Source organism: Centruroides vittatus, unplaced genomic scaffold (assembly GCF_030686945.1).
Source record: "Centruroides vittatus isolate TY-2023 unplaced genomic scaffold, ASM3068694v2 scaffold_386, whole genome shotgun sequence".
Classification (NCBI taxonomy): Eukaryota; Metazoa; Arthropoda; class Arachnida; order Scorpiones; family Buthidae; genus Centruroides; species Centruroides vittatus.
This window is the reverse complement of record NW_027122706.1, coordinates 4,558,550-4,690,854: the sequence shown is the minus strand read 5'-3', so window position 1 is coordinate 4,690,854 and position 132,305 is coordinate 4,558,550. Positions and strand designations below refer to the sequence as shown.

Here is a 132,305-nt window from a genome sequence, read left to right as displayed (position 1 = left end):
GCAAATACACTCCCCGACCTTGGCAAGAACGGCCGAAAAATTAGAAATCTATAAAAGCAAGCTTAAAGGGAATTGCATCAACGCAAGAGATGCCGAGGGGCTTCCTTCCGCATGGAAGTTTGCAGTTATAAACTTCAAATAAGAACGGTAGCTTTATTAATATGTATAGTTAAATGAAAAACTCTGTACAGCTTATTAAGCAGTGTTAATATTTAGTGTTATTAATTTGTTTATTAAGGCGGAGGTATTAATATTTTCTATACACTATTTGTTTGTTATATATTATTATTTTATTGTTAATTTTAGCAGCATTTTTACTAATTTGTTGATATTTAGAAACGTTATTGTGCTGTTAGTTACATATTGGTTAGCCGTTATATTTTTTGTATTTTGAACTTGTTGTTCTATTTTTTGCAATGTTCTAATTTTACCTGATGATGATCCATTGATTGGATTGAAAACGTTTGTGTTAAGAATAAATATCTCTCAGCGAGTGATCAGGTGCTTGTTTAGTTTTTGTAAGTAATTGATTTATTGCAATTTCTTAATGAGAAGTTGTTGGATTTATAACTTATTCTCATCTAAAGTGGGCATACAGCTGAAATGTGTAATGAAAATAAAAGATAATTAGTAATTGTCTTGATCAGAAGTAACATAAATTAAATAACTTATATTTGTAATTTGAGTATGTGGGTGTTTTAAGTGTTCCAGTTCTTATATTCAAATAGGTGAAGATTAAGCCTGCAATTAATTCAGATGCTATTTACTGTTTAAAATATCACCTTGGATAGAAGTTACATCAATGGAAATCCTGAAATGCATAAGCATTCTGTATCTGAGATGCAGAAAAAAATTGCAACAAATGCAATGCCTCTTCACATGTTTATTTCTCAATTAAATCACAAAATTTGTTCACAGCCACAAACTAAAAACTTACAATTAGTTATTAAAATTAGCACTTAATTGTTGCTTCATTTTTGGGAATACACTCCTGAAATCAATGAATCATGCCTCTCACAACTGACTTTACTGGTTCAGCATTGAACTCATCCCAAACTTCTTGCACTTTTACAATGAAGTTTTCTTTTTCAGGATCTTGGTGCTCTAGCTGGTTCTTGAGGATAGTCTGTAGGTTTTTGATCAGGGCTTAAGCCCAACCAGTCCGGGACATTAATATTTTGGTCCATGAACCACTGTTGTGTTTACTGCACATATGGGCATGTACATTCTTGTTGAAGAGTGTATCCTTGCAGATAAAGCAAACCCATCATCTCCAAAAGACATTCATGAAAGATGTTTTGATATTGTTCAATGTTAATGGATGGACTGTCAGGTGGTTTGAATGGCATTGTCCTTCAGGCACTGATGCTGCCCCATACCATGACAGTGGGTCCATGCACTGGCAATTAGTTTTTATGGATGTGTGTATTCCCATGTCATCAATTTGTTTTGGAACAGCTTGAAATAACTCTGGTCAGTAAACACTACTTTGCACCAATCCCAATTCAAATTGGCCATGGCCCAGAGCATATGTCATTGTTTGTGTTTGGTTGTTAATATGGGTACATTGAGAGGCTGCCATTTCTTGATACCAACAAGTTTCAAATGGTGCTGGATGCATGTGGCACTCACTTTCAGGCCTCTCTGTTCCTCCAGCTCTGTGAGAATCTGGCATGGTAATCACTTTGTGTGGCACAGCACCAAATGTTTGTTGAAAAGTCTGATCCCAGCAACCGTTCTGGTCCATGTCTGTCCTTACATTGCTTCAATATTCTGTATGCTGTAGCAGATGAACAACAGTTAATCTGGCAGTTCATTCATGTTCATTATTGTGTAGTTGACAAGCACATTGATTATCTTTCTTTGATTCTCTTTTGTTGCAATAGCATTGGAATTTGGTGGTTGAAACAGATGCATCCAGACCTGTCATGACGATGGGATAATGCTCAAACAAATATATAACACATTGTCTGGTGGTGTAATGAAATTAAAAGATTTGAAATTAGTATGGGTGAAATATGTAGCCTTGGACAGAAAGATGTTTTTTGTTTCAATTGTTTTTGTCACATACCATACCTTAATAGTAAATAAAAGCATCTGAATTAATTGCAGTCTTAAATTTTCAGCTGTTGGAATTGGAACACTTAAAATACCAAAGTACTTGGGTTATAAATTTGTTTTTTTAAATTAAAAGATAATTAACTGATTTATGGCTTAAGCTGGAAATATTTGGTGTGATAAAAATTGAATACAACATATGTACAGTTTTTGGTGTACAATTGAATATTCATTTACATTATTCTCAATTTATAGTTTATATTCATCATTCTTATTACAACAAAAACTGATACTAAAATTTACACAAAATAACAATAACAATCATTTCTTACAAATAATACACATCTCAAAGCCTGATGAGTTAGTATAATAATCCAATGATTGCCTAACTATTCAGACAATAATATGGCTATAATCATACAATTAATACAAATAAATTTGGTACTAGAGGTAAACGTTAGGTGTCATCTCTTATCTAAATTAATAATTATAATATTAATAATTTAATAAATAATTTAGAACCTTCTGGAAGAAAATAACTGACCCAAGGCAGGGCTTGAACCCGCAGCCTCCTCTTGCCGTGTGGTGCGCTACCAATTGCGTCATCCGAACCCCAAGTTAGCCTTTGCTTCCAGAAGTATTTAAATTTCGATATAATCTTGATAGCACACTGCACAGCAAGCGGAGGCTGTGGGTTCAAGCCCCCGTCCTGGGTCAGTTATTTTCCAGAAGGTTCTAAATTATTTATTAAATTATTAAAATTATAATTATTAATTTAGATAAGAGATGGCACCTAATGCTTACCTCTAGTACCAAATTTATTTGTATTAATTATTTGATTATAGCCATATTATAGCTTGAATATTTACGCATTCGTTGGATTATTACATCTCTTACAAAATGTAAATTAAGAGAGAACTATACTACTTTTGCAGCATCATTCATTGTTTTTGGGCCCATTTCAAAAACTGCTTCAATCTTTGAAAAGCTCTTATGCACAACAATTAGGAGTCAGTCTGTTTATTCTTTATTTAACTCATATTTGTGGTAACGATAACTGATTCAAAATTGCAATTCAAAATTTGACATGTTTTTGAGATGTCTTTTCCACCACAGATGAGATTAAAGTTGGATGGTCAGTACACCAAATCTCACTTAGATGTTATCTATCATCAAGCTAATGATTGACTTAGAATGCTATCTACTATCAAGATTGACAGCTAGATGGATGAGATCATTAAGGTGTAAACCTGCAGTTCTGCAGGACCTGGAATCAAATCTGATTGGTAACTCCATGAATTTTTTATGGATGATCTGTCCTGGATAGTTGGACTCCATCTTTCACCATCTTGTTGCCCCATTGTGGGCTTGGCTGAATTCTTGATTGGCATGTAAAAAAGCCCTTTCAGTATTTAAAAGAGAGTAAAAAAAATGTAAAAGGTGATTAATGGCTGAACAAAAGAAAAGATCTGGTTGTGCATTGTATTTGAAGTTTGATGGACTAGTGAATAGCTTTGATCACAATAAAAACTATTGCAATAAATCTGAACAAAGATTACAACAATTGTCAATAGACTATTTGTAAATGAGTGAAGTTAAATCTGTGTGTGTTTTAATGGACATAACCTGAAGTTAATTTCTTATTTAAAAAAAAAAAAACAGTTAAAATGCATAATAAATTGAGTTTGTTACAACGTTATGAATTTAGGAATTTCAGAAATTAACATTTTTTTTAAAAGCATGTCTCTTATGTGAATTTTTAAAATTATATTTTAAACTTTCAATATAATAATAACTTTTAAAAAATAAAAACAAAATTACTTTTTAAAAAAATAATTTCAGAAGGAGGTATTAGAATCGAGTTTATTAGTATGAAGATGATGATTGATTGATTGATTGATTGATTACAATATCATAGCAAAGGGACAATTTCCTATGGGACAAAAATACAACTTAAATGAACTTCTTGTATCTTTTTCAAGACTTCTTGTCTGCATACACTGTGATATAGTTTGGTATGGATGTATACAGATACTATATGCTATCCTGCAATTTGTTCAAGAAAGTTGCAACTGATACTCCAGCAAATCATAACTGGCTGAAGCTGCATCTTTTCTATGAATACTTGATGAGCAACAGATCTGGAGACCAGACAGGCCAAGGAAGTGTGATGACATGAGAAAGACATTCCTGAGAAACCCTGGCTCCGTGCAGCTGAACATTATCTTGTTAAAAATTCCTATTTGCAACATGAGAACACAAGATTTCTTGAATGTCTTGCTGTGCCATCATTTTTCATATTACTAGGAAGTGATAACTATCATATGATATGAATTTCCACATCAGCATACTTGCATTGTGAGCAGTGTGCTCTAACATTAAAGATGAGATTGAAACATTCCGCACACTAATATGGTGGTCATCTGTTCTCTAACAGAACTAGGATTAGTTAGTAAATATGCCAGTTGTGGCTATCCATGCTTCTCTGTTACAGCACCACTGTAAATAAAGCTGACAATATTGGGATACTAATGGCAGGCTGTGTAGCATGCAAATGCAAGCAAATTTGCCTCTGCTAGTTGCTTGCCATTAGTATGGGAAGAAATGTGATTCTGTAGTGAGACTTCAATCTGTCTCAAAGTGACAAACAAAGACACAGTTGCAGCTGTTTGTGCTTGTCTAATGATCAGCTCTCTTGGATTAGGATGTTCAGAACCTGTCCCTGCCTATCATGTATATGTGCTCCACTTCATATTCATTGTCCTCTGCCATTGTCCAGTCAAGTCAGATCAGGTACTAGTGACTAGTAGTTATTTCATCAAATTACCTGGTAATTTGGTGAAAGAGCCATTCTGCTACTCTCAATTTGATGTGGCATTTTTAGTCTTACAGATTCAGAAATAGTTTCCAGTATAATAAGTCCTGTTAATGTATAAAAAAGTACTAGTATACAAAAATAAATTTTAAATTACGAGAGAAAGGACACAAAGGCATAAGGATGAATTTTATCATCACTCCTAAGATTCTCAAGGATAAGATGTATTTCTAATTTCGATTATACAAACTTTTTACGTAGATAATATAGTTAAGAGAATGTCTCAAGTGTAATGTATTATTTAGTTTACTTATCTTCAAACATATGAGTTTGAGTAATAAATTTGCATTTTATTCTATTATTGCTGAATATATAAAAACAAAAAATTTTTTTAGTAATATGTATAATACATATATATTAGCTCATTTCAAAGAAGACATAGTCACAGGTTACTGTTTTTGTATCATTTGTAATGTTACTTAAAATTAGCAAAATTTACAAATAAAGATTTTAGTAGTAAAAAGAAGTAACTGCAAGCTTACTATAACATGAAAGAGCATTTTCGCCAATAGTATTATTAATGATTAATAAATTTTCATATTTATAATAAACGCGTTTCTATTTCTGAACAAATTGTTTTTATAATTTATTTTTATACTGTTTTTTCGTCTGCATTTGGCATTTTAGATTTCAGGTATCCCTTGGTTAACGCGATTAATTATTTAAACTTCTGCAGCTTATATAAAAGGATTGCCGCAATTAATTTCGCTCGTTAAGCAATGGATATCTGTAATTAGTTATTCAAAACTTACTTTTTAAGTTTAGAATAAAGGGACTTTAAAAATAGCCATACTAAATTTACAGAAAACGAAAGGAAAAAGTTTCTGAAAGTAAAGATATCATAATAACTATTTCATTCAAATTTAAATGTATACGCTGGTCGAAAGTCTCAAAACAATGGTGGCAAAATTGTACAAACCAAACGTACTACATGACAACAATTTGGCTCAGATATATATAACTGTGTATTATATAAGAATAGCATTGACATTCAGAATCGTTTGTTATGATTTTCTATGCAACATCTCTTGCTTCCCTAATTATTTCGACCAGCGTGTGTGCGCCATGTCAGATTTTCCAAATATTGAAATGATTTCAAATTTTTTATTGGTAGCAGGAATTTTTAAAGTATGATTTCCGAACTAAAATGATATGAAATTGCCCTGTTCGATACCGACGAAGCGAATAAGTTTACATAATTAATTTAATGTACCGCATAATATACTTTTAATTTGCTTCTACCACCCCTGCCATCAGGTCTGAAGGCGTTGTGGTGATAAAATATGGAATACCAAGTAAAACAAATATTCTTAGAATGTATCTATATATATAATTGAGATGGGTTGATGATGATGATAATAATAAGCGCAGAGTCCAAACGGTTAGGAGTTGAAAGTTGAAATTTGGTGCACAGGGTACGTCATGAGAATGTACACACACGCACACGGGATTTTCCAACCCCCACGGGGAAGAGGGAGAAGGCTAAGGATTACCCTGAATTCGGATTTTACTGTACTATCTTAGATGCGTTTTTTTTGTTGCAGGAATTCGAACATATTTTTAGACTCATCTAAAATTTCTCTAATTAGACTCGGAAGAGAGAGAACCTAATTCTTGCACCCGGTAAGATCGGCTATAATCTTATAATCTTAATCTTCGCTATCGTTACTTTTGCCAGAGCAACGCTGGGCTCATCTGCTAGTAGTTATAATAATAATTTGAAGTAATATGTAACTTATAACTATTAAAAACACGATTTGTTTGCACTTCTCAATCTCATCAAGACGAAGAAGTGTTAAATGAGTGATATTTTAATTTAACAGATTTTATGTAAGTGTAATATACTATCAGTCTCATACGTTTGAATTTACTTTATTATTGCCATTTATTCATTTTATTATAAATGATAAATTCAATGAGTAATCGCTAATATTATCGCTTGTAACTAGGGTTTATTAAAGGTCATTTCATTGTAAAGGAATGGCAAATGTCAACTGTAGTTGCGTTGGAATTTATCTTCAGTAAATTCAATGAAATGCTTACTGTCTGAAATCATTCACAATGTCAATTTGCATAGCACTTATTTCCTATTGATAATATTTATATTGTCTGATCAAAGACGTTTTAAATTAAATTCAAATATCCAAGACAACTTGCAATGAGAATTAATCACAACAAAATACTTATTTCACCTGGATGTTTCTTTTTACACAAAAGTGTAGAAACAGCGTGTTAAAAAATTCCATCTTCTCAAGAAATGAAAAGCTAGAATTTATTAACACGCTATTAACAGTTTTTCATTATCTATGTAACATCACTTTTAATTTTCTATTACCATGATAGCTACTTTTATTTAGTATCCGATCGATCAAAAATAACCCCCTCTCAAGAGTTTTTCATTTTTTGGCTCAGGACACCTTCAAACGTCGAGAAATGCAAAAAAAATTCAGGGAGTAATTTCTGTATGTATGGATATTAGTGTGTGGAGAACACAATTTTTTTCACCCTCTTTTAATCTTAACTCCTGTGCTTTCTGTCGAAAATTCTGAGATTTTGCAGGCAGGTTTGTGCTATTAAATTTTGGTGGTTAAAGGTCGAGGGGCGGGGAGATAATGGGGTTGTGTGTGTATCCAGTAAGGTCGGACTTAATGATTTTATTCATTATTAGCATTTACATTTTTTAAATAAAACTCCTTCCTCCTCAAAATTGATGTTTTTGCCATTTTATAATAGTTTAAAAAGTTTTTAATAAAATATGATAACAGATGGCGCCACCAAAATTTTAAATGCCGGAAAGTTGAGCAACTCGTTACCTTTCTTTTATTTATAAATGTACAGATAAATTAGTAGTACATACAATTTTTTTTTCATTTAGAAAAGTAGTATTTGGAAATGATTAAACTACATGATATTCAGTTAGCCAAGTAAAATTGCAGTGATTGAAAATGAGAACTTGATTTGGACATCTTTACATGGCTTTTTTAAACATGATAATAGGCGTCTCCGTAATGCTGAATTTTTGCGAAATATACCACACATCATTTTAGCAATTAAAATGAAATTACCTAGGAAAATTCACACTTTAAAGTGGAATATTGAATTTTATATGACAAATTATTCTGACGCGGAATGATTGCTAGTAAAAATTTTTGAATTTTATAACTGCTTTTATATAAAAATATGAATATTTGATATGTTGATATAAGAACTTCACAAAACAACTTTTTTAAAAAATGAATCAATTTGGACATTTATGATCTTTGACAGAAATGCTCATTTTGTGAGAACTTCTCGTGTTTTTTGATGGAGGTCATGCCTGTCAGATTAATGAGTGACATAATTTTTTATTGTTTAATATGAAAACTATTTAAGAAATCCAACAACGAGTTTCTTAACTTTCTCGGTAATATTTAAAAAATCTGTTATGATATTTTATTAAAGAACTTTTTATATTTTTAATTGTTTTAAAGTGGCAAAAAGCTTAATTTTGAGGACAGGAATGGGTTTTATAAAAAATTGTAAATGCTAATAACGAGTAAAATTGTCATTAAATCCGACCTTACTCTAGATATGACACACGACTCCTTTTATCTCTCCATTCCTCGACCTTAAACCACCAAAATTTAATAGCATGAATCTTTTTAATACACAAACTTTCCTGCAAAATTTCAGAAATTTCCGACAAAAAGCACAGTAGTTATTAAGCTTCAAAGAGGGTGGACAAAATCGTGTCCCCTACACACACTAACACCATCCATACAGAAAAAACCCCGAATTTTTTTTGCTTTCTCCACGTTTTAAGGTCCTTGAGTCCAGAAATGTAAAAATCTTGATGGATTCTTTTTGACCGATTGACATACTTTTCCTCTATTATACACAATAGAACCGGAAAAGTAAAAATTAGAATGATAAATTTTATTAATAGAATAACAAATACAGTAGAGAACCGAAAATCGGAATCGATTGGGGTTTCAGATTAGTGATTTGTTCCGATTACCGATTATGTACGAAAAAATACATTAACCTGTCCGATGTTCAAATTTTTCTCCGTTGCGTGTCGCTTCGTGTTGAATTTTCGTCGATTTTAAGCCTAACGAAAATTTTTATAATAATAATCGAGGCTATCGTATCGTTAAAAATTATTTCTGCATTTTGTACAAACAAAATAAATATATTGAAGAATATAAAAACATGAAAATTATACTTTAGAAGTAAATTTAGTATCAAAAACGTTCGATTCAGCACGACACAGTCCGACTGAAAATCGTGCCGATTACCGGCGATTCCGATTACCGGGGTTCCGATTAAAGAGAGTCTACTGTAGTTTATAATGAAGAAATTCAAATTTTGCCAAAACTGAAAGAATTTTATGGGAGAAATTGTTTCAGGAAAAGGAACAAAATCTTTGAAACGTATTCCCGTTTCCGAAGAAACCTGGAAAATCGAAAAATGTCGGAGAATTTTCAAGTAATTAGGAAAACTTGTATTTTCTTTCAAGTCGGGGTTCATTCATTTTTCTGAAATTTGACAGTGGACTGATCGTTTTGGAATGAAGGGATTTTGTGTCATTTATTCATGGGAAGAAAAAAAATTAAATGAACTGAAACTACAAAATATGAAAATGTTCTAAGTTGTTATTAGATATATTAAAGAAAGATGAAAGATATAATTAATTTTCGTTCAAATGTGTTTTTTTTACTGTGCTGATCCGCCTGGGGACCCGGGATCGAATCCGGACGGGTCGAAAAATCCCCAGGAATTTTTCGGGGGTGGTCACGTCCGGATAATGTCGGTCCCCGTCCTCACCACCCGGCCGCCCCATTGTGGGCCTGGCCGAACCCATAATGGGCTTGCTATAAGAGGCCCTCTTAGTGCCCATTGGGCGGAAAAGATGTTACAAAAAAAAAAAGGATATATTAAAGAAAATGAAAATATAATTAATTTTCATTCAAATGTGTTTTTTTTACTATGTGCTGATAATTTAAAGATTATGAGAAATGTTTTTTGTTTGTTTACTGTTTTTAGATATTTAAACTTAAAATATCTATATTATGTAATATAAAGATACCACGTAACGCTGTACCACGTAAAGCTGAATTTTCAAAAATCCGAAATTGATAAAATTCCAGCTTTGGATATTTGAACTTTTATTTGCCGGATTGTGATATTAAAAGTTTAATAAAAAATATATCGGGGAAAGTCAGGACAAACAAATCGTTTACGCCATAGAGAAAAGAATCTGATTGAACTAGTCAGAATTCTAGTAGTGGGAGGAGTCAAGATGTATTTAGATACAAGTTTAGCATCGCAACATAACTAGATTTAGCAAGGATTCTGCGATACTGAACGCAATTCAGGTACTCAATCTTGGAATTTTTTGGGAGGGGGTATGTCGAGCCCCGTTTCTCACCACCCAGCCACTTATGGGTTTGGGGGAAAAGACAGAAAGATTTAAAAAGTTGAAAAGAAAATCGAATATGCGACAGAAGTATGGGTGTGCCATGCGTCAAACAACTCTGCAAAAACTGTGACAACAATTAAACGCAAAGGGATCATTTTGTTTTGGCTGCTGTTACAAAAACTCCCTCCTGTTTTTCGAAGTCAGAAACCGCTCATATGATGCCGGTATTTCGAGTTTCTGAAGAAAGTTTTCATAAACTCAAAAAAGTTCCAAAGTGCCACGATTATTATAAGACAACGTTCCATACTATAAACTTGTAAAGATACACGTTCTTTTCCAGTGCGGTGAGCATCAATTGGAATTTTTATCTCCATACAGCCCATGCATTGACTATGCAGTTTAGAAATAGTTTGCTGCAATAATTTTTTCGATTACATGAAAACCTTCGTTATTAGAGTTGAATTCTAAATACAGTTCTGTAAGTACTGTACCTTCCGGAATGTCTAAGAAATACTGTATTTTATTCAATAGATGCAATTTTCGAATAAAAATAAAAAGACTAAGCTATGTGCTCTTTCGAAAATCTTATTTATCTAAATACGTACTTTTCTGTACACGAAATTTGTCTACGTTATAATAATTTATTATTATTATTTCTATCAATCAGTCAGGTCACGTATTCAAGAGAAGAGTCTGAATGGAATAACTAGGTTTTATCGGAAATCCTTGAATTTAAGACAGCGTACGTGTAATATCTCCATTTGAAATAAGGCTGTGAATCCTTCAAGATTCAGATCGCCTAACATTCTTGAGGACATGAAGAAACATTCTAATAAAATATTTTGTGCTACGTAAGACCATTAATTCTTTATTTATTAAAAGCAAACAAATAAATGACGATGCCACGCCTTTGTTCTTTTGAAATGTTTATAAAAACTGGAAAGTGCTCTTTTTACCTTTCTGCCATGTGGCACTAATAGGGTTTCTTTAGCAAGCCATTATGGGTTCAGCTAGATTCACAATGGGGCGGCCGGGTGGTGAAGGACGGGGGTCAAACATATCTGGTCGATCACCTCAGAAAAATTCCGGGGGATTTTTTCGACCCGTCCGGATTCGATACCGGGTCCCCCAAATCGATAGGCTGGCACCTTGACTGCTCGGCCATCCTACCGTTTGGCAGTGCTTTTACAGTTGCTGAAAACATACGATTGTTATTAGAACGTATAATTTTAAGGATCATGCATAAGATCAAGCATCTTAAAAGCTTTACCATTGAGCAACGATTCAGTCCGAAGGCGAATTGATATAATGCCAGTTAACAAGTTGAAAAATGAAGAAATAGAAAGTTCTCAATTTGGATGAATGAATTCACTGTTACGGAAAAGTTTTCTGATGGTTTAGGTTGGTTATTTTGACGATGATTTTAAACGTGAAAAAAAAATGTTACTTATGAAATTCCTAGGATACTGAATTTACTGGAGTACCTACTCTTTCTCTTGCCAAAACTTGGTGTGATGAAAACGAGTGCCATTGGAAAATTTTATACCTTCGAACAGAACCATCTGTTCTACCAACAAGGTTAGAAACCATAAAAGCTTTGAAAATCTGTTCCAAAGTCTTTATGTTTTGTATAGATATCATTTATTCGGAAAAGTACTATATTTAGTTCAGTCTTCATCAATTTCTCAATACTTAATAAAAATCACTAATAAAATCACACAGCATATACGATCACGTTTTCGGCAAAGTTTGTATTGATAATAAAGAAGAGTACAGCTGGCCGAATGCTGAGGCGGGGATAGCCTACCACTCTGGGACCTGGTTCGAATCCGAGTGAGTAATTTCTAGGAATTTTGAGCGTTCCTGTGGCAGAATGGATAAAACTAAACAATCGAACATTTAATAAAATAAATTAGCCGGGACATAGGTATAAACTTTAAAAAAAATTCACAAATGAATTTCTTCTTGGACTATCTGTATAAGTGTCCTCTTTTGTAGCCTCTAAAGAAAGGTCATCTCCGCCGGCGAAATTGTTATTTCCTGATGTGTTCGAAGGAACAGCAAAGGAGGACACATACAGATAGTCCAAGAAGAAATTCATTTATGAATTTTTTTTTTTTTTTTTTTTTTTTTTTAAAGTAAGCAATAGTAGTTTCCAGGTTCGCGCCTGATCAACGGACTGGCTACGTGGAATTTTCTTTTACGTTAGGGGCCATTTTTCATAGAAAGTCCTCCCACAAGGTATTTCTCCTTGGCAGATCGCTTATGTGTTGTGTTGCCATATCTCATTAAACCAAATAAAACCTCAGGAACTTTTATGGGTGATCTGTCCCGAATATGTCGTGCCCCGTTTCTCGCTGCTCTGTCATTGTGGGTCTGGCCGAACTCATCATGGTTATGTAAAAAAATCCTCTTAGTGCCCAGAAAGGATCAAAAACAAAATAAAGAGAGATCAATGAACATAACAATATACAGTATATAACTTGGCATGAATTTTTTGAAAGCTAAATGAAATGTCATTTCAAGTTAAATGGAAATTCATCATATTTTAATACAAATTTACAGTATATTAAAGTTTTTTGCTGAAAAGCTAAGTATTTTTCAAAGTAATTTTATGAGAAATAACTTCATAGTGTGTCTGCGCTAACAGAGATTAAGGAATTTCTTACCAACATGATTTCGAAAATTTTTCTATTTGTACTCATTAAAATGAAATATGAAAAGTAAAAATCTTGTGGTCTTGAAAGAATCTATGGATGTTAGATCCATTTATGTGCCACCAGTGGCCGAGTGCATAAAACCGCTGAACACTAGTAGCTGGTCGTGAGTTTGCACTCCGCCAACAGGCTGGCCACTTGAGTTTTCCGGGTTTTTTTCTCATTTGTAACTCCTAAATAGAAATCAGTTACCCATAAAAAGTCTTCCCGGGAGGCATTCCCTCGACAGATCGCTCACGTTTCGCGTTGCCATAACCAAATAAACCAAACCTATATCTAGTTATTTACAATACGGAATATACTTACGAATAAATTCAAATTAATTGAATTAAAATATAATGAAAATGCAGATATAAATTCTAAAAATGCGGAATGATTGTTTTGTGGAAATTAAAAGTAAATTGTTTTATTCAATAATATGGTTGAAATTGCCAAAGAACGTTTCTGACATCTTATTATCATATATGGTGAAAATGGTTTTAATTCAGTGAATAAAATGTTAGAAAAGATAGAAACAGATTTTACATACTTTCAAGAGGTTTGGCATGGTTAATAGAATAAAGCAACTCCTAAGCGCGATCTGCTATGAGATGTCTTATAAGATTTTCTATGAGAAACTGGCTCTTATTTTGGTTTTAAACGCACGAAAAAACCCAGTAAACTTCACGCGGACAGCTCTTTCGTCAGGCGCGAACCCAGGACTAAATACTAGCAGGGACGGATTTATTTATGTAATTGTGGAGGCCCCAGTAGTAACTAACGCCAGTGCAAATTCTATTATTGAGTTTTGTACTTTAAATTATTTTAAGGTATTGTAAATATAAGCTGCTGTACTTCATTTCCTGAATCATTTCTAAGCTATTTCCTTTCATTTTCTCTTTTTTATGTTTTATTTTTTTTATGATGGTCACTGAGCATGTCCACCCATAAATTCGGCCAATGTTCAATGCTATGTTCAATGACCACTCAGCTACTACTGGGCATTGGCGTAGCCAGGGTTTTGTTATGGGGGAGGCCTAGTAGACGCTGTAATTTTCTGGGGAGGGGCACAAGGTTAACTGGGGGGCCGCCCTGTAATTTTGTGGTGAGGGGCACCAGGTTAACTACGTGGGGGCCGAGCTGTAATTTTCTGGGGAGGAGCACGAGGTTAACTGGGGGGGGGCGTGTCCACCCATGCCCCTTCCTGGCTATGCCCATGCTACTGGGCTATGTTCAAGAGAAGACAGTAGAATTAAACTATTTAACATCGAACCGAACATCAAACATTTAGCTAAAAAGTATCAGGCACAGGAATTTAATTAATAAAAATCGTAAGTATAAAATATGTTATTTTTTGCACTTTATTAGAACGCGATTAGAAAAAAAAAGACTGGAAAAAAAGGACTTTGGGAGGAGGTTTTTAAGGATAGATTGAAAAAATAAAGAAATGCAGTAAAACTTCTCTTACTCAAAGCTCCAAGGGGCAGGAAAAAATTCGAGTTACAGACAATTCGTGTTGGAGAACAATGGAGTGAAAAATGCCGATTCTGAATACATTTGCATTTTTACCTTTCTTGCATTATATAAAGAATCTTTGATAGTTTTCTTTGTTTTAAACAGCCCGAGCAATGCCTTACAGCAAAATGTTCGATGCAACTGCTGGAATCGAACCTTTTTGCTAGTGCATCTTGTTGAGATAAAGCAAGAGGTCTTCTCGCTTTGGATTGAAACGTTGACTGCAAATGCGTATTGGACAGTACATACAGATAAGAATAACTATGTGTTTGAAAATTTCATGGAAATCAGATAATTAGGATCATTTGGATAGAATAAACATTAAAAATTCGAGTCGGGAAAGTTGAAAGTAACATAAATCAGGACAGGGGATCAAGAAACCTTAGACTTGGAGAAAATTCGAGTAAAAGAAATTCAAATTGGAGACGTTAACTCTGTGCTATTCCATTGAGACTTACCAAATGCTTTTCTTCGAGTTAAAGAAATATTTGAGTTACAGGAGTTCGACTTAGAGAAGTTTTACTGTAGTTCGTGTCAGTCAGGCCAAGGTTAAGGCCTCAGAATACTCTCTAAAGGGTCGGGATTGTATTTGGGAAAACAACTTATCAGAAATTTTTTATGGGCGTTTTGGATATATCGTGTCTTGTCCCTTACACCTTGGCCGAATTCACAATGAATATGGAAAAAGGTTTTTGTAATGTTCACAAAGCGGAAAGAGTTAAAAATTAAAAGACTAGCGAAATTGAATAAGAATTCTTTGGATAAGATATCTTTAACAGATTTGAACTGGACAATACATACAATGACAAAGGAATGCTTACTAATTTTCCAACCAAAATTATCAACATGAAACGATACGGTATGCACTTATAAGCCATTACATTGGTATTTCCATATTCAAGGAAAGTTTTAGTATCTCGATAGATTTAAATATTGGAAAATCTGACATAAATGATGATAAAGAAAATAGACGTTTTCGTATATGATCGGATTATTTGTAATGAATATTTGGAAAATTTAAGTTAATTTTGTTTAAAATATTAAAAAAACAATATAATTTTTGATAAATGTAAACAGTTTTTATTATTTGTCAAAAATCTATCAAATAAGAACGTTTCGATTTCAGTGTCTTGTTTAATCAATTTTATGAAACAATCTTGGATTAATTGGATAATGTAACGCTACACTTGGGCGATCTGCTCAGGGGAGATACCTCCCGGGAGGACTTTCTATGAAAAGCGATCCCTATTTATGCTAGAGACGTGAAGAAAACCCGGAAAACAAGCGGCCAGTCCGTTAGTCAGGCGCAACGACGACCGATTACCAGTGTTTGTGGTTTTATCCACTCTGCCACTGGTAGAAAAATCAGATCTATGAATGAAATACATTTTAATAAACAATATTTCATTTATTTAGACGGTTCTTAATTACCAAATTTGTTATTATAATGTTTCGAAATGAAATATTAGACACAAATAATGATTAATTAATTTAAAATAAAAGTATCAACTAGACAATATTAAACTTTTAAAACAACTTTTCTCTATTTTGCAAAAAATTCTAATTGGATAAAAATATCTGAAATCGGTGTTCTATTATTTATAATCCGAATAATGTATGATTATTTGGATTATAAATAATATAATTAATCATTTTTATTATTTTATTAATTAAATTAATTAATTATTAAATAATGAAAATGTAATTATATGTACTGTACTTCTGAGTGAGTCGTATTTGTAGGAAATGATTTTAAAATAGAAGTTCTGTATTATACATCTTTGTATTCATGTAATCACGTTTTTCAAATGGTATGAAAACAAATTGTTTTAATTTTTTATTTGAAAGACAAATGTTTAATGTCTAATTTATTTAATAAAGTACATAAAGTACAAATTATTTAATCACTAATAAATATAACAAAAATATTTATTCAGATCTAAAATGATAAATTAAGTTATTAAATACTTTTTTATGATTACTTTGAAATAATGGATGATTTATAATCTTCATAATGAAATCATAATAACAATACATGGTAAATGCATTAAAATTAATTATAAAATAAAATATTTTCCGGATTTCATAAAATTAATATTGAGAATAAATAGAATAAATATTATCATCATATCCTATTTATCTCCTATTTTAGGTTTTGTTAATTTTTCAGTCATTATTATGAAGTTTAATTTGCAACTATTGATTTTGAAAAGAAATAAAGAAATAATAATATTTATGCCACTCTTCATAAATGGCTGAATGCCGTCTTATTGTTTATTTGTCATCTGTGAAGTCTTATCAATCTGTTTTGAGCATTGCCAATCCTTTTCAACACTTGGTATTCAGTTATCTTTTCCGTGACAGATTTTTCCCTCGAGCTGCTTGTTTCCGGATATCTTTTTGTTTTCAGCGACTGGAATTACAACTGAGGATTTTCGATTTGGAATAGAATACTTCTAGTTTTTTTATGCTTTAACTTTAATAATTTTTTTAAAATCAAAGTTTGCTTGATTTCCATTAATAATTTTTAATCAAATTTATTAATTTTTATGCTTATCAAATTTTTATTAATTAACGGTATTTCGTTATGATATGATATTTTCCCACTTTAAAATATGCAACAAGAATTTTATTAAATGTAAAGTAAGCTTTTCAAAATTAGCATACGCTCAAAATATAGGCGTATGAAGATTAAGCATTTCTCATAATTTTTTACATTAGCGCTTTACAAACACTCAATTATGATAATTATATGCATTTAAAAAGTATGATCTACCTTATATTATAATGTATATGATAAAATCACAAACGATTAATATTCAGAGTGCATTAAAATGTACTAAAAATTGTAGAAAAACATTAAAAATATTTTATTCTCGAGAAAAATATTTTCTTTAAGTATTTTTTCAAATAATAATTGCCAACTAGATTTATTTGCAATTCAATGTAGCTTCAATCCACGATTTCTCTAAAAGCAAATACGCGTAAACGGAAAATATTATTTCATTGAAGAGAATATTAAGTTCTGAATGTTTTTCATTATAAATACGAAATTAACCGTGAATTTTATCGCTTTATGTATAATTTTGAATAGACGGATAAGTTGAAGAAAGTATTTCTTAGATATAAAATTATTATTTTAGATGATAACGTATTATTTAGAATATAATACCGCATCTTCTATCTAGCAAATTACTACTTTGATATTCTATTAGAAGTGCCTAATTAAGCTAGAAGTTTTAAGAAAGCGCGGGAAATGCCAGAAATAATTTTTATTCGTATGAAAGAAAGTTTCGAGGCGAAATGTTCTTATTCTTGCCTCATCGATGGACGAGTATTGTTTCAATGTAGTTGCGGAAGGGACGAGTTCAATAGCAGAATTGATTTTATCATCAGAGAATAGTACGCTTTCGTTAGCTGCATTTACTTCGGAAAATGATTTAACGACGGCAATATCTGAATAACTTTTCCTAGAAAAGATTAATATATAAACGACAACGTCCAGACTTATATTAATTACTTAAATATTTCAGTATAATTTATTCAACATTAAGACAACACGAACAAAACCAACTTTCTTCCATAAAAATCAATTTTGTTTTCGAAATAATTTGCATTAATCCTACCTTTTTCTATCTCCTAAAATCATTGACAAAAGTGAGACATTAGATGGATCCATTATATTTCCTTAGCAATGCTTCCATTCGTCATCCCGGGGCCACTCGATACGTCTAATCTACTTGGGTTGTACATTATAAATTTACAATGACATCACGTCACGAGCAACCGTTGAGAAACAGCGAGGTGCTACGAGAAGTAATGCAATTATCCTACGTCACGTTACCGGATATAGATTCTCCCCGAGGATTCAGACTACACATATTCGAGTTCATCTACCTACCATTCAGATTTTAAAAGGATTAACTATTTACTAATATTTATCTTAAAAGTTTTAATATATTTAGATTTTAATCAAATCCGAAAATGTTTTTTTCACGTTTTGCAATTGCTTCAACATTACTTTTCGAAATTTCTTTATTATTTACGTTATTTTTTTTTTAAATTGATTTTGTGCATTATTAACCTGTAACGCAGTTATACAAAATTTTATTTCTTTCAATTTACAAAATACAATATATACGAAAGTATAATAATTGATTTCTACAGCGAATTCTTAGGCAGGAAATATTTACAAGAATTGATATTGTCGGTAATCTGATTAAGCATCACGCACCCGAGCCTAATTTGATAAACAGTTGATAAAGTACAATGCTAGATTACTATTGTCTTCATTGCCTCGAGCCACGGAAACTCCTTTTTTAAACAAACTTTTTTAGTCGATGAAATGCAATACTTTTCGTTTGGTCCTCGAGAAACGTTCCCATAAGAATACGAAAGAGTATAACAGTTTGAAACTGTGTTAAAACGTTTCGCGTTTTTACAACTGACTTGACTATAGAAGAAGAAGCGCCTTGCGAGCGATGACCCTTCAAAATCGATATAGAACTACCTTGGCAATACCTTCAATTGTATTCGGTTTTTAAACGCCTCTAGAAACTTTAATGCCAGACGAATCCATCTTTCATTCGAATTCCTTCTATATAAAATAACAAAGGCAATTCGATATCCAATACGGAAATTATTATCGAGAACATTTCTCTTTCTAGTTCTACACCAGCTACAGTTTCGTGGTACTACTATAGCAGAAAAATTGTTTCTGGCATCGTAATCCGATGCCTTAATAACCGAATGGATGAAACAGTATACGGATCCGTAAAAAATATTTCGTTACGAATTTTCTTCTGTTTAATCGTCAAACAAACTTTGAAAATAACAGAAGACGGTAACTAGCATTCGGCGGTACAGAATTAAAATTTATGAAAGCAGTCACCGGAACAATATGAAATTATACGCTCTAATGCTCAATTGGGAAAATCGAATGGTCTGTTCTAACAATACCGACAGGAAAACTTTCATTCCTTGAGGTAAATATTTATTTTATGCCTATTTACGCTTAAGTATAAACAGTTTATCGACTACGCTTATAATTTTAACTAGAAAATATGCTCGTTTATATGAGCAGTCCTTAAATTAATTGATGAAAATATGACGTTTAAATTTAATTCGAACGATATATTTTACGCAACTAATTAAAATCTATGTAAGAGGATATTATAAAATAACATTCTATAATTAAGTGCAATTTAACGTAATTAAACGTTCTTTAACGTTTGATGGCCGTAAATTAAATTAGAGCATTTTTGTGTTCTATTCGAGTTCTTAGAAGCTTTCTACAATATAATAAGATAGAGAATATCGATAAAAGATTATGGCGAAAAGATTTCTTAGAAAGGTTTTTAAAGATTTATGAACAAAATACAAATATTTCCAAGTTCTCATTTTATGTAATTCAACAATTTACAATTACATTGAACTAGAAACAATCATGCGAAATGACTATCGAATGCCATCCGGTAATCCATTATACCGGTATAAAACAGTCTTTCTATCAAATCACGAAATCCTCAAATTGCTCATTTCGGTGAAGGATGAGTGTCTTCAGATAACAACGAATCGCTTTGCTATATTTGTCGTAATTTTTTTCTTTTTTTTCCTGTCGACTCTTTCAAAGATGAACATATATATCCGGTCTATACGACTTGTCAAACGCTGTCAGTCACTTATTTGGGTTGTCATGGAAACTGCTCGTCGCATGACAGGACCTATAAGTTGTCAAAACAATTATGTCCACGGAAGAAGCGAAAGGAAAAATTCTGATACCAAACGAAAATTGGCATGAATTGATTTGATTTTCTTTCCTCCAAAAACGTTTTGTTTGATACCAAATGGAAATCTCAAATGGCGTATTCCTCATAAACTTTGTTATAAAACTGTATATAGAAACAATATAACAAATGACAGCAATCTCATTCACTCGGAATGTGTTTAGATAACTATTAAAAATTATGAGCTTGGTTTATAGTGGAATTATCGTATAGAAAAATCTAAGAGGAGCGCGATATCCAATAGAGAAGTTGACCTGGCGTTGAACAAAATATCATTAAAAGTTATTGTAAAATAAATCAATAAAAATTAATTAATTCCTATGAAATTATTCATTAAATTTTACGAAATAACATGCCAGTAACGTATATTCTCAGCTTTGAGTTACCGAGTAACATCTGTTAACGCACTTTGTTGAAAATAAAGTATGTAATTACTGCATTAACAAGTGAAAAACAAAAATAGGTAAAATAATACAATTTAAAAATAAAGTAAACATAATTTAACATTTATATTTTGATATACGTTTTATTCAAATAATCTTATTGTGTTTTTTTTCTTAAACTATAATTATATATAAAATAATTTTTCCTGAGAAATATTATTTTGTTTAGATTGATTTAACTGTAGAATATAATTGATTCTAACGTAAGAAACAGAAAAACATTTGAATAAAAAACTATATTAATATATACTGTAATTAATATCTAAAATGTATTCTGTGTGAAGTTAGCATAATAAGTTATTTTAATTCGACTAAGAAATCATTTTCTACTTCCTCTATTCGGTAGAAATCGTTGATACAATCGTTACATGTCTCTCATTTTATATTTTATTATTCCGCTTTCATTAGTGAAAGAGGATTAAAATATTTTGAATAAAATCAAAATCTTATCCGGAATTTAATTTATTTTATAAACAAATCTATTTCGAGAATTATAAATTTATAGTAAAATAGTATCACCTCCTACATCTAAAAAGGGCAAGAGTGCCCTCACCAGCTACAGGCTGTTAGTAAATTATATTTAGTTATGTTTAAAGAATAAAAAAATATTATTTAAAGTTTAGTGTCGATATTCATGCGATATTTTTGTAGTAAAAACAAAATAAACCATGTTTGCATGCATTTAGATAAATGAAAGATATAAAAAGCATTTCTGAGAAAATGGTTTTTTCTGTAACAGAAAAATGAAATAAATATTCAAAGAGTAGTCAATAATAGTGTTTTTAGTAAATATTGCATTTGAATATCGCTATATTTTATTATAAAATGAATGCGATAAAGCAATTTTTTAATGCTTTACGAAAAAAAATTAGTACAAATGAGATTAAATTTCTGGCAAACAAAGAATATTGATTGCTTTTCGTAATTATGAAATAGAATTTTACTAAACAATAAACAGAAAAAGCCATTTTCATAAAATTCACTTCACATTAAGCTCTTTTTTATACTTTAAAATAAAGTCAAAAGTAAGTGTTTAATTTTAAAAAAAAATGTTATTATTTACTGAGTGAATTAAATTCGGAACAAACAATTTAATTCCTGTATAATTATATGTATTGTTACGGTTACAGATTTGTTTTAAGTTTAATTAAGATTTAAAATATGAAAAATCTCTCATTAAGGTAGATTTGTTGATTTTCGCTAGTCGACAAGATCGTTAGATTAAAGCTCTTTCACCAGTTTGGGATTATTTTATCATTCGTGAAAGGACTTTCGAGTCCCCGTGGGTCAGCCGGTGTTCTCTGCTGGGAGATAGCGTGAGTCATACTGACATTAGACAAAAGACAAATTGCAACTGTGTACGGAATGTTATTCGTTCAAGCGTACATTTATGACTCCATAAAATTTTGAACAGCATACCTCTATGTATTACTCTGTATGCGCAAACAATATCGGTATTACGCGAATTAACTAGAGATACAAACAGTGATTTTTGGATAAAATTCTTTCGTTCGTTGAATAAATTTAGGAATGATGCCGACGTCTACCGCATTCTGGTTTGATTACGTACTGTACATACATACGAGTATATAGGTCAGAAAGCGCGTGTGATGAGCGTATTGCATAGAAAGATAGAAACGTAACGCGTTATATTTCGAGTGTCGTGTGCAATATTTTAGGCTGCATCCGAATTTTTTCACCTGGAATAAAACGAGTGGCGCCTCTGAGCAATGACGTCACAGGCCTCGTATTGATCCAGGTTGGATCCTGTAGCGACTGATATGCCTGATGGCTGACTGTCTATGATGGCCGTCGATTTCGCAGCTACATATAAAATACTGGTATTGGGGGATAGTAACGTCGGAAAAACATGCATCGTTCACAGATTCTGCGATGAAAGATTCTACGATACATACATATCTACTATCGGTGAGTTCTTTTTTATTTATTTTTCAACCGGTTTAATGGTAATGTTTATGGTGGTGTGAAGAAAAATAATGCGGAGAAGATGCCGAACTTTTCGCATCGTCATTACAACAATATTACCGTTTTTATTTTATAATTTATTTTAATTGCAAATTTTATCTAATGATAATATATATTTAAATAAATAATAGTATGTTTCCTGTTATTGTTTGCCCGAATAAAGAGCTGAATCACCCGTCAGCTGCTCTGAAAAGAGACGTGACACAGATTTTTACCCTACAGTTCCTTATTCTTTACTGTATGAATCAGCCAAAGAGGATGATTCATCGGACTTTACGCTTCATAATACAATTCTGTTCGCTTCCACGAGAACATATAATCAGGTTTGGGGAGAACATGCGATCAATTCTATCAACTGTTGACTTAGATTAGGAGGTTAAAGGCAACTGCGTTTAGAGGGTCTTCACAAACACAAAATTCACTTCATTTGCAGAAGTGATAAGAGCTACTTTGGCTTCAGTCTCTACTCACATAAATAATCCAATCCAAGTTTGTAAACAGAAAACATCTTTAAACATTTATAAACTCTGTTATTAATAGAATTCACACATTGTTTTGCTATAATATTCATAGTAAACAACAATAATAAATTCCACCAAATTCTCTTTCAATTTACAAAAGTTATGTTGCAGTTAAGGTGAAAATGTTACTGTCGTATAAGAGTTCTGCTTCTTATAACAGCAGATATTCTTACAGGAAAGTGTGAATTGCAGGCACTGGCTTAAATTTGAATTCATAATATTCTTACTAATACAACTTAAATTTGAATCTAATAAATCATTATAAATTCTACATAAAAATAGATTCCAAACTGGGTAAATATTAAAAATGTTTATATAAGTTTAAAATCATTACATTTTCATCTAAAATTGTATGAATATAAGCTAGTTTCGTCGCAATTAGATATTTTAAATTGATATATTTACAAAAATTTATTCTATTATGTTTATCTATGTTTAATATTTGTCTGATGTTTGAAAAGGAAGTGACTTCCGTCGAAAGGAAGTGACTTCCGTTTATTGACCGGAAGGTGCACCTGCCCACAAAGAAGAATCGTTTTATACGGAAACATACTTATCATGCATATTTGAATATTAAATTTTTAAATTTGCTTTTCTTGAAAGTTCATTTCGGTTAAATTCGACGAAAAAATGTATTAATAAGAAGTTATAGAATGAGCGCAGTATGGTGTTTAAATTGGTAACAGTTAAATGAAACATCGCATGAACTTCGAAAATTGGCAATGTTAACGGAATTAATAGTATAATAAAGCGATTAAATACATTTTAATTATAATACCAATATTTATTTGAACGTAAAATGTTAAAATTAGTTTACTATAAATCTAATAATACGCTACTCTGTTTAGCCATTTTACAGTTAGAAATTTCAATTTATATGCGATACAAGTTAACATGGAAAGAATTTAAATGAATGAATTAAAATTCTAACGTTGTTGAAAACATCATTTCACGAATAGACTCGAAAATTTGTACAATTTTAAAACTATTTTTCTAAGATATTTATTCGTGTTTTTTTCCTCTTCTTCTTAACAGGATGCTGCAAACTTAATTGTAATATTAGTCTAGATTTAATTATAAATAATTACCAGCTCTAGGAGATAACAAGGAATAATGATAGGAAAATTACTTCTTCGATTACCTTATCAAGTATCAGTATTCTGTTCGTTTATTCAATATACTGCGCTTCATTTTTGTCTCACATAAAATCACTTAACATCATCCAGTATATTGCCTTGATAAAAATATCTCTTTCCCTTTTAGATATCTTATTATTCTAGAAAGACATAATTGTTTACCCCGAACGGAAGCTTCACAAGTGTATTTAAACATAGTTTCGTCTCTTTTAATTCAGTTCGGAGTAGTTTGAGAGTCTATTGACTGGTGTTGTACGAATTTACTTTTTTATGTTGGAGTAAATGATCGAATGGAACGACCTTGTGGAAAGAAAGTCATTTCCATCAACGTGCTAGTAAAATCACGTGATTTACGGATGTCATTGTGTTGCTTCCGTTCCCGAAGACATCACGTGATTTACTACGTCGTAAAATGACCGATATTAATACTTCAGTGGCCTATTTGGTGTCAGTACAAGTTAGTTGGCTATTTGACAAAGGCTAGTTAATTGCCGTCGCCGACTTTCTTTTTTTTTAAAATCATTTTAAATCGCTTCATTAATCTTATTGGACGCTTTTTAACATCATTAGGCATCCCATTGGTGGGATAACAACCCTTGTATTCTCGTCTAGTCGTATACGGGATTTGACCAATCAGAACGATATTTACTTACATTTGAAAACATTTTAAATTTTCTTTAAATTTTTTTTTTGCTCTCTTTTGTGTGATGTAGTGACGAATTTAATAGAATACAATCACCATGGAAACAAACAGCGACCGGTTTGCCAATGTCGCAAATGTGATTACGTCAGAATGTGTAACATTATCTTCAGGAATAGAGACGAGAATACCGAATTCATTCGGAAAATTTAAGGAATAAAAATAAAAAAGATTTTTTTTTATCAAATCTATTTTTTGAAAAATTCTATTAAAATGCTTTCTGAATATGAATCGATAATTGAAGAGAATTTCGATGTTAGATTTTTCTTTTGGTTTAAAATCCAATAAAAAAAATAATAAAGTAAAAGCCGGAACATGACAAGTTTTAAATAAAGTTTTAGCTTAAATACGACTCTACTAGAATAAATTAATAAAAAAATCAATATTACAAAATATAATTTTCAAAATTTATATCGTAACTAATGAAGTAATTTTTTTTTATTTCCAATTTTTAGGAATTGATTTTAAGCAGAAGATCATTAATTTAGATGGGATGCCAGTAAAACTGCAGATATGGTGAGTGAATTCTTTCCTGTCTCGAAATAATCGCCTTTTTTTCCCTCTGCTTCTGTTTTATTATCCCAGTCATGTGATTCGCAATTCCTAATGAAATAAGTTCGGATTGGATTTTCTATATGACTCGCGAAATCAGAGATGCTCTATGCTATTCGATTGAGAAAAGAAAAGAGAGATTGGCACCAACATTCACTTCTGACTGCTTCCTTTTTCTTTTTTTTTTTCTATATATAGAATGCCGATAACACTCCCAGGTAAGAGATTTCATATAGCTAAGGTATCGACATAACTCCTTCCTTCTACACGTTCGATGGTGTGGGAAAATTTCTGACACAATATTTTATTTTGTTTCTTTTTATAGGCTTATATCTGTAGAAAATGATAGATTTACGCCCATTTCATAAACTTCAAACGATCTGGTGTGATAATCATTCACTTAGGAATGGGAATGAAGTCACAAATCTAATGTTAGATGCAAGAAAATGGACAAACTATAATTTTATTATCTATCACTTATCTAAAGATTTTTAAGGCTTATATTTGGAATACAATATTAGGCGTAAATATCTAAGCAACTTTTAATATGTTTCTATGTTTTTTACAGTTTAAATGATAAATAATAGTGAATACATCTGTATAAAAATTTGAATCCTTTTTGTTTAAATGTCTTGTTTTGTGGCATGTTTGAAGCATTTTCCATAAAGTTAAAATTGTATTTATCATTTTTAAATGAAATATGATCGATATAATTTACACATAAATATTATATATTTATGGCTTTTAGTATCCATCTTCTAAAAATGCTTTATATCTATAGATTCTAGTCTATATTCTACATACCTAAATGCGATATTATCCCTTACATTTATCATTCGTAAATGGCATTCAAATCGTTTAAATATTTCAGTTTTTTTGACTGAATTTTGTCTTTGGTAAACTTCTCCATCAGAGAGTTCTCGGCGTGAATCGCTCGAAGACCAAAAACATTAGAGTTCGAAGCGATAAAACATTGGATATCAAATGCTTTATATGGGTGGGATAAGAATCTTTTCGTTTATAAGAATTGAAATTTGAGAAAGAGTAAAAAATTTACATCGAAATTTGATGAAACAAGAATGGTTATCTGGCCGAAAAGATTCTAGAGATTGAGTTCTCAAAGTAGGACGTCGGTTGCTATGGAGACGGCCATCTCTAGTTTGTTGTTATCTGTATTCTCTACGTGTGCGCATCCGTTGTTAACATCCATTAGTTTCTTTCGAATAACGTGAACCGAATTCGACACTAAAATAGAGAAAAAAATCCAAAATTAAATATATGTCCAGTTCAATGGATCAATTCTGCAAAAAAATCCGTTATAAAAAAATAAAAAAAACTATTCGTAAAGAAAATATTACATCCCCGCTGAAATTGTGACGATATCGATCATGTGACGAGATGTAGAAATTTTTTTACCTTTCGAACTCTATTTATAGGCAACAATACTACTAAAGAAGTATAGAAACTCTATTAAAGACCGTAAAGATGTAATAGAAGGCTATACAAATGTTAAATTGCGACAGATACTTTAACTACATCCCTATTTTCTTGTAAATTTTATCGATTATCTTCGACGAACGAATATTTTCTTTTTTTATTTATTTAACAAGATTTCTGAAAACGGTGTAAATTGTGTGAATTTAAAGTTTTTTTTTCCCCCGAAACTCTCAAGCGATAATAAATAGATTTTCTTCAACATATACTACGAAAATCTGGTTTATTCATTGGCTATTTGATAAGGCAAAATAACCTTCAGTCATACTTTGTAATGGTACAAATATATTTTTATAGAGTAAAATGATGGACAGAAATCAATATAAGTGAATGGTATAAAATATAATGCGTAATTTACATATTGTATTTTATTGTGGATGAAAATATAACAGATCAATGATAAAAATTTGAAACAAATAAAAATTTAATTCATTATCACAATATAACCAAAGCGAAGATTATAAATTTCGATGACATTTTAATATAAATAAGAATAAATTTGTAAGAATTTTACGTGGATGGCTTTATAAATTTAGAAGAATTTCTGCCTGTCAGGAATATCGCTATTTTTTTTCACAGAATACATATTTATAAAATAATACGAAGGGAGAAAGATTGATGATGAAAGGGTATTAAAAAAAAACTATCTCTGCATCTTTTAGCCAAGAGATAGACTAAAAAATTCTCAGTTGACAGATAGCGAATACTCGCGGAATATATAAATGATGATGATGATTTAAGGTTGTTATTGTTTCGGGCATAATGAATACTTCTAATGTGTTTTAAAATTGTTGTCCCAATGGCTCGAAAAACCAAATGTTGTTTGCATGATAGAAGTACTTAGAAAAGCAACCATTTCGGAAAATTAAAAGAATGGTCTTCGAATATCATTAAAATAATAAATGAAACGTATTTATTAGCTTAAAATTTATAAATTTATCCACAAATGAACAATAGAAGTAGATTAAATGACTTGAAATTAAAGTTTCAAAACAGCGCCATTTTCTCCTCTTCGCCTCTTTAATGTTCGTATTAATAACCAAGAATCAAGAGTTAGATTTAGAAGTTAACCAATAAGAGCTTACGTACAGTACGTAAACTGAATGGTAATTGGTTAACTTCTAACTTTAACTCTTGATCCTTGGTCGTGAATATGGTGGTATGAGATGCGTTTATGGGATGTTAATTGTTTTCTGGATTAAAAGTGATATAATGAATTCACGTCTAATACTCTCTTAAATTGTATTGTTGACAGGATAGATATTTTAGTTAATGGGATTTTTATTTTATAACAAAATTTTAAAAAAACAACCTGTATTGATTTTAATTGCTTACTTAGCTTTTTGGACTAATATTTATTTACTTGGATGCGTCTTATATGTGGATTTTTGCAAAATTACAAACTTGGCACGCTATTAACTTTGTTGGCAAATTCGGAAAATGAAGTACATAAAAGATTTTGCCAGAAATTTTTGGATGACTAACATTTTACGCTCTGTAACTACGGCAATGTTTAAACTCTGACATCATCAACAAATCATACAATAATAAAATTTAAATTTAAAAATTTTTATGCACTTTTTCTCGCAAATAATTATAAAAAGTATGAAAATTAAACACTCCTAAACTTAAAAAGAAAAAAAAACCCTTGGAAGAACTTCTCGATTACTTTCGGAGGTTATTTTCTATTTAATGTTGACATTAATTACAATGGAAAAAGTTATCAGGCCATTAAAATGAACCAATTGCTCTCTAAAAAATTTATTTTACTTGAAAATTAGCTATTTTTAATAAGAGGAAGAATGGTGCTTTTTTTAATCTGCTGAGTGATCCGAGACGGAAATAAATAATAAGCTGTAAATTTTAAATTATTTATTAATGAATTTTTAATATTTAAATTTAAAATTCATACAAATAAGATAAATAATTAAATATTATTTTCATATTTTAATCCAAATATCTAAGTTTTAATACTTGAAACTTTAATAATTTAATGCTTCAATATTTAAAGAAAAGTGTATTTTCGTTAAGAAAATAATAATCAACGAATGGAAAAAAAATATGTGCAAAAATAATATTAAAATAAGACATTTAATTTTTATAATGTCGGTATATGTATTTTTCCCCCTCCTGCAACAATGCAATCTTAACATGGAAAATTTACTTAGAATATCTACTATAAAAAGTTATTTATGTTACCGACAATAAAATTACGATTTAAAATTTAATTAAATTTTCTATTTAGGGAATTATTTTTCATTTAATAGATTCAAATAATGCCATCGAAGATAATATTTGTCAAAGCAACTGCCATTTTCTGAAATCCGCAATGTTTATGAGGCATCTGCATTCGGGGATCAAACTTTCTTTCACATTCATTATCTGAAGATTAAAGGTTGCTTATAATAACAAATTTTATCGTGTTTACCAATCGCTATCTTCTTATTTTATCACAAAATTCGAGCCATAAATTATATTATGAGTCTACTTCGAGTTTATATATTTTCTAGACTTTAATTCGTAGAATGTAGATTTATGTATGCAGATGCAACGTTTGCTGATGATTAATAGAATTATAGAGCATAGACTTTATTACTTCATCAGAATTTTAACGTAATTTTGTAACATGGTCGTTTTTCTTTGTATTTATATATATAGAAACTTTAAAACCGAACTATTTATCTATCCAACTGTGAATTTTTGTATAGGTATTCCCGGTTGAGTGTACTGTGCCGACAAATTTAAAAATTTAGATTAAAAATGATTTTTTCCGCAGTGGAAATCGATAAATTGATGCACTTATACCATACAAAACTTAAGTAATTATGACAGTACCGGTTAACCAGAGATTGATCTAAGATAGAGAACTAGTTCTAGAAAAAATAAATCATCCGCGGGAAAGTAGATAAGAAGAGAAAGTCCAGCATCTTCAGACGGAAAGAGATGCATTTAGTTTCCATGACGACCATCCCCGTAGTGACATTGATGAGAAAAGACTCGAGTTCTTACCAAAATTCATCCCTTATCCCACTCTCTGTTGCAAAGTATTTCCTGGAAGATTCCGGGATAGGTAATCGATTATCTGAATTTTGATCTTCAAGATACAGTTTGCCAGGTCTGTTTTAACAAGAAAATATGATCTATTTCTGTGTTTTCCTTTCAAGATAATCATAAATAAAAATTGTTTCAGGAATCTCTTCCATTAATAAGTAAAACATTTCAGAAATTTTATAGGTATATAACGTTTTAAAATTCCCGAATTAAAAAATTTTCTTACATGTACTGCAATACTGTAATGGATACAGTTTCGAATTCGCAGTTTACGTTCAAAGAAAATTCGATTAACTTCCTTTTAAAATAAATTTTAACTTTTTCCAATGGTACTTCATTTTTAAAACACATTAGAAATCATCTGTTTATTTATTTATTTAAGTAAACCGACTGTAAAATAGATTGTAGTGGTGAGCATGTACAGAATGTGGAGTTAATTACTGGTGATATATTTATCGGGAAGGAACCAAAGGACCAATGATAAAGAACCATAGAAAGGAATTTCCGACGAAGATAATCGTTATCCTTTCAGAGTAAACATTCGTTTGGGCATTATTGTGTATAGAGATCTAGAAACAGATCCTTTCTATCTCTCTAACACTTCTTCTTTCATCTCTTTTCACTTTTTATATCTTTTATATAGATGTTGTGACACTTATGATGGCCTGAAAAGCACAACCCAACAAGAAATGTTCTAAGAATTTCCAGTTTGATAAAAAAAATATTAAGAAAAAAACTTATAATTACAAATAAATAATAACATGTTTTATCTCCTAAACATACCTTTTGTCGAATGATAGTACAATAATTTTCAGAAGAATTTTAACTTAATATAACTAAAACACATAGTTACGAGCTTTATCGAATTTATAATGCGCTGAAAAAATAAAAACATTAAAAAAATTTTATTATCTATACCACATTTTATACGAAAATATTCGAATTTCGATCGTCAACTCGGAGACATTTCTCTTCTTGATCCTATGCAAATAAGTTCATCTCCTTGATAGAATAAGAGGCCACGTAAAAATGAACTTGTCGATGTCAAAGGAAAAAGTGATGAATCAACGAAAAAATCTTCCTGATAGAAATCAGCTCGAGAGTTTTCACCAATACTTTCGTAGCTTCTTAATCAGAAAGATAACAAAGACAAGAAAAATTATTATTTTTTTTTCTTTTCATATTGCCAGCTTACATACATACGAATCTGCGCATTATTTCAGAATTTTCTGGACAAAATAATGTGTTATTCTCGTTCATATATCTTCCCTATTCAATTTGAAAATGTTTGCACCCATTATAAATTCTGTAAGCATATTTTTTGTAATCCTTTTATTTTATAAATAAATTTACCAGTACACATTAAACAAAAATTTAACAAAGAGAAACTTCGAAAATTTCATTTGTTTCTAGCGAAAAGTTTAGATATATTTTTGTTTTCATTATTTCGACGTCTGCAACATAAACCTATAAATATTTAATATTTCGGAAAGTATTTTTTTTTCCGAGTTAAAAATAAATAAAAGTAGCCATCTCGAAGTCGTTCACTTTTAGAAAATGTTTTCCGTTGTTTTTCTCGATTGTCTATTTAAATCTTAATTTTTCAAGTAGAGATTGATAGAAGACGATAGCCTGATAAATATCTGGAATGGAATTTTGCCGATGCGGACCATCCGAGGTGTTTCTATGGCAACAAGGGCTATTAAGGGTTTTTCATCGCAGATTAGAGGCCGAAAACATTCATCCAAGCGACCATCGTTCCAGGTTTGAGCGGTCAGACCATCAAAATACCGGGCTAAATGATTAATAGAGCCATGCTAGCTGTTTTTCCAAGATAGAAAATTGACCCATCCCACTCGCTCTTCTTCTTGAGAGGGGCTCATTTCTAAACAAGAAATTCTTCTTTGTAATATTTTCATTTTAGAGAGGAAAGTAATTAAAATTCGATTAAAATAAAGTTTAGAGCTATGTTAACAATAAACGAGTTCATCGAAAATTTTTAAAATATTAAAGATTTAACTAATTTATGTTCGAGGTAGGCCAAATCCTGTTCATGTAACTGTATAGAAAGATTACTACTTTTATGATCAAATCTGACATTCATAGCTTATTCTATCGATATTTTACGCCAGAAAAATTTTTATAACTTTAATATGGATCTAAATTTAGTAAGTTAACAGAAATTCAGTATGCATTATAAAAATACCCGGAGAAACAGATTTGGAAATTCAAAAGTTTGGCTTTTAGAAGATGCGAGTCATAAGTCGATGGCGGATTCATAAGTAGATCTCACGAAAGTTTCACTTTTTCGAGAGTTGTTTTGCTCAAGGGCCCGATATACTTGGAGATATTTTAGAAAGAGAAGCCATCACCAACCGAGCAGAAAGTTTGAAATTTCTTTTTTAATCTTTAAGCAGACATTCCGAAACTTAGAAATTTCTTTTATTTTTTTCTTTACCTGAAGTAAATCTCTCGCAGAAAATAGCTGGAAATGAAATCTGGATGACTTTAACCGCTATTCGACTTAACAGAATTCAATCATTGAAGAGAGTTGATGAGAACGAAACATTACTCACTTGAATTTTTTATGCGGTTTTTCTTATTTTATGACAGATTTCATTTAAACTTTTATATTTATACAGTATTAATTTTACTTATTTATTTTTTTCGTTTCGTTTCGAATATTTCGGAATGAAAATTCTTTACGAAAGAAATTAATTTGCTTTCACCAAACAAAATATTTGCGGTATATTATAACTTAAAAAAGAATAAATCGGGCGAAGAGTTACTAATGATGTTTACAAATTACACTTTAGAAAATCTAAGACATTATATTAAATGAAAACAGAAAAATATTCAAACGCAACTCCAATGTCTGGTACATTTTATAAATTAAATAGGATAAGCAATGATAAAAATGATTTGACAGAGCGAATAACTTAATTTTATTCGTACATTTCTTTATTTATCAGTTTAAAATTTAATTTGCTCTTGCTAAACTTATTTACATTGATCTGTGGAGTTAAATTAAATTCAAAATTATTTTATAATAATAATTATTATTTTTACTTTATAAATGCCAGAGCTCGAATTCAGCCGTAATATTCGTTCTTTGTCTGGAAAATCCCCAGTAAATTTGCAGGATTAAAGTCTGTTACCTCGAAAAACTGCAAAGTTAATTTATCAGAGTTGGTAATTCGTTTGCTATAGAACACTCGAAATTAATATGACGGAAAGGAAGACAATTTTAATGATATCCTTTGTACTACTGAATATTTTTTCCACCAAATAATCATTATGCTCTCCGAACCTTCTTTTATCGATTAATGGTGCGCATGACAGCTTTCATCATTAGCCAAAATGAAGAAGTATTTTTGCATTTAACGTCATAAATTCTCTAATAATGGGATACAAAATATGGATCCTGGTGTTTAGATTATCTGAGTATAAAAAAAGAAAAAAAAAAGTTAAAATAATTAAAGAATGAAATATTTAAACGAAGAGTTTTATTTCTTTTTTCGTGAGTAAGAGAAATATATGGAAATTAAAATTTGTTAGTGGTGGAGTCAATAAAAAAATTGTGCAGATGTAGACACGTAAAATACACGTGACCTGAGTGGCCGGGAGCGTGAAAGTTTCGGAGTCATTACTAGGAGTGATGTTGTTAGGATGTAGTATGATACGACCAATAGCGTGTTGTTCGTCTTCCTCCCTCTAAAGCTTCGTATTTTCTCTTTCGTTGGGCCGCGGGCGGCGAATTCTAGTCAGAAACATGTCCGCAGTTCTATTACTTCCCTTGTTTTTTCTTTGTTCATAATTGGAAGAACTTGTTAACTTTCTTTTATTTTCTTTTGTAACCTTTCTTAAGTTTATTTTTAGAGTTTAATGGGGTTTTATACGAATTATTTTCTTCGAATTAGGATGTTAAGGAATAATTTAGGGAATTTTTTGAAAGACAATTTTCTATTGACGAAGAAATTTCTGTTAGATTATCAAAATAAAAAAAAATCGAATAAAATGAAGAAATTTTTAAGGGAAAATTCGATCGAATTAACTCGATTGTTTCTTTATGACATTATTCGAAAGTTGGATAGATAAGCATCATTCCACGAAAGTGTTTTTCTGATTGTAATGTGCGCTTTTTTAATGAATAAATATAAATAAATAATAAATACTTGATTCATTTTTACGTATTTTATGTTTTTATTTTAAAATAACTCTACAGAAACAATTTAAATTGAAATTTCTAGATTTGTTAGCGAACTCCGAAACGGGTACGAATGCTCGTACAGATAAGCACGGAATATCGATTCCTCATTTATTACTATCCGAAGGATAATTTGCTGATGGGATGAGCGATGAAGCAATTATGTACAGTTTAAAGCATGGACAAAAATTATATACGTTCATCATCATCTATTTCTGTAAAAATCGTAACTCGGAATACGCCAAACAGTCTGCAGATAGAGGAATTTTTTGGACCTGCACCTGGTTATTTATCATGTAGAAAACATATACGGTGCCACGCCTCCGTGTCTAGAGCGAGTCAATGGCGCCAACTTACGAGAGACAGACGCCACCGGTTCGTGACAGAAAAACCTAACAGATCTAGTTAAATATCAATCTACATTGTACCTATATCGATTGTTAATTCGAAAGTTTGTGAGCTATTACACATTTTCATTAATTTTTTTCCTTTTCTATTTTTTAAAATTTATTTAACATTACTGGAAAATTATTCTAGCCACCACCTGTTTCGCCTAACTAAAATTCCTGGTGATATTAAATTCTAGAAAAAATATATATATATATATTTTCTTTCTATTTGTTAATAGCGAAGTGGCAAAGCGAGTTATAAAGTAAACAGGTGCAGATAATGAAAAAATTTCTGCCACAAAATTGCAAATAATCATTCTTCTTAGCTTTTGCTCTTTACTTTTTTTAATAGAACACCTGTGAAATTCACAAAAAGTTTCCAGAATAATTTGTAATATTTGTGTTTCTTTCTTCCCCGACGATTTCGTCTGACGTCTTGATGTTTCTGTTAAGCTATTTAAACGCTATTAATGAAAAATGGGTTTAATCGGATGATATTACATGACGTCACTAGAAGATAATGGGCCTTGGGAAATGACGTCAGTGTGGAAATAATCGAGTGGCGGGATAAAAACTCATTAGCGCTTTATACTCCCATTTGGCTTCTGTATATGAATACTCGACGCGATTTTTTATAATAATTGAATTATATTGAGGTAAAAATCAAATCCGGATTTTTCGAACTAAAAACACTTTTCTATTTCGAATGCAAAAGAATATCAATATTCGTCCCGTATAAGAATAATCCGTTCACGAAATTTCAATGCATATTTTTGTAGAGGTACAGAACGTTCCATTTTTAAGAAGGGAAAAAGGAAGCAGATGGAAAAAAATCTAATGTCTTACAAGAAAACAGTTAGAAAAATTCATAATTGAAAGCATTAAAAGAAATTATAATTGGCGAATTAAGAAATTGCGCCATTAAAAAAATAATAAAAGTTGCTTACGTGTTAAATCGTTATTTTTTTGAAGTATCGACTAGATAATTAAATCAAATAGATAAGAAGAAAGCATTTCCATGTGATAGAAATTATTAATGTCTTTACAGGGATACAGCAGGACAAGAACGCTTCAGGACCCTAACAACGGCTTACTACAGAGGAGCCATGGTCTGTCATTTAAATTCGATCTATGTTAAATTAAAATATACTGTATATACTTTAAGTTTGCTTAAAATTTTTACACGCAGGGCTTTCTTATATGGAAGAAAATTTAATTGCTATTAAATTTACCGTCAGTAAATTTAGAAAAGATAATTATTCTAAAGTCACAAAAGAAAAATATACAGAAATCATTTTCATGGAACAATAGACATTTAAAAGAAATAGTCTAATGGTGTTTTGTTTCGAAACATAAAATATGAATAAAGGAAATTTATCTAGAAAAATGGTCTTTCGATCGATGATAATTACATAAAAGGGTATTCGTATCAATTAGCAATGTCCGATTGACGTTTACGACAATGAACGGGAACTTCTATGTCGTTGGAGTGATAAACAATTTTTTTACTCGTTGTTTCGCATGTTCTATCCGAAATCCACGTTTAAATTATTTCTAAATTCCTTTCTGCTGAACTAATTATCCCATTAAGATTCCCTTATACCAATTTATTATAATGCAACGAGAGATGGGGTGTGCTAAATTGCTAAAGTAATTGAATTTATATTTAAAATGTGCATTGTAAATATTTAAAGATATTTAAACTACACAACTTATTTTCACGTATTGTAATTTCTTATTAAAAATAACTACGTTTTTTGATGACTTTCAGGGAATTCTGGTTATGTACGATGTCACTAATATGGATTCTTTCAATCATCTGTCTTACTGGTTTCGGAATGTTCAAGAGGTAAAGCAATTGTTATCGTTATTGAGGTTGGTTTTTCTTTAATATATATACGATTGAAAATAAATGTAAATTTATAGAATGCTGCCCACGACGTAGTGAAAGTTTTGGCAGGAAATAAATGCGACGCCTCGCATCAACGTGTCGTGGAATACGAAAGAGGATTGAAGGTAATCGTTGAAAACCAGTTGCAATGAATTAAATGTCATTTAAAATTCTAATTTTAATAGTAAAATTCGTCCCTTTTAATTAGCTTTTACATAACAGGTAAAGTCGTTCCTCACTTTAAAGTATCTCAAGAACTAAACTTGTAATTAAGAAATTTAACAAATTTCATTTATTTCTCCGAAATAAATTTCGTTAACACGGTTTAACTCATTAATTCTTTAGCAAAAAAGCTTTTAGATTCGAATTTTATTCTTTTATTTTATATATATTATATATATATGGCTTATAATATCATAACGCGGCGCGTATCGATCGATAATCGATCTTCTTTTCGACTATTGAAAATCCGTAAGATTCCAATTATCGGATAAGCTTCGGAGAATGCAGATTATCCGATTATATTATAAATTCTTTCAATAAAAAATATGAATATACACGGGATATATATATATAGATTGTATATTGCATTTCCGTTTAAATCTCAACTCGATATAAATATGGTACTGCGCTCACGAAAATGTTGCATGAGAGATTTCAGATAAAAGAATTTTTTCTTAAGTTATTTCGAACGCTTTTTGCAGTTTAAAATTTTTATGTCCAATTTAACGGAATAAGAAATGACAGCTGTTGTCATGTTAAGATGTCGTTCCATGTTATAACATAGATAATAAAATACAACGCTGATGCTTCAGGAGAAATAGCCGTTACTTAGCCAATCGGTTCGATATTGTCTTCTTTAAATTTCCATGTTTAGTTTAAAATATTTTATCGCAAACCTAATTTCTATGTGTTTATTAACATTAACATTCAAAATGTTTGCAAAATAATTAAATTTAGCGCTTAACTACTATATACAAAATAATTTCCTCCTCATAAACATTTTGCCATGATCAATGCTGCTATTTTATCTTCTGTTTAGTAATAGAAAATGTAATTTTGTTATCAGTATTTTTAACGAACGAAAGTTAAACATTTACTAACTCATATTTTGTTTATTAATTAAAATTTTTATGATATTTTAATATTAATTTAGATTATTATCTTTATTCCTTATATAAATTAATTTACATTATTTGTTATAAGTAAAATGAGATTTTTTAAATAAAAAATTTGAAGTAAACTCAATATTTTTTTTTACCTTATACAAATTTGCTTTTTTTTATTGTCGCAAGTTTTTATGATTTATGACATCATTACATAAGCGTTAGAATAAACTAGAATTCCGTAACCCAAGTATTTTAAATTGCTTAGAATAAAAGAATACAATTCTTTCTATATTACATTGATTAAATCGATACATGGTAGCTGTTTCTGATAAAAAAGGAAAGATACTACAGTACTTTTAATTTTTTTTAGAAAATTATCAGAAAACTACTTAACATGGAAATACAAAGCACAATTTACATTATTTTGATTAAAAATTATAAATACATTTAGTATATCTTGTCGATTTTCACAAAATTCCATTAGGTAGCTCTTCAAAACTGGAGAAGACATAAAATGTTTCGATGATATTCATAGCATTTTCTCGAAAATATTTTATTCAGGATTAATATTATTGTTATTTTCTGTAAGAAACCAATTTTTTTACAAGCTACCGTTATTTTTAGCTTCGTCTCTGAAAAATTTAGTTATTTTCATTCTTTTGTTATAATAAAGAGAGAAAAATGAGTTCTTTTCTATGAATTTTTATATTATAAACATAAAAAAAATTACATTTTTTATTCTTTCACTTTAAATTTTCTTGTATCTCAGTCTTTGTCTATCTTAATTTTTTTCTTGTATCTTAGTCTTTACATAATTTAATTGTTAGTTAATTCAAATTTTTGATATGCTACGTTTGTCAAATTTTAATCGTCTTCTTTAAATAATTCAATTTCGTTTTATTAAATTTATTTGCATCTTTATATTCTATGTTATTAAACTAGATATTCCAGGTTATATGCTTTCATATAACTTAAGAAATTTGTTAATCTATGTATAGAAGTTTATGAAATGGAAAGTTTTACAGGTTTATTTAGATTTTATAAGTTACATTTAGCTTCAGATTTCGCCTATCACAATGGATCCCATCCACATTTGCATAATGAGGAACGATATCTAGGTTGGAATTGTCCCGAAAAAGTGCGAGAAAACAGGATTAGAATACAATTTTTTTTTTTTTACAACAGCAGATGCACAGATTCTGTGGAATGAATTCTTCTGCAAAATTTACAGTATTGTACTCAAAAACTATTTTCAGTTAACTGAGCGAATTTATTTTAATGAGTCTTATCAGAGTGAAAATGTAAAGAATAACTTTTTTCCTGTTGCTTTATTTTCCGCTTTAAACATCGTTTATAAATTTAAACCGTTCTAACTAAAACTATCTTTCTAAAATATATCAAATTCTGATTTCTGATGCATTTATTATAGAACAGTTAAATGAAATGCGCCGGTTTTATTTAATGTCTTCAAATACTTTTTTAAATAAACAAATATAATATTATTTCGATTTTCATTTACTTTTTAACCTAAAATCGTTTATTGAAATCTTCGAATTTATATTGAGCAATCGATTTAAATTATAGAAATACATTTTTTGACTACTTTGTAACGCGATTTATTTTAAGAAATGCGAAGCGCATCTTAATGCATTTGTAACGAAATTACCACTAAAAATATTTCTTTTATCTTATGTTTAGAGTCATTTACTGCAAGCTTAACTGGAAGTAATTTAAAATCTCTGAAATATTTCTAAATAATTTCTCGAGTGCAAAATTATCTCCCCGAGGATCACTTATCTTCATTAAGTTTCTAGATAGATGTTAAGATAAAAATAACGGATAAATCCACTTTATTGAGACATAGTTTGATTGTTATCCATCAAGTTTTTTCGGAGCAATATCTGGACTGTACATGTAATGCCTGAAATGGAAGGGGGGATCCAATGATCACGAAACGGGAGTTTGTGAATCGTTATAAATAGCAAAATTGGGATGAATAAAACAGCCTTTTAAAAAGTTACGGCCAACTAACAAAAATTACTGAATGATAGCGAAGAATCCGCTTCAATTTATCTTGTTTTTCTTAACTTATTTGCTTTTCTCCGGAGGCCGGTCGTATATCAAAAAGTGGATGGAGAAGAAAAGCAAGATTTGTAACGCAAGCGGAAAGAAAATACAAAGAAAAATCACCCGCTTTCCTAGCTGAAGAGGACATTTTAACGAGCCGAGACTGTCTATTTTGTTATCTACGACCTCGGAATTGTTGTCTTCGCTGTTTGAGTAGAATAATAACATGTTAACATTACAATCCCTATGGCCGCTTTTCTTGCACGAATATAAATCTTTTCGGCAAGTTTTTGAAATTTTCTCCCCATTCCGTTCTTTTGTCGACGAAATACAAGTAGTATAAAATTAGTTTCCGCAGTGGAGAATTTTTGTATTTTTATATTTATTAATCCTGTTTACAGTTTGCGGATAGTTTCGACATTCCCTTCTATGAATGCAGCTGTAAGCAGAACATCAACATTCAAGAGGCCTTTATAGCTCTAGCAAGAAAAATAAGGGAACAAAGAGAACGAAGAGTAAGTCTTTATGCTATTATTGACTTAACTTATAAATAATAACATTAACACGATAACCGTATTATTTCAGGCTAGCAAATTTGATGAATTAGAGAGACTTCAATGGGAGAAAGCAGATTTGAATCACAACAAGCAACTCGCAGCTGGAACTTATAAATGCAATTGCTAAGTCTTTGCTATCATAATGGTGTGGATATTTTTTATTAACAAAAAATAAAGACTATTGCCTGCTTCCCATTTGTTGCAAAGAGAATCGGGAGCTAATGGGACTTGTATGTATTGTTGTGTATTAATTATACACAAAAGTTTAGTAGACAGAGCCTTTTTTGAATTTGTATTCTGTACTACTTTCCTCTAAAGGTGTGTAATGTCAATACCGTAGAAACTTTTCCATCGGAAACTGTCACAGATACACTGGTATTTAAGATAATATAGAAACTAACAGAATTCCCTTTTATTTTTATTCCTATTTAATGAAACTTTTAACGTTAGATACAGGTTCCAATAAAAATCTTCTCTTCAATTACAATTAAAATTGCTTATAGCCGTATTTAATAGTTTCCAAATTAAACAATTTAACTGAGCGAGGAATTGTACAAGTTGTTTACTGGAAAGTCATGTGGTTTAGATCACACGATTAGCACATCTCGTCACGTGAACGTTCATTATACAAGTCATTCAATCATAAAAGTAAATTTTAAGTGCATTCTTTTATTTTTATTAAAGCTTTGCTGATAATGTTTATCTATATTTATGAATAATTAAGAGTATATTAAAATAAATTATTGTAAATATGTATGTACATGAACAAACAATTCACATTTGCATAAATATTGCACTTCATTGATAAATTTTTCCCAATTGGACGAATTAATCGCTTATGCATTAAACATTACAATTAGGACTTATTTTGAGAATTTCGCTGCTTTGATTAGTTACTATGCAAGAAAACAAAGTCATTTCGGCACACATCAATTGATTTGATCATTTGTTTATTTTGTTCTGCTGTTAAATCTATCTCAACAGACTCCAATAAACTAACAAAATGGTGAAGTACTTAACTTTTAGATGGGTATTTAATCCTGTTTACTAGCAACAATAGATTTTTAATTGAAAACATTCGGCTCCGTTTACTCCGACGAGCAAAAGCTATCTGCTATCTTTACAATATATGTAAATATATAATGTAAGTGTTGATATATATCTTGTACACTTATATAAATAGCTTAAAATATGTAAAACCTAAAAATTGAAAAGCAAAAATCTAAGCGAATATTCACAAATTTTTCAAAGTGCGCATTAAAGATCTCTTCGTTTTTATTTCAGAGAGAAAAATCTGTGAAAAATTCGAAAACGGAGATCTCATTTAACACTCGGAAGACTGCATTAGAGGAATCAGATGCTATTATTTTAAAGAAAGTGTTGGTTTATCACACATTGCTGGCAATTGTCGGTTGAAATCGCCCAGATACCGCTACACATTACTTTATTTATCCCTTATCCTTTATGTGCTCGAATTTGGTGTTTAAATGAGATCTCGATGTGCAGTTTACAGAGATTTGCAGATTTCTTTTTAGCTCCTTCGAAGAGTGAAATTCAATATTGATTTTTTCTTCGAAATAGAGTAGACACGCATTACTTTCGAAAGTAACTCGACCCTTTTTAAAAAAATAGTAATTTCTATCCATTATTCCTCCACGAAATTACTACCGTTTACTTAAAATTATGTTTTGTACTAGAGACAAGAATTTATATTAGTTAATGTCGAATCCATTGTATCCATATCTATGACGTAAATATAACTTAAATGACACAATATGTAAATTTCTATAATATTATAGTTATCCTTGAACATTAAATTTGCACTTTATAATATAAACAATAACACTTTATAGCAATTAGTACGATGTTGTATAAATTTACGTTCTATATGTAGAGTTAACTGACGTGTTTCGAACTTCGATCACTAGGGCCAGTTTCGGCGCGGCATCTTTTTTTATGTGTAGCATAGCATGCTGTGATCGAAGTACTTCTTACGTCATTCCTTTTTTTATTATAACAATACGACGTCATATTTTATAGATTAAAGAAATAAACTTCAGAGTTGTAATCGAAGAAGTTTGATAGAAAAAAAATAAACAAATAAAAGTTACATGTTTTTGAGAGGTTTGTTTATGAAAAATCGAACTTTGTAGTTATTGTAATTTAATACGATTAATATGAAAAATATATGCTTTAATTCATAACTGTAGCTTGTAGTATTTCATAATTTATTTATCTTTCATACATTTAAAGAAAGTAAAAATGTAATTATAAACGTAATTATAAATGTTATTAACTCTTTTCTAATTTTTCAACTTAGATCACACGGCTGTTTTCATCTATCGAGGAAAACGAAATTTTCTCTGATAATTTAAGTAGCTTCGTTTGCATATGCAAGATGTGTGCCTTTTTAATCTATGTGCTTATTTATGTTAACGAGTTTGTTTTCCTGTATGTGAACCCGATTCTTCCTTAAATTTAATATCGACTTTCTGTGGTCTCGGATCTATTTTGTGTTTATTCTTATAAACTGTTTTATATATATCACTTTGTGTTTTGTTCCAGAAGGAAAATTTGATATATATATGAAAAAATATCGCTCAAAATCAAAATAAAAAAAATGGCAAGAATAATGATCAATTAATTGCTCAAATATTTAAAGTTCAATTTTTTATTAATTTGAATGGTATTTTGTCAATTTTATTTTGTATTTACGTACGATTTTGGATTAATAAATTAAATGAAATATTTAAAAAGTCTGCAGAGTCAGGCAAACAGCAACAAGGGTCCAAAAAAAAAAAAAAAAACTTCCTCTTCATTAAAAGGGGTTCAGAGTATCTTAATTCATAAAGAAAAAAAAGAGTTGTGTCAAAATAAAGGGAACAAATTTATAATTTTCTCGATATGTTTGTAGTAAAAGGGAGTGTTCATAAATTTTTTCAAACCTTTCTAAATTTTTATATTGATCAAATATTTAGAAAAGATTCTGTGGATTATGTTGTGTTCCCATGAATCTGCTGTTTGAATGAAGTTTCTGAACACATCCCGTATTGTGAATAACAGAACGCCTCCCATGCATTCTAATTGAAAAGAATATCGTGCTTCGGATAATTAAAAACAAATAAACAAGAATTTGTAGTGAAAATACATCTGAGCACCTCGCAGTTTGTTTCTGTCTGACGTGAATTATCGACAAATTGCGGCACAAATAAAATTAATAAGTATATTTAGAATGAATATAATAGTGTTTGTTGCAAATAATTAATGTAACTGGTGTCTACAAGTTTAATAAATATTTATTTGAATTCTCCAAACTTCGTTCTTTTAATTTCTCACGTAATCTGCTTAAGTGATCATCCCAATAAATGCTACTTAAGATAAGTGATAGTTATTTCGTAATATTATCCTAAATTAGACAAACTTCGTAAGACATAATTCCTTTCCACGTAATTTTCGTATTAATTTAATGTTGGAATTTTATTCACTAAAGTGTAAACTAATAATCGGAATACAAATAAAATATTTACAATTTTGTAACAAATATGAGCTTAATTATACATTATAAAATATCGTTTGATAGGAAATTTATATTGTTATATTGAAGAAACTTCATAAACTTTATAATAAAAGCATTTATCTATTATGTATCCTGTAATAATGCAGGGAAGTAATTGATCTTTATAAGCCAGGATTATTTTAAATATATAATCAATTATTTCAATGGGATCAAAGCATGTTTCAGATTTGAGACCATAGAAGTCACGTATAACATGCAGGACTGACGCGAGGAAGGGAGGGCCGGGTTGACAGAGGTCTGAGCCTGAGCCAGTATTTATATAATAAAATTTTAATTATGAAGTCGAGAAAATCAATTTCAGTGCACGAAGGAAGAAAATATGTGAAAATGATGTGTGATGCGATCTGTCAAGGGGGTGCCTACTAGGAAGACTTTCTATGGGAAACAGGTTCCTATTTAGGTTTTACACACATGAAGACAATCCGGAAGCCTGCAAATAACAAAAAAATAATATGGTATATTATTTTTATTACGATAATATGCACAATAGCAATCTTCAAATCGAGTAAAAATATTTCAATTACAATCGTGCAATAGAAATTTACTCTCTTGATTTTAATTAGCCATTTTTTTTTTTTTTCATGACATTTTACTGAATGGGGATAACAAAATATTCTGCTTAAAATAATGCTTTAAACTGTTATTGTTAAAATATAAAGCTTATCAGTAAATTTCTTATAAATTAAAATAAATAAACACGACTTATTTATTTTATTTAAATTCGAATGTTAGCTAAAACATTCTTGTTTATTTCATTCTCCGGTTCTGACTTCTGACGTCATATACTATGCGGTACATTTGTAGTCATTGTTATTGCCTTTAAAGTCATTTTCTCCTGATACCATGCGTTATAAAACCATCCAACTATATAATGTTAACAATAATTGTAATTATCCTAATTGCATAAATGTAAGAACGGAAATTAATTAAACCTGTCAAACTGGTTTAATCTAAAATTTTCTAAAATACGTTTCTGTAATTGAACATCTTTGGTTGACTTTTAATATTTTTAACGTTAAGCTTGCGTTTATTCTGATTTCACTAACTACTGACAAATATTTATATTCTGGATCTGTATCAATAAACAATAAAAACTTAAATATCTACAGATAAAAGAACTTGCAAACAGATGCCTTTTACCCAACTGTATGTAGCTTTACAACATAAAGTACGTAGAAACAGCCGAACATCTTGAAAATTTGGTTGGAAACTTTACCGAATAGATCATTTATTTTGTATTTTTTGTTTATTTTTTTTGGGGCGTTTTACAGATTTTTATAACTTTCCTATTAATCCGGTACAAAAAAGAGGTAGCTCCTTAAGATTTCTGTCTCCATTACTCGCTTACCTTGAAACATTTTAAATTGTAAAATATGCTTTTTGCATATTTTACAATTTAAAACGCTTGGTGAACACCTCAAGTAGCAAAGACCGCGTTTACCATGAGCAATTGTAAAATACAAAGAGCATATTTTACAATTGCTCATAGCAAACGCGGTCTTTGCTACTTGAAGTGTTCATCAGTGGCCGATTGGGTGAAACCACTGAACAATGGTAGTTATCATAGTTGATAGTGGGTTCGCCAACGGTTTGGCCACGTGGAGTTTTCCGGGTTTTCTTCACGTTTGTAACACCTAAATAAGGATCAGTTTTCCATAGAAAGACCTCCCAAGTGCCATCTTCCCTCGGCAGATCGTCCACATGTCGCGTAGCCGTAAACAAATAAACAACTTGTGTTACTCTAACTTGTACTTGAAACTGCCTGAAAACTATCAAATGATATTTAAAATTTTGAAATGACAGGCCTCGATTCGGACGTGGAATTGTTCGTGCGAGTCGTCATTCGGCCTGCCACAACGTGTGTTTTATAACTTCTAATTTAAAAATAACCGATCACAACTTAAGCCGTAGGCTGCCACAATGAGATCCATATTAGATTAATGCTCGGCACTATCCGGATTCAATTCCGGATCTCGAGAGCGATATTCTGATGCCTTTAACTTCCCTGAACATCCCGCTATTGTCTTAATGATATTAATCAAATAAGAAATTTAACCATGATATTTTAGAAATATTACGGCTTTTTATCTATTATAAAGATAATGATGATAAACATAAGATCTGAATGACACCAGCTTTTTTCCCTTTGTTATTGGAAATCTATAACTCAATCCATGCGAAGTGGGAGCTTTTATCTTTTTTTAAGGAAAAGAGCACAGCCATTGAAAGAAGCAAAAGGAAGCAAACTCTTTTTAAGAGCAAAATTACATTTTACTAACTATATTGTTTTACCCCCTATTTTCAAGACAATGCAATTTTACACATTCACAATTGCATTATGGGATCAGAGAGATTTTCGGAAACCGGCGACTCGAGATTTCTCCAGACATAAATACCTGATTTTGGCAGCTTACAAAAGAGACATTGCAGGCTGAAATTGGTGAATAAATGTTGGGATTTACTTTTTCAGATGGATAGAATATGGTAAAGGACATGTCCGAAGTAGTAAAGATGGAAATTTCTAATTTCGGTCGTTTGGGTTCCTATGGATCGGTTTGTAGGAAGCAGCAAAAGTTCTTTGAAGCTACGAGGACAGAGTTCTAATATCATATTAACTTCTCTTCAATTATTTTGAGATTCTTCAGACTCTTTTCACTTACTTTTCTTGGAAGATAGGCAATTTGTTCTTTGAATTGTTACCAAAAGTTAACTAGATCAATCACGCATTGACCAGAAACTTTTCCCACCAGACTTTATCTCTTTCTTATATACAAATCTTACGTTTCTGAGTATTAATCTTGCCTAGTGGTGTAGCTATGCCGGATCGCCGCTTCAGAACTTTTTTTGAAAGCCAGAATGACATTCCGGATCTTTTTTTATTTACGACTAAATCTCCGATCTGGACCAAAAAAGTCTGATTTCCAAATACAAACAAAAGCTAATTTGATCATTCTTTCATTCATTTTCACGATTTACATTCTTCACTAAACATAAAATTATTTTCCTGTTCATACAAATAATGTAACTTGCGATCATCTAATTTGTTGAGGTCAGGTTGCCAGATTTAAATGTTAAGAAAAGCCGAAAAGCGATATAAAAGAACTAGAAAGAACCAAACTGTTATATACTGCATCTAAATTTATCGGGGTCTTATCTAAAGAATTGCTTAATTATATTGAGATAGAGAAAACTGATGAGTCAACTTCAGATAATAAACATAACTTTCAGATATCCACGAAAAAAAAATTATAAAAGTTCCTGAAGCTAAAAACGATTCAGTAAAAAACACTTACCAAAATCTGCATCATAAAAAAATGGAAGAGAGATGCAGAAAAAAAATTAAAATCAAGGGAAAAATAAAATACCAAAACTTTTTCATATTAGGTTTGCAGAAAAACAATGTTTTTATGAATTTCACACGTGTAAAAAAAATTACACCGCAAAGCCACGTCAAGGTGATACCCATTTTGTAGTAGTTTTTTTATTTTCCAGAAACTAACATTGATTGCTAGACAGAATAACAATCCGAGAGTAAAACTAAATGTTTGTTGCTATTCCATTAATTCAATCAAATTAAATCGTTTTACACTTATTATGCCATTACAACCAAATGTTCTTATCAGAAAAGAAGGATTCTCAGCACAGATTTGCCATTTTAAACTAAATACAAGAATGATTTAATGTTAAAAATTGTAAGAATTAACGCCGAATTAATATAAATATTTTTCATAGCAAGTGAAAACCAGTGAAAAATTTTTATCTATGGGTATTGATTACCATGAATCAATCATCTCAAAATATAAGCAATAGGAATGAACAAAATATAAATTGTGTACATCTTCAAAGCAACAACATATTTGCACGTTATTCATGCAACACATTGAAGTATATAATTATAAAATATATTACATTTAATTATAATAATATGATAATATTTAATTATATATGTGAGGGAACGTTCAATAAATAATACCTCCATATTTATATACAAGTTTGATGGTAAGATATCAAACTAAAATCAAAACAGAAACAAAGTTTAGTATTTCTAATTATTAACATATATCATTTCTTTACGTAGTCTCCTTTACGTTCGCTACAGATATGCCATTGTTTAACTAGGTGGTCGAGTATTTCAAACTTTAGTTTCTGTATGGCTTCTGATGTGAAAGCAGCGATGTGAGTGTAGCGTAGTCATGTTGCAGAATCATTGGCTTTGTCCACAGTTCCAGCATCATAAACTGTCACTAACCTTGCATAAATCTTTTTGGGAGACTCACTTTCATGACTGATCGATTTTGTAATTGATCGTCGTTTCACACGGGCCAACACAGTTGAAAAAGTGTCATCGGTTTTCAACACAATTAAATTTGAACTATAACATATTTGTTATTCTATTACTCTTTAGAATGTAGCTAATGAAACAAAGAATTAGTTATTGTCTAACTGCTTGCTAGGCAACAACTCCTGCCCGAAACACTTGCGTGGATTTGCACGATGATTCTGATGATTTATGACTCGCGGCATATTGAAATCTGTTCTAAGATGCTCGGCGATTGTTTCAGCCTCTGCTATAAAAGATAATTTTTGTAAAAATTTAGTCTATTTTGCTCCAGTCAGTTCCTGATGTGATAAGCCCTCCAATTTATTATAGCCATATTTATTAGGCTAATTAATTTAATTATAATAATAGGTTGTTAGAGACTTGCGCAACACATAACCATAGTGACGAGAAAAAATTTAATGGTAAATTATAAATACAACTTAACTTAAAATGTGATTAATATACAATTACATTCATCTTTATATTAACGCAATTATGTTATGAGTAATGGAAAGTCTCACATGAAGATACGTACCTTTCCTACAAGCAAAATTAAATCATTACGAATAAAATATCACGATGAATAAATCCGCTTGTCAAATAATTATGAGAATCGAGTGATTTGTATGCCTTCATCTAATCCAGCGTGACAGCGTTAGTTGTTAAAACCAAATAATTTACTGTCTCTCCATGTTCTATAGTTGGCCACGTGGTTAAATCGTCGGATGAAAAATCCGTTTGTTTCATTTCTTATGGATCCTTATGGATATTCAATAAAAGAGGTTTTCTCTTTATATTTTATCAAATCATTACTTTTTAAATCGGCTGCAAAGCCAGTAAAATTCCTTTCTTCCACGTTGACGTAATAAAGTGATCAAGCAGGGTAACGTGAAATCAGCAACCAATATGGCGCCTGTATATGTGAGCGGAGTCATGTGACGTCACGTGCCCCCCTCTATAAAAAGTTCACAACAGCCGGAAAAGTTACGCAACTCGTTGCTGGATTTTTCCCCAAGCTGCTAGGTTTAAAATATGGTAATGTTTTAAGTTTATTTTTTAAGAAAGCTATGTTAATAGTTCTTTCTTAAGATATTTAACGAAATTAGTTTTAGACCTTTGTGTGAATGACATAACGAACAAAAGGATTGTTCATTCACTTTTATAACCACTTAAAAGGGGTTTTTGGACGAATAAACCGAAACGTTATGTCCTTCAAATCCGACGTTCACCCGAGTTTAAGAATTACTCAGAAGACGATTTAATTCTCAGATATTTAAAAAATGAGGGGTAAAAAATATTCAGCGCTCCTGGAACTGGTGGTAAATGCTCTTCAGTCAAAAAGTGTGGACTTACTTCAATGTACAAATCACATAAAAAAAAATCACAGACATTATGAGTAAACACCGTGAAAATGCAGTTGTTGAAAGTCAAAGTGTTATCCCGTACAATCTCAGTTAAGGGTTAAAACGCTTCCTTTCCTTTTCACTCTTTTACACAACGAGTTAAAATACTCTAGGTCGCTGTCTTTACACAACACGTCTTTTGACTAAAAAAGAAATGGTGGACGTGAATTTAATTTTCTTTAAACATGGCGTTGCTATAGCCACTCTGTGTAGAATATTCTAGCTCGTTGAGTGGCATCAATCCACCATTGCAGCTAACTTGTAAGCAACAAAATTTCTTTGAAATGTGACTCGGAAATTTTCGGAAAACTTTCGAAAATTCAATCAATGCATCATATGACGTCATCTCTCTCTCTCTCTCTCTCTCTCTCTCTCTCTCTCTCTCCTTCTTTTAATAATCTTTGAGATTATTAAAATGATTTTTGCAAAAAAGACGGACATTCCGAATAGATTCTATAACAGTTTACATATAACTTATAATTTTCTAATATAATTATGATTTGTAGAAATAATATTCTTCTCTGTAACGACACGGAACTATTTTTCTTCATGTATGCGGAATAATAAACACCGGATCCACTCTTATTCTGGGAAAGACAATAGTAGATTTTCAATCGATAAAATAGACATATCGAATTAAAAATACCGATAAAGAAATGTGAAATTTGATATTTGGAATTTTTCCTATCATAACAATTAAATACTTTATGACGAAAAGTCTGCTTCTGAGAAACTTTTACGTCTGATTTATCAGCGAAAAAATAAAGAAATTTTAATCAAATTAAAAAAGAAACAAGAAAATATATATATTTCTCAGTTAAGGGTTATTTGTCGTATATATATATATATATACGACAAATTTCTAACTCACGTCGCAGCTCTCTACTGAATTTCGTGGTTCGAATCAATAATTATCTAGGATCAATTATTTTAGCACGTTTTGTTTATATTTTTATTTTCTGTTAAATAACTCATTCTTACTGCAGTATTCGATTTTGAGAAGAAATCGATAAAGAAGGAAACATTTGCAAAATTCCATTTTTGTTAATATATTTTATTCTTTAAACATTAATATTACCCATCTTAAATAAAATTATTTTGAAGTACTTTCATTTTATTAATTGTTTAAATGACTTATACTTTTCACAAGAAAACAATTTCGGAGAAGCTATCGATGTTTTTTTTTTATTTTTTTATTTTTATTTTTCCACTCGATCATTTCCATCTTTTTCTTCGAGGGGTCGCTGTTTTATTCCGTCCGTTGTGGTGATTGTGAGTGGTGCGAGATGGCGAGAAAGAAAGATTAGAAAGAAGTTTATTTTTTTGAAATCATTTCTGTAAATTAAACAACAATTTAGAAATGTAAACAAAGACGTTGATCGTATATTTGTCAAAAGATCAGAGGTAAAATCACGGAGAGATTTTGAGTTTTATTCATAAAATAGTTGGATTTCTTTATTTGTCTTAAACGTGTTAGAAAAATAATTACGGCATAGTCATAAGATTATATTTATTTAAGTAAGAGGAGAAGGTACATGATGTCACATGGGAGTTTTAAGTCACGCCTAAGAATAACATAAAAGACTGATATTCCGTAGGCATGTTTTGTCTTATAAGCGGGGTCGTGTCTAATGAATGAACATTAGACAACTCATTCTTTATCTTATAGATGATGTAACTTTTTAAGTTATGATTTTTTTAATGCATACAATAAATATTTAAAAAATAATTTCTTTTTCTTAACAGGAAATATTTAATTGGAAACTGTAAGCCTTCAGGTTAGTATTTTGTTATTTTCATTATTAAGTTTCAACTATTCAATAAAAATTTGTGTGCATTCAGGTTTATATTTAAAAATGCTATTTTTATATTTTTTCAAATTCTATTTTATAGTAATGTTGTTGTTTTCAATGTTGAGATATAAATTTATCAAGTTTTGATATTAATTCAATAGTTAAACATGTAAATTTAATTTATATGTTTAATATGAATTAATATTAAAGTAAAATGATTCATAAAGTTTCTTAATGTTATAAGAAAAAGAGTATTTCTAAATACCCAGAAAATATTACAAGCTCATTAATTAAAAATTGGTCAAGACAAAAATAATATCTAAAATATAATTTTATATATTATTAATATTAAGTAAATTAGAAGAAACAATAAATATCTTCACATTTTGTCCTTTTTTAAAACACTTTAGGAATGCAACAGTCTTTACAGCTGGTTGAATTTTTATTTGAGGTTACTCATCTGGTTCAACATACATAAACATTAATGCTGCATATTAATTAATATATACATTAATGTATATAAAACATTTATATATTATTGGTATCTTGGCCATTTTATTAATTAATATATTTTTATAATTGTGATGTCACTCTGGACTTTTTTTTAACACTCTGCAATGATCGACAGGTATATCCATCAAGGGCAATCGCGTGGCAGTGGTGGGTGAACGACGTCTATACCCACAAAGAAATTTTGTGGATAAATTACCACAAAAAAAAATCACATAAAAAAGGAATTATATGACAATAAAAAAGATTTTTCTTTACTAGACATAACTGTTTAAAGAAATTTTTTTTTGAAACAGAAACAAGAAAAATTCATGAAAAATTACCACGTTTATTCTCCATTACATCGTAGTAGCTCCATATCTGATTAACCCACTGTAGAAAAGTTAACACTTTTGTATATTGAAGCAGATGAGTAGCCTCTGATAAAAAGTAGACTTCACTGTAAAGCTTGGTGTTTTTAAGATGTTTTGAAAAAATGAAATATGTAGAAATTTATTGTTTCTTCTAAATTAGAAAATATTTTTTATATATTATTATATATTTATAAATTATTATTATTATTTTATAATATACAAGCTTGTGTTTATATTCAATATAGTGATAGAATTGCTATTTTGTTTTAAATTCAGAATGTACATAATATATAACAATTTCAGTAAATTATATAGAATTTTAACAAAACAGTGTTCAGCTGACAATGTAGATGAAAACAATGTTCAATTAATTATTGTTTTCAGAAGAGAGAGAAATCATGAATTTAATAAATTAAAACCAAATTGTTCATAACAAAACGAATCTTTAAATCAATGCTTATAATTAAAAAGAAATATTTTCCACAATAACAAGACATAAGAAACAATATTTTACTAGACATATATATTTATTATTGATAAATGTTTGACCCTTTTCAACTTAAAATTGTCAAACTTTTATCTTTTTATTCTTTTAGCTTATAATTTATATGATTCAGAGTATATGGAAAACATCAAACTATATTTAGTAGATCTATAATTGAATTTCTCAGCAACGATAAAGGTGTTTGATTATTATTTAATATTTTGCTGAGCATGTTCTATATAATAAAACATGTTATTTTACTGGAGTAATCTTTCTCTTAAATTTTAAAAAGTTATTCATTTTTCAATTTCAATTTTTTGGTATCACAAAAACTACTTTAAATTTATTCACAGTCAAAAAAGAATGGCTACATTTCTACCAAAAGTGTATAATGAATGCATGCATTTTTACTTATTTAACTTTTAAATAATTATTTTCTAAACATCATATTTTAGTTCCATAACATATAATGTTTAGAATTAATATATCTGGTGTTTATAAACTGAAAACTTTTGCCATCAACAATATTTATTAAGAAAATCAAACATTTTCAAATATTCTTGCAACCATGGTAGAGATATCCACAAATAGAACATTATATATAAAGAGCACACGTGGTGTAGTGTTGCTGAAAACTTAGATATTTTGTTATGTAATTTTACGATTATGAAATTGAGAGCTGTAAATTAGAATACAAAATATTTAGTTTACTTCTGTCATCGTATCACTTTTTAAAATAATTACATTGGTATAATTTCTATATTTATAATTTGTTTAAACAAATTGCTCCTCCATTCAGAAAAATTTGTTTTTATTATTTAATGTAAAACTAAAAATAATATTACTAATAATTACATTTTAATGAAACTATAAATCCAAAAATACACTTAATTATTTTGTGTAATATTTACTATGTAGATCATTTAGTGCCTATTTAGGAAATTTATTGAGTATCAATAAATATTCATCTTTTTTCATTCAACATTCTTTATTTGCATTATTAATGCTAATATGCAACTATGTTAATAGTAATAGCATGAATTTTGTTTAGTGACAACTATGATCAGTTTTTTCTGAATTCTGTAGAAATGATAATGATTAGATTTTTCATCAGGAAAAATGCCTTTAGATAATTTTAGTTCAGGAAAAGATAATTTTAACTTTTCTGCCTAATCAATTAGACAGAAAAATTAAAATTATTTTTTTATCATATTTTGAATCTGTACTTAAAATTTATAAATAATGTCTTCATAAAATATTTTATTTGTCAAAAATAATGAGAGAAAACATCCAGTTAAGTTGACCAACAACATTTTGAATATTTTTTAGTTTTAGTACCAGGGATGCAGAGTCAGCGGAAAAATATACGACTCCTGATTCCCAACTCTCGAGTCGGTATTTTTTAAAATCCAATCTGACTCCCAACTTCCATAATAAGCTTTGACTTCTGACTCCAACTATCCATCCCTGTTCAGTACCACAATTGCTGAACTTATTTACTTCTTCAAAGTCAGTAAACCATATCACCATGATATATTTATACAAATAGCCATTTTTAGTTTAGGAACTAAACATTTTATAAAGAAAAGATTGCTAATCTATTCTTTCTAAAATGTTTTTGACCATTTTCAGGAATTTGGTAGAAAAGTTTTTAGATTAATTGAATAAAAATTGTGTTTAAAATTTCAAATTCTATTCTGATATTAACCATTATATTTGAAATATTTTGCATTCTATGAAGATTTTAGCATTTTAAGTTGTTCAGAAATTGATACTGGGGATGATGTAATATATAGTTAAAAACATTTTACAAAGAAAAGATAAGCAGTTTTTGAACTAATACAAGATATTTTTTGATTTATTTACTTTTATAATTTTGGATTTTATAAGAAAGTATAAACTCTTCTCATTGATGGAATAAAATAATATGTAAGATATTTGAAACATTTAATTATTTCAATCATATTACTCTAATAATAATATTTAGCACTCCTGCTTTTTGAAAAATTGCACATTATATTCAAGTTTTTAAATTCATTTTTTACTTATTACTTGTTTTAAATCTGAATAATTCATGGTATTTGATGAGACTGTAATAGTAAGATCATTAGCTATGTTAACACAAAAATTAATCTCAATTCAACTAAGTAATTTATACTGTTTACTGTTTTGTCTGTTTGAAAAGAATGCAATGAAAGATTAAACTCTCTTTAACTTATGTTGTATTTATATAAAGTTTGTTTTCTACAATACATAATTGAAATATTTTGGAGCCAAGTCTACATTTAGCCTATTTTGGAGCCAAGCCTATATTAAGTCTATTTCTTTATTTTAAGATTATCTGTAATTAAGCCAATCAGACTTATTAAAGATTACCTTAAAATAAAGAAAATGTATATTATTTTCTTAAATTATAAGAACAATATAATGTATAATATATTTCATTATAAATTTTTGTACAAATAAAAATCATTTCTGTTATAAACAACAACCACAGTATCAATATAGTAACTTTACAACTTTGTTATGTAGAATATTTGACTCTTGTGAGAATTAGAGATAGAGAAATTTAGACATTAATAAAATTATATATGGTAATCTCTAATTATTGGATATAATTTTATATTGCATATAGTAAATAATGGTAGTATAATTTTAAAATATTTGAAAATATATAGTAAATAGTACCATTTTATGTTACATTTATCCAGGATGTACTGGAAACGATATACATGAATTAGGCAAAGGACACTCATTAGAACCCTGTAGTAACTTTACTAATTTTACTAATGTCATTGTAATAAGAAATTGATCTAATTGAAATTATGGAAATTTTTTCATTACAATAAAACAATAATGCCATTTTGAATGAAGATATGATTTCATATTTTTCAGAATTATATTACACATTTATATTTCAAATTCTGGTTAGCTTTAATTGAAATACATATAGTACATACTTTTATATCTCAAAATCTACAGAGTTTGCATAAAATCCTGAACTAATGGGGAAAATAGGCAAGAACACATTAACACTATTACTAATGAACAATATCTCTACAAAACATGTTCATTGTTTATCATCATTGTCTACACATTACTGATCATTCTCATTCAGATGGTAGAGAATATGTAACTTGTACAGGTATAACTTTTCTTCTTTCAAAATTTTCCTTATTATGTTACATGGCACTTTGATTTCCATGCTAGTGTGTTTCAGAGATTTCTTAGGGCTTGCATGAAACTTTACAAGCACATCAGTTCTCATTGCTGATGGATGGCTGCCAAATTTGAAACTTGTCATGGGTGAATTCTGTTTTCTGAAATTTCTGGAGTAGTTTCTATACTGCACTGTATGTTATTGGTGGTTTCTCTGAATGTCTCAAATTGGATTTGGCTACCATCTCTCTTTGTGTCTATCTTTCTTGACCTTCTTGACTTATTTCCACCTGTAACTCAGCAAAATTATTCAATTTGTAATGAGAAAAAATTTCTCATTGTTTTCTTTTCTCATTGATTCCCTTTATGCACAACCTATACAGGTATACCTCGGGTTATGTTGTTTCGAGTTAAGTTGTTCTTGATTAGGCTATATATAGTTTGTCAAAAAAAAAATGCATGAAAAAATAAAAATCAAGCTTAAGACATTTTATTCAACTTTACATCTGTCTGCCACAAATGTTGAAGTCGTAATATCACTAGAAAAGCATTAGAAACACATAAAATCATGTCACTATACAATAAATAAGAATAAAAGTATATAAAATCATATTAAAATACGTACATTTACAGTAATGTTAATACTATACATCATAAATCCTAGAGAATGAAATATGAAAACATCTGTGACTCTGTGTTGTCGTCTTATTTAGTGGTCTTTATTGGTAAATTTAATGTAAATTAGTTTTTCTACTATCACAAAATGATTTTAAAAATTGTATTTGTTATTTAACCGTACAAAATCATTTTATTTTATAATGTCTTGGAGCAAACCACATTAACAATTAGAGTCTACGATGTACTGTAAACATAGCCAAATTGTAAACATGTACATTTACAAGTATGTACATACTGTACATGTATTTGTAAATTTAGATAAATTTTAGTTTTTAATATATGGAATAATACGGAAAAAAGTAATTTGTTTGTAAGCTTAAAATAGATTCTTATTAACCATATATTATTAAAAATGCACTTATAAATAAAATACGTAACTGGGAATGGTTATTTGTGGTTTAGCCTAGTGACAAGTAAATTCGACTTAAGTCATTTTTCAACTTAAGTTGCCTCTCCTGGAACCAATTATTGATGTAAGGTGAAGTATACCTGTATTTTAATATCTCAAAATAATAAATTTTTATATTTTTGAATTGTTTTTCAATAATTTGATTAATGTATCGTATTTTAGACTTTATAATTATTCACATATTAAACTAAAATATATATTTTATTACAGAAATGGGGTTTGCAGCTGATATGCAAGAGAAAGCATCGCATGAAGCTTTAGTAGCATTACAAGATGCAGAACTTAGACTATTAGAAAATATGAAAAAATGTTTAACATTAAGGATTAAATGTGATAGAGATTATGCCAATGCATTGAATTCTGTGTGCATTCAAGCACAAAAGACTGATGCAATTACAGAACTTGAAGGTAGCTTAATTGCAAAGGTAATGATAATTTTTAAATGTTAATTTCTTTGATATAATAATTTGAGTAATATTGCAAATGAAAAAACTCTTAGTTAAAACTTCCTTTTATTTATAATTATTAGTTACAAGTATAAATCAAGTGTAATTTTTAAACCTCAAGAACAGATAAGAGATAACAGATTATAATGCAAAATATATTAATATTCTAATCTAAATATCCTTACCTTTACCTTTCTCTATTTGTAAAATTATGTCATAGAATCATAAAAATTGGTAAAATAGTTTATTATTTCAATATTCTAAAAAATTCATTTTTTAGAATATTGAAATAATATTGAATTAATGATGCTATATAGCTGAGCAGAGATATGAAAATGGGAAGTTCTCAGTATTTAAATGTAGAATTATTGAGTTTTCAAATTAAAACAGATATCAATAAACTTATTATTTTTTATTTTTTGTGAGCATATGTTAATTTTGATATTAATTATAACTGTCCCAGAGATGTTACATGAAACATTGTTGCCATAATTGTATTTTTGGTTGAAAATATTTTCTATTAATCTTAGTGTCAATTCCAGGGTCGGAATAATACTCGTACAAACTTTGGTCCAGATTAGTTTAAGAGTAATGATATGTATAAAGGACAAATCAACAAATCGATAAGAATTGATTTTTGGTTTGTCCTTTAGATTATTTTAAATTCAAAACTAGATTTAAAGAGAAAACTGACAATCAAAATTAATTTTTACAAGTTATTTTTGATCTTTTCTGAAAACTGCACTTGTCATAAACCACAGTACTATTACTAAATTTTTAAAAATTCAGTATAATTTAAAATCAACTTGTTCCAGAGGACATTCCAGCTTTCATTGTTCTTTTTAAATTGATATTTGTTTCTTTCTGTCCTGAAGGTTGTTTTAAGATGACTGAAAATGTTTGAAAATTAAAATTATACTGCATTTTTAAAGTCTTAATTTGAGTGTTAGTACTATGATTTTTGATGTTACAGAAACAAAAACTGTCAGAAAGTAATACCACACAATAACTTGGTGTTTTTGTTTGTTGGCTAAAAATGTATAAAAGTCCAAATTCCAAAGTCTAAAGGTATATGCGAAAAGTGATTTAACAGTATAAAGAGTTATGTACAAAAGATTAAGTTGTCTGCAATTCAAGGACTTCCAATATTGAATAATAAAAATTTTCATAGAAAGAAAAAAGGGGAAAGAGAAAGGATATATTATCAGTTGTTAACTTATTCCATGTTGAAATTTTTGTTTGAAATTTTTATCCATTGCATGTGGCTGCCATGTTGAATTTTTGTTGATGTTAAGCCTAACGAAAAAAAAAAAAATAATAAAACGTCTCGGCAAATAAGAAATTCCTGAATGAAAGTTGATGATAAAATTGCCAATTGTCTGTATATGCACCTTGTAGTGATAACGAATTAATCAAAGAAAATAAAACTTTTAAGAAAATAATTATGGCTATTGTATTGTCTGAAATTATTTTTTATTTTTCACAAATAAAATAGATATATTAATAAATATAAAAACAAAAAAAATTATATTTTGGAAGTTAGTTTTAATATAAACGTTTAATATACAAAACACCTTTTAGTTTTTGAGAGAAATATTTAATTCAAAACAAACATTTTCAGCTTGATTTACAGGCCATCTTCAGGTAGAAAACGAGAACGGAACTAATACATTCCGTAAATGGTTTTAATATAAAAATTATAATGACTAGCAACATCTAGTTCCAAAAACAAGAATTGTTGGGAATAATACAGGACAGGTTAAAAATCAAGATTGGAAAAACATGTGAAAATTAGAGGAATTATTTTAATACTGTATTCAATGAAGATTGTAGAAAAAATATTTTATACAGTGGCCACTGCTTACTGTAATCACATTGGTTCAAGACTGTTTTGATAATAAGTGGCTGCCATCCTCTTGCAGGGCAACCAGTCTTCAGGGGCATGTGTTTACAACAGGGGGGGTGGTCAACCAATCAATTGTAATTGACTGATCAATGTCAAAAAAACTTTTTGATCAATTGCTCTATAGTATTTGTTGTTCTCAATTTCATTACACTTATGATTTTGTTAAATTAAAAAAATCACATTAAATTAATTTCAATATTAAATCATGAATGAGAGGAAGTATGAATACTTGTTTATACTGTATACATAATACTATGTCACAGTTGGTACAGATGTTACTGTAAACTTACATTACACAGTGATGCTATTTTTGTCTAACAATATATCATGACTAGCATAGTTTTAATATAATGAAAGTTCATTGCAGCAACAAAAAGTTGCCTATCCTGTTCTGCAGTATCAATAGAATAGCACATTAAGTTATAATCATAAAACAAAATAAAACTAAAGGAAATAAATTTAAGGTGTTATTTAATATATAAAAATAGATATAGTATTACAATGGTAACTCCAATGTTTGTTTGTTTATGTAAAGTTTTCAATGTTCTAAAAAAAACTTATTTGGGAGTAGTCAAAGCACTACAGTTCTCAACTGGTGATATGCAAAATGGTATAGAATACTTTTTAATACATTTTTAATCAGTGCAGTATTTAAAAAAAATAAAGAGCAAATTATTAAATACTATTTTCAGAAAAGTAATAATTAATGTTTTTGAAAAATTATCATAAACTAATTCTAATAAATATCACAAATGCTCTAGTGTAATCTGATAACAATAAACAGCAGACTGATCACAATAACTGGCAAGATTTTATTCCAGAGATTACAATAAGTGGCAACCACTGTATTAAAACATAAGATAAAAAACTTTATGTCTTTTTATTAAAAAATGCTGTGTTGGCTAATAACATGTAATTTTATGTTATGCCTCTTATAACTGTTTTTTACTAAAGACCAAGACCATAGAATCAACTTTTTTTTTTATAAACTTTTAATGCATTAAAGGTTTATAAAAAATTATTGGAGTGCAATAATTTTATTTCAATTACAGATGGGAAATGTGAATACAGTGGGTGATCAGTTAACGAACAAATCGGATAATGAACACTTTCGCGAAAGATTTTTATGTTCGGACAACGAACACATGTTTGGGTAATGAACACCTCACAGAACAAACACAGGAAGAAGTGACAAAATAATGAATACTGATTGGTCTTCCCTAGTCTTCGAGCAACAATTTGAAACTTTTCGGAGTGCGGAAGACATTGACAGTGATGCTCAACTCGGTATATACTGATCGGATAGTATTCCTCTGAATTTTGAAACTCTCCCTTATAATTCCAGCCTTTTATTTTTCTGACAGAAACAATTTTCTTATAGTATTCGCCAGACTGTCAGGTGGGCACTTGTTAAGTTTTGCATCGGTTTTTATTTTTGAAAGGTAAGAGTATAATAGCAAAGTGGCAGAAGATGTCTGATGTTGCTGGCAGTATGGCTTAAACAGGTCTACAGTAGATTGCAGTTCAATCTTATCTAAGAAAGATACTGTGTAATCAAGAAGACTCAAGCAGCTAAAGGAGTAACAAAAATTACATCTGAGAAATAAAGAACATTGAAGAGCTCATAATAGAACCTGAAACTGATCTGACGACAGAAGAACGCCAAGAACTCTCAAATGAAGAACACCAAGAAACTCGGCAAGATATGATTTTTTTCGAAAAAGAGGATTAATGCCGATATCTGCTATTAAAGATCTTTTGAAGAAGTGGGAGGATGTCAGAACAACAGTCAATGGTCTTAGAATGGCACCCAAAACAAGGTGAGGTTAATAGGCTTGGTGCTCTCTACAATTACAATGTAATTACTTTCGAAAAATGGGGGCGTATCTCAACCACTGAAGCTGCTGGTGACTTTTGCTAAGCACTTCACTTGTGACATCAATTCTTAAATTATCAATTTGACCTAACACATTTTTCTTTTTGATTTGTTAAAGAAGAGTAACAATTGGATATACTAACTACAATAAGAAAAGTTTAATATTAATAGAAATGCAACGTTCGCAAACTGAGAGGGAAAGACCGCCACTTAACAGAACCAAACCAGCGAACAAACGGAACGACTCCACAGCAACAAATTCCAAGCTTATTACGGACTTTAATTTACAAACGGATAAAAACCTACATGTTACTCATGATGAAAATGTGAGTACCAGTGAAGACTCTATTCAACAAAACATTCAAGATTTCTCAGGTGAGCCATCTTTATCTTCTATCTCAACACGGGATCCAGATAACTTGTTAGACACTTCTTCAACAGTTTTATGGAACAAAATTTCCAGTTTTATAAGGATATCTAATGACAAACTCTTTAACCAAATTACTTATATTAAGGAGGAACTAAACTTAATCCATGAAAATTTACGAGAAACCAAAGAACGACAAACAAAGATGGAGGAACAAATTACTAATTTACGCCAACAGATTGATATCTTGCAGATCGAAAAAGACTTTACACAATTTAAAATGGACAGTATAACTAATGATTTTAATCATAATAACATCATATTGTATAATTACCCAAATCGACAGATATTTCTAAAGAAGAAATTTATAATTTTATTGTTTCCAAGCTAAACATTTATAATATAGTTCAGGATGATATTTTAGAGGTAATCCAATTAACGAAACTTCCAAATTGATTCTAAAAATAACTTTTAATAATAATCAACTTCAAAATTCTGTCTTTTTTACTTACATTCTTAAAAAACAACAAAATCAACTTGAAGACTGGGGAGATACCCAAATATCATCAGACCTGACAAAAAACTCAAGGATCAGACGAAAAAACTTACTCCCAATGCTATATGAAATACGAAAACTAAATCCACGTGCTAAATTATAGAATGATATTATAACAACAGGAAAAGAAAAAATCACATATAATATTAATGCAAAAAGTCTGGTCTATGCAGATTCTTTTTTACCACTCTCTAATTCAAAGAACTCTACTAGCTGATATACTTTACATGAAAGTCAAACACAAAGTTCCTCTAACCTCGAAATCAACTACCCAATCTCTGTTATAAACTGGAACTACTAAGGTCTTAAATATAAAACTTCATTTGTTCAAATTATTTTTATACATCTAATTTCTCCAATAAATTTATGGTAGAATCCGTATTAGCAAGTAAATCAGCAGGTCCAGGATGTCCGAGTGGAGGCCTTTGTATATTGATACAAAAAGATTTTTTTAAAGTAATTCAAGTAAAAAAAGCTAGTAATTATATCCTACTCCTTATCTCTATAAATAAAATAAACTACTAAATAAGAATATTAATCTATTGATGATAATGTTATCCTATGTGCTGCCTGGTGATCTAACTATCCTCAATGAAATCTTTAAAATTATTGATACATGGTACCACATAACTCCTACATTATTGTACTAGGAGACCTCAACTCCAGAATTGGTGAAATGATGGACACCAAATATAAGGGTTCTAATCACCTAATTTATAATTACCGGAAATCTAAGGACAAACAAGCCAACAATATGGGAAAAAGACTAATAGAATTAATAACTGAATACAAACTATTTATACTGAATGGATGCATTAAATCTGATCTCCCTGCGGAATACACCTGCTTAACCCACACTGGAAAATCTACAGTTGACCTTACAATATGCTCTGACCTATGTTTGGACTGCTGCATGGAATTCATGATAACTTCATTTGACATATCGGACCATTTCTCTACAATAACCAAATTTTTACTATCTCCCTCAAAGAAGATTAATAATCAATTTAAAAATAGCCCAAAAATAAAATATAGAACTTCAAAATACCAAACAGAGATTGACAACCGTATGCTTACTGTCCTGGAAATAACGGATACTAATAGTGAAAAAATATACAAGCTAATGATGACAATTTTAAATGACTATATATGCTTAAATAAAAAGAAAAACCTTCAAAATACAGCCAAAGAAATATGGTATGACTCTGACTGTAATAGAATGAGAATGAAAAAACAAGAGGAATTAAATAAATTTAGACAAAATTCGAATTACCTTAATTTTGAAAATTATAAAAAAGCCAAACGATCTTATAACAATCTATTGAAAATCAAAAAGTCAAATTATTTTCGTAAAATTGAATTAAACTTAATCAAAAATAATAACAATGGAAAACTATTTTGGAATATAATACGGAGATTTCGGCCGAAACTAAATTCAATTGTAAGTTCTGCCATAATAGACTACGATACTTGGAAGCATTTCTTTCAGAGATTCCCACAAATTCATATGGAGCCACCCTTAACTATAAGCACTGAAGTCTACAACGACATCTTAGATTCTGATTTTAATATCACTGAACTAAACGAAGCTATCAAAAAAACAAAAAGTAAAACAATGCCAGGCAATGATAATATACCAACTGATTTTTTTTAAATGTTATCGTACAATTCCAGACTAAAATTACTAAACTTATTTAACAGTATGTACAAATCTAATTACTATCCGGAATCCTGGAATTCAGCCACTATCACAATGATTTATAAAAAAAGGTGACCAAACTTCTAGTAACTATAGACCGATCGCACTGTTATCCACCATAAGAAAATGTTTCACTTCAATCCTTGCAAGAAAATTTCAACTATAGACCAAAACTATGGGATTAGAAGCTGAATTTCAATATGCATTTACCACAAAAAAAGCAACCTTTACCCTATTAATGATAGTTCAACTCTACCTTCTAAAAAACATAGAAAAGTATATGCCACTTTTGTTGACATTCAGAAAGCATTTGATTCAATATATATTCCACTATTGATACACAACTTGAAATCCTGTGGTGCAGGTGTCCGATTTACTTCTGCAATCCTAAAACTATACTCAAATTATAATATTAGAATAAAACAAAGTAATAATATCTCTCAACCATTATCTCTATCTCGTGGAATTCTCCAAGGTGATCCTCTTTCCCCATATTTATTCAATTTCTACCTCATAGGCATTGATCATCTTTTCTCTGAATCAACTGACAGAATAATAATAGTTGTTTGTTGGTTAATAATAGGTAACAGAGTTTTTCACTATATCCTTTTTGCTGACGATCTTGTTCTCCTGGCCCCAACAAAAATCTCATTACAAAGGAAAATTAATCAACTTAACAAATTTTTTCATTCGATATATCTTACAATAAACTCGACTAAGACAAAAGCTATGATATTCTGCAATAATTGTAAAATAGCTGAAAAAAATACTAAAATATATCATGAAAACTCTCTATTACAAACCGTGAATGAAATAGATTATTTGGGTATCAAGTTTGACTGGAATTTAACATTTAAAGCACATTTTAACAAAATGAAAGTCAAAGCAAAGCAAGCCATTGATAATTTAGTACTTGTATGTTCAAAGCTAAAAACTTCCAATCTGAATATCCATATTAAATTATTTACTACAATTATCCCTGTGATATACTATGCAAGCCTGATTTGGAGTCTAGACTACGTTTATAAATTGGAGTATTTTCATATTTATTACTTATGCAAATTATTTCAACTTGAAAGAACTATCCCAGGCTATGCTATACGACACGAAGTGAATCGAATTTGGCTATTCCCTTTTCTACTGAAACGTCTAATTAAATTCTGTTATAAACTAAAATTTAAAAATGACAATATAATAACCTATCTACACCACAAAAATATTAATCAGAGTAAAAATCAAAAATTTAAACAACTATGGCAGTACAAGTTAACTAAAATCTTAAATACATTTGGAGTATTTGAGCTATTATTTTGAGACAATATTCAGGATTGGAAATTTGGATATACACTTTTAATAAATTCAGCAATTTCTCAAGCAATAAATAAAGATCAAAATTCATTAAATCAAAGCACCTATCATCCATGGTATACCGACTTGTTACAAGTTCTGTCTGTTCAAACCCTATATGTTGCAACCAATGAGCTTAAATGTAAAACGCCTAATAATACAACTTTGTTTAAATAAATATACTCTTTTCATCAATAATATCTACATTGACTTTACAAGCTCTCATTGCTTCCTTTGTCATTCTGCAGACTTCTCACCATATTATTTAATTTATAACTGTCAAGAACTTAATAGTCTGCGAGACCATTATAAAATACTTCAAATATGTAACTACAACTCATCGCTTGATTTTAAAAGAAGTCTAAATAACCTTAATAAGAAAAATCTTTATCAAATATATAATTACTTTGTCAAAATTTTTGAGAAATTTTATTACAATTAATTAATGTATATAAATGGTCCTTGATCGAACAATTCTGGCTATTCTTGTATACACTATTCTTGATAAAAACAATGAAACACTATGTATCTATATTTGTTATTGTTAACCATTGCGATTAAGTTTTATTTAATACCTATACTTAATATATATTAAAGTTGCATAACTGTAATCACCTTATCCAGTTGTATCTCCCCCATAACAGAGAAATTATTCTCTATCTGTTAACATTGCTTTGTATGATTTACCAAGTTATTTTAATAAATGATGATGATGATGATCACTTTCGAAAAATCCTGAAGAAGAGAGAAAAGCAATCGACATTAGACAGATTCTTTAACTCCCACAAATGGAAAAAACATGACTAATAAAAATGCAACATTGTGTATATATGTGTTTTTATTATTACATATAAATAAACGTAGTAAGAAAGTATATATATATATATATATATATATATATATTTATTTATTTATTTATTTATTTTGAGGATCTCTAGAACAAATTAATCAAATTGCCATAAAAACCTATGATAAATCAATAATTGGTTAACGAACAATTTGGATAGCGAACAGTCTTGGAACAGATTATGTTCATTAACTGATCACCCACTGTACAATGCATGATCAGATTTCAAAGTCATATTATACAAATTTGTACTTATGTTAAACATCATTCAATACATTTTATATTTATGTATTCTATATTGATTACTTTTGTTTGTTTTAGAAACTTAGCAGTTTTAATTGAATAATATATTCAAAAACTAAAATTAAAATATGATGATAACTATATAACATAAATACAGTGAAAACTTGATTATCCAAAATTGTATGTATGTTATTTCTATATAAAAATGTGCTCACTAATAACAACAAATTACATTAAGAATAAACTGTACTGTCTTTTGGTGTTAGTCATTTATGTGAAAAGTGTTCAACTACAAAGAAGTACTCAAAGTCTGATAATTATATTAAAGCAGACGATTTACTGGATTAAATTAGGCTACATTACTGCCACTAATAATTATGAAATACCAAGTAATTTGACAATAGAACTAGAATTGGGCACCATCTCTATCCAATCCTTTGGTTCCAGACATTTAATTTACTAGTATATGGTTATATCTAAACTAAATATGTCTGGAAGTGAAAGATAATTTAACTCAACCCCCCTACAGACTAATTTTTTTCTTTCAAAATTTTATAAATGATTTAATAAATATTAATTTAATTATAATTATTAAATTTAATAAAAGATAGTGTCTAATGCCTACTTCTAGTGCAAATTACTTGGTATTTAATAATTATTAGTAGTGATAATGTAGCCCAATTTAATCTGGTAATTGTTTGGCTTTAATACAAAGAAGTACTTTTGACATTTCAAAATGTCATCTTCAGGCAAGAGTGTATTTAACATTTGAATTACAATTTTTCAAAAGTAATTTATTCTTTGTCATGATTATCTAAACTTGATTAGACCAGGGCTCTTTTGAATAAACAAATTTTTGGATAATCCGGAAACTTGCTTAATTTTGTTTTGGGTACATTAAGCATTATATTTAAAGTTTCATAAACTATAAATATTGTAATACAATTACTTTATTTGAAAATAAATTAATTTATTCAAAATCTAATGTAATGTTATATATGTGGTGTAGTTTTATAGATGATGTAGTAATTTCCAGTTACACAGCAGATTTGGACTCTATGTTTTATATTCCGTGTAGTATGTACAGTACATGCTACACATTCTTGTTTTTCTTTCTTCTATTGTAATTAGAAAATTTTGAGCAAATTAACACTTTAATGTAAAAATAATTTAAGTAATTCATCAACTGAATAAATTGCAAAATATGATCAAAATAATATCTGAAAAAATAAATTTAATTTAAATAATTTATTGACCAATAATACTCACCTCTGTAACCTGTTACCGGTGCGTTATGTGTAAAAATACAGTGAGTGACACTCGTTTTTGAACTATCACAAAGTTCTTCAGGTCAAATAGGTTTGGAATGCTTCAGAATTTGACCTGAAGAAGAACTTTGTGATAGTTCGAAAACGAGTGTCACCCACTGTATTTTTTACACATAACACACTGGTAACAGGTTACAGAGGTGAGGATTTTACTCCGGTGTTGAAGTAAAGATGAACTCTGTATTTGACCAATAATAATCAGATAGAAGCAATTTTGTCTTTTATATCAGTTTCATCATGTAATGTTATAATCGTTTTTCATATGTGGCTTTGGTTTAAACTTTGCTATAAAGTTTCTAATTGTGACATTAAAGATTATTTGTAAAAGATCAGTTTTTATAAAAAGTTGTAACTAAGATACAACATAAGAACATATTTTATCTATTAGAAACAAAATTAATTAAAACTGATGTGTTACTTAACTATCTTTAGAAGAAATGCAAGATTTTTATGATCAAATAACTTATCTCACTATTAAAATAATAATAAATGGTGAAAAGGTTAACATTCTGAATTTTGTGTAAATACAGCCACTGCCATAAATAGCTTTTTATGTATCCTGTCCAAGATAAAAGTTTTGATTCCCTTGTTTTTGGAAAAAATAAAAGCAAAAAACAAATACAATAGAAATGATCTGTTAATTTTTAACTTTAATCGAAAATGTTATGAAATTGACCTCCATAGTGGCAAAATTTGAAAACGAAAATGTAATATTGATCATTTCTTCATACCTCCATTTCAGGATTTTCTTTTGTCCTGATCCTTGTGCTTATTCTCCTGTTGCATCTGTCTAGTTAAGGCACTGAGTACAGCAATGCTGAAAAGGATCATTTTATCAGTTTTTTTTTACTTACTTTGATTTATAATAGTTTTCAGTTACTTTTATGTTAATTTTTCATAGAGTAAGAAGATTAAATAATTTTATAATGAAAATATTTGTTTCTAATATTCTCTTTTAGTAAAAAAAGTGAAATTGTTATTTTAGGCTTGGTGTGTAATTACAGAAGAAACTGAAAGACTAAGTCGGTTAATGCAAGAAAATACCGATCATCTAGTATCAAATACTTTAGAATCATTTAGCCATTTAATTTTAGAAAAACGAGCATTAAAAAATGTGTATGTAGAGGAACATTTACGCATTTGTGGAAAATTAACTCAAGTAAGAATTTTATTATTATTATTATTATTATTATTATTTGGCTGCAATTTGAAAAAATTATAGCCCTATAAATTTCCACTGTCATCCGCCGTTCGTCCATCCATCTTTCTTTAATTTCGAGAATGGAGTTAGATAGATGAAATCCGAGATGAGATATGGAAACCTTAGGGGCATGAGGTCCCAATTAACTTTTGATGCAAACTGGAAGTCACATTATTTCAATTCAAAATTTTTCCCCTGAAAGCAATTAATAGATGACCAGCACAACTCTATTGTTAAAGGAAAAGTATGATGTACAGGGACAAGATACTACACTATTCATTTGAGATGGAGAGCATATATATTAAATTAAATAAATTAAAAATATGATTAAAAATTGCAACACTGTATTGTGATGATGTCACAATAAATAATTGCTCATTATTATTATTATTGTTAATTAAATTGCATTTGATGTTCAAATATACTAAATAATTTAAATTTAGTAATTGATATATGCCACTAAAATGTTTCTTAAAAATGTTAAAATAAATTTACAACAGGAACCAAACTTTGTTAATTTAAATACATCAAAAGCTATACAATGTAACTAAGGGAGTGTTTTGTTTTTCTTAAAGCTCACACAAAATTGTTTTCAGTTTGAACATTAGTTGTGACAGATTGTTAGTGAAGTCTCTTCCATGTGATTTGCATTATTGCATTCAGTCTCAAAATCTGATTGATCAATATTGGTAAAACTTTGCTATTTTTTATTTATTGTAATGAGGAATTCAAAAACATTATAAAAAATGGGGATCCATGACTTCATTTTCAAGATACAAGGTTGTATCACAAGTGCACATGACAAGGTAATATTGCATGAATTGCGTGACTTTGTCAGGTGATGTCCCAAGGTCAGTAGCATGTCTTCTGTAGGCTTATAGAATTGAGTTTGTTTTCAAAATTTGTTGGGCTGATTTTGATGAAACTTTGCCATTTTCCATTAATTGCGACGAGGAATCCAAAAATGTAATGTGGATCTATTTAAATTTAAAAATAGAGATCTGTGTCTTCATTTTCAATATACAGTAAAGTTAAAGTGCAATGTCCATGCTCTGTGACTTGAGCACACCTAACAGAATTTAGGAGAGAAAAATAAAAAGCAACATTGCATGCACCAAACAGAAAATAGACAAACAAACAAAACATAAGAACAAAACAATTGCTATCGATTGCTTTGTTTTTGGCTTGTCTCTTCATGTCGGCAAGTGCAAGAATTGTTTCTTTATACCTGGCCAGTGCAAGGATCACATTAACCATGGCTGACAGATAAGAGGATTGCCTCTCCTGTAGCTGGCAGGTACAAGCAGGGTTGTGGAAAGGCAAGGACAGAGGGGTAAAGATCAGGATTTCAAGATGATGGGATGCTAAAGTTCCAAAATTGTTATGTGGGTGAACTAATAAATTCATAGAAACTGTCACACACAAGTATGAAAAATTATATTATGAAATATAATAAACATTATATTAATAAAAATTGATTATATAATTTTTAAATTTGTAACAGACTAATGAAAGGCTTATCCAAAAGATTTCATATTTAAGTTTGCCCCTCTTGTCAAATACTCAAATACTCTTGCTAATTATATAGGTACAAAGATAGCTTCTTTTGTAGTGGCAAGTGCAAAGTTTATCTGTCCATGTTCATCTGATATAAGGATTGCCTCTTCTGTGTGTAACAATTGAAAGACTGCTTCTTTCTTTCTGGTTCCATTCTATCGCAATATGACGAAATCCACAAGTTTGTAGTTTATTTTATTTAAAACTATTTTAGAGAGGAGAAAATGCTTTAAAATTTTTAAACTTCATTGAATGAAATACATTAAAAGAAAGAATGTAATTAATTTTATAATAGAAAAATAGAAGTTTACTTATTATTTTAATTTTTAGAAGACAAAAATTTGTTTTTTTAGCTATTGTTTATAATAACTAATAATAATAATTTTATAAATTTTTAAAATATTTTAAATTAAATAATAAACATTAAATATGGTAATTTATTTATAAATTCAATTATTTAAGATCAGACATTTTTGTATTTGCATTAATGAATCTTATAATTTGTTTTTAATTATATTTAATTCATTAATATATTAATTATTATTTAATTAGTTACAAGAATCTGTGAATAAAACTAGAAATGAATATGAAAAATCTATAGATTTATGGAAAATAGCTAGAGCAAAATATGAAGATCAATATATTAAAGGTAGAAATTTAATACAGTTTAAAAATAAAAATATTCTTTATAAATATTTTTATATTTTATAATGCTTTGTTTATTTGAAGGTAAACATACAAAGAAACTAACAGAAGCAAAGGAAAGATATCAAAAATTGACAAAAAAGTTACATCATATTCACAATGATTACATTCTGTTATTAGGAGAAGCAACAAAATATGAAAGAGATTTCAGAACAACTTTATTATTAAGTCTTCTAGAATATCAACAGTCTGTGCTTCAAGAATCTGTTGTAACTTGGTAACAATAATTTAAAATTTATTTAAAGTAAAGTAAAATAAAAAAATATAAACTCACAAATCTTATAATATAGTAGCTCTGAATAATCTAACTTTTTTCAATTTGGGGCCAAATTACATATTTGAACTTAAATCATGAATCAGAGAAATAATTTTTTTAATGAGAATATAAAATAAGACACTTTAATCATATGGTAAACCAAGTCCAAATTATACATTAATAATCAAATGATAATGTTGGATTCATTATTGTGCTATAACTTGGTTGATGAAATGTATAGATATCAGGAATGTAACCATTGATGCTTTTCTGTCCCTCACTCTTTGCAGCCCTATGAGTTTAAAAATAAACAGTGTAAAATACATCATAGCTGTTGATGACTGGATGAAACAGATAACAGATACATCAGACTCAAATACTAGGCTAAACAAATAGCCAAAAGATACAGAGGAATAAAATTTAATACTTGTTCTTGTTTAGCCTTTTCTTTTTTATTGAGCATTGTCATGTGTATCACTGTTTGTATCACTGGTACCTGTACATCATCTACCTTGCACTGACATGCAAGGTAGATGATGTACCAATATGGTAGCTCCTTGCACAATAATGTACTGTTAGTGATCTTGGACTATTGTGTTTTGATGATAGCCTACCTATCTATCACACTTTCGAGAACCTCTTACCGGTGTTAGACACAAAACGAAAGATCGTTGTAAACGTTTTCGAACTTGGTAGTTCTTCTTCAGACGGTAAAAAAACAGGTAAATCAAATCGAATAACGGAACAAATTATTTTTAAACCGAAATCGAATGCTTCACGATGCAGCTGGTTGAACAGACATGCGCATTCGGTGTGAGTGGAAGGCGATTAAAGGTTCATGTCGATGAGGGCCTGCCAGGCGGTGGACAAATTGAGTTCTTCTTTATAGTTTATGCAGGTGGTGGTGCGGCTGTGTTTGTAAATGGAGATAGCCTCCAACCACTTCAGGTGTTCAGAGTGAGGTGTTGTGATGATAAGTCTGGCTTGGTTTAGGGCCACTTCGATGTCCAGATCGGTTGCGTAAGTAGAGAGAGCCGTAGAATTTCTCCCATGGAGAATATCCGCATTGTGCTCACGTATTCTGATTCCCAAGGATCTCTTGGTTGAGCCGACATAAACAAGATTTCTGTCAAACCTGTGATCCTTAAGAGGTATGGAGTAGACGCCCGGAAGTCTGTTGGGGTCGGGGGAATCTTTCCCATTACAGAGGATGTCCAATATGGTGGGGCATCTTCTGTATGCGATCTTAATACGGCGCTCGTGGGTAATCCTCTTATATAACGACGCCACGTACGGGTTGTATGTGACGGGGATCCGCGTCTCATCTTCAGGTTGATTGCTGGGACGTGAGCAGATGTCGGAAATATGTGCTGTGCGACGGTGACGGTTAACTAATCTGTTAATAAGCTTGTGGTACCTGTGGAAGGATGCTACATGTCTGATGTGCTCCAATTCGGTGGCCAGTGCTGCTGGAGTGGACGAATGCGAAAACGCCCTCTTAATTAGCGTGTTGAAAGCGGCAGACTTGTATTGGAACTTGCAGACTTCCGGGCGTCTACTCCATACCTCTTAAGGATCACAGGTTTGACAGAAACCTTGTTTATGTCGGCTCAACCAAGAGATCCTTGGGAATCAGAATACGTGAGCACAATGCGGATATTCTCCATGGGAGAAATTCTACGGCTCTCTCTACTTACGCAACCGATCCGGACATCGAAGTGGCCCTAAACCAAGCCAGACTTATCATCACAATGCCTCACTCTGAACACCTGAGGTGGTTGGAGGTTATCTCCATTTACAAACACAGCCACGCCACCACCTGCATAAACTATAAAGAAGAACTCAATTTGTCCACCGCCTGGCAGGCCCTCATCGACATGAACCTTTAATCGCCTTCCACTCACACCGAATGCGCATGTCTGTTCAACCAGCTGCATCGTGAAGCATTCGATTTCGGTTTAAAAATAATTTGTTCCGTTATTCGATTTGATTTACCTGTTTTTTACTGTCTGAAGAAGAACTACCAAGTTCGAAAACGTTTACAACGATCTTTCGTTTTGTGTCTAACACCGGTAAGAGGTTCTCGAAAGTGTGATTTACATCCCCGGTGTTCCATGAGTGTATGTAGAAACCTACCTATCTATGCTAAGTCTATGCAAATCATCAATAATGTGGTTATCCACAAGGAAATTTCTGGTTAGGAAATATTCCTGAGATGATATACGTAATTGGACTAAAGCTAGGCAATTAAGTTGCCATCTTGTGTTAAATTTCGAAATTAGAATTAATTAATTAAGGTTATTTAGGAAGAAAAGTATCTGCACAACAAGCAGAAGTTGTGTTTAAATTCAGATATTTGATTATGCTTATAAATAATAAATTATAATAAAAATGTTTTAAAATAATTATAAGGAAAAATAATAATTTTTTGTTATTTAGGAAAAATGTCTTAAGAGATTTTGCTCAATATACAAATTTGTCACGTGAAAATTTCCAAACTGTTCATACAAGAATAAAAGAAAGCATTGAAGCTATTATTGCCAGTCAAGAATATACAGTATTTATTGATAAAAATAGGTAAATTTTATTTTATTTTTTGTAGAAATATTTTTAAAATTTTTATGTTAATAAAATTGATAATTTAAATATAGCTAAAGATGAAGTGCTTTTAATAAACATTTTTTATTTGATATATCATCATCTACATGTTCTATTATTGTGGAAAGTTTGTCTAATTTTTAGATAAACATCAAACACAATGTATATTAAAATTTATATATTTTAAACTAATTAGAATAAAAACTGTTTAAGAATTGTTTGTGCTTTTTAACTTTTAGAAATTTAAAAGATTGACTATAAATCTGGAGATGGAGCCAAGTTGCTTTGAAAATATTAAATAAGTAAAATTTGGACTTCTAAAAAGACATTTTTTGGTTAATTATATATGCACTTTGTGATATTATTTAAAAAAAAGTATGAAATCTTAAGTTTAAGTGTCATTTCAGTTTTTATCATTTAATTTTAAGAAAGAAAAAGATTCATTTATTTAGAAAAATACTTTTTTTTTCTTTACTTTTTTTTATCAGCACTGCTTTTACACTTAGCTAGTAATTAAGTTTTGGTAAATAATTTATAAATGGAATTTTACTTAATTACTTTAAATAAAAAGCTTTTGTTATATTTTTACTGAATGTTTTAGCAATGTTATTTTAATAATTAAAAATTATTACTGATGTCTATCATCAATATTTTAAGAATAATATTAAATTATATTTTGTTTACTTCAGGTCCTCTCCAATAGCTCCAGTTGAATTTAAATTCGATGAATATCTTCTAGATGATTATACAGGAAAATTAAAACCAAATCAATTGATAATTGATGATTATACATATGATAATTTAAAAGAAAGGTGAGTTGATAACTTTTATAATGTTAGTTATATAAAAAAAAATACTTTATTGAAATAAGATAATTGAATATTTCCCACATGATTAAAAATGATATTGGAAACAGATCTTTAGTAGTAAAAAATTAATTAAAAGTCAGTTAGTTTTTTTTTATAATGCATTACTAAGTGATTACCTAGAAATTTGAATTGAATATTTTTAAAATTTTTGCAGAAATTACTGCAATTAAGAATAATATTTACAAGGAGCATCCAGAAAAAAGAATGTTTGATTATAAAAAGGAAAAAAAAAACAGTAATGATAGAAAAAAAGTTTTATTAAGTAATTAGTACAAGATCAGTTATTTTTTACATAGTCACGATAACGATTTAAGCATTTGTCATAACATAGCATTAGTATTTAGATTCCTTCATCATAGACTTCCACTGCCGGTATTTTCAGTTAGCTAGTGACAGCTTCTTTTGCCTTGTCATTTGTTCCAAAATGTTCCAAATCCACTCAAAAACTTGTTCAGTTTGGGAAAGAGGTGAAAGTCACTGGGTATCAAGTTGTATGATAGGTGAAAACATCCCAGACAAATTTTTGAAGTACAGCTTGAATGGCTGCAGCAGAGCATGATCACACATTATCTTCATTGATTAAACATTAAACACCATTTTCTCAGACTTGTTTTGTGAATAATATGGTCGATCATACACTACTGTGATTTGTTTATGACTTTCTGTAAATAAACTTTTTTTGTGTTTAGAAAATGAATAACTCTTTGCACTTTACATTTGGTAGGATTTTTGTACACATTTTGACCCTTAACAAAACAGTAACAATAAACCTGTTGTTATCAAAACTTTACATGGGCAAAGCGAATACATCAGGAAATAAACTGACCTTGGATTGATGATGGCTGTCATTTACCTGCATAGAGTGCTATGCACAAATGTTCTTTGTTTTCTGGACAACCCTCATAGATTGTATAAATAAACAAAATATATTTTTAGTATACTGAATAAAATTTCACAAATATTTGCTACTACTATATGCAACTAAACAAATTTATTGAAGAAATTAAAAAGTTTTTCCAATAGATTCAACATTACCACTGCAAAAATTGATTTCCATTTCAATATTAAATTTATTTTAATATTATCATTATCAATAAACTTTTATTGCAAAAAGGATTAATTTCCTATTATATTGAGGATGGCTATGTTTTATTATTACATCTATAAAAATTATCGTTAGACAAACTATACATAATCTAATTAATTATTATAAAGTCCTATTTAATTGAAGTGGAGTGTTAGCGAAACTTCTTCTATGAAGCTTACAGAATTGTGTTTGTTCTCAAAATCTGTTTGATAGATTTTGATTATATTTTGCCATTTTCATTAATTTCAATGTGGAATCCAAAAATTCAATAAAAATGGGGGTCCTTGACTTTGTTTTTGAGATATAAGGAGGTTTCACAAGCACGTGTGACAAAGTGATATTGCACAAATTGCATGACTTAGTTGTGCAATGTTTTATGATCTCTAGCATATCTTGTATGGGCTTATAGAATCAAGTTTCTTCTCAAAATTTAATGGCTCAACTTTGATAAAATTTTGTCATTTTTCATTAATTGAGATGAGGAATCCAGAAATGTAATATGGGTCCATTTAAATGTAAAAAATCCAGCAACAAATTGCTGAACTTTCCCGGCAACATTTAAAATTCTGATGGCGCTATCTGTTAAGATATTTCATTTAAAAAAACTGTTTACATTTTAAATTATTATAAAATGACAAAAAGCTTAATTATGGGAGTATGGATGGATTTTATAAAAAATTGTAAATGCTAATAACAAATAAAATCATCATTAAGCCGACCCTACTTCAGATACGACACACAACCACCCTTTATCTCTCCACCCGTTGATCTTAAACCACCAAAATTTAATAACATCAATTCTCCTAATACACAAATCTTCCTGCAAAATTTCAGAAATATTCAAAAGCACAAGAGTTATTAAGCTTCAAAGAGGTTAAATAAAATTGTTCCTCACACAAACATGCTCACATTAACATCCATACATACAGAAAAATCTCTGAATGTTTTTGTATTTCTCAACATTTCTAGGTTTCTTAAGTCCAAAAATGTAAAAATCTTGGTGGAGGTCATTTTTTTGACTGATTACCATACTTTCTGTTATCTATAATAGAGCAAGGAAAGTAAAAATGTCCATGACTTCGTTTTCAATGTACAGTGAAATCTTCTTAACAGACACTCCCAAATAGCAGACACCTCTACTTAACGGATATTTTTACAATCCCCAGATCCTTCAAATAGGACATCTATTATATTTACCTCTAAATAGCAGACACTTTAAATAATGGATGCAGTCATCCATAACCAACCTTGTGAAAATGTAATGTTCTGCTTTCAATATTCTGAAAGAATTAATTACGTACAAAATATTTTAAAACGAAAACATAGAATTGATTCAAATCCTCTTTCAGACTTCGAATTTTGACTGTAGGTGTCAATAAATACTGGCTTAAAATAGGAATAGGGAAGGAGGACAGGTTATAAGAAGTGGAACAATATTCTTTATCTGTTAGAGAAGTTTAATCTGGTTGTCAATCATTACTTAACATCATACATATTAATGTTATTAAACTTCTGTGTTATTGTCAGAATTAAACTTATGATATCAAAAAACTATAAACTTTTCCAAAGTTATTCATTCATTCAACAAGAAACATAGTATAGTAGTAAAGAAAAAGAAACTTAAGATCATAAATGACGTCATAAATGTGAGAAAACCAAATACCTTCCCACACTTTAAAGTGGTCAGTAAATTGCCTTTGTAACATGATTTTTTAACTTTCACCAAACAAACGTTGTAATCGTTTCAACAGCTTTGTGGTGGCTAAAGTGTAATTTTTAATGAATCAGTTACTGAAAAAACAAAAATGTTTGAAAACTTACACCTACAAAGCAGACAAATCCCTTGACAGTTTTTGGAAGAGAGTTCTCTAATCTTATATTCTAGTAATTGTGAAAATGTCATCTTCATATGACACTGAATATACTATACAACCTGTTTGTCAATTTAGGAATCTGTCTTCCTCCCTGAAAACAATTACTAAAGTCAAATCTGTAAAGATTAAATAATTGCAGTGATCAAAGATCCTCTTGCAGAAGGCTGTGATGAGTCTCAAAGGCCAACCATTGTGTAGTTTCCTGTTGGATGGCTGCATTATAATGACTGAACAATAAACCTACATATTTATAAGTTTTTTTGTTTGCTTGACATTTAGCCACTTTTCTTTGTAAATTAGAAATAATAGAATTATAGAATTATGATTGAAACAATAAGTATTCTTATAGGTATTTATATTGAAAAATAATCAATAATCTTTGCATATATATTTTATTTTATCATGAATTATTTTAAGTGAACAATTAGAATTTTTGATTATTAAATAAAATTAGATCTAGAATGTTTTCTTGCCAAAGGAAATTGTTTCTTACAGTTTTGAATGTATATCCATTCAGAAATACATTTGGAATTAGATGACAGTTATGAATATAGTATAATATCTGTACTGTATTTTCAGTAGTCAGTTGGCAGCAATAGGTACAAAAATGAGTTATATTAACCAGTTTTAATATTTATCAACATGAAGAAAAATAATTTTTATTTTTCTGGTTTTTAAAACTTTGTTATACAGAAATTAAACTTCATTAAGTAGGGCCATTTTTTAAATGTAAAAGACACATTTTAATCATTCTGCAGAAAAATTTGTTAATAAGAGAAATACATCAATATAGAAGTTTATTATATGGAAGTTTGAGTGTATATCAGTATAAAATATTCTGTGAATGTCAGCTGTGATTAAATGTTCTGATTATATAATTTTAAGATATTAGTAATTGCCATTATTATTTTTATTGTAAATGTTATAATTTATTAATTAATTTTAGATTAGGAAAATTAAGTGAGCAGTTAGCCCAGTGTCGTGCAGATCTGATAGAGAAAGAAAATCAACTTTTTCAATGTGAAAAAGAAATTTCAAATATTGAATTGTCGTCGGATTTAAATCCAATGTAAGTTGTTATTAAATCTGTTTTAATAAAGGTATAGTTGTAACTATTTTTTTTTGTCAAATGTATAAAAAATAAAATGTTTTTTAAATTTATAGTATATTTCATATATTTATATATAATGTAGTTAATTAATTTTAATAATAATTACAGTAGAAGTTTGGCACCTACAGGACCAGAGTAGTACTGGAAAATGTTAGATTACTGGACATATTATTTTATTTTATTTTTTTCTGTAAAATTTGATAAGTTATGCGATCTGATTTGTACACATGATCTTCAATCAGTCTGAAGATGATACAGTGCATGACTACTATATATTGTGCTAAGACTGATAGAAAAACTTGCAGAAATGTTAATGAACATGTTATTGCCTGGGATTTTTAGCACATCATCTATCCAAACAAATTCTGATTTATAGAATATTAGCTTGCCAAATTATTATCAGCTATTAAATTGACAAACTTTTACTGTATATATTTGTAGCATACATAAAATAGTATATTTCAAATTTGTAAATAAAGTATTGTAATTTATATTTGTCTAGACACAATGAATGAGTTGTGTCTAGATTGTAATGGTATTAGCTAATTCACATAAGGATACTTTTATGCTATACTAGGAGCATATTACTTTTGTAGGAGTGCAAGCAAAAAATGAGAAGAGCCAAAAATGTCAGCAATTAGAAAAAGGACAAATAATTCTTCAGAAATTCATGAATATCAGAATATATTAAGAAATCAAATCAGAAATCACAGAAGTTTTTAAGAAATGGATTTTTTTTTCTGAGAAAACAGATACTGGAAGAAAATTTATTAAACATATGTTAATATTAGACATGTTATGAGAGTAATGATAAATAACAATTTATATTGAATAATAAGTAATCCAACTTTGTCAAGTACTTTAATTTATTTTCTGCATTTTTAACAAAAATTCAACAAATTAAATTGAAGAACATTGCTGAATTATGAACATCTAAACTATAACAGATGAAACACTGTTATGCAGATAATAGAAAGACTGAATTGGACTTGAACTATATCTTGTAGAAAGACTATTTAATGATGACTAAATGAATCTGGATAAGATTAATAATGTTAATAATTAAATGATAGGTAAATATATTAGCGTGATTAAGGTATAATCTATCATAAATCTGAGCACTAATTAGAAATTGGTGAGGTGATACAACCTCTGGAAAATTTTTCAAATAGCAACAGCTATGCAAAAATTATTGATTGCAGGGTTTTTTATTTGTTAACAAATAATCCTAGAGTAATAAAAATTCTAGAGTATTTCTAATGATAAGAGCTTTTAATATGCAAAATATCACACTAGTAAAATAATTTAGAATGAGCAATTATTTATTGTGACATTGTCACAATACTGGGCTGCAATTTTTAATTATATTTGTAATTAATTTAATTTTATATATAAGCTCTCTGCTTCAAATTAGTACTGTAGTGTCTTGTTCCTGTACATCATACTTTTCCTTTAACAATAGAGTTGTGCTGGTCATCTATTAATTGCTTTCAGGGGAAAAATTTTGAATTGAAATAATGTGACTTTCATTTGCATCAGAAGTTTGTATATAGTAAATCAGGGCCTGTTGCCCTTAAGGTTTCTATATCTGGTCTCTGATTTCATCTATCTAACTCTGTTCTGAAGATTAAGGAAAGACAGATGGATGGACGACAGTGAGAATTTATAGGTCTATAATTTTTTTCAAATTGCACCCAATATAAAAAAAGAAAATTGTGTTTAATCCTAGTTTGGAAAAAAGTTTTTGAACATAATAGAAAAAATGAAATGAAAATTCTTTATTATTCTGTTGGGCCTCCTTTGGTCTTAATAACAGACATTTGAGTATGCAATCCTTATAGTCGTGAAGTAAGTGTGCTCTGCTTTCCGACTGCTGTAACTTTGGATTTAGTGATTTCTCCTATGGATATTATACACCGTTGGGAAGAACTAATTGTAAGGAAGCCGTGAGTGTTTTAATTTTGTTCTACGTCTCGCGGTTGGCGAGTTACAGCCGTCTGTAGTTACGTTCTTTCTCGGGCCCCATCGGCCCCCCTTGTGTAATCGGACTTTTCTTCGACGGGCTTTGTTAGCCCATTACGCGCTCTGTATACTGTATAAATTTAGTTAATATTACTCTGTTAGTTATTAAGTTATCGCTACTTAGTTGTCATCTCTGTAACAAAGAACTGTTCTCCACGTGTTTTTCTGGTCTCAGCCGTTCGGCGTATCCGAGCCGTTTGGCGAGCTGTAGCCGGGTAGCGTGTTTTTGCGCTGTTCGGCGTTTTTACTTGTTTTCGTGTGTGCGCGTCTGTGCGGGCTACAAACTTGGTTTCTTGGACTCTATACTCTTCTGTCAATCGTTCTCATGGATACCTTGGCGGACGTGCCGGAAAGGAAGTTACTAGCTGTAATTTCCAGAGGACTTGACTGTATTATGCAAGCTCTCCCAGCAAATTCCTATGGCTCGGTTTCGGTTGCTAATAGGAAAAGTGTGAGACAGGCGGCGCTTGACATGCACGCAGCTGCGAATAACTTATTTGGAATAGTATTAGCACTCCGCTCAACTGAGCAGGAAGGGAAGGGTACCTACGCCGATGCAGTAAGGAAGGGAAGGATCAGCGGGAGTCGTACCACACATATTATAGCCGAAGCTATAGCTGATAATAAAACACAAGTGAAACCACAGGACCTCATTATTGAGACTACGACTACAGAGGATGGTGAAACCCTCTGTCCAGAGGAAATGCTCAATGAGATCCAAACTAAGATAGATCCTGCAAGCTTGAAAATAGGCACACGCAATATAACAGCGGTGCCGGGAAAAGGTGTAAAAATTAGACTTAAAACTGAGCAAGATGTTCAGAACTTACAGGAGGCAATTGGGAAATTGCCGGAATTAAACGAAAGAGTTAAAATGATACGACCAAAACGCCGGAAACCTCGAGTTATACTGCTTAACGTGCCTCAGGAGGAGGAGAAGGTGGAACTTGTCGAGAAAATCTACGATCAAAACAGCGAGATTAATAGGAAACTTACGAAGGAAGCTTTCCACAGAGAAACAAGAATCACTCATATGATACCTTCAAAAACTAAGCCTGACTGCCGACACGTGGTGATGTCAGTCTCTCCTGCAATCCGAAATCTGATAATAACCACGAAACGGATAAGTTATGAATGGGGTACTTTGATAGCTGACGATTATATTCCCATTATTAGATGCTTTCGGTGTACGGGCTTCGGCCATAAGGCGGCCTCCTGTGATCATAGGGAAAGGTGCAGCCACTGCACCAAAAGACACAAATATAAAGAGTGCACTAACACCAATGAAACCCCTAAATGCACTAACTGCACCAAAATAAATAAGGAACAACCCGATGGCCCAAAGTATCAAACAGACCACAATGCATTCTCTGCACAATGCCCAGTCTTAAAAAATTACAAGAGACTCTTGGTAAGGCAAACCATATACGAATAATAGTCTGTATGTCCTCATATTCCTGTGTAATAAAACCTTCATAATGGCAAACACAACGTTCAAAATTCTTCAACTCAACGCCCAGAAAAGCCAAGCTGCCTCGTCGCTTGTTATTAAGACAGCGAACGATCTGGACGTGGATGTAATCCTTATACAGGAACCGTATACTGTCAAAAATAACATTGTTAGATTTGGCTCGTGGCAAGTTCTGAATAAAACAACCCCAGATGAACGTTCCAAATGTGGTATAATAATAAGGAATCCCAATGTTAATGCTGCATTAATTCCTGAGCTAAGCTCTAATCGAGTCACAACCGTCACGATTGACCAAGGCCCCATAGACTTTATTCTCTGTATATATTTCTCGCCATTTGATAATGACGAGGACTGCATAGACGAGCTATCTAGTGTTATAAGGAAACTAGGAGACAAATCGTATCTCATTGCAGGTGACTGCAATGCCAAATCCCCCCTCTGGTACCACGAGACTGAGGACAAGAGGGGAAGGCTCATACAGGAACTCCTTAATGAGATTGACGGTATATCGCTGAACACCTCAGATTTACCAACCTTCCAAACGACAAGGGCGAGAGGCTGGACCGACGTTTGTTTGGCGCCCACGGAAGTGGGTAGTATCGTGAAAGATTGTACAACTTTATCGAAAGATTCGGCGAGTGATCACCGATATATTCTGACTACTCTACAACATCACCAGCAAATTAAGGATCATGTCACTAACTATTATAGCACTATAACTAACTGGGAATACTTCCGGGCCTCTTTCGCAGAAAAATGGAGGAACTTTCAATTTACAGAACTAAACACCCATGAAAGGATTGACAATTATGTGAACCATATGACACAATCTATTGTCGAAGCCCTCAAGATTTCTTCCAGACAGAAATTAAAGAAAAACCGTACGCACTGGTGGAACGATGATTTAGACCGTGAAAAGAGGAAAATCAAAAGATTAAGAAAGAAATGGTTAAAAGAACGAAACACAGAACGAAGAGAACAGCAAAGTAGGGATTATGCCAATGCTCTACGGACTTACAAAGCTAATATTAACAAAGCAAGAACGACGGCGTGGCGGGAATTTTGCGGAAGATCAACGGTGGACCCCTGGGGCGAGCCCTATAAGATCGCGTTCAAAAATAAAAGGAAGGCAACCCTGCCGAATGTTACTGACACCAATCCTCAAACCAATAACTATTCAATTAGCAGTAATCTACAGAAGCTTCTTGATTTCCATTTCCCCAACGACAGTCAAACAGATGACTCACCTACTCACCAACGAATACGTATAAATCTCGAGGACATTTACAGCGAAACCAACGATAAATGGTTTTCTTTTAAAGAGGTGCAACAAGCGATCCGCTCCCTGGCTAATAAAAAAGCCCCAGGGCATGACGGTATTACTGCGGAGGTGGTAAAAGAGGCGTTTGCTGAAATCCCAATAGCTTTCGTCATTCTTTACAATGGGTGCCTAAGGGTGGGCTACTTTCCCGATTCATGGAAAATAGCTAACGTAAAATTCATCCCGAAAACAGTTAACCCAGTGGAAAGAAAAGACTATAGGCCAATAAGCCTGCTCCCAGTTATGGGTAAAGTACTCGACGGGCTGATGATAGATAGAATCAATTGGCATGTTGAAAAAAATAATATACTAAATACCAACCAGCATGGGTTCAGACCAGGTAGATCCACAATTACTGCTATTGGAAACGTAACAACTTTCATAAAAACTGCATGGGATAAAGACCGTCACGCACTCCTCATTAGCATCGACTTCAAGAAGGCGTTCGACCACCTCTGGTGGCCGGTGCTTAAATATAGTTTAAGGGAAATGAAATGTCCGCAAAATATCTATCAGCTGCTGGATAATTACCTGACCAATAGGAAAGCTGGCTGCCTATCCAACAATATAAATATTATTAAAAATATAGAAAGAGGTTGCCCCCAAGGTTCACGCAGCGGGCCTGGGCTGTGGAACCTAATGTATAACAACCTACTCAACCTGCTTCCAACAACTGATCATGTTAAGATACAAGGATTCGCAGACGACACCATTGTCATGATACAACACCAGAACTGTAATGTCCTTCAAAGGATAGGCAATGAGGTCCTCAACGACATCAACCAATGGAGTATAGACAACAAACTCCCAATAAACCATCAAAAATGTGAGGCACTCGTGTGCACGAAAAAGTCTAATAGAAAACAATTACAGAGGCCCCTGTGTTTGTACATTAATAACCATAAAATCAAGATAACGTCGCATATGAAGTATCTTGGTGTAATACTGGACCCAACTCTGAGTTGGTCAACTCATATTGATGAACTGTGCAAAAAGGTAAGCCAGAAGGCAAACATGATTTACCACATTGCTAGGAACACATGGGGTCTAGGCCCGAAGCACTGTAGACTTATCTACAAAGGTGCAATTGAGCCGGCTTTGCTGTATGCGGCTCAAATCTGGGGACATCGGGTGGACATTGTCCATAATAAGCGAAAAATCCTGTCTGTCCAGCGTACCTTCGCTATTCGCATTTGCAGGGCGTACCGCACGGCCCCTACAGATGCTCTTCTGACAGTCGCTAATCTAATGCCTATTCACATCAAAATTAAAAATCTGGTCTGGACTTGGAATCTTACAACAACCGACCTGCAAAACTGTAGTGAGGACGATTTGAAGACTATAGCTGCAGAAAACAAATATCCTCCAGATGGAATCCAAACGCTAAAGCAAATCAAATCCTATGATATAGACAATTACTACAATGACCCGACTAAGAACTTCCACCCAGCTGAAAGGAACAATGTCTTGATCAAATTTGAGAGAGATACTACTAATCCAAGCACAAACTGGCATATTTACACTGATGGTGCCAGAAATGAGAAGGGAACTGGTGCGGCCCTGGTGGTCTACAACGGTGTCGATAATTCTGTGGTACACGAAGAGTACTATAAACTTAATTCCAAATGTACTAATAACCAGGCTGAATTATGGGCCATGTATAAGGCCCTTGTTTACTTTACAACTAACAATCAGAAACTCAAAGGGTCAGCTACCTTCTTCACGGATAGCCGCTACGTTCTCCGGATCATCAGCGGCAGCAGAAAGAGCACCGCCACAGGTGTAAAAGTTGTTCATCTGGCCAACAGTCTTAGCAAAAGAAAGGCCGTCTCGTTTTGCTGGGTGCCAGGTCATCAGGGAGTCGGCGGAAACGAGAGAGCGGACGAATTAGCCAAACGTGCTGCCGGCAGTAATCTTGAAACGGCTTTCAACTCACTTCCCTTCACCTACATCCACAATCTCACCTACGTCATGGCAACTAACCTGTGGCAGACCGAATGGTCTTCGTCCACCACGGGCAGACTCACGTACCTTTTCTTACCATCCATAGTCGAACGCCAAAAAATGAACTACCTTACTCCTTCATTCAATCTTACGCAACTGCTCACCGGCCATGGGAATTTCCCTAGTTACCTGAACAGAATAAAAAAGCGAAATGACGATGTGTGCAACTGCGATAGCGCTGCTATAGGCAACGCCCAGCATATTCTACTGGATTGCAAGACCTATGACATAGAACGCAGGCAACTGATCCTCTACTGTCTATCTAATGGACATGCTTGGCCACCTGACTGGAAGGTGTTCTGCTCCAATAAGGACTGCTTTAAACACCTAATGACTTTTGCGTCCAATTGTGACATCCTCAAGAATAGCCTTACAACGTAAGGCTCCAGAACCACGGGTTCTGCTTCTGTTATTATTTATTGTAAACTGCTTATTGTATTTCCATTCACTGCCTTTCATGTATATTTTCACCTTGTATATTGTACTCATCGTCGCCAAATTGGCATGCTGTATTATCTTCTATTTGTTTTTATTACTTAATAATTGCGGTGCAAGACGCCAATGTGTTCCCACTACACTATCTTCCCTTCACACTCTATCCCTATCAACTATCCTCCCACCTCTTCCCCTCACCCCAATCCTTACTTCGTAACCCCTCCTCTTCCATTCAAGGCAAAGTCTGCAGACAGCCTTCTTACTCTATCTTCAAGTCAGGTCTTAATAACAGCTTTAATGTGAGATGGCACTGATTTAACAAGTTCTGAGCAATAGTCATCATTAATTTTCTTCCAACTCTGTAACGAGGCAGCTTTCAATCAATTCTTCTTTGTGGTAGGTGGACTTCATCCACTAACATTTTCAGTTTAGCCGACAGATTTTAAATAACATTTAAATTAAGACCATTTGGTGGTCAAGGCAAAGTTTTAATGTTTCTCTTTTTCAAAAATTCTTTTACATTTTTCATACAATGACAATTTGCATTATTATCATGGAAAACAATTTATTCCAAGATTGATTTTCCACCACATGAATTAGAAAAGTGTTCAAAATTTCTTTGTACACTTTGCCATTTACAGTTTTTTTAGAATAAACAGTTTTTCCTTGCCTTTTGCTGACATGCAACTTCTTATCATAAGACCAACTGGGAATTTTTTTCTAATGTAAAAAATACTTTTCTTGAAACTTCATCTGCTTTGTGCCACACAAATTGTCAGCAGTGTCTCCACAACCAATAGAGAGTCTGCTTTTAACTGAAAAAAATTATTTTCTCCCAATCATTAATGGTCCACTTTTAGTACTTGTCTATTCCAGTCAGTTTTTCAAGTGTTGTTTTGTCACGAATGGTTTTGTTTTGGCTTTACAAAACTTATAGCCCATTTCATTTAATCAGTTTCAAACAGTATGATTACAACATTGGCATCATGAACTTTTCTCTTAATATTTAATTCTTTTGATGTGGCTTTTCAGTTTTATAGTCAGATGTATCTTAAGGCCTAATCTTGATCCTTGCTTGTTGCACTCAGTCAACCGGTTCTCTTCAATGTTTTTACACTCAGATTTCTTTCTCGTGTAATTTACTGTTGAAACAGCACAACCAAATCTGTTGAGAAAGTTTCTCTTTTTAAGTTTTCTCTTCTAGAATTAAAGTCACAATTTGGTTTTAAAATCCACACTGTATTCTTTAACAGGACCCATTTTAAAGCAACATAAAGGCAACAATAATATAAATAGATGTATGTAATACTTTGAAATGACTAATTTGTATAAACTAATGTGATTATTATTACAGAGAGTGCTTTAACATATTTTTTCCTACTATGTTTGAAAGCTTTATACCCAAGATGGGAATGTTCAAAAACTTTTTTCAGACTAGGATTGGACAAGATTTTTTCTTTTTATATTCCACATTATTTTTCTGGTGTGATATTTTGTATAATAGAAGTTCTTTTTATTAAAAAATAAACTCCAGAATTTTTATTACTCTAGGATTATTTGTTAACAAATGAAAAATTCTTGCAATTAATAATTTTTGCTGTTGCTGTTTGAAAACTTTTTCCAGGAGTTGTAGTATGGGAATTTTCAGTTTCAACAGTATTATCAATAGTATCTGTGCATTTTAATAGAGCTTAATCTTATTTCTGTTATATTTCTAATTTCTAAACTTTTGTTCAATTATATTAAATTAACCTGCATATTATATGAATAACTATTATTTACATCTTGAAAATTTATGCTCTACATTAACATCCTGAAGGTCTATTACAAACAGTTTTTATGACTGATCATGAACTGTTTTTGATTATTATAAAATTCATTTTTTATATGTATTTAATTTTAATATTCATACAATAACATTCAAATACTATAATAAACAAATGATGCCTTCTTTTGAATTTTTCAATTAGGATTACAGTCAAGCAAAGAGCCATTGACATTTTAAAAAGAGAAATTGGAGAATTGAGATGCAGAGAAGAAAGACTACAACGTCAATGGGAAGTCATTGATATTCCATTATCATCACTTGGTCCCAATGGACCTCCTCCTGGTTTAGAACTGGATGATGGCTTAAATGAAGATCAGGTGAGGGAAAAAATAATTAATTTAATTATATTAAACGATGATTAAGAAACAGTTTTGTAATAAAATGAATGGATTTACCATATTTTTGCGGATTGTCTGTCATGTTGGTCTATTTGGGCAGACCACAAAATAAGATATTTCTGTATGATAAATCCAGCATGCCAGTTTAAGTGAAGTTATACATCCCTCAAGACGATGCATGAAATTCATAGATGCCAGTTTTTATTCTAAAATTGTGAAACTTAGCATTGCATCAAAAACTGATTATATGTTTAATTTTTTCATTTTGTCTTTTTTCGAACAATGTAAAATGTTCGTAGAATGAAAAAGTACTTTTTTTTGTGGTTATTTTTTGTAATTTGATTCAAAACGGCAAAAATAAACATATCAAATTTCAGAAACTTGCTGTATATTATCACAGCTTACACTGATTAACATCTGCTTTGTGTGAAATTTGAAAGGAAGGTGGTATATTTCAAGATCATGGATTATTGTCAGTGCAGCCTACACTGACTAACTACTACTACTAATGTCAATAAGCTGCTAAACTCTCTTCCTGGTTGTAAATTAATCAAATTACAATGCTATCATTTTATTGTACTTCTAAGAAAGTTTGTTTTAACATTTATTTAACAACAAGTTTTGTTAGATTTGATTTTTATATTTTAATTGCAGTTTAGCTGACATGCTGGTAACCCCTGTTATATATGGCATGCCTGTAAATCCATGAAAATATAGTAATATAATTACAATTGAAAATTTTTCTATTGGGATAGCAAATCTAACAAAAATTGTAATAATTTTTAGTGCTAATATGTATGTATGTGTGTATATATATAACCTTGTGCATGTTATGCTATATTATATAAATTATATCTAACATTTACAATGATATTATGTAAATGTTAGATATAAGTTAGATATGTAAATGTTAGATACAATGAATGATTTACATTGTATATTGTCTTTCATCAATGCATTACGAGCTAACCGCTAAATTGGAGACAAATCCTTTACTAAGATTCAACTGTAAAGTTTTATGGTGAAAGTACAAGCTTTATGTATAGCTCTTGATGCATTGATAAAAGTTTAAAATTTTATTTTATAAGCTTTGATACCATTAAAATAAAAATCTTGGAAACAAATCAATTTTATTGTAATCTTTATTTTATTTAAGCTAAGGAAGTCTTAATTATATCAAAGACAAAAATTATTTTTAACATATATTGATTTTATAAGGTTAAAGATATTTACAAGAATTGTTATAAATTACAAAAATACTGTATGTTGAGAGCATTATGAAGCAATGTGATATGCGAGATTAGCTGCTGAAAGTGATCAGGCAGTGCACAGTACAGTAGAATATTATATTGTAAACAATTTGAGACTTACTTATATTCACAACAATAGTTGAAATAATATTAATGAAGATCATGTATAGGTCTTTTGCAAAATAAGAACAAAATTTTGATAAAAACTCTTACTTATTACAATGAACTAAATATATTATATTTTCTTACAACTAATCAAAAAATTGTTTCTGATATTTATACACAAATTCAGGTCTACTGTTTTTTCTTATGAAACCTTTTCTTCTCTTTGATGCTTCTCTGAACTCGTTTCTGATTTCCTTTTCTGGTTTCTCAATTGAGCATCCAACAGTAGTCAGCTAACATATTGACATCCCATTTTCCTTGGTAACGTCTCTCGATATCACGGAAATCCTGGTGAAATCTTTCACCCTGTTCTTCACTGTAGGCTCCCAAGTTTTTGGGAAAATAGTCAATATGGGAGTGTAAGAAATGAACTTTTAAGTTCATCTTGCATCCTTGAGCTTCATATGCTGCCAGCATGTGTTGTACAATGGTTTTGTAGTCAGGGTCCCTAGTATTCTCCAAAAACTTATGCACTACATTCTTGAAAGAGTCCCATTCTTCTTTTTCCTTTTCTCCCATTGTTTCCAAAAAGAGGGGATCAGATAAAAGTTTTCTTATGTTGGGGTCAGTGAAAACTTTCTCTTTTAACTTGGCTTCAGACAGTTTCGGGAACTTGGAACACAGATATCTGAAACAATCCCCATCTCTTGGCAGTGATTTGACAAACTGCTTTATGAGTCCCAATTTAATATGAAGAGGTGGTAATAACACTTTTTCTGGGGAACCAATGTTGTATTGATGACATTTTTCTTGCTGGGGGTTAAACTGTCTCATGGTGGCCAGTGCAGCTGTCTCGCTCTACTATCCCATAAACAAAGAAAGCAAGGATATTTTGTATAACCTCCCTGCTGACTCAACAACATGGTTAGTATTTTGAAATCTCCACGAACCATCCATTGATGCTCCTGATATTTGATTTTCTCAAGAATCGTAGCCAAGTCAGTATAGTTTTCTCCAATGTGAACCGAGTGTTCCATAGGAAGAGATGCAAATACATTTCCATTATGCAAGATTGCTTTGAGGCTAGTTTTAGATAAATCAATGAATATGCACCATTCTGATGAATCATATTCTATTTCAACAGACTTCATGAGCCCATGAACATCATTACAATAAACCAGATTTCCCTCTTTGGAGAAAAACTGAGTAAATTCTCTCTCGATGTCTGTACCACAAAAATGAGGTCCCAGATGATAGCAAGTTTTTGTTTTTCAGCCTTGATCCTAGCAATTTGGCTGCATCTTTTGAAAGACCTAAGTTTCTTACTTGGTCATTGAGCTCACTTTAAGAAAAAAGTCGAGGTCCTTCGTCAACAGAAAAATCTGAGCTAGATTCGTCTTGGGAAGCTAATGTGTCTGAGTCCTTTGACTCACTCAGGATGTCATCTAAATTAGAAGGTGGCTGTGGAACTGGTATTTCAGAACCATGGGACACTGGACGAATAGCTGAGTCAAGGTTAGGGTAAAATATTTTTTTTTTATTTTTTGTATTAAATCCTTTAACATCTGAACAGAAGTAGCACTGTCAGTTGTGTGATTTTTCTGTTCATGCTATATCATAGGAATGACAAAGAGAATTCAAACAAAATATTTAAAATTTAAAAAAAAATTAATATTAGCCATTTTGGAACAAAACCTTTTAAGAACAAGTATAAATTTTAAACTAAATGTTTACGTAAACACGTAAAACTGACACACATGCACCTTAACATACATAAAGGTAAAAAACCAATTGGAAGAGCACATAAGTGCATGTTATGTTAAAATATAAATATAAAAACATGTAACATAATTCGAAAACACACATAAAATACATTTAACATATATTAAGATACACTTATAAGATCAATGCGCATGCATCTTACTCTCCATTGGAGGTGCGAGAAATGAAAGTAAAATTATTGTTGATTTTTTTTAACCATTTGTATAAATTAGTCCAAACTTTGGGTAATTTGAGGGTAGGGGAGTTGCACGAGGAGAGCAGCTTAGTGAAGGGGGCCTTCCAAATAAACAGCAAGTGCCCCTCCTCATAACATCTGAGTATTGTCACCTGATTCTAAAGTGCTGTGTGGTGATGCTGTACCACCAATTTGGAAAGTTCAGTATCACAATTACTTAGTGCAACTGAACATTGGTGTTCAGATATGTGAATGGCCAGCATTCTGGCAGTCGCACCTATATAATAGGTGTAGAGTCCTGATATTGGGTTTTGCAAGGGAATGGAGTAGATAGACACCAGATTTTTCCAGGGTAGAAAGAGCGTCCCTATCATTACACAAGAGTTGTCTCAGACTTGGGCGTGGGGCTATGGATAAGTGAAAGTCATTTTTGCCTAAAAATCTGGCAAATCCAGTCTGTGAGGCAGCCACAGTATGGGAGGGAGGGATGGAGTGTCATCCAATCCCTTGGTCTGCACAAGGTGGTAGCAGGGAAGAGGGACTGTTTAATGTTGTTTTTTTGACATGGTTGTATTTAGCAGGACCATATCTTGCCATGTGCACCACTGTGGGGATGGCCTCTAGCTCAGTGTTGATAAGATGTTGTGTCGAGGGTAGTAAGAATGCCCGTCTGATTAAGGGAGCTATGGCTGCATTAACATACTGCTGTGGCTGGCAGGCATGGCTGGTATTATGTGGGGCATATTGTCAAACTTGTGGTAGACAGAAAACTCCAAACCCTCCTGGGATTTGTGGATGTGCAGATCCAAAAAGGTGACTTTTTCCCCCAACGTCTTTTTCCCAAGTGAAGTTTATGGAGGAGTACACATTTGATAGGTGTTGTTCCAATATCTGGAAGGAGTCCTCTGTGTCATCCATGCACCTTAAATATATTAAGGGGTAAGCCATGGTGAGGGGGAATTTAAAGACTCTGTGTTCAGGCTGTTTCATGACAAGTTCAGCTAACACAGCTGACAGTGGTGAACCCATTGGCACCCCTGCTTTTGCAGGTAAACTCTTCTATTGCAAAAGTAGTTAGTTTCTGTAATGAGGAGGAATGCTTCTCGAACCTCTAAAACCTGCTGTGCAGTGAAGTAGTTTTTAATTAACACAATTAAAAACTTATCTGAAGTTTTTAATTGTGTTAATACAACTGTTGGCATGACATCCATTCTAAGTATTTAGTATATTTAGCTTGTTGAAACATGATCTAATCCCACAGCAGGTTGTTTATATTTATTCATAGTATCCCAGATTACATGTTGAAACATGCTCAATCTCACCAGTAATATTACCCAATGTGAGGACCACCATTCCCCCCCCTCCAAAAATACCTCGATGTTAACATTTTGTGAACTACTGTTTACAACTTTTGTAATATTATAATATTTATTTAATCACTTATTTTTACCTTTTTTTGATAATTATGTATTCGCATGAACTTTAATTGTATTTTAAACAACAACTGAAGTTGTAAGAGGAAATTTGCCTATTTTACCAATCTAGGGTCCTCCCTTTTCTAAATTTTAATATTAACTTAAAACAATTAGAATAAAACAGTTTATTATCCCAAATCTCACAACATGCCAAGGGAAAAATGACAAAGTAATCAATGAGTAATGATGAGAACTGCTCCAAAAACAAGATGAGTCACATCGACTCAATGATGACTCTACAAAAGCTAGAGGTCATTGCCAAATAAAAACAACAGAGAACAATCATCTCAGCTGCGATGACGACACCGCAAATAAATCGTCACCCAATGATGACACCACAAATGGATCATCACTGGATGACAAACCTTTTCATGTTGGAAATATTTAAAAAGGAGAATTCCAGTCCGACAAAGAGCAGTATCATTCTATACTCAGAGAGACAGAGATTCTCACCAGTATAATTATCATACTCAAGACAGTATAATTCTCACACTCAAGACAGGCAGTAAGTGAGAGCAGACTCAGGACGACAAACAAGAGAGAATAGACCAGAGGCAGTAGGCAGACACAGGACTTAAGCAGCCAGAAAGTGCAGTCCAGTTCAGACTATACCAGAGCAGTACGAGTAAGAAAGAGAGAGAGGAAACAGGATCAAGAGATTGACCAACTGTCAAAATAGACAAAAGAAGACATCTTGTTCAAATGGTATGTTGTGAGTCACGTAGTTCGAATACACCCCATTTGGCACCCCCCTCGTTGTATAGATAAAGATAGGCGGATTTCCAAAAATCAGATTTGATAACTTTGTTCTGAACTTTCAGTTTTTTTTTTGCTAATAAATTTCCTTTTAATTGATTACATCTGACTCTGTATTCTTCTTCCTGAGAGGCTCATTCCTGGACTTCAGAGTGACTCTTACCCTTGCGCCTTAGTCATTTACTTCATCCCAATCAGTGGTGTGTCCGAAAAAACACACCTGGTGGCAGGACCCCTATCAAAAATGTACGTAATAAAACATCTTGACGGCACCGAACTCCACACCACTATCAACTTTTAACCTGTTTCTACACGATCTTGTGACCTTCCTCCTAACACTAAAACTACTTAACCCACCTTCCCCTACCACTACTCTCTTCAACCATTAACATTTTTATTTATTTATTGCCAAGTCCAGCTATAATTGGTAGAATTAATGTGAGAAGTCTTTGTTTTAAGGCCATTTTTTAAATAAATAAAAAAAAATACTAAATTTTAACTTAACTAGGAATTTTATGCTAAATACAAACAAAAACTTGAGTGTAACAAAAAAAATTGACGAGATGGAATTTTTTTGGTATTTTTTTCGTTTTTACCAAGTTGAAATCTATAAGAAAATGTATAAAAATCCTATGCAGTTTTTTACTTGCCGACCTATGTAATTAATTGAAATTCTGAGTTTGTTGACTCTTTAAAAAACATATTAAAACAAACAAGAAATGATTAACTTGAAGACTTATTAATTATAGTAATTATTATTAATTAAGTATAATATGAAGGTAATCCCAAAAGTAAGGTCTCCTATTTTTTTAAAATACAAAGAAATGTTTATTTTCAATAATGTTCATATCATTTTAAGGTTTGAACATTTACATATTTTTCTATATAACTGCCATTTCGGTCAATGCATTTTTGTAGGCGCTGTGGCATTTTTGTGTACTCATGTCATACCTACTCGTCACCATGTTGCGGGTCCCATCTTGCACACATCTTCTGATATTGCAACTTTTTTATTAAAATTCTATGAATGGTGTTTGGGTAAACACCAAGAACCAAATGTAGAGATCATTCAGAGTGATTCGTTGATCTTCACGCATGGTTTGCACAACCTTCGTGACTGTGTCGTCGAAAATTCCCGCTTCTTTCTTTGTCGTGAATTTCAGTATGATCAGCTGCAAACTCCCTACACCACTTGAGGACGTTTTTGACATCTATGCATGACTTTCCATACATTTCCATCAATTGGCAATGAATTTCAATCGGTTTAACATGACATGGCGGCGAGCCGGTATGACATGGGCATACAAAAATTGCCACAGCGCATACAAAAATGCATCAACCAAAATGGCAATTATGTAGAAAATAGATAAATGTTCAAGCTTTAAAATGATATGAACAATATTGAAAATAAAGATTTCTTTGTATTTAAAAGAAATAAGAGATCTTACTTTTGGGATTACCTTCGTAGTAATTCATTTACTGTTATTTGTCTTCTGGGTTTGTAATGTATCTTTAATAACATTTAGCATATGATTAAAATAGGTAATGTCAACAGTTTAAACCAGTGTGAGAAAATGAGTAAAACACAATAATGTTTAATATTTAAAGCACTGCTTGTAAAGTACTATTTTTAGTTTCTTATTTTTATTTTTATTTTTATTTTAAATAAAGATGGGTGAAAACTCAGGACTACTCATGGGTATTGCCTGAGTGTGAAAATGAAGGAAAGTTGAGTAAAGACGAAGACGAAGGGGAAAGAAAGGGGATAGGAAAGTGGGTGAAAAGGGGAGGTTACATGGGCGCCTTGCCAATTTTATAAAAGAAACATAAATTATGTACATGCGGCACTGGGCCGTTTGAACAAATCCTAAAAATACACAAAATATAACCCTACAAACTTATGCCTGCAGTAAATATGATACAGATATTTACAGTCATTTGCAGTCATAGATCACACAGCAATTACATACAAAGCAAGGATAAACGACTGCTTGCCATTACACGTTGCAGATACACTCTAAGAGAAACAATAATAAATTGTACATACAGTGTTGTATACAAAAGAAAACAAAGCACCGCTTAACTCTTACTAGGAGTTATTGAAAATGAACAGTACACGATACAATTATAATGTGTGCACGAAGGTTGAAGCACAAAACAGTACTTAAAACACAACGAAAGTTGAAGCAGTTCTTTCATGTGAAGCTTGGCTCCAATGCTCTTGTTTCTGTAATGAATGTAGTAAGTTCCTTAAATAGTTCACCATTAGATACTAGGCACCTTAAAGGGCATGGCCAATTATGACCATGTTTCAGAATCTTGTAGATGAGCCTTGTTCTGTTCCTGTCGTACATATTGCACTGAAAAATGAAATGTTCCACGTTTTGAACAGAAGATCCATCGCACTCACAAATGTCATCCTCGCTGTGCCCGAACCTATGTAAATAGTATTTAAAGTTTCCATGGCCGGTGAGTGTTTGCGTTATGGCACTATTTAACTCTAAGTGTTTCGTGTGAAGTCTCTCCAGAACATTAGGAAGAAATTCAAACGTGACTCTTCCTGTTTCACCCTTGCACCATTCGGCCTGCCAAAGAAGCGTAGCAGTGTTCTCAATCAAAGTCCTGATATTGTTGTAAGTAAGCTGAGGATAGATGATCTCCCCTGTTTTCTTGGCATGTTGTTTTGCTATTCTATCGGCCTGTTCGTTCCCTTGCACTCCGCTATGTCCTCTAATTCAAGAGAAGCTTACCTTGAAGTTCCTCACATCTTGTAAGACTTCATGTATAAGATTGGTCGTATGGCACTGTTTCTTATACCCAATAATCTTTTGTAATGCAGTTTGACTATCGGTGCAAATTCGTACGTGTCCCTTATGATTTTTAAGGTCTCGAATATATACCAGCGCCCGATATATGGCAAACAACTCTGCTTCGGGCACGGTACAATAGTTGGCCAATTTAAAACCAGCTGTGTACTTAAAGTCGGCATTGCCATGAATTGAGTGGACAAAGGAAGCTCCAACATTCTCCCCACTCTTCGACCCGTCTGTGAAAATAAAGTGCATAGGGAATGGATTCTCATACATATCTGTGATAAACACATTCTTGTTCCTTGCAGGGTGAGCATAATTGGTCTTTTCTTTGAAATTTCCTTCTTGCTCGAAGGTATTGAGGAGATCCCAATCAAGGTTGGGCAGGCAACCAATGTCGGCATATTTAGTCAGTTTGTTAAGATTTTCTGTTGTGATCAAAATGTTGTCTAAAGTCCAGGTCCATGTCAGTATTTTGACTTTGAGATGTAAGGGCATGATACCCGCTAAAACCTGCAGTGCTGCATTTGAAGTGGTCCTATACGCTCTGCAGAGCTGAAGCAATAATGGTCTATGCATTGCCTGTAACTTACGTTTAATATTTATTATGTCTACTCTCTCCCCCCAGAACGGGGCACCATATAAAATGACAGGCTCAATACAGGCCTTGTTAAGCATCCTTATTGCCCTCTCGTTAAAGCCCCAATCTCTGTGGGCCAAACTAAGCAAAGCGTTAGTGGTTTTTCTAACTTTGCCTGCAACATAGTCAATATGTTTCGTCCAAGTGAGGCTTTGATCGATCATTAGTCCTAGGTACTTTATAACTTTTACATTTTTAATTCTGTTACCATTCATAGTAATATTAAAGGCTTTTTGCAGCTGTTTCCCTTTTGTGAGGACCATGTTCTCGCATTTATCGTAGTTTATTTCGAGTTTGTTTTCTTTACTCCATGCATATATCTTGTTTAGTATTGCATTGGCCTTTTCTTGGAGTCTTTTGCCGTTTTTATTTGAGATCATAAGCACCGTATCATCGGCATAACCCTGTAACTTCCATTGATTGCAGTTATTCTCATTCAACTTAAGTAAGTCATTATAAACTATGTTCCACAGGCCCGGGCCTGACTTCGAGCCCTGTGGACATCCTCTATTAATTGAACGGATAATATCTGCCCTTTTGTGATACACACCCGCAGTTCTTTCCGACAAATAGCTCTGAAGAGTTACATAAAGATTTCTAGGGCATTTAGCTTCTTTTAACTGATTGAAAATCGATGGCCACCATATGGTGTTAAATGCATTGCGGTAGTCTATTGAAATGATGAGAGCATGTTCGTTGCGACTCCAGGCCTGTTTGATGAAATGTATAAGAGAGTGGATTGCATGATAGGTAGAGCGGCCCTTGACAAATCCAAATTGACCATTATGCATCCATTTATTTTGGTATAGGTAATAATTAATTCTATCCATAAGTAACCCATCCAGAACCTTTCCGGGTACAGACAAAAGACTTATGGGCCTATAATGGTTCGGTTTAAAATGCGAGTCAGAACCCGGTTTGGGTATGAATTTAATAGACGCTTGTTTCCATATTTTCGGGAAGTGTCCCTTTTCCAGACACTTGTTGAATGTGTACACAAATGCCATTGGCACAGAGTTGAATGCATGCTTAAGCATCTCTGGGGTCACCCCATCAATCCCAGGTGCCTTCTTCTTTTTAATAGTCTTGATCGCCCTCTGAACTTCGTTAAAGGTGAATCGTCGATCCTCGTCCGTGGTAGGAGGGTTAGAGGTTTCATTCCTAATCCTTTCTTGGTTACTATTGTCCTCTTCCTCACAATCAATAGGGAAGTGTGTGTCTAACATATAGTTCATAGTTTCATTGTAGTCTTGTGTGTAAGTACCATCCGTTTTCACTATGTTGGCCGGTATTTCGTTGCCAGATTTCTGTTTGCGTACAACATAATAGGGCTCGCTCCACACATTTTGTTTACTGACTCTGGTGCAGAAATCTTGCCATGCTTTGGTGCGTGCTTTATTTATATCCGTTTTATACTTGTTAAAGCTACTTAGGTATTCTTGTCTTTTTTGCGCTTTCCTGTCTGGGTCTGTCTCTATCCGGAACCTCTTTTGTAATTTACGTGTTTTCCGTCTCTGTTCGGCGAGGTCCTCATTCCACCAATGAGCCCCTTTCCTGTTAATCTGCTTAAATTTCGTAGATAAGTGGTACGCTTCGATAATGGAAGTATTAAGGTGCTCGGCCAAAGAATCAATGTCCGTAATGTCATAAATCTCTTGAGATGCCCACAGATCGCTAAACCAATTTTTGAATACATCCCAGTCAGTGTGACCTTTAATATACTTTTCAGATCTTAATAGTGGGGTGTTGACCAGTTTCCACACAATGTAGCGATGATCGCTAGCACTAACTTCCTCGAGAGTTTCGCAGCTGTTCATGTGGCTGAGAGCAAGTCTATTAGCCGCACAAATGTCCACCCAACTCTCTCCTCTGTCTGTGAAGAAAGTTGGCAGGTCGCTCGAGTTACATGAAACCATGTCATGGCTTGATAGGAAATCTATTAGAATTCTGCCTCTTATATCTTCAATCGGACTGAACCACGTAGGCGACTTAGCATTGAAGTCTCCCGCAAGAATCCAAGGAGAGTTATTAATTTTGTGACTAATGTTGTCTAGTTTTTGCAGAATGTCTTGAATATCTTCATAAGGAGAGCTGTAAGCTGAAGTAATGAATAAGTGTCTATTCATATAAGTTATCTGAACAGTCGTAATACAGTCAGTGCTGAATAATGGGCAGAAGTCCATATTTATATCTTTGTTCGGGGATAAAATCCCAGTTTTAGGCCTATCATACAAATTGTTAGGAGGGAAGACTTTCCAGCCTCCAAAGCGAACAATGCAGCCAGATATTGTGTACGGTTCTTGTAGAACTATTATATCTGCCCTTTTTTCCTCCACAGTCTTAATCAGCAAGGAAGAGGCTGCCTTGCATTTTTCTGCATTCAATTGAACAACGGTGATATTATTGTTTTGATTGAAGGGAGCATTAGTAACAGATGGATATGAATTCTGAGTATGATTTCCTGTTGTATTAGACCCCATAGTTTGTCTGTCTAATTCTTTGATTCCTTAATTTCTGTAGTGTGGGGCATTTTCTATCATAGGTGTTATGATTCGTTGGAATTCTCTTTGCCATTGGCTGACCTCTATTGAAACGCATGCAATTTATGCAGCAAGGAGTATTTTGTTTCTCGCTGCATTCTGCGAATTTATGGTCCTTAGTACAATGACTGCAATGGGTATGTTCAGTGCAGTCCTTAGCCATGTGGTTATATCCTGCGCATCGGAAACACCTAATAATAGGTACGTAATCATCTACTTTAACATTAGCCCATTCCAAGGCGATATGTTTATGCTGAATCAGTAAGTTTCTGATGGAGGGTTTTACCGACAACACTATATGGCGACAGTTATCTCTGACCTTGCCTTTCTCTATTGATGTACTAATTCGACAAGAATTTAGAAGTTCGTCTTTACTGATACCTTCCCATATGTCGTTTTGGTTGAACATTGTGTTCATAAGTTGTTCTGACTCTACAGAATATGGTACATTTAAGAGAATCATACGTGGTCGTCTACCCTCTGAGACATGGCATCTAATCTTGTCTTTGATTGTTGTTATATTTTCGATTGCCGCACGTAATTTTTCACCATCCTTGTCATCTCCCACCTGAAAGCAGGCCCCTTCATTTCAAATTCTTCTCACACCCTTTACTTTAATGCCTATATCTGACGGCCGGATTTCCGACAGAATGGTAGTAACTATGGGATGGATGTCTGTTTGTTCGTCTTGTTCACCTGATGCCGGATAAACTAAGACAGCATGACTGCCACCAACCCCTTCATTAAGAAGCTTAGTGGAAAGCGATTGTGTAATTGTCTTAGTCGTATTGCTTGCATTGTTATTAGATTTAACCACTTGAGCATAGGATTTATAAAGTCTACCAGATAGCCCATTGTTTTCCGCAACTTGCTGTATTCTGTCATTTCCTCCAATTTTTTCTCTATTTCTTCTCAGTTCTCCAAGAATTCCATGCATTTGGTACAGGTGACCATGCATTTTCGCAACATACTCTCTTATTTCTGCCCGGTGTTGTACCTTGATAGTACTACTGGTATGTGCTGGGCAAAGATCTAACACCTTCCTCAGAAAATCATCTGCCTGTTTAAGAAGATCATATTCTATGGGAATATAAGATGTGGTCTCCGAATGTGCTGTCTCCAGAGCGAAATCCTTCCTCAACTCCCCTTCAGGAATGGGTCCTAAAACGACTGACACCTTATTACAATGCTTTTCCACCATTGAAAACCCCAGAAGTGTGTTTGTGTATACCTAATGCCTCCCAAACTGAAGGGAAGTACTGGACAGTTGAACTTATGTTCCACAATTTCTGTACTGTCAGGTAAAACACCCAGCAGCACAGAAGGAAAAAATAGTACTAAAATTATCTAAAATTAACTTAACACTAATACAGAAGATTACACAGTAGTTGACAGAAGAAGCAATTACAAAGTTAGAATCGATGACGTCACTTCAGTAACGGCTTTAAATCCGTTGGAATAACCGTTAGATCCGCTGAGTTCAACGACCGTGTTATTACACTAAAACTGGTGGACCTAGAACACCCAAATTTTCACACAGTACTCACGTGGTGCAGAAGTAACTGAATCCGGTTTCCTTTCTGGTTTAGCGTGTCACGTCTTCCGGATAACCGATCTCGGAAGAGTTACTTTTCTTCCGGTCGTAACCTTCGGACTTAAGGAGCTAGGGCCCGAAATTTGGGTCCAATTGACTCTTCTTGTCGAGACGCATCCGATGATATAAAAAGTTTCACTGTACTCACAACATTTACTGAATAAACACTATTCAAGCAGGAGCAGAAAAAAGACACTTGTTCCATTTTTAGTTTCTTAGGAAACCGACACTAATTGCGGTCGGTAAAACTTCCGTTAACCTAACGGGTACTTTACGCGGATTCGAGATTAGTTTGCCAGGCCTGGGCTTTTAAGCATGCACCGAAAAATTAGTAATAATAACGATAAATATCAAGTCAAATCAAAAGTTCAAATATATTTAATTAGTAACTAGAATGTACTACGTACAAATGTCAATAATATAAACAAAATTTATTAAAGAAAATCAACAAGTCAACCCGACAATAAACTCAGCTACTTAGCTTAACTTAATATTAATTCCCCTTTGAAAATTCGACAAATCAAATACTTAGAAACTATAAACAAAATCTCTTACTAATTAAACGTCTATCCGTCACCTCACTATACGAAGAACCTATTTCCTCAATCCTTTCGATATCGTCAAATCGTCAATCGAATTCCTTTTTAACACCTTGGATCGTCCAATTATCAATCTGGACTTCTATCAGAAAATACTTCGATTTCGAATTCACCTTGCTCTCAAAGTCGCCTCGATTTGGAAATCACCTCCCTCTCTGGAATTCACCAGTGAAGATCCTTACGTAATCCGTTACGATCTTTACGATGATTCGTTTCGAGTTGGTCTTTACGACTCGAGAACGTCCGTACGATGGTTCGAGGAAAGCTACACCTCCACACTCAGTACAGTGAATATCTACAGTTTATTTACAAAACAAATATTTACAGGATGTACAAATTCGACAACATTACATACACTATGCAACAAAGATGTGGTATCTCACGTCGGCTTGCCTACTGGGGACTGTTAGACTTCGGGGAACTCAGGTCGCCTTTCGTAGTTGGCTTAACCGCGTGGTCGTCCGATCTCTGCACTAACCCTTCTCAGAGGAATTCCTAAGAGGAGAACGCTCTCTCTACACCTCAAGGGCTTCCCTAGTGTCAGAGACTACCACGTATCTGGTCTCTCGCCCCTTCTCCCTGTTTCTCTCGCCACCCTTACCCTTTAAGGGATTCTACGGCGTCCAATCAGGTTCTTCTTTTCCCCTGGGAGCTTCCAAAGACGTCCGCCCTATGCCCGACGACGTAGCTTACAATCGTGTCTGTCCCTTGTTTACGTTTTTCAAGTCGACCAACACGTGGCAAACACATTGACGTGTACGATAAACGGAGACGCTACTCCCTTTGTTCTTTCTGGCCGTTTATAGCCACAACGCCAGGTGGGACTAATTATTTCGGTCGCGTGGCTTTTCGACCTACGACGCTAAAAGCGGACCTTTACATCATCTCTATTTGGAAATCACCTCTCTGGAAATTCACCTCCCTCTCTTCGGTTAACGTACGGGTTTTATACTGTGAGGTGACGTCACACTTCAGCTGTGTTACTCCCCTTATTTACATACTTAGTTGCTAACATTAATTTTCTTTTCTGGCAGCTTTAAGTTTCCGACAAAGCTTATAAACCGTTTACAAAGTATTTATCATAATTTTCTGGGATGTTAAGATGGTTTATCAAGTATTTCTTTACTAGTGAGTGTGGGGACTCCCCCCTTCATTATTTTTCTGCGGATCGTTTACTTCCACTGGGCAGTGCAAGTGCACAAGATTTTTTCCTACAGTGCTTATTTCTTCATGAGTTGTTTTGTCTTTTTTGTTACTAACAAGAGAGTGGTGAGGAACCTTCGTCCTAAATAAACATAAGTCCCAAACAAAATATAATAAAACGGAAATAATAATAAAATAAAAATAACGCTTGGACTCAGTTCCTTACATGCTTAAGATAGTAAGATTTTATCTATATTTGAGGGTATTAATGTGAAAAGTTAGTTTTTGTTATTTATCTAAAGACAATAACTATAACACAACTCTTGCTACAGTAAGTTTAATACATATAAAATATCATGGGTAGAATAATTGGTTATTTTCTTAAAAGCACAAAAACTAATTTATTGATGAAGAAAACTAGTTAAATAAAATTAGTTTTGTTGAATGTTAAACGATTCCACTGTTTCTTTCATCCATTTAAAAGGTTGGCATGGCTTATTCTTATTTGATGAAGAGTCGCTAACAAAATATCATTGTGACAATATATATTGCCACAAAGCAGTTATTGATTTTATTGATCTAATGACCAACACAAATGTTTGAATGGATGTACAGTACATTTTTTAATAGAAAAATGAAATGCTTTAGAATGGCAAAATGGAAAGCTGAACACATTATCAAAACTCAAAATTTCAAAAATAGTAAAATACCTTATATTTTATGAGATATTTAGCTTAATAGAACTTCTATCTCAAAATATAAGGTATTTTACTTTTAAACTTTGATCTTATTACATCTATTAGCTGATTTAAGCAGCAATTGATTATCATTAGCAGTAATCAATCAATTCTACAAAGTGTCAGAGACATTTTTAAAAATGTATTGTAATTTATTCCTTTCTTTAAATCTTTGTATCCATTTTTAATAAATTCTCTCTCTCTCTCTCTCTCTCTCTCTTATTGTGTGTAACTTGTGCTATGTTATAAACTTGATGATTATGGTATGACATACAGACTGTACATTTTACTGAATACAAAACAATTGTTAACAACCACATTAATTGTTCAATGATCATAAAGTAATATTTTAAGCATTTTGCATATTGATAGCTAGTTACTTTACATATAGACATTTTACTCTGTTTTAATTGTTTTAGGACATTGGTTTGGAGTTTTGAATCAACATTGTAACTCATAATTTTTATCATTTAAAATAATGGGAAATAGTCGTCTGGTTAATGATTTTGCACAGAATGGATTGCTAACTTTAACCAGGGATACCAGTATTTATTTTTGTATTTCTTACTAATGGTGCATAAATTATGGCTATATATCTTTTATTATGTTAATTGATTTAATTATAATTAATTTTTAAATAAAATGTTATTCTTAAATTTAACTTTCATATTGCTTTCTGTACTAATTTTTAAAATTTTTATTTAAAGAGAGAAGAATCACCAAGTTTGAGTTCATTTGGAAGAAAATCTGCTCGACTAATTATGAGTAAACTTCGCCATCCATTTCATACACTTAACAAAAAGGTAAACCTAAATTTTATATTATTATAAAATTAAAAATATAAAAACTAGGAGTTAATACACTTTGATAATTAATAAATAAACACACCTGTTTTATATTTGCTGAGCTTATTGTTTTATTCTTACGAACGTTTTCAGCCTACTATAATAGGCCATCTTCAGGCTTTACATTTTTGTTCGAACGGTAACATTCGAATTTATTTGAATTTGCATTTTAAGTTAACGGATTAACATACTCTCAAAACGCGTTGCTAACGAAAAACTTAAAGTAAAAAATAAATAATAAAATACAAAATAACTGAATAATAACAATAATAATAAAATACAAAAACTGAATAATGACGCAGAATTTTACATCTAGAATAATTAATTGTGAATACTAATTCCTATACAATCCAGTCCAAATTTTTATGGATTATCAAATCCCATACTCTTTTCAATTTTGTACTTCCAAGCCGATGGTAATGTGTTTGCATCTTTTGAGTTTAAGCATCTGTCCCTCATTTTACTTTTGTAAATTTCTATTTTTTCCATTTCCATTGCGATGGACGGTGAATGTCCTGTTACTTGGTGAATGTCCTGTTAAACGACAGTATATTTGAAACCAACACACGCTCCTTTATATATACCGGCATGGTCGAAAGACCCGTTTAAGTATAAGCTATCTGCATTTAAGGCGCTCATCAAAAGGGCCTTCTTATACTGCACCAATGTACTAGACCAGGACAAAGAAATTAATAGAATCCAAAAAGTAGCAAAGAATTTGGGATACAAAATGTCCACAATCAAAGGCCTCATCAAGAGTTACAGTAAACAGAAAGGTACAACGGCAACGAATAACAGCATCACAACTTTCAACAAGTTCACATACAATGAGCAAGCAAGGAAGGTGGTGAAGGAATTGGGAAAATACAAAAACACAAACATAGTTTACAAACGAGCACCCAATATTTATAGACTATTAAGAAATGATAAGGACAAGATTGGAATGGAAGAACAAGCGGGTGTATACATTATACCATATGAGAACCAACAATTAGGAATTGAGTATTTATGTTCCTTTACCCTTACTTTGAGGCTTCTTCACTTTGCAAAAAAGAAGCCTCAAAGTAAGGGTAAAGGAACATAAATATAGTGTGAGTAAGGGTCTAAACAGCATGATTTTGGCAAGTATGGCGCAGGCGGACGGAGAGGTAGTCAAATGGAATGAGGGAAAGATAGTTAAAACAGGACATTCACCGTCCATCGCAATGGAAATGGAAAAAATAGAAATTTACAAAAGTAAAATGAGGGACAGATGCTTAAACTCAAAAGATGCAAACACATTACCATCGGCTTGGAAGTACAAAATTGAAAAGAGTATGGGATTTGATAATCCATAAAAATTTGGACTGGATTGTATAGGAATTAGTATTCACAATTAATTATTCTAGATGTAAAATTCTGCGTCATTATTCAGTTTTTGTATTTTATTATTATTGTTATTATTCAGTTATTTTGTATTTTATTATTTATTTTTTACTTTAAGTTTTTCGTTAGCAACGCATTTTGAGAGTATGTTAATCCGTTAACTTAAAATGCAAATTCAAATAAATTTGAATGTTACCGTTCGAACAAAAATGTAAAGCCTGAAGATGGCCTATTATAGTAGGCTGAAAACGTTTGTAGGAATAAAACAATAAGCTCAGCGAATATAAAACAGGTGTGTTTATTTATTAATTGACTTAAACAGTGCTGAGAAGGAGATACGTAGATAGATAACACTTTGATAAAATATTAATTCTCTTAACTGTATATTGAATTTAAAAAATTATCATTTTTTAAATTCAATATACAGTTTTTAATAAACATGCATTTTTAATAAATATATTTTTAAATATTAGAAAAATTACAATAGCTTTAGTATGATTATTATGATATAATTTTATTTAACATCCTAAAAATTTTTATTGTAAGAACTATAAATTATTGCGATTCTAAAATATATTCCTTATCATAATCTAAAAATTAATGTAAAATACATAAAAAGAATTTTAATAAAAATATATAGATTAGTAAGATGATTTTAAAAAAATATAATAATAGAATGCAACATGTTTGATTACAAGGGCAGGAAGTCATTTAAATTTGTTGGTTGATGTTGGACAATTTTAGTATAAGCGTTTTAACAGTTCAGAGAGTATGAAGACAGTTGAACTTCTGCATAATTATCTTCAGAAACATCAAGATGTTTCTGAATATTAAAAAATGAAGAGTTTACTGATATTTCTGATCAAGTCAACAAAAAAGCTTATATGATGACACTTTGCAAAAAAGAAAATGCTCTGGTTTAACTAAAATTAATATTAATGCATAATACAGTACTTTTAATTGTGATTATCAATTAACCATTGATTAGAAATACATTATTGATTGCTTTAATAAAGATATTTCTCTTAGTAACGAAAAAGAATAATATACTGTTGCTAACTTCTGGAATGTAACCCATGTTTTGCATTAGTCTTTTGTTTCATATAGCATGGTTTTGCATAACACAGCACTTTTTCAGAACATAACTACCATATTATATGAGGGATACCTGTATGTGCTTTTCATCTCAAATTAATATTGTAGTATCTTGCTCCTGTACATCAAACTTTTTTGTTAGCAATGGAATCATGCTGGTCATCTAACTAACTCCTCTTAGGGAAAAATTTTTAAATTGAAATAACTACTTCTGGTTTGCATTGGAAGTTCATATACAGTTAATTGGGTTCTCTTGCCCCAAGCTTTTTATACCTGGTCTTGAATTTTATTTATCTAACACAGTTCACAAGATTAAGGAAGACAATCAGACAGATTATCTTCCTGTCAGTCTTTCCTTCCTGTCCAGACAAGAATTTATAAGTCTACAATTTTTTCAAATTGCAATGATAGTCGTGGAGATGTGCAGTGATGGTCTGGGAACATCCACTTCAATATTGAGAAGTGTCCAAAAGCCAATCAAAGTCTCCTCTTCCTTTAGTCCTAGCATCACATGTATTGCTCCTTTTTGTTCTTTCTTCTGTTCTCTCTTCTCTCTCTTCTCTCTCTTTTCCTGGTAGCCTATTTTTGTCCATTTGTTTCCATCTTCATGTTCCTTCCTGCACCTTGCTGATTTCCAAGGAAATAGACTCACAACTCTCTATTTTCTCTATTAGAGAAGGTAATGTCACCAGATGGTCATAAGGCCTTCCATGAAAGCCACTAATAATTACTTCCACGGCAGTAACAAGCCATTAAAAATGGTAGCAAGTATTAACAATTAAGTTGCAAACTCTGACAATATATTTATATATACATATTTTTTCTTTTATTTTTAGAACTCACCCGAATCTCCATCTCCAACTGATGAATATAGGCAATGCTGTACAGGAAGTTCCTCAGGAAGTGATCCAATCACTTCTTATCATGGAAGTAATCTTGTAAGTACTTATTTATGTATATAATTTTAAAAATTCTGAAACTTTTAATTGTTGTACACTCAAACCTGTTTTTGTGCGATTTTTTATTTGTGCGATTTGTTTTGTGTGATTTTTTGTGTGCGGTATATGAATTTCAATCAAATTGGTATACTGCACAAAAATAATTGCACAAAACACATTGCACATATAAAAAATCGCACAAAAAAAGACCGCATAAAAACAGGTTTGAGTGTATTCTAGAAAATTACATAGATGTGAATGGAAGAAAGCAAAAAAACTGAATTGCAAATAAAAATTTTTTTACTAAATCATTCTTGTGAATAGAAGTTATGAAAATGAAAATAAAAGCAAATTAAATTTTTGTTCTTTTGAATAACTGTTTTGATTTTTGTTTTAACCACAGAAGTCACCATACCAAGAAATGTAGTATGGTGACTTCTTAGTGTACTGTACATATGTTTAAATTATGGAAATTTGAAATAATATGTAGCAATCATATTCATAGAAAGCATCATGAGATGTTATTTTAATAACGATTTTCTCAGTTTGTTTGCTGAAAATTGTTGATTAGTCATCTATGAGAAGTGTATAATTTTTTTGCTTTTGTATTTATTTTTACTAATTTTATAATAACCTAATAGCAAATCAGTGAGCATTACTCTCTTAAGTCTATTATTGCATTTTTTGGTGACAATTAACATTTTTTAGATTGTGCAAGGTGTTCTGAAACACAATCTCTGCATAAACTAAGATAATTATATTGTAAACATATATTAGCTATTCCCTTTATAATTAATTGTGAAAAAGTTACATCAAGATTTGTTGGTGAAATTTTTAACTTTTTATTATAAATAGAAATGAAATATTTTAATGCAGTTTTATTCTATTGTTTTGGCAGTGATGATAATTACATTTTTATTTAAAAAATATCTTGTTAATTTCTTTTTTTTTAACAAAGTAAATGTTTGTTAAAAACATTTTGCCTATATATGAAAATAGTAGTTAGTAGATATAAAAAATATTAAATATAATAAAATATTTAAATAAAAATTATTAAATATTAAAAAATAGTAGCTATATGAAAATAGTAAATTTTGCTTATTGAAGAACTTAAATAATAAAGTTTGTAGATTTTAGTTATTTTAGTCATCTTCAGAAATATTATATTAAGAACAAAATTTCTTAAATTCCAAAAAATTATTTTAATGATATTTTTCCTGTGTAATAATTCTGTATAATAATAATAATGTTAGATAGTAATATCTAAAATATTAGCACTTATTAGTAGGTAGTTTAATAATATATAAATAAATATTTTAATTTTTTGTATAAATTATAACTGATTTTATTTCCTTACTAATAATTTTTATATGGCTCTTTTTAGATGTTATCTGTTCCTCATAAGAATTTACAAGAAGAAGAATGGTTTCATGGAGTACTTCCACGAGAAGAAGTTGTACGTCTCCTTGTAAATGATGGTGATTTTCTTGTGCGTGAAACAACTAGGAATGATGAGAGACAAATTGTTGTTTCAGTTTGTTGGAAAGGACATAAACACTTTATTGTACAAACAACATTTGATGTATGTCAAAAAATTATTTATAACTTTTCATCATATTAATTTTGATAAAAAATATTTTAAAAGTTAAAATGATAATGATAATTTCAGGGAAAATATAGATTTGAAGGACCTGCATTTTCTACAATTCAAGAATTGATAAATTATCAGCATCAGTCAGGCCATCCTATTACAAGTCGATCAGGAGCAATTTTGGCTAATCCTGTTCATCGTGAAAGATGGGAATTAAGTAATGATGACGTGGAATTAATTGATAAAATAGGACGTGTAAGTTTCTAAATACTTTTTTATCCATTTCATCCATAATAATTTTAATCACTAATAAATAAATAATATAAAAAATATTATTATTATTATTATAGTTAATTTTGAAATAAAATATTATAACAGAGGTAAATAGTTTCCTTTGCAAGCTTTTTATTTTTCAGTATCAAATTATATAATTAATTATGGGTTTTTCATCAATATAATCAATATAAATGAAAGCAAAATAATTATATGTGTAAACGTCCAGTAAATTAAATAAATGAATTGATTTCTTTTTGTTAATTTTCTTATCTTATTTATTAATTCATTACTAGATGACTGCATTTAACTCAGAATTACCAGTACATTACTAGTTTCTGGAAATGATCAGAAGATATTTAAAAAGAATTTAACACTTTATATTTAAATTAATATTTCTTTCCAAAAACGTCGAATTATGAAATCGAAGTATAAAAAAAATCTATCTGTTGAAACCAATATTGGCTTCTGTGGGTAGTTAAAAAAAAAAGTAGAATTGTTTGTTGCAATAAAATTATATTTTATTATTAATCTAATGGATTTCTTTTATGCTGTTTTTAGGGAAACTTTGGAGATGTGTACAAAGCAGTGCTTCATCCAACAGGGATTGAAGTTGCTGTAAAAACATGTCGAGTTAATTTACCTGATGAACAGAAAAGAAAGTTTCTTCAAGAAGGTCGGATATTAAAGCAATACAGTCATCCAAATATTGTCAAATTTATAGGCATTTGTGTACAGAAACAACCAGTCATGATAGTAATGGAACTTGTTCCTGGTATGTTATAAATTTCTTTCTTCTTGCTTTATTCAAAAAATTTCAAGCAAGGCTTTCTTTTTGCTTTATTCAAAAATTTCAAGCAAAATTTCAAGATGTAAGAAAAGGGCCTTCCTCATGTAATCAATATAAGTAAATTTTGCATAGAATTTTTCTCTAAAAAAATCTTAAAATTTGACTTCAAACTCATGGTGCATTTTAGAATTGATGAAATATAATTAAAGATATATACAATCCCAGGCAAAAAGCATTTGATACTGTTTGCCATTAAATTTAACTGCCATAAAAACCTTTTGAAATTAAGATAAACAAAAATAAGTATATAATAAAGCCAAAATTAAATACAATTATCTTTATTACACCACTGTATTTAATATAAAGATTTTAAATAATATGAAACAAAACATAATACAAGTTGAATTCACTTGATAGTATAAAAAAGTATGTAATTAACAAAACAATGGAAAAAAGTTTATGAATTTTGATGGTTAATATTTTGTGACCTGTCTTCTAGTCTTGATAACAGCCTTAATTCATCTTTGAAGTGAAAAAATCAGCTTTTCACACATTTCTGGTGTAATTTCCTTTTATCTTCCTAACTATCTTCAATAGCTTGAGTCAGTGATTAATTATCGGTTGGAATATGTTTATTAACATGTTTTTCTTTTAATTCCCATCAAATATTTTTGACAGGATTCAAGTCATGTCTTTGTTGGGGCCATTTTAACACTGAAATGTTTTTGCTTTAGAAAAGGTTTAACACATTGGGCTTGATGGCAGGGAACACTGTTGTCTTGAAACAAAAAGTTGTCTGAATCTCCAAAGTGATTATCCAATGTTAGAATCAAAAATGTCTCAAGGATATCCAAATACATTGCAGCATTTACAGATCTATTAATATTATACACAATTCTCCTGGTTCTATGGATGAAATATAAGCCCATATCATTAAATTTTGTGGAAATTTGACTGTTGAACAAAAACAATCTCCATTGAATTTTTTACATGATTTTTGCTAAACAAATAAATGTTTATCATTGCCTGCTCCCAAGTTTATTCTGAATTCATCATTGAAAACTTAAAGGATCAATCTTTGTGTTGATTGGCTCAAATTATATGTTTTTGTCAATGAGTAGTGATTTTTGCTTTGTTATATTGAATGAATAATATTTTTCCTTTAATCTATTTCTTACTATGTTATTACTTACATCAACTCCTTGCCTTTTCCATTTTATATTTATTTATTTTGAAGTTTCTTTATGATTTTTATGACATATTTTCACTAATTGTTATTCTGCTTTATTTTTGTTGCTCAAGGACAGCCACAATGAGGTGATATTTTTTTTTTTACTGTTCCTGTCAGTCTTTTATATCTTTCAAACATTTGATACTGTACTAATTGCACATCCAATCAATGCTGCAACATCCTTTTACAATTGGCAAATTCCTCTTTTAATAAATGAATTATCTAGTATTTTACTTTTTCAATAATTCATGTCAGGAGACATCTTTATTCATTACAATGTTCAAACTTACATAAATGACACAATGCAACTGAACTTACATCAATATCATTTAATTGCAAACATTTCTTATATATCTAATCGGCTGTTAAAACTCACATACTTTTTCTAATGCCACTTAAAAAGTTTATTTCAGCAGTAAGTTGTTCACTAAAGTAATTATGTTTAACTTTTGCCTTAATGTATATTTATTTTTGTTCATCTTAATTTCAGAAGGTGGTTTTTATGGCAACTAAATTTAATGGCAAAAACTATCAAATACTTTTTGCTAGGGGTTATATATATATATATATATATATAATTAAAAAAATATATTAGTCTTATTCAGACACTGAAGAAACCTTTCTATGCAGCAAAAATAATATAATTACAAATGTTTCCAATCATTTATAAAGACTATTTTTAAGTAAAATAAACAATTGAACAAAAACAAGAAAATGCAATGTAGCAGAAAAACTTTTGAACCTAGAATGCCAATTAGTTTAAATTAAAAATTTTTAAGTAAAACAAAAGAATAAATATAAAAATATAATAAATATATATGTAAATGATAAAAAATAACAAAAATAATAATACATAATAAATATAAATAAATAAACAAGGTAAATGAAAGAGGGAAGAATACCTCATACACACAACAGTGATACCACACTGGAGTAAAGTAAACAAACATACCACTGAACCTAATTACCGGTGTGTGTCTTCTGATAAACAGATCATTACGAACATTTTCGAACTCTTAGGTTCTTCAGGTAACTAATAACTCCTGAACAAATGCAATTCAAATCAAATTCAATTGGAACACCAGTCAGAACCCAATTGAATTTAATTTGAATTGCATTCGTTCAGGAGTTATTAGTTACCTGAAGAAGAACCTGAGAGTTTGAAAACATTTGTAACAGTCTGTTTATTAGACGCACACCGGTAACAGGTTCAGTGATATGTTTGTTTACCTCATACACAGAGAAGTCTATCCAAAATATATGTATTATATTTTTATATGTATTCTTTTATTTTAATTTTTAATTTTTAATTTAAACTGACTGGCATTCTATATTTCAAACTTTTTCTGTTACATTCCATTTTCTCACTTTGTTCAAATTTATATTTTGTCTGAAGATGATCTTTAATTAAAAATGATTGAAAACATAATTAAATTGTTTTTGTTGTATACAAAGGGTTTTTGAATGCCTGAATATCCACAGTTGCAGTTTATATTTGTTATATTAATTTTAGAATTATGATACTTTGATGCAAATGATTTAAATTGCCAGTCATGCTATTTGAAGTTTTTACAGCATACAGAATAATTTAAAGATAATAAATGTATCTGTAATTTTTACTTTCCCAGCTGTTAGGATGTGTTCAGTCAGACTTTTCTTGTTGCATTACATTTGGCTAATCAAAGAAGGCATTATTTAAGGTTTTACAAATAACACTTTTGATTGACCAGACATAAGATAACATAATGTGAAAAGAACCTGTCTGATCACAACTTTACAAACTATAATATACAGAAAGTAGGATGACTAGTCAAATTTTGACTTTCCAATTTTTTGCATTTTCTACTTAATATTTTGACACTCCATGAGCCCAAAAATGTAAAAAAAAATCTTACAAAATTTTGTGTGTGATTGTGTCTATTTTGCATTATATCTCAGGATGAGATGACCAAAGATTTTGAAACTTGACAGGGTTATGTCTATATATGGGGCATTGGTGCTATTAAATTTTGGAGATTATAAGTGAAGGGAGGAGATAGAGGGGAGATCATGTCATATCTCAAGTTGGGTCGTACTTAATGAAAATTTAACTCATTGGCATTTACAGTTTCTTTAAAAAAAAATCGTTATTACACCCAAAATAAGGTTTTTGTTATTTTATAATAGTTAATAATATAAAAGTTATTTTTTAAACAAAATATCATAATTGACAGTGACTTACACAGTTTTTTTCAAAATATTCTGTTTTGAAAAATGAGAAAATTTATCATAATTCAACAAAATTACTGTTTTAAGCTTTTATTATTATTTAAATATTATGTTATAGTTTTATTGAAAATTATCAAACCTTAATGTTTCCTTAACCTCCTCCTCCTAACTGCACTGGAAAAGTTGTGTAAGAGTCCTTGTCAGCATTTTTTTATTTAAATTAATTAAACATGTATTATTGGGTTGCAATTTGAAAAAGTTGTAGACCTATAAATTCTCACTGTTGTGCAAAAATTTTTTCCTTGTAAGGAGTTAAATAGATGATGGCATGAATGTTGCTAACAGGAAAAGTATGATGTACAGGCGCAAGACACTACTAATTTGAGGTAGAGGGCATATATTTTAAATAAATAAATTTAAAAAATGATTAAAAATTTCAGTCCAATGTTGTGACAGTGTCACAATAAATAATTGCTCATGTTTATAAATAATGTTTTATTATGTATATTATGATATGTTAATTACAATATGCATCATATAGATTGTGTAGAATAGAATTGTAATAAAGAATGGAATAATGAAGAAAACGTGTATCAGATTGTTTTTAGAAATTTAGTATTACAGTTAAACATTGTGAAAAGTTTAAAAAAAACTTTTATGGTACTGTCAAATGATTAAAAATTATCAATATTTTAATGAACTGAAAATTAAGCTGTGTATTTTATTTTTGATTTATATGATAAACCTGTGCCAACTCTGGCTAGTAAGGGGTTGAAGGTTGTCCAAATTTAGGAAAGTCTGAGTTAATAAGGTATTTTCTCTGAAAACATGGTAAACAACAAGATTGATAAGCCCTTCCTTAAGCCCTTAGCCCGAGTTATCTCGGGCAAGTTTCACAGCGTTACAAACAAAACGGTACTTTTGGCCCGGAAAATTTTTTTTTTTTTTTTTGGATCTTTGGAATGTTTTCTGTCTCCAAATTTTTTGAAAAATTTTTACCCGCGCGAAAAAATTTTATTGAGATTTTAATTAACCTTTAATGACGCGCGATTAACGCTTAATTGTTTTTTATGGGATTTTTTTATGGAACTTCATTCATCCTTCTAAAGTTCTAGTGCGCCGATTTTACTTCGGTAAAGTTATTTAAAGCTATTTTCTGATGTCAAAAACAACATCCAATAGTTTTTTTAATTTTTTTAATTAATAGATTTTATTATATATACGTTTAATTAAGTCGGGGGGTCGGAAATTTCAATTAAAATCGTAATTTTAAAAAAATATTTAGAAATATACCGCCATCTAGTATTCACCCTACTTTTTACCCTTCTCCTCCTGAGAGTTTCATGAGAATGTCCCGCGAAAGACGACACCAGCTGTTCTCAAGGTCATCCAGCTGTGTAAACAATGACTCATCGGTGTCAGATTTCGCGGTAAGGCGAGACAAAGGAAATTGTACTTTGAAGCTTTTTCTTCAAAATTAACACATTTCTTTCGTTTTTTTTTCGTTTTTATGTTTAACTACATTAAAATTAAAAAGTATTTAATTAGCCAGAGTCCCAAAGAGTTAATTATTATGATCACCTATTCACAGAAGTTTTACTCAGCTGAGATTTTACTGCTGAATGTATTATTACAGGAAATAAGCTCATAAAATTTTATGACTACAATATACAGTAAGGTACAATTTTCAGTAACTTGCCAATTGCAGTAATATAATGCATAGTATCACAAAAACTTCTGGATATTGAAAACATTCATTAATTATAATTTTTCTATTGTGAAGAAATATTAAATTACTGTTTGAAAAAGTTTGTCCAAGTTAGTGGGAGTTTACTGTAAGTAATAAATCTATCAAAATTTATTCTCTAGGAATCATTGATACTTGGTTTTTTTTAAGGTATGTAATATTGTATTTTCTTGGTTTTGAGTTACCATTGATTCCAAAATGCACCATAAGTTTGAAATCAAATTTTAAGATTTTTTTTACAGAGAGAAATTTATAAAATCAATGTGATTAAGTTCTGTTTAACAACAATAAGTTAAATGCTCATTATCAGCATAGCTCATTTAAACTGATGAGTGTTGAGCAATATATCTGAAAACATCTATTATTGGTACATTATGCACCAATAATAGATGACTGCTGATTTTTGTTTTATATGCAAGATCACCTTATATGCAAGTAAATATGGTATTTTGTAATTTTTTTTTATTCTAAAATTCTTATATTCTTAAATTTACCCGGAATATGTGAAAAAATGCTTTTCAACGTATTAGTAAAAGTTATACATAAAAATAATATATTTTTCTGTAGGAGGATCATTGTTAAATTTTCTTCGTTTACAAGGAGTAACACTAACAGTGCCACAACTGATTGCAATGTGTACAGATACAGCAGCAGGAATGGAATATTTGGAAAGTAAAAATTGTATTCACAGGTACAGTTTATATATGTTAATATTTTATAAGTTAATGTGTATGAAGGACAATCAACAGAGTAACTAGCACAAAAAAAAACATAATAATAACTACTACCTCCTTGTTATTAATTGTTAAAAAAGTAATTCAAGTAGTAATTACTTTGAATATGATATATATATTAATTTTTACATAATATTTAGCATATAATAATTACAGTCAAATTTATTTAGTGTCACTTCTGAAATTAACATTAAATCCAAGTGTCACATTAAATCAAAGTACCTTAAATGATAATGAGGTTTACACAAATTTGAAAGTTGAATAATATTGATTGATTGAAAATGAATGAAATCGAGTAAATTTTGAAATCTAATTAATTTTAAAGTATTATGTAAAAGAGATAAAATATTTTATGTACATATGTTTGTAAAACAATAGGGATTTAGCTGCAAGAAATTGTCTTGTTGGTTACAATAACAACGTAAAAATTTCTGATTTTGGAATGTCACGTGAAGAAGAAGAATATATTGTATCAGATGGAATGAAACAGATTCCAATTAAATGGACAGCACCTGAGGCACTTAATTTTGGTAAGTGTATATTTTATAATAATTGCATATATGAAAATTTCATAAAATATTTAAATATAATTGTAAAAGAAATATTGAAAAGTGCATATTATTATTATTTTGTAAATGTCATGTTGTTCAGCTGATACTGGTTCCAGGTGCTATGTCAGACTTGTTTGGGTAGCTATGTTATTATATACTTCTGTTGTTACAGAAATTCATAATCTGTTAAAGTCAAACTTAGACAAGTATTGACTTAAAAAGCCTGACACAAAAGAATTAGGAATGAAACCAAGTCTATCAATATTTATTTTTACTTGTATGATAATGGATTAAAACCTAATGATAAGCCTATATGCAAATTTCAGTTAGTATGATGCACAAGTACTGTACATGTTGAACAACAAAGCAAAATATGTTAAAAACTAGTGAACTTTAATAAATAATATTGAATGTGTACATTAGATCTTATAACCAATTTATATTTAGACATCTTTCAGTTTTTTACCATTACCCAATTGGAAATATGGCATAATAGAAGAATAGCTGCCATCTTACCAACTGAGATAGGACTTCATGTGTAGACTGAGTGTCATTGTGAAAAACTTCTCTTATTGGCTATCCTTTAATAGAAAATTTTCAGCAGAAGAAATTTTCTCTAAATAACAAAGAATTAGTTGAAGTTCCTGAATATTAAGTTTTGCTAAGTAATAAGTTAAAAACAATACAAATGCTATGAAATAAGTAATATTTGGCAACTCTTTTTCCAAGCTTTTGGAAAAAGAGTTGCCAAATATTACTTATTTCATATGCCAAAAAAGAGTTTCTTTTGTATTTACAAAAGTCATTTAATTTAATGCTGCAAAATAATGTATTAAAGTCATTTAAACATTAAAAAAAAGTAATTGATTGTTAAAAATATCCAAACTGAAGATTTTTGTACTTTCACCTTGTCAAAAAAGATTTATAACTGCACCAGAACCCTCTATTCAAGATTCATCACATGCTTTGGCTTTTTTGGCTCTCATCACGCTATTGAAAACCAGAAAATACATTTTTCAATAAGTGGTATATTGTACTTAAGTAATAAATAAATAAATAAACACTTACTGAATGGAGAAGTAATAAGTATTTTGACTGATGTTTGCTAGAATAGCATTTAGATGACTCATTTTTACAAATCATACACTTCCCAAAAATTTCATAATACAAGATGAAATATGTTTAGTCATAATTACATGATAATACTAAAAAAGTTTTAAATTAATGAAAATAAAATAATACAAAACTTAACATTTTAGAAAGCTTAATGCCACTTAAAATACAATGAGTATAACACTAATTAGTTACAAGCTTGGTATCTATATATTTTAACACTGTTGTTGACTTATGGCTAAACCTCTGTTAAAAAATATATAGATACCAAGCTTGTTAACCAATCAGTAGTAATCTTTTTAAAATGTAAATTGCATTATTTTTTCTGTATTAATTTTAAAAAATTTTAAAACATTCGTGTTAAATTTTAAATATTCGTAAATTTTTTTGGTATTATTAATTTATGTACTATGGAAATTTTTGAAAAATGTATAATTTGTAAAAATGAGTCATCTAAATGCTATTCTGTAGTAAACATCAGTCAAAATAGTTGCTATTTCCCTATTTAATGAGTGTATATTTACTTATTTATTTATTACTTAAGTATAATGTATCTTTTATTGAAAGATATATTTTTTGTTTATTTAATAGTCTGATGAAAGCAAAAAATAGTTAACAGTGATTATTGTTTGTTGTTTTGGACTGTGTATTTGGACATGTCTGTATTTTAGAAATGTAAAAATAGATTTAAATATGTATTTTGTAATTGAAGAAATATGTTAATTTTAATTAAATATATTGACAACTTAATGATGAAAATTAATTTCTTATGAAAATGAAGTTAATGGATTAGATAGTTAATGTTTAAATCCTATTATATACTTAAAATATAGAATTAGATTTAAAAGTATTATTAGGAACTGTCCAAATTCACAAACATTATTTTCATAAATGAATTCTGTTAGCTTACATAAAGTCAAAATATATGTTATTTTAAATTATCATATTATTACTACAGATTTAAAGTATAACTTATAAAAAATCATTCTCTAGAACAATTTAATATTATTTAATTACTTTAAGGGAAATATACATCATTATGTGATGTTTGGAGTTATGGAGTTTTAATGTGGGAAATATTTTCACTTGGAAGTACACCTTATTATGGACTTACTAACAGTAAAGCTAGAGAGCTTATTGATTCAGGTTAGTTTGTTTCAATAATTTTAATATAATATTCTCTTAACTTCTGATATGAAACTTTTCATATATGTATTTTTTAAAAATTGTTCATTTTTTAAAATTATTTAACTATCAAACCTGAAATTTATAATATAAAAATGTTTACAGATGATTCATAGAATATTCAACTTCGTTAATTTGATATCTTAATATCACATATCATTTATCTAATCTTTTAAACAACACTTGTATTTTATTCTTCCTTTCATAAAATTTCAATTTTATATTTAAAATTTAGAAAACAGTTTTTATAATTTATATAAATATTTATTATTTAATAATTTTCTATTAACAGAGTAAAATTATTTGAATTTTAAAAATACAGGGCTAATGAATTTTGAACTATTTTTTTAATATGATTTTTACAAATAAAATTAAGGAAAAGTAAATCATTAATATAAAAAAAAAGTTATTTCTATAATTACACTGATTTACCCCATGTTCCTGAATAGTTGGGACTGAGTAATCCTTTATGAAAATTGAATTCTCAAACTTTGAGTTCCATTTTCAATGTTAAATTTGTAATTTGTTTCAAAAACTTTATGTATTACTGTTGTTTTAAAAAATTTTAAGAAAGATGAATAATTTTATTAAATAAATATAGTATATTTAATAAAATATTATTATATTATAATAAATATAATATATTTATTTAATAAAATCATTCAATGGTTTATAGTGCTTCAAAAGTCATTTTATTTCAGTCAAAAGAAAACAAAAACTGAACTTATAATAGATACCATAAAAATGAGTACAGTGATCTTTTAGCATTGCATCTGCTTGTCTGCTTTGTTAAAAATTTCTGTGTATTGTTAAACTTATTTCATTACCTTCAAATTTTAAAAGAAAAGTTTATACAAATTTTAAGGTATATTTAAAAAGCATCAAAAAATTAATAAAAGATTGAATTAGAATAAATATTACAAATAATTGTAAAGTGCAGTAGAGCTTTGTTTTTACAATGTAATTGATTCTTAGAAATGTAATTTTGTTTCTATAATAACAGAAATAATCAGCAAAAAATAAAAAAACATGGTATTTACTAAGTTTTTATCTGTAACTAGTATAAATTATCTGTTTTGTAAAAGCTATAAAGTAAGCAGTCATTAAGCAAAGGCCTACTGTATTATTAGATATTTATCCAAATACCTATTTGCTGACTAATCTGGCAAATAGATATTTGCATTGAAATAAATAAATTGGGTTTGAGGATTTCTTGTGTTTTGATAAAGATTTATAAATTATAAATGTTTTGAAGCAATATTGTTATTATTAATATTATAATGATTAATTTTTAGGTTACCGTTTGCCATCACCCGAAAGCACACCTGTTGGTGTATATGAATTAATGTTAAGATGTTGGGAATATAATCCAGAAAGAAGACCACATTTTCAAGAAATAAGAATGACATTAGAAAATATTACAAGTAACATGGAAAAATTTAGAATACAAATTTAGTAATTTATAAGTTATCTTATTCTTCATCAAGTTTAATTATGTATATAAACAAAACTTATTTCTTAATTACTGTCACTTTAAATTTTATATTTTCTGTGTTTTTATATTTTCTCATAAAAATTTTGTAAATTGTATTTAAAAAAAGGTTAGTGATATATTGTACAATTCTTGTAAATCATAAAATGAGCCCATGGACCAATGTGAGAAATACAGATATATTAGTATATTAAGAAAAAATTTTTATGTTGTATATGAGTGAATTTTTCTTAAAAATTTCTTTTTATGTAATTAATGGATAATTTTTGAATTTAAAACATTGATTTTAAGTTTATATCTAAGTCTAACACATAGATATAACTCAAAATTTAAAAATTATTCATTATTTTTATTTTATTTTTTTAATTTTAACGAATATTTTAATACATTTCCTTTTCACTTTTTAATATTTATTATATTTTATTTTTTTTAAGAGAATATATTTATATTTATATTCTGTATCTACGGTTTATCTTCACTATGTTAATAGAACAATGAACAGGCAGCACACTTTCATTTATAATCATTTATTTTTTAAGAGATTTTATATGGCATTATCTATTGTAACAAATGTAAATCATCTGTATATTTTTGCTAATGTGTTGATAAGAATTGTTAAGAAATACTGTCTGTTCTGCACAGATTGAGCAAAATACCATATTATATATATAGTATTTTACAGTTAAATTTTGTCTTATTCAGATTGCATGTAAATATTTAATCAGAAAACTGTTTTTTACTGTAATGATGTTTTATGTTTCTGTAGTGTTCATAAAAGGGTAAGCTAAAATGTAAAAATTTAATGAGTATTTAAATTCTGACTTTCACATTTAAATAATATAATGTGAGATTTAATTTATGTTAAAAAATAAGATATATTAATTCTAAACTGTCCGTTTAATAAGGTATTTGCTTGGCGTATCTAGTCTGCCAATTTATTGATATCTTGAAAACAAAAAGTTCTAGATTAGATTATTTCCATCTATTGTTAAGTTAATTGAATTCAGAACCAATATGCTAATATATAATTATTATTGAAGATTACTGGTTATAAATTACCTTGTGTCTAGATACTTGATTATCTAAAAAATTTACTAGTAAATTACATATCTAGTATTTAAATTTATTATTAAAAGTTGCAGTATTCATTCATTTAATTTACTGCTTCTTCCTCCAAAAACTGTAAAAATGCTTAAAAAGTCTAAAGTATTTAAATATTTTATCAAATATTAATCAAATTAAAATTTGGAATAACTGAAACCAATATAAGATAGCTTTAAACAGTTTTACTATTTTAAGAACATGAAATATTCAACAAAATCTTGCATTGAAGTCATTAACACATCATGTTATATAAAGTCTGAAAATTGGCAACATTGTATTTCAGTTAAATAATGTGTGGCAGCTTTTCAAATATCTTGCAAAGGTACAACGTTAATTTAACTTGTCACAATTAGATAACAGTAATGCATTAAAAAAAATTATTAAGTAAACAAAATATGTACATAAAATATAATTATAAATTCTGTTTTTTATATATAATGAATGATCCACAATTAATTTTTTTAATTATAATTTTTGATAAATATAAATTTAATTTTAAAAATAAAACATGGCAGAATACTTCTCATATATTTTCTAATAAAAATTTAAACAATTTTTGATGTTTTAAGATTACTTCTATAACTATCAGTTAAATATATTAATAGCCACATAACTATGAGACGTCAATCAAACTCAAGTTCTGAATCCAGAAGTAGATAAAAAAGAAAAAGTTAAGACAATTTTAAGTAATCTACTTTTTGCAAAATTAAATTTCTTATTAGATTTTATTATATAAATTTAAAATGTAAATTATTTGAGTTGATACTGTAATATATGCTTAGGATAATTCAAATAATTTGATACAATCTTTATCATATTTCTATGTAAATTATATTTTATATTATGATTTTTATTTGGATGAAATTTCTGAACATCAAATATTTTAAGATAACAACTTAACAGCTGCTGCTCACTGGATAATAGTACGGTAAACACAGCTTAAACGACCTTTGTAGATCTAGAACAAAAATTTCAGAAAGATTTTTTTTTTTAATTAAAGTTTTGTTCTGGATCTACAAAGATTGTTTAAGCTGTGTGTACTATTTTTATTTTAAGATACTTATAATTGCTTCTGATCACAAAATTACCAATTATACTGAGGAATCTTTACTTCAGAAGTAATTAATTGTTGAATGCTTAGAATAGTTAGCTAAATGCAGTAGAATCTGAAAAAGTTGTGAAGTTAATAAGGAATTAAATGATTAAGATTTGGATCAACTTATTTGACACATTTAATATATTCTATTATTGCCAAACATATTAAATTGGTATTAAAATCCAGTTTAATACAATCATCTATTTTTCTCTCTTGAAAATTTAAAGTAAATTATTGCCTGTTTTATATTGGAATGGTTATTACATAAATAATCTGTTAATTTGTATAAATTTAAGAAGCCTATAAATTTTGGTCAGGGAAATTAAACCATTTTATAAAGTGGATATTGCCTTTTATACTGAAAAGTACTGTGATGATTGTTTTACATCCTAATAGATAAAACGTGTATTTAAATGTTAAATTTTGTTTAATATCATTAATATTTCTGTTAAATTATTGCGAAATACTATAATTAATTTTATTGTGTAACAGAATAGAGAATTGAATGCATTTTTTTAATTTCAACCATAATAAATAAATATATTTTCTTAAAATAGTTTTTATAAATACAGAATATATTAGAATATTTTATTTTCAATATATTCTTGTGGATTTTATAGGGAAAAAATTTACAGAATTTTATTTTTAAAATACGATTGCTTGCTTTTTCCTAAATCTCTTTTTATAATAAATTTTACAAATTTTCTTCATGTATTTTTGATATAAAAGATCTTTAATCTCATACAGCAGTATTTCCAGAAAATGCATCATTATCAAAATTATGACCTTAATTATTACTTTATTTGTAATTAACATATTTTTTAGTAATAAAACATAATATAAAATCAGAAAAATAATAATGTGATAAAAATCAAAGATAAGTATATAAATAAATAAATGAAAAATAGGGAAAAATTGTTACTTATTAAGCTGAAGAAAATTTTTTTTATAATATTACAGATATAAAAATTTTTTTTTTATAAATGAAGTAAATATATGCATTATTTTTTTAATACAATTACTATTTAAATCATTCTCTTTCAGAAAATTAAATTTTTTATATCGAAATTTTTCTGAATAAATTGAACATTGCCCTCTACTGAATGATACAGATTAGAGTGTTTACCATAAATATTCAGACTATAAACAAATTTAGTTATGAAACTATTCAGAAAATGTGTACAAAATCATGACTTTATATGTTTTGTTTTACAATTTGAGTAAAATATTTTTTTAATATAAAATCATTGGAATTAAAATAATTACAACATTTATTTAATATTTCAGTGTAATAATCTTAGTTTTTTTTTATTCTCATTATTTCTGTGTAATTGGACAATATAAAATTAAAAAAAAATTATTTCAGCAAAAAATTATCTTATGATATGTCATTAATTAAGTAGATTATCATTTTAAAATGATTATTTGTTTAATTAGCATGCTTATTTCAGATAATTAAATTATATTGTTTTGGTATAGTAAAAAAAATTTTTTATTGTTATCAATATCTTGTAACATGCCAATGTTCATTCTCAAATGTAAATTACATTACTGATAAAAGAAATAATATTTTGTTATTTGTATATATAAATTTGGGTTTGAAATTTGAGTAGTAAGGGATAAAAATATTAAAATTAATAAAGTAAAAATTAAAGTTAATAAAAGATTTATATACAAATTTTTGGATAATTTTTTCCTCATTTCTAAAATATTATTTGATTTGATTGTTACGATAATTTTTTGAAATTTATTCTTCACGCTAGAATAATCAGATTGAAATATATGTAACATAATAAAATCCTTTTAATCAAAAAATTAATATAAAATGATGCATTTTTAAAAATGCTGCTGTACTTATTGCTCAATATATTATAACTTTTGCAAATTATCTTAAAACTATGCAAAACTAAATCATTTTGGTTTTGACCTATTCATATTTTATAAATTATGGAATGCTAAAATCTGTGATTTAAATTAATTTATTCTTATAAACCAAAGAAAAACATCAGCCTTTATAAAATTTTCTCTTATGACATATTAATGTTTAATTGGTTTATACATGTGTATGCATTTTAAATAGTATACTAAATTATGATCAAATTAAGAATCATAATTCACCAAAGAAAACTACATTAACTTTCCTAAATATAACATTCTTTTATTCTAAATATGAAATTATATTTAGCATTTTATTGAGTTATTTATAAACAAAAATATTCTGAATGAAAAACTGATTTAATATAGAAAAAACACATAGAAATCTGATTTAAAATAATTCTCTTTTTATTATAGTGTCATTTTCATGTAATAACTAATATAAGTAATTAAGGACAGGAAGCATGTGTCAACAAAATATAATATACAAGTCATTATGTATCATAATTACTGATACTTTAAACAGACGTTAAAGTAAAGTTGTAATTTGCATCTTATAAATGAACAAAAACTGCTATAAGACATTTGCAGTATACAAAAATAGAATAAGTGTTAGTTCAAAAGTGCTTGAATCTATTTTTCTATAACTTATGCAGTGTTTAATACATTTGTATTCTTTGTTAATTATTTAAAAATTATTTTGATTTTCAAAATTTAAAAATATGTGCCAACAGAAAATAATAGTGCCTTAGTGTAATTCAGTTAGATCCCCATTATATCTGCACCTGTTACCATAGCACTTCTTTTCTGATTCCTGTAATAACAACTTTTTGATTTGATAATTACATAGATTAAATAGTAGTAATAAGGCTTAAGCTTTATTTTATTTAGGCAATAAATTATTTACTAAATCTAGATCATTTCTAGATTATATTATACTTAATGCAGAATAATTAAAAGTTTAAATATAGGAATACTGTATTTATAAGTCTAGATTCAGAACATAGTCAACAAGATTAGTATAAAATTGAATTTTTTTAATGTCATTTTTTATAAAACAAATTGCAGAATTTGATTATATACAATTTTAAATTCTGTAGAAGATATTTCCTATTATTGTTATAAATAAAATATTAAAAATGTCAGAATCTTTTATGATGGTGTATACAAATTAGAAATCTCGACCTTAGTTTTCTTCAGAAATCAAATTATATTTGACAGTTTGATCTGCTCTTAAATTGAGAGATTTTTATTTACTTATTTTGTAGTGGTTGAATTCAATTAAACTTTATGAATACAGATTTTAGAATATTTGAAATAAATGTCAAATTTAAATTAGAATGCATCTTATATTTATTACAGGAGAATATTAACAAGTCATTATTTGTATCCTTTTGCAATTTGAATGTTTATAGTCAGAGTAAATTAAATTTAAAATTAAAAAAAAATTGAAGATTATGTTGTGTGTTTTATTTTTTTCTTAATTGTTTACTATACTGTACTGTACATATAATAATTAACTAGGTAAATACATAGATAAATTGTAATAAAATAATTAAAATAGTAATAAATAATAATAAAACAATTTATTAGAGAGACAATTTGTGTGTCTGGTTACTGTCTAGTTCCAGCTTATGCTAATATCAAAACAATTTATTTTCACTTGAGATATATTCTAAATTTATCAATTAAGTTACCACTTATTAAATTATTAGTAATACTGTAACAAAAAATATTTTTGTGATATAATGCATTTACTGTTAATCTACTGAAGAAAAGTATTAGAAAATATGTAAATTTGTATAGATTAATAGTAAATTTATATTTTTATATTATAAAGTATTGTTCTTAGGATCAAAGGTGTAAAAGAATACAAGATAATGAAAGTTTATTATACTTTTATCCTAACAATAAAATTAAGTAATAAGATTATAGTCATCACCAAATATTTATATTCTTGCCTGTTTCACTAAATAACTCATAGGATAAAATCTGAATTATCTTTTTATGAATTTATTAAAGTGATAGTTTATTTATTGTCATATTTCATCTTTATTCATTTATCATTTATTTTTTACTCTTCATTTATTTGCAATTTGTTTTAATATTTAGAATTATATGTACTGTACAAGGGCTGTTTTTTTCAAGCTCCGATGGTCCATAAAAAAATGACAAGTGTAAATAACAAAGTGAATTTATTACCAAAAGTTAGGTACAAACACAGTTACTTTTCAACATAATCACTGTGTAGATTGAGGCATTTATCATATCTGTAGACAAAAGCTTTTCCATCCCCTTGTCATAGAATGTTGCTGCCAATAACTTGAGATGGGCCCTTCTCAAGTTATTGGCAGCAACATTCTATGACAAGGGATGGAAAAGCTTTATGGAAATGCACTATATGGACTGTCGGAGCTTGAAAAAAACAGCCTATGTATATAAAATAATAATTGTAGAATAAAAGTAAGGTACAGATATTCTCTGTATAATATGATAGCTAGGTTCCAAAAAAGTTCAATGTTATGCAAATTTGTTTATGCTATACAAAACAAAAAACTAGTACGAAACATAGGGTTAGGTTCCAAAAGTTAGCAAAAATGTGCTATTTTTTTTTTTTTTTTGTAATTAAGAGAAATATGTTTATTAAAGCAATAATGATTAACTAACAATCACAATAAAAAATATTGCATGTTAATATTAATTTTTTATTCACTGCTAAACACCATTAAATGAAGACATTTTCTTTTTGGCAAAATTTCATCATTTTCTGAGCTATCCTGTTGATCTTCATCTCAATTATCAGTAACATCTTGATTTTTCTCTACTGAAATACTCGAATGTTTGTATTCTGTTTTGAATATTTGAATAGTGTAAAGCAGCCAGATTATATGCATTCGCGTATAATCTGGCTGCTTTCATATGATCATTATAGTTACTTTGATTTTTAGGAAAAGTTACTTATTCAATTAAATGTTTAAAATTAAATTTATCTGAGATGGAGCACAGGTGCTTTACAGAGCACCAACCTCATGTGGTTTAGCTTATGGATGCTATACACCAAAATATCTTATAACACTTCCAATGATTCTATCTAGAGCCAGCACAGCTTCCCTATTATCAAATGTCACCGCACGCCACTGCATTTTTTATTTTCAAAATACTATCATTTTTCATATTAAACAACAGTTGTTTTTATCTTTTATGAATACTAAAGTTTTTTTTATATTGAAATAAACAAATAAAAGAATTTTGTTTATTTCCATATAAAATTTTAAAGACCAAAAATTGATTTATTTGAAGGTATATTAAGTCAAACTTGAACAAAATGACTCTTTAAATGATGTATAAAAAATATATATATATTAAAAATATCATATATACATAATATAGTACTTATCAATAAAAGGAAAGACGTAACAGATTTATATTGTATATTCTGCCATTAATATAACTTTTAAAATAAATAAATTGCATATATATACAGTGTACTCTTGTTAATCCAAACTATGTTTAATCCAAATCAATTTTATTAATTTTCTTGCTGAAAATTCTATTCTTCTATCCAAAAACAAAAATAATCACAGATTACTTTTTAAAACATGACAAATCTGTAAAAGTAATATTACATATTTTAATGTAAATAGATATACTAAATATGGTATATATATATTATATATCATTTTTAAACTACTATTCATATGTAACCTTCCTATATGAACTATTACTAATCTAAACATACTTTATAATAATTAATTCAGATTGGTGAGAGATCAATGTATATATATATATTATATTATATATATTGATTTCTTTGTTTTGATCAAAAAAGTTATAAAATTACATATTTTGGACAAAAATACTATTATTTTTCTTTCAAAATGGCAAACTTTATTGTATGAACGCAAGTTTTATTAATTTACATGAACTTTGCTGATTTCAAAGAAATACTTTCTCAAATGTTTTTGATTATCATCCGTGTTGACTATGTTCTGAATTTAGTTTAGAAATTTCAAAATGTACTTATTAAATTTTATATAAATTTAATTTGGAATATTAGGTTTCTTTATGTAAGAGTTTAACTGGTGGATTAATATATTATTATTATTATAAATTTATTGTTAAATTTAAAAAAATGCATAGTTATTGTTTATTTATAATATGAAAAACTGCATAAAATTTACCACTGCAGGTCATATTATAAATATAGATAAAAACAGATAATCAGATATAAATATATTGATGTTTTTTTGCTTTTTTTAAATAAATTTAAAACTTAAAAAAAATTTCAAATCAGTTTTCTGTAGCTTGAAAACATTGTCTTATTTATTTATTAAGCATTGTCTTATATTTTTTCAAAATATAAAATGGTAGTTTCCAGTTGATTAAAGGAAGCTCAAACATTTAAATCTATGCATTTACGACGTAACTAGATGGATTTTTCACATTTTATATTAACTATTATAAACATGTGTGTAAATTTGAAAGATCTCAAAATATTGTATTATCTTCATTATTATACCAATAAAATCTCAAAAATTTACACAAGGTGTAAAGGTGGAGCATTGTTCTCTGTTACAACAAAAGAAAAAAAAAATACAAATTTAATTGCATTAATAATTGATGCATTTATAAAAATAAAATTTTATTTTATAAATAACTGTGGCAACTATTTTGAAACATTCCTAAATATATATTTTTATTAGTATTGTTGAAACTTTTATATAAGTTTTGAAATGTGTATTCTGTATAACTATTAAACTGTAATGTTTGCTTAAACAGATTGAAATGAATTCTAAGGATGTGAAGTAAATTTAAAAAAAACTGATTTTACTTCTATGTACTATTGTAACAAAATTTTTAGTCTAGAATTTTCATACAATGTGTAAATGTGATTGTGTAATTAGATGGATTGTAAAATTTATGAACTTTATCCATAATAAAATAGTTGAAGACATAAAAATTTGTGTTCTCATTTTATTATTTCAACTATATACTGTATATTTATATGATTACATATTAATTATTTTTTTATTTTTATTTTTTGAACAGCAATTCTAAATTTACAGAATACTACTGTTTTCATATTTAATGGTGAAAAGATTCTAACACTTGTGTCAGAGATAGAGTAGTATTCCCAGTTTCTTATACAAAGTTATTCTATCCTGACTCTTAAAGAATTGTTCTGTTCATCTCATCAGCCTTGTTTTGAGTTTTGGGGTTTCTATTTTTATTTATTTTATGATTATTGATCTGGAAAATTATGGCTATATAAGATTTTAGATGTTGTACAGTACATACAATTTTAAATTTTCTGTGAAGACAATTGAATTTATTTTTGCTATTTCACCAACCTTCACCATAATTTTTACAGAATTATTTATCTCTAAATAGTTTACAAAATATTGTTTTAAAAATTATAAATATAGAATTTTTTTAATATTCACTAATGCTAATTTTCCTTTCTTAGTATGGATTTCTCAGTTTTTTAAATTAATTAAATTTAAATATATCTGAAATATTGATTTGTTTTCATATGATTGTTATAGTTACTTTGATTTTTAGGAAAAGTTTCTTACTCAATTAAATGTTTAAAATTAAATTTATCTGAGATGGAGATATAAGATGCTCTGAAATCAAAATTTTTGTATTCAGACAATCTAATTTCATATATAATTGACATAAACATCCAATTAAATGAGAATTTTCTAACAAATAACTATGTAACTATAGCAACAGCATTCAAAACAATCAATATTTAGAATCTTTTAAAATTTTTATAATTTAAAGAACTTAAAACAAATGCGTAAAGAATAATATTGTATTTATCTATACGTAATTTTATATTAGATAATATAAAAAGAAATTTCAACATCAAAATGAATATGAAATAATATAAATGACTGTCATAATAATTGACAAAATAACACGCACTTGGCATCTAGAATGATAACAAAGAGAAACAACTGTAAAATGGCATTAAAATTATTTTTTTATTGTACAGGTTAATAATACTTAAGCATCTTCCTGTGCCCAAACTTTTCTTCTCCATTCTGTTCTGTCTCGACAATCCTCCTCTGTAGGTCTTTTGTGCTCCATAGCTTTTGTTACTTCTATCTTACTACGTGGTCCACGGCCTTCCTCTCCTCCGGAATCCATTTCAATATCTGTTGTGGTAGTTACTTTCTTCCATCCTCCGAACATGGCCATACCAGGTTAATTGTTTGTTATGGATATAATCGACTATAGAGTTTTGATAATCCATTCTTTTTCCTAATTTCCTCATTTCTTACTTTATGTAGTTTTGAACATCCAGCAGATCTTCTCAAAACGCCCATTTCTGTGGATTTAAATTTTGAATTTAATACCAGCACTTCTGCTCCATATGTTATCACACTTACACTTAACTAATGATTTATATATGTTTATTTTTGTTGTTTGAAGATTTGTTTATCCCATAAGATTCCATTTAACCTTCTTATAGATCGTCCTTTCATAATTCTGTCCCTAATTTCAATTTCCATCCGACCATCATTAGTAATTTTTGTTCCTAAATATTTAAATTCATCACAGCCTTTAATTACGTTAAAATTACATGCTTTTAGTTAAAAAAAAACTGCTAGTATTATCAATGACTTAGTCATTTCACCAGGTAAAAAAAAATGAATACAATTTTGAAATTTAAGAATAGAACAAAATATATAACGGGCTTAAATTAAAACAAAATATAAATTAATATAAAAAGTAAGGTTTACATAAAATTGTCGACAAAAATAAAAAATCCTCAAGTACTGTACAAAATTTTTCTGTGAGCATCTACGGGACGAATTGTTTAAATAAGTCCATCCACAATTGTGGAATATCGACGGCAGGGGAATTACACGACGATAAAGATGAGATATAAAGGTTTTCCCATATGAACAAAGTTATTTTGTCATAGCACCTCCTCAGTGACCTAAGACGAATCTAAAGCGGTTTGTTGTTACTCCGTCTAGAGGACCAGGGATCGAATCTGGACAGGTCAAAAAACTCTCCAGTAATTTTTCGGGGGTGGTT

General features: G+C 30.0%; 2 protein-coding genes across 2 annotated transcripts; both read left to right on the top strand.

The window, feature by feature from the left end:
- Positions 1-22,506: 22,506 nt before the first annotated feature.
- On the top strand, positions 22,507-43,748 carry LOC136988872 (uncharacterized). The gene is made up of 7 exons (XM_067286868.1): positions 22,507-22,703; positions 25,573-25,633; positions 35,859-35,919; positions 36,582-36,659; positions 36,737-36,826; positions 40,279-40,392; positions 40,463-43,748. Exons 1-7 carry the CDS (start codon positions 22,577-22,579, stop codon positions 40,559-40,561), a joined length of 630 nt encoding a protein of 209 aa, XP_067142969.1. The 5' UTR covers positions 22,507-22,576; the 3' UTR covers positions 40,562-43,748.
- A 7,253-nt stretch (positions 43,749-51,001) lies between these two features.
- On the top strand, positions 51,002-121,502 carry LOC136988887 (tyrosine-protein kinase Fer-like). Its single transcript, XM_067286892.1, has 19 exons — positions 51,002-51,139; positions 51,482-51,513; positions 57,332-57,546; positions 68,722-68,895; positions 71,047-71,143; positions 71,224-71,416; positions 73,895-74,032; positions 74,743-74,865; positions 78,830-78,952; positions 88,218-88,392; positions 104,727-104,822; positions 108,161-108,262; positions 109,647-109,844; positions 109,932-110,108; positions 110,688-110,901; positions 116,670-116,793; positions 117,215-117,366; positions 119,524-119,646; positions 120,981-121,502. Exons 3-19 carry the CDS (start codon positions 57,334-57,336, stop codon positions 121,139-121,141), a joined length of 2,583 nt encoding a protein of 860 aa, XP_067142993.1. The 5' UTR covers positions 51,002-51,139; positions 51,482-51,513; positions 57,332-57,333; the 3' UTR covers positions 121,142-121,502.
- The last annotated feature ends 10,803 nt before the right edge of the window (positions 121,503-132,305 follow it).

Coding starts and splice junctions, on each gene's coding strand:
- LOC136988872 (XM_067286868.1), top strand. CDS start 22,577: ATGATGGCCGTCGATTTCGCAGCTACATATAAAATACTGGTATTGGGG. Junction 36,660..36,736: donor GGTTTCGGAATGTTCAAGAG/GTAAAGCAATTG, acceptor GTAAATTTATAG/AATGCTGCCCACGACGTAGT. Junction 36,827..40,278: donor AATACGAAAGAGGATTGAAG/GTAATCGTTGAA, acceptor TCCTGTTTACAG/TTTGCGGATAGTTTCGACAT.
- LOC136988887 (XM_067286892.1), top strand. CDS start 57,334: ATGGGGTTTGCAGCTGATATGCAAGAGAAAGCATCGCATGAAGCTTTA. Junction 57,547..68,721: donor AAGGTAGCTTAATTGCAAAG/GTAATGATAATT, acceptor TTGTTATTTTAG/GCTTGGTGTGTAATTACAGA. Junction 109,845..109,931: donor TTGTACAAACAACATTTGAT/GTATGTCAAAAA, acceptor TGATAATTTCAG/GGAAAATATAGATTTGAAGG.